This window comes from Limanda limanda, chromosome 20 (genome assembly GCF_963576545.1).
Source record: "Limanda limanda chromosome 20, fLimLim1.1, whole genome shotgun sequence".
NCBI lineage: Eukaryota > Metazoa > Chordata > Actinopteri > Pleuronectiformes > Pleuronectidae > Limanda > Limanda limanda.
The window spans coordinates 15,014,134-15,158,312 of record NC_083655.1 but is presented as its reverse complement, the minus strand read 5'-3'; the positions used below and the strand labels follow the sequence as shown (position 1 = coordinate 15,158,312).

General features: G+C 42.6%; 2 protein-coding genes across 2 annotated transcripts; both read left to right on the top strand.

The window, feature by feature from the left end:
* The first annotated feature begins 13,433 nt into the window (after nucleotides 1–13,433).
* Nucleotides 13,434–15,102, top strand: prmt6 (protein arginine methyltransferase 6). Its single transcript, XM_061093951.1, has one exon. The coding sequence runs from the start codon at nucleotides 13,448–13,450 to the stop codon at nucleotides 14,498–14,500; it is 1,053 nt and encodes a 350-aa protein (XP_060949934.1). The 5' UTR covers nucleotides 13,434–13,447; the 3' UTR covers nucleotides 14,501–15,102.
* Nucleotides 15,103–38,074: 22,972 nt separating this feature from the next.
* ntng1a (netrin g1a) lies at nucleotides 38,075–137,897 on the top strand. Its single transcript, XM_061094320.1, has 8 exons — nucleotides 38,075–38,323; nucleotides 83,020–83,663; nucleotides 107,247–107,419; nucleotides 120,907–120,933; nucleotides 125,112–125,156; nucleotides 127,880–128,047; nucleotides 130,194–130,328; nucleotides 137,653–137,897. Exons 1-8 carry the CDS (start codon nucleotides 38,075–38,077, stop codon nucleotides 137,895–137,897), a joined length of 1,686 nt encoding a protein of 561 aa, XP_060950303.1.
* The last annotated feature ends 6,282 nt before the right edge of the window (nucleotides 137,898–144,179 follow it).

The following is a 144,179-nucleotide window of genomic DNA, read 5'->3' as shown; positions in this document are numbered from 1 at the left end:
CATATTATCAAAGTCAACAGCCATAAAAAAAAAAATCCATACTCAATTTTTATGAATAAAATGTTCCATAAATCAATCTATAAATTATATATGAACAAATCCCCTCAGTGAAAACCTCCAGAATATAGACAGGAATACAAGTGGAGAGTTTGATGAATGTAAGAGATGCTGAAGTGGAGATTTCTGACTCATTTTGAGAAATGCAGCCTTTAAAGATTTGAATTAATTCTTGCGAAATATCATTTTTGAATTCACAGCCACTTCTCCTGTCCCACCTCTGCTTCATCTCGTCATTAAGCAGGAGCCAGAACTGAGATTTTCTGGCTCCAAACAGTGAAAACTGTTGTGAGGGACATTTTCCAAGCTTTAAAATGCACAATGGACGATTTCACAGATAGGATCCAATGTTCAAAATAAATTAGGGAAAGCACAGGCAGCGGAAATATAAAAAACATTTTGGCTTGATATAAAGAATAATCTTCCAGAGCATGTTTAAAAAACCATGTATGGCGCAGGAGTGATTTGTGCAGAGGCCACATTCATGCACACTTGAATTATTCATCAGTCTAAGCTAAAGAGACCTGACTCTAAAGCTGAGCAAAATCCACCTCAGCTTTGTGCGATCACACTCTGCAGCGACCGCTTCTATTCATCATGTCTGAATCGGACTGTGGCAGGAATTCCTCTCCGTCCGCGCTTTAATTTCACAATTCTGATTCAGCTGGAGGGAGCCTGAGGACAGATCGATGTGTGCAATTAGACACACAGAGCCTAGCAATTAGCAGTTGCACTAATGTGCCTGCATGGATTTTCTGATTTGGTCTGGGGGGGAAGCAATACTACACAACTAAATCTCCTGCCACCTGTCCTCAGACAGTGTGGTCAGAGCAGCCTGAAGCATGACAGTCCTACGTCTCTGTGCACCATGGGAGTATTACTACAAACCAAGAACAAGATTTTACTTTTAAGATTTTAACAACTGGTGGTTTACAGTTTTATTTTTTGGTTTGATAGAAAAAGGATTGACATCGACTATAACCTTAATCCTTCGAAGGATTCAGGTGGAATCTATTTTGTATTTGTTACATTTGTCTAGGCTGTATAAATTTATAAATTAACATTCAGTTAAATAAAAAAAAAACAATGATTACATAATACGTACATTTCTCAGACAGAGACCACAGCTGAATTTCTTTAAACTTTTTGAATTTTGACTTTTTGGTTTACCTTTGTGAATCTTTTTGTCTCTGTACAGACTTTTATCTTATAGACTTGTTTGTATTTTGAGGTCACTGATTCCTATCCACTATTTTATTTTGAACAGTTTTTCTTTGTGTGTTTCTTTTACTTAACTTCCTGTTATTTTCTGCTTTTCCTGCTTCTGCATGTCGCTTCCCCTATGTGTCTCACCTGAGTTCAGTTATCTCTGCCTCTTTTTATATATATATATATATACTGTACTTGATCTCCTGAATTCTGCCTACTGAGTGTAAGCCTTTTAATGTCTTGAGTGAATATGTTTACCCTACACTTTTTTTTTGTGCATGTCTGCATTTGGGTCCAACTCTGCAATAAACATGAAAATTGGAGTATTAAGAAACACAAGAATTATAAATCTAAGTCTGAATCTCAGTTTCTGCCCGACAAACATAATCCTGTTTTCTCTGTGTGGTATGCAGCAGCACTTGAATGAAATATCCAGCTATGTAGCAGCTAGCTAGTTTCTAACTCTGTGACCATAAAGAAGCACATGACATATCCCCAAAAGTAAAGCCATAACGTCCTGAGAGCCACCTGGTGGCAGGTCATAAATCCCACCTCCTCCATGTTAGTGGATGGGGTATTGGCCAAGCTAGGCTTAATTTCTAGACAGTGGGAGGAAGTTGAGATACGTTGTTCATCTTTATATAAAGTCTATGGTGTAGATTTGCTGCATGGGAACCAAACAAATTTCCAATATAACCAAAAGCTTGAGCTGAAAGACTATAAAGATCTATAGAATGGATGCTGGAGGATATCTGGAGGTCCATCTCTCCAGTGGGGACCTTTCACCTTTTTACATCCAATCATTTCATCAATTCTAAAGAGTAAAATAAAGACATTTCAAGCTGCTATTGAGGTTTGTGCTGTTAGTGTCAGCAGCTCCTACAGGCAGAGAGAGTCAGGTTTGATTGGAGATAAATGAATCCGGCTGCCTGATCCCTGTGTGCCAGTATCGCTGACCCCATCCTTTAATGTCTACACCAGTGTCTTTGTGTGTGTCTCTCAGTTCAGATAGACCACTCCACTGATACGCACTTGCTAACACCACAGGTCTCCTCTTCCCCCTGTCTGGCCCTGTGTGGAAGATGCACAGTACTTTAACAGAAAGTGAATGCAGCCTTCTGTCCCTCTGAAAGGACATTGATTTTTTACTTTGCAGCACCCAAGGTCAGAGCGAAGAACAAGCCGGGAGGATCTTATCACCTCAGAAGTACAGGTCTTCCTCTCAGTCTGTTTATTGGAGGGCGAGTAACACAAATGAAGTAGAGAACACAGCCGTCTGACTTATTGTGACCTTGCATAATGGCAGAGAAAAAAATAACAAAATGTTCTCAACTGTGAAGTGACTTTAAAAGAAGGCTGAGCAGTGTGTTAAGTTGTTACAAGTAGCACCTCATTTCATGGCTCCTGCTGGAAGCGATGCATGTCATTGTTTTCAGATCGCTCCATGCCTATTTGTCTAACCCTAAATTTAGAATTCCTTTGGCTGTGTGTGATCTCATATTTTATTTGCTAAAAAAAAAGGCAACACAGAGGCACACTCACTCACAAACAAACACACACACACACACCGCCTCGGAGGCAGTGAATAAGTAATGGGTCTAATCACGGCAGGTGACAACTCCTCCAAATGAATTGTTTCCCAGTGAATGACTTAAACTTGGCCCAAAGTACATAAGCAGAATTAGAACTGGCAGCAGAACACAGGAGGCAGCGCTGCATCAAAGGAGGAATGAAGAGGATGCAAATCGTCCAAACACAGACATTACTCATTACGTGGTTGTGTTGTTGTGTTGTTGTTGTCATGGAAAATCCCCCCGACACATACAGTACCACAATGTGGAATGAATCACGCTTAGAAAACCAGTTGCTTTCCTTCATGTTTGGGATTGAAATAAAAAGACTCCCAGCTGACATGATGCCAGTGTATTGCAGGGCTGACATACAGGCTACATCCACACTAATACTAGGACAAAATTTACATGATGCTTATCCAGTCTTATCGATCACTTAAAGCTTTAAAGTACAAATTCCATTCACAACCTGTTTCTATATACAGCGCCTTTTCTATCATCCACTGTTCATAGTCTGCAGGCGTAGCCATGGGGGGCAATGTGGGGGTTCTACATTTTCCTTTTAAAATGCAACACTGTTTCTACTTTTTTTTCTACCCACATAACTCTTTTTGAGCGCCTAAAGAGGACAAATTTGGAAATGCCGCCGACCGCATTTAAAACTGTGATACTGCATTCTAGAAAAAAAGATTTGGAATCATCACTTTCTGATTGGTTCTAAACAGTTAAGACTCGACTGCCCTATAGGTGGAGGCAAAAGTATCAATGAGTGGTCATGTGACATGTGATAACGCTCATTCGGACGTGGATCGTTTTTAGTTTTAAAACATCATTTTAAAATCACAAGTCTGGATGAAGCCTCAGAGACAAGCAGCCTTCCCACCTCCAGGCATAGAGTCTCCAGCTAATCTGAGCTGCATGTCCTTGGACTGTGGGAGGAAGCTGGATTACCATGCAGCCAAACTCCAGAAAGAACCTGGTAGCCCAGCAGGTTCAAACTTAAAATCTTCTTACCGTGAGGGGACAGAGTTGACCACTGTACTGCCTCTTAATGTAAATATAAATGCCTTAGTAGCCTGTGTTAAGCCATCTGCTTCATTCAAAGGGGCTTTTACAGATCCACTGTCCTCAGTATGAGAAAGAGTGTCAAAGCTTCTGGAGGCGTTACACAAAATGCCGTCCTCCTCAGCCACCATCCATTGATCCTCTCATGGTAAACACAGTATGCATTTGCATGAAATTAGCTGAATGCTCAGCCCCCTGTCTGCCCTTTGCCTCGTGTTGCGTGCCTGCTTTGCACCACAAATGAATTACTTTCCTCTTGTTGTAAAAGAATGGAGGCAGGATTGATTTCTCAGTGGTTGGTGTGGACCACTGATGAGTCCTAGTCACTGTCCTGACTCCTGATGTTACTGTAGATGAAGCAGAAGAAGAGTCACATTCTCACGTACAAGGCAGCATTATCCGATAAAATTGAAATAACTGGTCACCGAACAGACACGTCCAGCTAACAAGTTTTATCTGAGTCAGCTGGTCTATCTGAAATGAACAAATTGTGAAAATGTTTTTTAAATTTTCTCCATCAAAATGATTTGACTTTTACTATTACATACATATACAAATAGAAGTTGCTGGGGGAGCAGTTCTCGGAACATCTAAATTCCAGCTAAAGAAAACTGTGCACGAGTTGTGCAGCTATTTTTATATAACGAACACGATTACTGTTCACAGTGCCGGAGGTTTGTGAATCTGGACTTGTCAGATTGCCCATCACTTTGGTTCAGACTCAGCAGACGCTGGATGGATTCTTCTAGAATCATCATCAGGTTAAAATAACTTCAAATACTTTAAGTTAAGTCTGGCTTCATGTTAAGATTACATTATCGTCTCATGTTGTTAGCTGTATACAAAGCCTGTAAAGATAGACGTTGCATCTCCACTTCCTCTCAAAAGAGAAAGCCTAAATATCCAGGATACAAACACCGCCATCTTGTACATTTGAAAGCAGAGTGTGCACCCTAGCGATCCAGGTACTTTATTCTGATGCACCCGCTCAACCAATTGTGAGTCAGTTTCACTTATGAGTTATGATGTATTTTTATGAAAATACATCAAGTTGATAAGTACAACCTAAAATGATTGAAATAGTGTTTGAAAAAAATATCTTAAACATTCCAGTTTTGTCCATGTCCAATTCACTATCATGGATGAAGTGGGATTCATGGCCTAGCTTGCTGCCAGCCAGCAGGTGGCGAATGAAACACTTTAGCTTCACTTTAGATGAGCGGTCATGTCTTCCATCATTATGTACAGTCTATAGTTATATACGTCAGGAAATTTCACATATAATTTGTTTTTCCTATGAACAAATACAAATTTAATTCACCATATTAATATATCATAATAATTTGTCACTTTTAAGGAGTCCAAAGCTAGCTGCTGACCCCTGTTTCCAGTCACTATGCTAAGCTAAGCTAAGCTAACCAGTGGCTGGCTGTAGCTTCATATTTAGCATGTAGACAGAAAAGTGCTATCAGTCGTCTCATCTGACTTCCAGCAGAAAAGCGAATAATTGCATTTCCCTAAATGTCAAACTATTCCTCTGGAGACTTAATGTGTCTCACATACCTCTTACATTATCTATATCGATAAATTAACCTATACTTCATTAATATGCTCATTATGGGCCATATTTTGCATATGTAGAATATGTAAAACATTGTTTTCAAGCAGCATAGCTACCTCAGCCTGTGGGATTTGTATTTGTTGAATCTCGATGGGACTACTCCAGTATCTCCTCATTTATGTAGTTATCAAATAACTCCCATTAACAAACACATAATATTTTCCTTTTACAAATTGCACAGTAGTTTTTTTCAGGGAGTCTGCATAATACCCCCCTGACGCCATAATAATGCCTGTCATATGCAGGTTGTACTTAGTAATTTAATCTAATTGCAGTGTAATGTCAGTGATACTGGGGGAAGTGAGGCTGCAGGGAAAGGGATGTAATTAATGAATTGATCACCGGGGCCCTGGATTGACAGACCAAGATCCTGTGAAGTGATTGGTTACTGTGTGTGTGTATGTGTGCATGTGTGTGTGTGTGTGGTGGTTTGTGAGGAAGGAAAACGCCCTGGGCAGGAAATGTAAAGCTGGCCACTGTTAAAACTTCTCCCCTGATAAGTACCGGCACACACTGTGCACATGTAGAGAGATCCCAAAGCATGAAACTAGATAACACACTTTTGGAAAAGGTAAATCCACACAGATCCGTGTGAGAAACCGTTTCAGATGAGTTGAATCCTGTTTGCTGCAAGGAACCGATGAATGAAGAGGTGGAGGAAGAGATGGAAAGTGTGTTATGACACACACAGGCCCCTTTCTCTGGGAGAGAGATATCAAAGTAGAAGGTGTTTCGATCCCCGGGAACAATCAATACGAAGCCGGTGCACCTTAGAATTTGTTGCTCTGCAGTGTGCTTGACTCTTAAAAGGCTGATCAAGACACCAAGTTCCCAAAACTGAAGGCAGAGTGTGCTTGTGATGAAAATGTATTCAGTGCAGGATGTGCCACATGGCCACTGTGGGCTGAAGTGTCTTGAAGAGGCCTGTGCGTGATCTGTGTGCAGGTTAATATGCATGTGTGTATCTATGCATGCAAGGTAGGGTTGTTTTGTGTGTGTGTGTTTGTGTGTGTGTGTGTCTCAGAAGATGACAGGTCCACGGTAGCCCTGACAAGACGCAGGCATTTCCCATGAGGCTGTGCATGCTGACAGCATCTGGCCTATAGCAGAACACCAGCTGCTGATGGGCTTCCAGTACATGGAGCCCACATAGTGTCCCTCCTTCACCTCTTCACCCATTTCTACATCTGCATTCACTTATTGTATATTTCACTTTCTTCTTCCTTCCTTCCTTTATTATAACGCCCCACTCTCTTTCTGTCTCTCTGCATTCATGGCATACACACACACACACACTATGAATTCTACAATTCAGTCCTAACACACACCCTTTCGGAGCTGGAGTGAGGGGAGGAGGAGGGTGAAGAAAGCCGGTTATCGATTTTTACGCGACACCGCTCATTGTCCAAAGTGAGAGGGCTTCCACTCGCCCTGCCACGCTCGACCGGCCCTAACCTCCCAAGCTTTCTCCACCATCTCTCTGGATTTACTCAACATGTTTCAGCCAGAAATGTTGCACTGGCACACACACACACACACACACACACACACACAGACACACACTCTGGTGCGCACACACACAGACACACGTGTACGCTCAGACACTCTTCTGCCCTGCCTCGGACCCAATAATCAGTCGTGTGTGTGCCTATGATTTTGATGTGCAAACAGGAACTGGCCAAGTTTAATTAAAGAGGATGAGCTGTGTGTATCTGTGCAAATATGTGGACTTTTTTTCCCTCCAAATCCTGCACCCAGGAAATATCCCAAAAGGCAGGAATTCACAGGCCGTGTTTAGAACTGGGTGGTTGTGTAATGTGTGAATGTACAATGTGTGGAGAAGAGGCACGGCGGTATAATTGTACATGTTTGAATGATTCCATACCTTATGATTTATGACCACTGTTAGGTTTTAGTGCCATTTATCGTCTGAAGTGTAGAGTGCAACACCGTCGCAATTTTGTCCAAGTCCGACAGACCCTGAGTAAGAATCAACTGAGCCTGACCTGAACCCGACAGGCATTTTTTTCCTGTGACTTGTACTCAACTCTTATCCAATTTGTCCCAATTGGAGGCACTTGCTGCATGAAAATATCAAGTGGATAACCCGGCCAGTGTGACAGGGCCTTAACCCGAATAGCATTCAAAATGAAAATATTCCTGGGTGTGTTAGCTGTAATCATGATCTCTACCTAAACTTGACTTTATCTGGACCATGTTCTGTATTTGTCTTGTGCAGATTTGATAGCAAGTGAGACTTTAGCGAGGCCCCTCATACAGAGGCTTGAGTCATCCTGCAGTGGCCGTGAGTTTGATTCCGACCATTTTGCTACTGCAATAGCCATACAATGGTCACACAACCGCAATGGGAGTGAGTGATTACGGATGTTGATATACAAGCAGAGGTACTCTTGTAGGTGAAGGGTTAAGAGTTAAGGTTAATTGAAAACGGTTGTGTTCTTCCTTTTTGGGGGCTCTGATCACCTGGACACCTCAAAGAGAAATGCATCAGATTTTAAGCAACACCTGGCTTGTCCTGTTTTTCACACGCTTTACTTGACCCATACATCCGTGACTCGACAGGAGTAAGTTACTCGTTTCACTGTCACCATCTGCTGTCGCTCACTTCCCGTGTGATTATTTGGTTCTGTGTTTTTGCAGTTGCATTGCGTCTTTTGCATTCATGTTTTCCATTATTGAATTTGTGTGAGACCTCTCAGACACCTTTGAAGGCCTGACTGGATGACACGGCCAACAGCTGCTTGTTCTATGTTCTGTCCATGCAGCTACAACAACGCCTTCAAATTGCATCACATTTGAAGCGTTTCACATTCAGGTTTTCTATCTTGTTGTAGATTCCTGTCCCTCCTTTACTTTCCATCCAGTTTTTCTCTCTGACCAAATGCTCGTGGGTGGCCGGCTTTGATATTTGGCTGGATTACACCACATCTTTTAGATAATGTTTGGTTTCATTGTGTTTCTCGTTTCAACATAAATAAAACATATCCAGAAGGGAAAACTGCATCTCTGAATGTAAAGTCGGTGTTTACTAGTACAAAGGAATGACTCATGTTCCCTTGATGGTTGCTGGTTCCATCGCTGAACCTGGAAACAATCCAGCTCGTGCACAATTATTTCCTGCTTGATTCCTTGTATAGTTTGAATAGACCTAATTATTCGATGAATTTACATTTTCCCAGGAGTGGCAGGGCTATAGATACAAATTTGGAAGAAGCATGCACACACATATACCCACCAACCCCCCCACACAAACACACACACATACAAAATCTCCTTCTTATTTTGCAGTGCTATTTGGTTTGACATTTCCTGCAGAACCATGTGATGTTCACTTGAGCCTCCTCCTCTCCTCTCGCTTGATTGACGTTAGCTCTGCTTTCAGACATGCACATGACCTGTGGATAATCTCCCAGCATTCTTCGGAGGGGATGTATGTGAGAACGTTGTTTCTCTGGCCACCCCCAGGTTAAAACTCAGGAAACCAGGAAAATGTCTGAATAAATCAAAATGAAATAAAGAGCCACACTCAAAGAAAGCACAGACGAAGGTGTCAAGGGAACATGGCCAACACCAGTGTGAAAAAACAAACACATGATCACCAAAGTCCAGATCCCGTTTTGCACACATTCTCCGGCGTTCATGCCTGAAAACGTTGAAGGAGAATTTGTCGTCATATGTGCTGCAGGTGTTGCTGCTATTTTTATACAGAAATCCAGATGTAGCTTTGGCGTCGCTACTTTCTTGTGCTGCTGCGCGCCTGTTTACAGCAAGTGGGCGGTGATGTCATGAGACCTAAATGTAATTTTCATAAAATGAATCCAGATCCACCATTAATCACATGCTTATATCAAAGTATTGATGGAATATTCACATAACCAAAAGTAATCAAATGAAACTTTATATATACTGTAATTTGTTGTTATAGTATTGAACGTGCAGGTGCTCTACCATTTGACAGGGAGTGCTGCATCCCTCCCCCCCCCTACTTCTTCCAGCCTTGCAAACTGCCCCTGCCTCTTGTTGTATTCCTCCCCTCAAACCACTGCTTCCTCTCTTTTTTCTCACCCTCATAAATGGGATGTAGCTCGTGCTCATTTGTCCAGTATCTGCTGCCAAACATCTCTGAAACAAAGTGGAGAGGCTCCCACAGGACTGTCCACGAGAGATGGAGCTGAGCCACAAGCAGCTGTGTTCTGCCTGCCAGAACTTTTGGAAAGATGGATCAGCTGTAGAGGTGCTAATAGATGATAACAACCGGGAATTCAGCAAATTCTGTGAGTTTCTCACAGATGCATTTCAAATGTGAAACCCTTTATATTCTGTTTGACAAGAAGATACCGATTATCTGATCAGGTTTTTGACAGAGCTATAAACAATAAAACTGTTTGCTCTTAACGATGTGCAAACAGCAGTAGAGGGTAACAACTAAAAGCTGTGTTCTCTTTAACATGTGTGAGAGGTGGTGATGATAAAGAGCTTCAGGCTACGTCCATGTGCTTCGGCTCCGTATCAGTTTTAATCTTGTGCATCGTCATGTGACCACTCACGTACACTGGGCGTGCTCGTGCTGAGGTAAACAGATCGCTTGAATAATAGTTTGTCTCCTACACAACTAAGCAGTTGTATCACTGCAGAATGAAACTGCACAAATGCCTTTTGCAAAGATCATCATCAATCAAATTGTATGTGTGTAGCCCATATTCACAAATCACAATTTGTCTCATAGTGTGCGATATCGTCTGTCCTTAACCCTCAACAAAAGTAAGGAAAAACTACAAAAAATCTCTTTGCAAATCGAATCAAATATACTTTATTGTCCCTTGGGGAAATTTGCCTTGCGCCAAAGTGCTACAGCAGCTGCAGAACAGTGCATTGTACAGAAAACAACAACAACAAAACAGTACACAAGGAAATATCATGTTAGACCCAGAATAATTATGCTGAATAAAAATGAGTTGAATATTGCACCTGCCCTAAAAACACTTCAAATTATAAAACATGAAAAGGATATAACAACAAAAACTGACAATGGAACTTAAAAACCCAAGTTGAATTGTTGCTCACAGGGTCGTGGACTCGCACCTCTCTGGGGTCAAATATTATCTATAAAATATTATTATTACTTTTTGATGTTAAAAATTAGATGTTATTAGATGTGATATGAGCTTTCGTTGTGACCGTAAAGATCCAACCAGCAAGCAGTTCTGAATGTTTTCAAACAAAACCAAATTGTATGGATGTAGCCTCAGGTTCTTTTGTACAGAGCAGTTAGATTTAAGCTTGTGAGTAACATTTCAGCCATTACAAACAAGAAGGCTTTGTGGGTTCAGTGGTTTTACAGATTTACTTTCAGATTTCTTAGAATTTATAATGGCTTACATAGATTGAAAAGTTAATGGCACCTTAACCACCCCGACACCAAAGAAAGACTTTTGCAGGAAAAGAAACCTTTCAAGGTTTCTCAGGAAACACTCAGGTGTAACAGTACAGAGTACGGAGGGTTTAGTGAAAATGGAAACCTTACTGTGAAAATTATTTTAGTCTTTCAACACAGGTCAGAGACACATTCGAGCTAAAATTTCTAATGAAACCAAGTTGCAGTAAAAACCAAATGTCAAAGAAATAATTATAAAATATCAGTTTATTTCTTTTTTGGAACATTCCATCAATGTCTCAAATACTAAATAATGTATAATTCCATGAGAGAATTGTATCTGTACTTCTTTCTGTGTAAGCCTGTTGTTCTCCACACAAAACTACACCTGGTTTTGTACTGTGTCTAATAATGTACTCACGAGGACACCATGTGGGACTTTATTCTCCCCAAGAAAACCCTAAATAGCAAGAGCTCCATTTATTATGATGTGAAAATCCAGTGATGTCACAACTCACTGCCTGGTTCGGGTTTGATTTGTCGTACAATTACCCTCACAAGACACATTTGTCCACACACTTAAAAGAAAGGAAACACAGAGAGAAAAAAAATAATACAGTGTGAAAAATGTACAACATAGATGATTAAAAAACAAACCTCAAGCGGCAAATGAAGAAAACAAAGTGCTCTGCTTCCAACTGGAGCATGGCACAGGATAAAAACACTAAAATAACTTATTTCTACTGTGGTTCCGGCCTGACCTGAATTAAGAGAGCAGAAACAGTATTACATATGTTCCATCCACTCCTTCTCTTGCTATTTTGGCATTGAATTTTTTACTATCATCATTATCATCAACAACTCATGAGCGGCTCAAAATTTCCTCCTCAACACATTGAAACATTTTAAATCCCAAAGCACCCTGATCTTTGAATTAAACCATATTGCTCCTCTGTATTAACTCCAGTACATCACCTGTTAATAGAGTAGTACCATTTAGACATGTAAACACGATGACGCACTACCGTTAAATTCATGATTCACCATTGCAGTGCATTAAAATGTTCGATACTGAAATTCATTATTTATAATCAAAGATCTGACAAATCATCTGACACTGTAGAATCTGTACACAGTCGTGTCCTGGTTTGAAAAGAACATTAGAACACTGTAAATATTGGTTAGGTACATCTTTGATTGTATCAAGTCTTTATATGACATTTTCATCCAATTGACATTGATACACTTTTTTCTATTTGAAACATGGTGGAGGTAGTTTTACATGTAAATGGACCTGGCTCTGCTATTAGGCCCAAGCAAGGTGTTTCCCATCATACTATGCAATACACACCACTTCCTTGGTTCCAATGCGTCTCTTCTCGTATCACTTCTTTGCAGATGATTTTCAACTAAACCTTCAAGCTCCTGCCAGATGAGCCCATGTCCTTCTCTGTGTTGCATCCACGTGGATTAGAGAACACCTCCTACAACTAAAACCTCTTAAGACTGAACTGTAAGTCACGTATGCAAATTAGTCTCACCAGCTTAACATCAAAATCGCCTCTTTATCTCTTACACCCACAAAGGTCACGAGAAAACCTGGGGGTCATGTTTGTTGACCAGCCGTCCTCGGATCATGTTTTATTTGTCTCCCGGTTGTGACTCAGTTTGTCACCTCACTCTTGATACAAGCCACAGTTATCTACTACTTATCTGCCCCTGTGGCGGGCCTCCCTTCACGTGCAGTGAACGTGTACATGACCTACGCTGCTCTTTCAGCTCCATTGACCATCCACAGTCACCAGATTAAATTCAAGCCACTAATGAGACTTGTGAGTCTGCATCCATTGATTGAACTCTACTATACAGTCTTCTGACAGCACCTCCTCTCCTAACACTCCAATGTGCCACACTGTACCTAAGTATACACCATTCACTTGGGAACAACAATCTTCTATTTTAAGTCACAAGATTATTTTTCTGTTATCATAAAATACGAAACGAGAGATCTTAAAATCCTTGTACTTTTTGTCTGAAAATTCCGAAAGTCCTGAGGTGCCTGCACAGCACAACAAACTAATAAGTAACCAGAGATTATTCTATAAAGATGTTACCCACTTTGTCATTCTCTAGACCGAAAATGCAAGGATTATGAACCATCTTGTTAATTTAAAAACAAAAACAATTTAGAACCTAATTTTAACTGCATTTATTTACATGATCCATATTTCAGGCTCTCCTTCTTCACTGAAGTCTGTCGGTTGGGAATTGCTTTGGACCAAATAGTTTGATAAATGAGTACCGGTAAATGTAATGCAGCGAGTAAGAGCTCACATTTACAATATTCCCCCTGACTTTGAACGCAGCAGCAGAACCCCTGCGTCACTGTTCTTTGTCTATGGGAGTTGTAGTTTTTTAAACCGCATGCCTCTCCTCTTGTTTGTCGTGTTAAACTACAACTCCCAGGATGATGAGCCCGGAAGTAGCGGAAGTTAACAGAGCAGTTGTTAGCGGTTCTCTGAAAGGAAGATGTCTCATGTTGTGAAGAAGCGAAAATTGGACAAAACCCGTCAAGATAGACTTTATTTCAACAGCTACACAGATGTGACCATCCACGAAGAGATGATCGCCGACTACCAGCGGACCAACACGTACCGGACCGCGATCCTGAGGAACGCCGAGCTGATCCGGGGCAAGGTGGTGCTGGACGTCGGTGCGGGAACCGGCGTTTTGAGCATCTTCTGCGCACAGGCCGGAGCCAAGAAGGTGTACGCCGTCGAGGCGTGCTCCATCGCGGAGCAGGCGGCGAGGATCATCCGCCAGAACAACCTCCAGGACCGCGTGGAGGTGATCCGGGGCACGCTGGAGACCGCGGAGCTCCCCGAGCAAGTGGACGTGATCGTCAGCGAGTGGATGGGCTACGCGCTGCTCCACGAGTCCATGCTCAACTCGGTGCTGTTCGCCCGGGACAAGTGGCTGAAGCCCGGCGGCCTCATCCTGCCCAACCGGGCCGAGCTGTTCATCGCGCCCATCAACGACCCGGTGGTGGAGGACCGGCTGAACTTCTGGTACACGGTGGAGGAGCAGTACGGCGTGGACATGTCCTGCATGAGCAGCTTCGCCCAGCGGTGCATCATGAACTCTGAGATCACGATGAACACGGTGTCGGGCCAGGACGTGCTCTCGCACCCGGCGCGCTTCGCCGAGCTGGACCTGCACACCGTGACCGCGGAGGAGCTGCGGTCCGTCCGCGGGCCCTTCCGCTGCGAGGCGTTCGGCTCCGCGTCGCTCGGAGCCTTCTGCGTGTTCTTCACGGTGACCTTCCCCTGCCCGGACAACAAGCCCCTGGTGCTCTCCACGTCCCCCTTCATGCCCGAGACCCACTGGAAGCAGGCGGTGCTGTACCTGGACGCCCCGGTGGAGGTGGTGCAGGACACGGTGGTGGAGGGCGAGATCTGCCTGTTCCCCTCGGAGGAGAGCTCCAGACACGTATGCATCCACGTGGACTTCACTATAGGAGAGGAGAAGAAACAGGGCAAGACCTTCTCCATCTCGGACTGGAGCGCCGAGGCCCAGTCTTAAGACTGTAGTTTACTGGTTAGTCTCTGTGGGTTTACAGACGAGGGCCACCGGTGTGGTCATCCGTTATTTCTGTCAGGTAAAACCGTTAGATCCCCACTGGTTCAGGGGGATGAATGAAGGGGCTGCAGCAGACTCCCTGACCCACAGGCCTCATCCATACTACTACCTCTTTGTTTGAAAACGCATCAGCTCTGCCACGGTCCACACTCCTCTAACAGTTTAGGAAATGCTGCTGCCCCTGTTGTGAAGTTAAATTCTGCTTTTTAATATGATACTGCATCTTTATAGGTGAAGAAGACACGCTTTTATTTGAGCAAGTCCCATTTACACCAGCACACGCATCCCCAGTGTTACACATGTGATGTGCGTTGTCAGGCATGTTGGTTTGAACGGGGATTCAAACCGTTCTGGATCGGAAACGCTTGTGTGGACAGATTGTTTTTGTTTGTAAATGCAGTTTTCCAATGGAGATGTGGTGGTTATGGATGGACCCACAGACTCATGCAGCAGCGACTGTCACCTAACCTGTGAACTGCAGCACATGCAGTTCAATTGAAGCTTTGATGTTGTGTTCCTGCCTAATAAATAATTTGACACCTAAATTGCAAAACTTCTCGACAACCTTTCTATACCTGTTGTTATAAACCCACACAGATGTGTTTTGTATTCCTCATTCGACCATTTTCATGTCACAACACTGCAGTCGTAAAGGGGATGAGCATCTTTGTATTCACGTCACGGCGCAAACAGCATGAAAACCGTATTTAAAGAGTCACATTGGAGAATAAAACCCGCCCTGAACGTCAGACCAGTGGAGTGGATGTAGGTTTCCCAAAGCTGCCGAATAAATTCCGCGTCACGCCGCAGACTTTTGACATTCTAATACATTCATTCATGCATACGGTGTAGAATCTGATCCAAGAACTGCATTCGGATGAGGATTAAAACAATATATTGACTTGGAGCAGATGCATCGCACAGGAGGTGCCTGACTTTGACTTCTGTTCAGATTCTCTTTTTAATTCACAATTTGGTTCATAGATTTGGTTTAGAACACACACACACATACACACACACACATCTGCAGACTGAAACCACTGATAACCAAAACATTATTGTAGTGTATCAATGTTTTCTCTCCAGCCATAGTGGGCACTACTACCAGTCAGCTGTAATTAACAAAAACTGTGAATTAAAGTTCACAGTTTAATGGCCACATTTAATGATGAATCACTGATAATTGGCCAAAATGTGGGATCTGGTCCCAGATCAGACACTAATTCAAACCTCAGAGTCAAAGCAAGGTGTGTTTGTCGCCTTCGCTGCATTGTACTGTTTTGTTAGAGAATAAGTAAAAGAGAAATCTTTTTGTTTTGCCAGCTGTGTTCATTATGAAACAAGTGGGAACAAAGATGCAATAAATACTTTTACTTTTTCATGTGTCACGACTCTTGACTTGTAAAATGCAAGAAGAACCTCTGGTGTGTTTTAACATTCCTAGCAGTAATTTTTCACCCTTCTCCATGCAGGTTTAAACCTCCATATGAAAGCACAGAACTACTGTGCTGTCGGTTGGCTGCTCTCTTAATGTGGCTCTGAGCACCATGTGAGTCTTTATTGGGAGGATTATGACTTTAGAAAGTTCTGTTTTCTATTTATATCTTACGGATTGTTGACAAAACTTCAGAATAAGCTGCCAATAATTATATTTTCATACAACTGATACAGAATAACAAAATCCAGAAAAACAATAAATAAAATGACAAATATAAATTCCATAAAAGCAGCTTTCTTGTTGTGAATTTAAATACATAAAAATGAAACCTTAAATATTTAAAATATTTATAAAATTAATATGAATTGTGTGTTGGTATGATTTAAATAAATATTAATGTTATACCAATACCAATAATTGATACAGTCTGGTAATTTTTTTTTTTTAGACACACAAAATAGAATTGTTTTTTCGGGGACATTACTCAGGTCAAACCAAAGACAGCGTGCGGATCAAACCTTTTCTGATCCAGGCACTGACTTGGAGCCACAACTTGTGGCTCAGTATTAAAGCATAAAGCACCTTTTATTCAGCGTAATTACACAGCAGTTAACAACCACTCATAGATTCTAATGTGTTGAACTGAAGCGCCATCATCACTTGAAATACGGGCTCCATTCACTTCAGTGTCATCAGATCGAAACGTGAAGCCGCTCTCTAATGAACGCATTGGAAACGAATCACGAGCTATAGTGTTCATTAATCAGGGCCATTGTCAGTCAGATTCCTATAAGAGTGACTCATGACCCAGTCCCATTTATAAATAAGCCACATTTAAAGTCCAACAGGCTGTTTTGTGGCTCTCAACCTGCGACCACGCAGGTATTTCTTCTCATTGTAGACAGATTGTAAAATGTTATGAGCAGCTACTGGCTGAAAAAAAACAATGTACTTCCTTTATTTATATTTTTGTATCTTAAGTGAATGCAGCTTTAAAGACGTCCTTCAGAAACAACTTGAGATTCAAGCATGTTGTGCCTATGAAGAGTAAAAAGAAAAAAAATCGACCAACCACAAACATCAGAACAGTCTGGACTGGGATTGTCTTGTGGGCAGGGATGGCAACACAGCTGAGGTTCCTTGGAGGAATGCAGTGAATAGGCAGGAGTCCGTATGATAGAGTTCAGGTAGAGAGAATATAAACTTATTGAGTATTTTAGTTATGAGGATGATGAATGGAGAAAAGGAAGGTAAAGTTATTTAAATATCAAATCAAAGCCCCTCGAACAATCTAAAATGTAAATCTGGCCTTGAATTGTTTTTCTCGACCTTAAATGTTCTGTTATTGAAGAGCTGACATTTATTTGCCAGAGGGAAGTGGAGGGATGCTGAGGGCCATCAGGACCAAAACCTCCTGCCTAAAAAAGAGTTTTCTACCCCGACCGCTTCTGACCTCATCAATAAGTCACTGTACTGAACTAATGTCCTCGTCTGTGACACTTCAACTTCCTGTGGTCAATAACAGACTAACTGTACTTTGAACAATCCATTCTCTAGTGTTTATAATATTTTATATTTAATTTTGTTTCATATATTTATATATATATATTATTTATGCTTGCACAAACACACAGCAGCAAATTCCCTGTATGTGTTAACCTACTTGGCAAAAACCCTGATTCGGATTCTGAAACACAACATCCTACATTTAGTAGGACAGTTAAATGTAGATAAATGTACGTGAGATTGTTCATCACTGTCTCACCACTGCTGATGATATACCATTAAGACTTTATAGAAGGAAATACAAGTAATATAACGAAAGAAAGATCTAAGAAACATTCTCTGGCCCTTGTTTTGTAATCACTCAAGGTTCCTAATACACTGTACCTTAGTGTAGCATTTCTATCTCACAAATAATCAATTATGTCAGATTTCAAATCTCCAGGGTCTGCATATGTGGTTTCATACGTGACCGTGCTAAACATGTCTTTTAGCATCACTGCAGCATCAGACATTCAACATGATGGATGATGTGAATTATCAGATCAAATGTTCCACATAGTTATTATGATACAAATGAACCCGATCATGTTCAAACATGTGTTTGTGGATCTATAGTCTTTAAACCGTGATCATGTGCGAATTTCTCTCAAACGTCGCCACATCTGACCAAGTTCGAATCACTATTGTCAAATATCAAACCTCGTGTCCTTGATGAGAAAGGGAAATATGGAGTTTCTTTTTGTGGGGACTTCTGTGAGAAAAAAACGATTAAATCCACACTCACAGAGTCTGAATCTCTTCTCAGCTTCTGCAGGTCCCTGAAAGTAACAAAGCCCTGCAGGCAGAGCAAAGGACAGGGTCCTGAGAATGGAAGTGTCAAATGCAGCGCAGGCAGCCGCTGTGAAACCCAGAATCACACTTTTGCATGCATGGCCACTGCCGGCTGCTAAACGCTAAACTAATTGTGATCCATTCCTGCCTGGAATGATTTGGAAACCATTAGAAACAAGTGTTGAAACTTGAAATGGGATTATTTGCCTTGTATCACACAGCAATTTAGGAGCAAATCAATAGACAATATGGTTAATCTTGCTGATTTCAAGACCCATTGTTCAGAGGAGGACGGCTGACACAGACAGAGACACCACCGTCCAGGACTCGCTGACCGGGTGTCACATCATGCGCTCTCGTCTTCAACTTTACAATAACAGAGACAGTTAGTGAGAAATTATGAGATTAGATATAAAAATGATACTTTGTGAATATGGAGTGGCTTCCAATTCAGATGCTCTAAGATCTCTGAGTATGAGACAGTCAGGGACGAGATGTCATGTCTCACAGGAGTGTATCTAGGGGTTTGGGGGCCACAAGCAAAAGGACCTAACTCAAAGGACCTAAACCCCCTTAAGAAACACATGATACCAAACCACATCATTCCATTCTTTAAACAATGCATTTAGTTTCAATATTTTAAATAATAGGTGACTGTACAGATGATTGGAGTGAGTCCTACACTAAGACAATAGAATACAAAAAGCAGTATATTGTCTCCTGTACGCAGTCGATCCTAGAATTTGATGTAGTAACCCTTTCAAATTGTGAATTGATGCTTTTAAACATAAAGTATCTCATTATACAAAGTTCCCTGTAAAATGTTTTGCATATTAACTGACAACATACAAATAGAAGTGCAACTTAGTCAGTCGTAGTTGTGAGTTAGTTTCATTACAGAGCTCCATATCTTGCCTGAAGTTCAGTCTCACACAAGGGTTTCTTGCACACGCAGAACATTTTAACAAACTGTCTCCATTCTGTCTAAATGTCCTCATGCCCAAAGAGCTGTGCAGCTCAGTCAGGGAGCTCCGTGATGTTTGAGGTCCTCAGTCCCTCCAGTCCTGTCTCTCAGCTGGTATGGACACTATAGCTCAGCTCAGCTCTTTGGACATCACAGTCCCATCTGCTCCGGCCAGCATTACACTCGTTCTCCTCTTCATTTTCACACTGAAATGTTCACTTGAAAATATGAGCATCCCCTTGAATCTCATCCAACTTGTCAAATGTACCAAAAACGAATGCATGCAACAGAATTAGGCAAAGACAACGGTCACGAGCTATCACAAAATTATTTACAAAATGTATTCAAGCGCATAAACTTGTATTTATGTTGATAGTTTTTTGTATACAGATATATGACAAGGACTAAACATTGACAAGCTACATATACAACTGACCAGCAATACTCATATATCACATATAACAATTACTTCCAACTTATGCAGTATGATACAAAATCAAACAGCTTGAAAAAATAAATAATCCTGGGGGCTGGGGGTGCAATTTCAATTCGGTTTAATCATAGAAGCAATTTTCCAAATATGATCTTATAAAGATCCAGGGCGTTGTCTCCAGGGTTATATTAAAAGAGGTCGAAGCCTGCCCTTTCCATTGATAATACATGAATCAAGTGTTATAGTCAATCATCAATACGCCACTAAAGAAATTTGTTTGTGTAATTTGTGCTTATAAATAAAATAAGAAGAAAATGCTTTGACCAATACAATACTATCCAGTACATTTGTATACACTGTAGTTTAGTTTATGACTTCAACATAATGATACATGTTATTTGTTTTTGTGTGTAAAATTTTTAATAAGTATCCAGTATAATGTAGTGATAAATGAATATTAAAAGTACAATATTTTCCTCTTAATGTAGTGGAGTTGAAGAAGAAAGTAGCAAGGTGCAAGTACTGCAATTTTTTAGGCTACGTAAGTACAAGAGTAAATGTACTTCAGTTACATTCCACATCTGAAAATGTATTTTTTTTTCTAAGTGTACTTCCAGAACATCCCTGGAGACAGATGTGGCGACAAAACCCTCATGTCCCAGGTCGAAGGAAGACAGGACGTGTGGGTGTGTTTCTTTTATCTGGCGACATTGACTCGTCCTTGAGTTGTCAGCCTATTATAGATGAGAACTCACTTTCCAGCTGCTCACATCTGTGTTGGCCAATCCCTGCCATTCGGTCCCAAAACACAAGGACACTGTTGTTCCATTTCCATAACAGCTCTGACATGACTGTAACACGACTGTATGAAAACAATACCAGTTAACAATATGTAAACCAGCTCACACCCCTTTAAATGCAGGATACGCTGTATAAATCATTCAGCACCTCGTGGTCACCTGAGTAAAATGAAGCAGTGCCCCCTGTGACAAACATCATGAATAATGCATTCTGAAACTAAAAGTGTAAATCTCTATCGTGTGATCTGGTTTGATTGGAGATAATTGTCTACAGTGGTGGATTTCCATTTAAATTCCTGCATCTTTCAATAACCAGATGAACTTCCATACCTCCCTGGTTGTTATAGCCCAAAGTCAAAAATGTAGTCGTCATATAAAAAACTGGAAAGTCACTGTGTGTGTTTCTGCCGAGCTGAAACCCGACTGGACTCTGGCGGCGCACCGTTTCTAATCATGGCCGCTCATTCATCCTCCTATGCTAATGACACCAGGAATAAGCCAATAGGATTCAATTCCCACCATTGGTTACAGTAACCGATATAACTGTCAGCATATCCTGTGAGGACAAATTAGGAACACGGTATTGACAAAAGCTAATTTGTGGACCAACCCCCAGAGACGTGGACTTCATTTCCCTGGGACTCAGCACGACGGACAATTTGTCATCGTTATCACCGGCAACAGGAACTGACCCGTGTGCCTACTGTAAAAACAAAAACCGAAATAACTCTGTCCGACTACATATCCGTGTGTTTTTTCTCACAGTAATAATACAAATACACTTATTTAAATGAGACAGTGCATTTATTTTAGCCTTGAGCGGGCAAAACTGAAGCCGAGAGAGCCACCGCATCCAGCTGAAAGCACCGAGGTGTGACTTCCATGGGCGGACACACACCGCACAACCAGGACAAATCTGGATGGCGCCTGTAAAGAAAGCAAATCCCAAATCGCTCGATGGGCCACGTAAATCTGACCGGGTTGTCCCGATTCACAATCAGCCCGAGGCAGACGGCCCTGCGCTTGTGACCAAAGTGTAAATCCACCCAAACAGTGCAGCCACATCATCCCCCCCTCCTCCTCCTCCCTGCCGCTAATCCCTTTTCAATCATGCACTTTTTGGATTACGCGCCCATGTAATTCTTCTCAGGTATTGTTTTATAACTTAATATGATATTTCAATTTGGGCGAGTTGGGTTATGGGTTCAGGACACCATGCAGGATTGGATAAGCTGCAGAGGTCTGCACGCGGCAGATTGGAGCCGAGGTTAGTGCCAGGCAGAGAGGAGGGAAGCGTGATAAACCTCGGAGTCCAAACGGAGCAGATGCATAAAGGTGGCGGACATTGACCTGATTCCGTCCTTCCCCAGGCATCCCATAATGCGATGTGAACTCCTGCGTTTGTGTCCTGACTCTTTGCAGGTGTCTCTGCTCCCAGGAGGAGTCTGGAGGCTTTGTGTGGTCAGACACTTTATGAAAGAAGCAGAGATAGCAGGTCTGAAGCTGCCATCTTGATTCACCTTGTCCATAGCACGGCAGGAGCAGGAAATAGAAAGATACGTAGGAGTGACTGCAGAGAAAAACACATTCCTTTCAGTTTCCTCTTTGCAGGTTTCACCTTGTCGGAAAAATTCACTGGCAAAAAAAGAGAGGAGGACAGAATTTCTTCCTCTGAGATGTAGAGACTTACAACGGTCAATGCAATATTATCATTTTGTGACTAAAAGATGAATAATTGTCGTATTAGTTTTACTCATCACCTTCACTGTCTGGAGAAGCTTGTAGCAGCTGATGTATGTTCCTGTCTGAAGTCATATCACACTCTTTACTCATTAACTTACATTTTTTCACCTCAGCTGCCTCTTGAGATTTAGATTTGACATTTGGGAAACTTATCTTTATAAAGATCAGTTTCTAAAAATATCGTGCATGAGTTGAGGACATGAACGATCAAGGTTTTTCAAAGCAACAATAATTATGTAATGTCTTATATAACCTTAAAATATGACACATATACTCACTTGTTCATGTTATATGGTATATCAAACATGAATCTATAATAATACTCCATGAGTAAAAGTGTTCAATGCAGAACTTTTATTTTATTATTTTTTCATATGATACAATACTTTCAGGTTAAGTATCCGACTCCATCGACTTTAACACAAGCTTGAGTGTGCTCACTTTATTAGGAACACACCTGTTTATTCATGCAAATATGCAATCAGCCAATCACGTGACAGTAGTGCATCAAGTGAATTCCCACAGATATAGGGAGAGTGATTTTAACCCTGACATAATTGGTGGTATATCTCCTGTGATTTCCACATACAAAAACAGCCTCTAGAGTTTCTCACTCAGAATGGAGCCTCCTGTGAGCAGCCGTTCTGTAAATGAAAACATCTCATTGATGAGAGAGGTCAGAGGAGACTGGTCAGATTGGTTGGAGCAGACAGAAAGGCTACAGTAATTCAGATAACCACTCTATAACTGTGGTGAGCTGAAAAGCATCTCAGATTGAACAATGCCGTCCGAGCTTGAGGTTGATGTTCTATAACTGCAGAGCCCATGTCAGGTTCCACTCAGAGAGGCTGCAGCGGCACAGACTCACTGACACTGGACAGTTGAGGAATGAAAACACTAAGCGTCTGCTGATGAATTGAAAAACCCGTAAATACTGAGGTCAGAATTTGACATCAACAGCATTAATCAATGGTCCCAACCTGCTTTGTGTCAGCAGCCCAGGCAGGTGGTGATGATGTGGGGAGTATTTTTCTTACACACTTGGGGCTTTTTATACCAATCAGTCATGTGTTTGAATGCCAAAGGTTATCTGAGGTTTGTTGCTCATCCCTTTCCGGCCACTGTTAATCATCCTCTAACGGCTACTTCCTGCAAGATAATGCTCCGTACCGCACAGCTAGAGTCGTCTACAACTGGTTCTGTGAACATGTCAGTGAGTTTAGCCCTGATGTGAATCCACCTCTGAGATGTGGTGGAACAGGAGTGACGCACAGTGTGAATATGCAGCAGAAATTATGTGATGAAATCATGGATTTCAAAGGAAAGAGCTGAGGCCGTTCGTTAAGAAAAGGAAGGACTGGCCAGGGTCTGTGGAGTCCCTAATAAAGTGCTCGCTGAGTGCACAATAGATCTGTATGAATATCCTGCCGTCCTCCAACTAACACAAACCTCCGGATGAACACAATATCACTCTCCTTTGAACCGGCATAAAAATCCAATACCTCTGTCGTCGGGCGTCACCAGACATTGAATTGCGGAATTCAATTTTCTACAAACCATCAGAAGATATGACACAAAGGGAAAGAAGGGGGGAGAAGAGTGGAGGTGAGATATCGGAACATGGGGCCATGTGATTATTGGTCTTCCAAGTTAAGAGCCATGTATTGAACCGACTGATGGATTTGAAGCCACGTGGTCATCTTATGTGTGTGTGTGTGTGTGTTATCATTTCAACACATCCTCCTTTCACTCTCCTTACTGACCTCTTTAAAGCAGCAATGTTAATACACACAAGCTGTCTATTGAAGCACTTCAGTCGTCTGTCGGCTCCTGATTTCATTTACAGAGTCGTGTGCGAGCGCAGTCTGCCCGAGCGCCCTGTGTTTTATGCCTCGGAAGAAAAGACAGAAAAGAGCTTGACCGTGTGCAGACGAGCCTCAGAAATGTGCTGTGAGGGAACATATTATACGGTGCCATTGCGGTGAGTCAATAAGTGGGAATTAAATGTGCTCGTTGGTAGCTTTCCACCGCGCGCTCCTCTCTCCTCTCTCTCTCTCTCTCGCCGCTGAGTGAATAAAAAAAAAAGAAAAAAGAAGAGAGGTTCATGTCAGCAAAAGTTGCCCCTGGGCTCGGGGAGAGGAGAGAAGAGGAGAGAGGCGGCTGCGTGAAGAGCTGTCTTCACCGGGTCCTCAGACTCCGTGCCACAAAGAAACTGCAAGTAGGGACTGGTCTGTCCCACAAAGCAAAATGACCATATTCACTGAAAGAGTTTACCGACTTAAAACATGACTTCAATTGGAAACACATAAATGAATCAAGATTGTTCAAATAAAGATATATTAGCTAGGGCTGGGCAAGTTAACTCGTTTCAATCGAGTTAACTCAAGTGATGAGTTAACTCGATTAATTATTTTATCTCGCATTAACTCAGGTTTGATTATTTATTGTTTTATTGTGAAAGTCAGGCTTTTATTTTGTGAAAGTCTGTTGCTGACTGCTGCAGAACAGGAAAAAAGAAAATAATTGGCGGATAAACAATCGAGTTAACTCATCACTTGAGTTAACTCGATTAAAACGAGTTAACTTGCCCAGCCCTAATATTAGCACAACTGACCAATTTAGTTTTGAAGAACTTAATAGTTTGTGTGGTTTCAATTGAAGGAATTATTCAAGATGGTATATAGTTTAATTTAGTCAGTGCATTGTACTCCACAGCTGCAGGGATTGACAGATTTGACTGATTGATAAAAATGACTCAACTCAACCTGTTTCGTTTTTTGAGATTGTTGCTGCTTGCTATTTAGCAGCTTTTATTGCTATGAAATGGGAACAACTGAGCAGCAAGCAATGCATTTTTTTAATTTTACAGAACAAATTACCCATAATATACATAGCCTCCTGCAGGGGAATGTTTCTGTTTGACTTCACTCGCTCTAATCCTCCTATTGTGGACTGAATATTCCAGTTTAAATAGAGCAACAGCGAGGTTCTAGCAGTTAGAGTCAACTTCATCTTCTGAATAGAGGTCTTGATTATCATCCATAAAATATACCCATCCATGGTAGACTTACCACAAGCTACGAGATCGTAAAATGATGTTAGGTTCTCCTAGAAGCCACAAGTCTGTTTGATATCAACAATGTTTTAAGAAAAACTTGATGTATTCACAAGGTCAAGTATAAGAACTACACTACCCACAATCCTAAGGTGTACAAGCAAGGTTTCTGATGGTTGGAATTATAGAAATATTTACCCACCCTGGGGAGAATAATGCTGGCTACAATCGGATTCTTAAGAGTTGCATTATGTTTAGTAAAGACGCCCTAATTTCCCACAATTGCAGTCGGGAATGAAGCACTGTACCATGAGAACACTAACGTTACGCTACTAGGTTACTACAGTATATTCTTCATGAAATGCTACATACATAAAAGCTATGATATATTACAACAACAAGATTAATAGAGAGAAGCACACTGGGAGCTTTTAAAAGGGATTATTCGGATTCTGGTATATAGTTCCTTCACTCTAAATAATTGCTTACACAGTCTTGTACCTGCGTTTTACCGTTTTCCAATTTTTTTCTTTGCTCTGAACTGAACCGAATTTGTTATGGTCACTTGGTCATCTTGTAGCTGGTCGACCGGTTTCAGACTTGCAACTCTTTTATAAGGTTTTTCTGAAACGTCAATGGAGAAACTTAATAAGGAACTTAATTCTAGGAACTAAAACGGTTGCGCTCTACCGACTCCGAGATTATTCAAGATTAGCAGGTTTTAGCATCCAAGTATTAATGTCAAATAAGTTGGCATGCTCTTAAAATACAACATCACACCACTTTCACCATAACCCTCATTGCTCAGTGTCTCCTGATCATTGGGAGGGGATCAGGGTAGCCTATCTGTGCAGTGCAGCAGTCTCTTTGTGCCATAAAGCAGTTTAACACATGTCCCACCTCTGGCTGCCACTCATGATGCTGCTGCTGATAATCAGATCTGAGTGATGTTTCTACAGGGAAACGTGCGCACTGAAGGAAACTGAAACAAACAGCTGATCCCTGCAGTGAACAAACAGTAAATGACTTGTTGGAGACAGTCGGAGGTGGATGTGGTGGTGTGCGCCCTCAGCTACACCTCACAGGCTCCAGCTCAGGAATAAACTTGAGGTGAAGTCAGTTGTCAGCGGCTCTCTCCGCGTCAGTGTGTGTGGGAGCGGAGTCTGGTCACTGTGCGTCTCCGAGCATCTTTCCGCAGGAGCCACTTTGGATCTGTTTTTCCTCCTTTACACCACCGCTTCATTTTCTTGCCACTGTTTTTAAATAATAATTCTTGGTGGGATTTTTTTTCTCCTGTCGTCTCTCCACGCGTGTGTTCCGGGTCGAAGCGACGTCGCTTTTCTTACACCGGGAGCAGCTGCTCCATTCCCCGGGAGCTCCGGAGACAAGTGGGTCGCTTCCTCACGGCGGAGTCTCCAGGTTCCTGTAGGATGTCCCGATTCAAAGCGGATATATTTGGCTGCTATGACCTGCGTCCCTCGACGGCATGAAGCCCTGGAGACCGAGGTGAGAGGCTCCGGCTGCACATTCCCCCTTGATGGTGGCTGCTGGGGGGGCGCGTAAAGTTTTGAAGCTTGGCTGCGACGCGCGCCGGGTGGGTGGTCAAAATTGTGCGTCGTGATTACACAAAGTGAGACAGAGAGTATTCTGAGAACAGACAAACACAGACGCAGTTTCTCCTTTTCTTGGGGTAATCGTGTAATCCATTCATTCATCACCTTTTCCATACGTGGTTTCCTCACATGCGAACCGTTAGGTGCGACAACCAAAGATAAATCAGGTGTAAACCTCAATGCCGATGAGAGGGAAAAACCTGCTTTCTCATTCTTTTTCACAAAAACTTCATTTTGTTTTTTATTTTACGCACAACTCCGCCGCATAACAAATAAGGCACATGGACGCGCTGTGAGCGCACAGGTCCGAGGTATTGAAATGCGATCTGTATGTTCACATGCAGTGTGTCCTGTTGTAATGGAAGCGTGTGCACATAATGGCACACATGCACGATTCATTGTGGTTTGTAAATGGCACGGAGCACAGCGTGCCTGTCATCCATTCTCCTCCTCATCTTGAAAAACAACCTCTCTGCTTAAAATAAGGCAAGGGCACGTTTTTTCTTTTTTTCTGTCTTTCTTTCTTTCTTTCTTTCTTTCTTTCTTTCTTTCTTTCTTTCTTTCTTTCTTTCTTTCTTTCTTTCTTTCTTTCTTTCTGTCAGTACAGTGTGGGGGTTGAAGGCTGGGGGCCTCTCTGGGGCTTTACATGCTGCTGCGTAAACATGGACACATTCAGCTGGTCAACCTGCTGCGTGGTTGACCTGTGCGCAACGTGCCATGACCTGACTTCTGCACCACCCCCCCACCACCACCCTTTTTATCCCACTGTTAATGGGATTCAACTCAGGTGTGAGGGGGTGTTGTTACCGCACAGATCCCATGACACACCCTTTTTATTATGAATTTAATATTGTATTTCCTCTGGGATTATTTGGGAAACACATTTCCATGTCACCCTGAAACAAGACTTTAAATCAGTGGATGTGAGACTTCCAGAACGGAAAATTATCATAAATGTGTTATGATATAACACCCTGTTCTCCTATAGACATTTAACGAATGCGCAATTAGCCACGGTTAATTTAACGCCTCTTTTTTTTTTAGAGTGGCACCTTTACGTGCGCTCCGGAGAGACGCCTCCTTCCTCTTAACACCATTATAATAATATTATTCTATCAAGACAATTGGGAGCCGTTCACGCTCTCTTCACGTGAACCTATGTGGAGTTTAAATTAGATTTTATTATAAGGAATCAGCAGAAGTTACGTCTCAGCCATGCGCGTAAAAAGAAACACAAATTAACACTTTTCCTCGCACACTTGCATTTGTCTCCACATCATCGCTTGGTTGTAACAATCCTCCATTCTGTCTTTACGCCATCATCCCTCTGAGACCACCCACACCCCCCATCTGTGGATAATTTAACGCCACTCGGGAGAACTCCACCTAAACTACATGCGATTTCTCCTCCCTGCTGAGTTTCCACGAAAGTCCCGAAAGAGGACGGTGCGTGCGTCGATGTGAATGTGTGTGTGTCCTGGAGACGGGACTGGACGGGTAGGTGGGGGGGGAGAGGAAACCATAGGTGTGCGTGAAACAAGCTGAGTGTGCGTCTCATCTAATAAGAGCCTCGGAGCGCATTTTCTCCCCCCCCCCCCCCCCCCCCTCCCTCCCTCCATCCCCGCGTCATCTCCTGTCTGGGCGGTCGGATGCATCATGGTGCGCCGTGGCCGCGGATGAGAAGTGCGTGTGGCCAGGAGGACACGCTGCTGATACGAGCGGGATATTCGCAGCAGCAGCAGAGAGGCAATTGGTGTGACTCCTGTCCCCCCGGTCCCTGTCGAAGTGGCTGGGAAAACGGTTCCACAGGAGAGTGAGGAGTAGGACGAGGAGGAGCAGGAGGTGTTTGGAGACGTAAGGGAGGGGAAACCGAGGAGGGACGCGCACGGCAGCAGGTCAAAGTTTGTTTCGCAGTAGTGGTGGATGCTTGTGTTGGCTGCGGACAGCTGCTGTGCCGTCAGATTGACGCTGCGTGATGGAATGCCACTTGGAGAGAGAGCGCGTCATGGACACTTTGGCACCTGGCACAGAATCCTCCCGTTTCCAGCAGGCGCGGTGCTGACCGAGCCCCCCAGGACGGTGATCAGTCATTTGTTTTGTGTGTTTTTTCCTCTGAGTGGCAGGGATACCCTCCTCATCATCATCATCATCCTCCTCACCCCTCAGCCTCATCGTTTCCTCCCGACGGAGAGAGAGAGAGACAGAGATGGTGCGCGCAGCGATCCATCAGAGACTGACGTGCGCACTCATCACATTCCCGCCGGGGAGCGCGTCTTAAAGAAGAGCCTCTTTCCCCCCCTCCCCGCCCCCCCATTCATGATCATTCCGCTGCTGTGAACTTGTTGAGCTGTGTCAAAGAGCAGAGGAGGCGACCGGAGAGATGTAAGTTTCCACCTTTTCATTGTAAAGTGAACTTTCTGTGTTCGTAAAATCTTCTTTCGTGCGTTAAAGTGGCCGGTGGTGTTTCTCAGCTCTGGCCTGGATGCGTCAAATCTCGCGTCCACAACTTCCGAGACTTTGGTAAAAACACCGTATAACTTTTAAAAGATTCCACACGAGGCCACCTTGAATGCGTCCACCTCCTCTTGCCATTCCTGGAGGCGGCCCCTGTGTGGCACATTTACCTAATGTTGCCAATCCATCACGGATAATTACATTAGTGTCACGCTGCAGCCAATTGACCTACCTTCTATACGTCATTATACGAGCAGCCTATTATAGATGGCTGCTGTGGTCTCAATATGCTTTGCTGCCTGATTCCCCTGCTCTTTTATTCTTACACAGTCATCTGTGGCTCGTTATCACTCTCACGTTAGTAGTTATGATATTATTCACATATAATCTGCAACACGCCCGTGACTTCACCTCGGCCTTGCTCTGGATAATACCAGACGATTACTCTCTTTAAAGGGTTGCTCATAAGCTTTCTCATTAAACACGGTGGCCTCCTGGGTTCACGTGCTGAGCGGATGAACAATCTGTGTGTTTAAAGTCGTATTTAGACACTGCAGCTGCTCCTTTACACTGACTATACACGTGTGACTGATAGTGACTGATTATTGCAACTCCATAGTAATTTGTGAGTTTTCAACGACAGCCACCGTGAGTCATTCTGTGTGTGGTTCAAAGCAGCTGTCGCTTTAAACCTCACGACCTTCTCCCAGTGTTTCCAGCCTCAGAGAGAGAGAGAGAGGAGCTACCTGGCCGAGCAGATTCTTTGCAGCTCAAGTGGACATTTCCAGTCTCCACACATGTCACTGTGGTTGCAGAATAATGTGCTAGCAGCCTTTTAGGAAAAGTGTCCTCCATAATGCATTAGGTGCCCCTGCATGTGTCGCGAAGAGAGCATGCTTGGTGGCGAGGGGAGAGGGAGGGATGGAGGGATGGAGGGAGGGTGGCGGTGGAGGAGGCGAGAGCCTTGTCTCACTGTCTCATTGGGTGCCCTCTGCGGAGTAACTGACGCCCGAGGGTGTTCGGCTCGACTTGGGGGCAGCGTCGCCACAGTCACCCCTGTCAGACGCGCTGCTCTCTGCAGACACACACACACACACCATCGTGCATGTGTTGGCTTCGGCTGCTTAGAGAGGAGGAGGAGGAGGAGGAGGAGGAGGCGTCAGACTGGTGGGAGTGATGGAGGACTGTGGCAGATGCAGCTGGTTGGAGGCAGGTTGAGCACGTCTCCAGCACTCGGGGTCCCTGGCGTTTCCTCGGAGGCCTGACCTGTGGGGATGTGAGGCTGCAGACACGCTCCTGGCAAAGGAGTGATCACCTCAGCAGCAGTTTGAACAAGCACGGCTTTTTGATAGCAGCAGCAAATCTGATATTTTTCTTTCTGAATTGTCAGGACAGAAAAAAAAGCCAAAACTCCAAACTTATATTTCCTTCAGGGCTTCGAAACTCTACTTGGGTTTTTCCTGGCATGCAAGTTTCACAGATCAATGATTATTTATCACATCGCAGGTGGAAAACAAACCAAGGCACAACCCCCGGTTAAAAAACCCCAAACAGGCAAACTGTTAGTCTAACCCTCTAGCAGAGCCGCAGCTTTGATTCCTCCTGAATCTGCCCACCCATCCCCACCACAGTCGGTTAACCAGCTGTCAGCGCTCCACACATTCACTACCTGTCATCATTATTAAAAGATCATAAGCCTGCCGATTCAGGGCGGCGACATTTTAAGGAGAGGGAAAGAGCTCTAAGTGATGGGCTGACTCGGAGGCGAGCCCCAGGGATGCATTATAGGCACGCTCGCTCCACGGCGGGAACGCTGGCTGTCATGTTTGCAGGACCATGCTCCACTCGCCATATGTTTATTCATGAGGACAGCGGCCCGATTGGCAGGTTGTTAACAGGCAAGATTAGGGATTCTGGGAAGGGAAATCTGGGGAGTGGAGCGCGGAGAGTGAGCAGGAGGCTTGTTTTCTTTTAATTTTCTTCTTTTGTGAAGCCCAGCCAGATTCTATCTTTATCCATCTTTCATCCGCCTCTGACTGCCTGCCCTCCTGTCTTTCTGCCCCGCACTCACTCCTGCGCTCGTGTTTCTCTTTTCGTGAGGCACTGGTGGAGAATATGAAACAGGCCGAGTCAGAAAAGGTGAAAGGAGGAAGAGACAGGACAGAGGCAGGGTCAGAAACTGGTCTTGAAAGTGCATTAAATGTGTAAAATAAAAAATGCAAATGGTGGAAAACAGCCGAGACACGAGGAGTAAACATGTAATTATGCAACCTTACTCATGGATGAGCACATCCTTTAAAGCTGAAGTGGAGAAAGCTGAATTGGTTTGTAGTTAAGACGGGCAGGTGTGAAAGTACTGCCCCCTGTGGGCCATCGTAGATGATCCTTGAGAGATTAAGACTTAACACTTGGACAATTGGGCCTTTTTCATCACGGAAGGAGTGGAGCCGTGGAAAATGTTTGCACCACACAGCCAGCAGCAGGAGAAAATGCTGAACCCACACAAACCTCAGGTCAACAAAAAAAAATACAACAATCAATATGAGCAAAAACAAACTGAAAAGAGGAACAGTGGGAGGAGAAGAAGTGGGGGATGACAGAGGAAGGAAAACAACTTCAACTCGAGACGTGTTTAGAAGTGAGAACGAGTAGCTGGATGAAACGTAGGAGGAGTGGGGCGTAAAATGACGCGTGTGTTTATCCGCTCGTCGGAAGATATGCATGATTTACCAGCGACCCCCTCCGAGCTGCTCCAGGGACACACGTGTAACATTTCCCCCAATGGGTTGGAGAAACACTCAGTCACGCTCGAGTGGCCCCGGGGATGAAATGGAAGTGGACACCAGGGGCTGTTTCACCGGCGGAAGGTTTGGTGCGAGGAGAGGGGAGGGTTTGGGCGGTGGGCGGGTTTGGGTGGGTGGGCGGGTTGGTGACCTCACCGAGGCAAACCAACCCTCGCAGACTTTGTGAAAGATTCATGTGTTTGAATATGAAATATAAAAACTAAAAAATCCAGCTTGCAGTTTGCAGTAGTGGCAGGACGGGACCTGCAGGCAGCCTGAGAGTGCACACATCACAAACTGCTCCACACTGTGTGCTTCACTAGAATCATATAATTAAGCTCTATATCACTCATTTTATATATGTTTATTTCAAAAACAATTGTTACTTTACTTGGATGTTTGAGCTTTGAGCTACATCTTGTTGATTGTGATTTTAAAGCAAAAAACAGAAGTCATATCATTGCTCCCAGTGAAAGACATTCACATCGGAAGGGGTCTTTAGAGAATTGTCTTTGTCCCACCACTTTTTATGGCTTCAATAATAATCTTAGTTGTTAATTTGAGACTTATGTATCTCAGTCACATCAAAGAAGAATCACACATTGAACAAGGCCGGCAGAATAAATACAAAAACCTACGTTCAAAACACTTCACATCACAAGTCCCCTCTAATATACTGCTTTCATGTTTTTTATTCAATGTAACTGCTAGTTGACTTTGCCATAGTATTTTATTGACGAATTGTTTTATACCTTGTATTACTGTGTATATATATATGCATATTTATTTCATTCCTATTTATTCAATGTATTAACTTTTAATGTATCAACTTTTTTATTGTACCCTCGGCACCATTGAAAATGAGGGTCTTATCCCTCAATGTGTCTTCCGAGGCTTAAATAAATATTCAATCAATCAATCAATCAATGTGTCACATGTTTTAGTTCATTTAACTCCTTTGATTGTGACACAATGATATTTTGCATTAGTCCTAATTGTTCTTTTGAACCTAAAATATGCTCTCAAGTTATTTTCTCTCATTTGAAACAACCCCTGCAAACAGTCTGTAACTGTTGATTGTTTTTTTTTTCGTTTCTAGTTTTGAAGTCAACAAAATATGGACAACTTAAATAAATGAGGTTAACAAAACTAAAATCAATTGATAGTAACGTAAATGGTGAGAAGGAAAGATCATTTTATATATATACAATAGGATCACGTTTCGAATGGTTTTACATCCACACAAGTAAAAACTTCTCCTGCTGTTGCACTCAACTTGTTTTAAACGTTAACTTTTAATTTTTGTAAGAATAGTTGATAAATAAATGTCAAAGTGGCTTATAATAAAAAAATAGGTGTTTTTTTCAGACCCTCCCCCCATCTTGTGACCTCCTTGATCTTGATCGATGGCCGGAGGAAGCGTCCTGCCCTAAAATAAACCCCCTCTTCTCCCCTTTTCTCCTCGCTTAAAATGCACCTCCACACTTCTTCTTCCATCTGCTCTCCCTTCCCCTCTCCGTCACCTCGGCTCCATGGGGCGAGGGAGGGTTATGAGCAGGGAGTAATGAGAGGAAGGGGGCCGCTATGTCCAGGACGGCGAGGTGATAATGACCCGCGCTTTTGTGATCTCTGTTGCTTGTTATCGAAGCCTCGCCGGCGCTTGTTGTCTCATTACCCATGACTCTAGCTTCCCTTTTATCCAGAGGTTGCAAGTCAAGCACGCTCACACACTCACACACACACACACACACACACACACACACACACACACACACACACACACACACACACACACACAGACAGACACTTTTGCGGCCATCCCTTACACTCCTCCTTAACACGGTAATATTATGTCTCGTAATGGGAACAGGAAGCTCAGTGCCAAGAGTTCCTCTGGATAATTGGCTCCTTCTTCACCTGCTGACATCTCCCCCATTGACATTCTTACATTTTACATTGAAGGTGCTTCATTTCTCTCCCCCGCTCACCTCGTCCTCCTCCCTCCTCCGTCCTCTGACTCGCAATACTCTCGCTCTTGTATTCCTTTTTTTCCCGTGCTGATTTTACATTGCCGCTCTCAATCATCCTCTGCGAAAAATTTAATCCAACTCTCCAGACGTATCTGTGGGTAATACTCATTTTGATTGATGTGACGGGTTTTTCCTTTTTGCACTAGAATGAATGGTATTAAATTCCGGACCTATATGCAATAGTGTATGCAATCATTCTTTTTCAGTTTGCAGGGTTTTGGAGAATATTTTTGAACTTCTCGTGTCATAGCAAGTTTTTCTGCCATCATCTTTTTTCAAGCAGCGTTCAATTTTTTTTTTTTTCATATGCATTTGCTGCTTCTTACAGGACCGAGAGAATCTTTGCTCCCTGATCTTTGCTTTTCCTTAAAATGATGATTCACATTCTACCAGACTGAAGTAAAATATAAAACAATAGGTCGAATTTAGGCTAATTTAAGACTAGGCAAATCCAAATACCATTATTATTTCTGTACATCCACGTGAAACTGAACAAACTCTGACCTGTCGTTCTTCAGTGGGGTCTCTTCGTATTTACGTCAAACCCTCACATCTGTACTGTTCATCACTGGCTCTCTGTAATGACGTCAATCATCTGGAGGGTGTCTGCTTGTATTTGTCTTCAGGCCACAGCCAGACTGTTACATGTGAACACAACTCCCATATACTGTTCGCTTTCGTGTCACCTCGTCAGTCCGTCACAGCATGGTGCTCATCCTGCTCAGGCTGAAACGCAAACTTTATATACAGCTGTATGGTCTATATGCAAATATACACCACCCCCTACTCTTCTTTTAATTTCATGTAATGCTGTAAGTAGCACCAGTCTGTCCCTCCTGTGTCCGACCGGTGACTCTGGTCTCCATTAGTCACCTGCTGCTTAAAGCCGAGAAATCTGCACTCAGCTATTTCTTTTGATGCTGTATGACGATGATGATGATGATGATGATGATGATGATGATGATGATGATGATGATGATGATGATGATGATGATGATGATGATGATGATGATGATGATGATGATGATGATGATGATGATGATGATGATGATGATGATGATGATGATGATGATGATAAGTGGCAAGGTTACAAGATTGAATTTAACACTAAAGTCCTGTTAAAAAACAACTTCATTATCTCAGAGAATAATTCATCGATCCGTATGATATAAATGAGTGTGTGCAATTTAGGAACGGATCCTAATGGGAATTTTATAGTGGTTTCTTTAGGGGACTGTGGGACTGTTTTCCTTTTTGGAAGCATTACACAAAGACAGATTTCATTTCAACTTTGTGGAAGGGTTGAGCGTGCATATTTTGGAGTGGATTGGATCAATGCTACTCATCCAGGAATTATTTTCACTTTTCTTTAACATCGAGAGAATTTCTCAAGAAGCCACTTTAAACTGTTTATATGAACAGATTAATTTGGCTGCGGATAATGATGTGGATGTATCCGATCTCAATGAACATATTTACAATAGGGTGATAAAGTGGTGGTGGTGGGGGGGGTGCGCTCTCCGTGTGTCCTTCTTTTTGCTTTTAGGACGACTGATGCACAAAACTTTATATCTGTGGTCTGATTGTAACAGTCTGTGTTCACTGTTCAGGACGAGTTTGAAGGTCAGAGACTGTTACAATGATGAGCTGAATCAAAGGTTAACCTTCAGTCTGACTTTAATGTAGTGGACAGACACTTGGAGCCAAATGATTTTACAGTAATGCACAACCAAAGTGATTAGAGTAAAGTAAAGACCTGAGGGGAAGAGAAAATATCGTCTTCAGATATGAGAGAAAGGTGGTTGAGAGAGCCCTGTTTTCTTTGTATTCATCTTAAGAACATTACGATTTAAAATACATCTTAAAGTCAATTCAAAAAACGAAACAGAAGAACAAAGACCCGTAAAAGATGTGTTAGGAGAAAAGTTCATCATGTTTAATACTGCAGTCGTTTCAATACTTAAACTTTAGACAAAAGGAAAAGTGAGGCCATGGCCCACAACGGCTGGCAGTTATAAATGGATGCGTTGCCTCCTTGGAAGTAAATCACTGTATGTGATGTAGTGCAGTGACTCCTGCTGTGGACAGAGCCACCATTTAAACAGACAGAAGTTGAAAACAGTCACAAGATATTTATGTTAAGTGGCAAAGTGGGGCTGAGTAAAGTAATGTGGCCACTTTATTTCTATGAAAGAGAAACTCTGCTGTTTATATTTTCAGTTGTTCAGTGGAAATCAAATGAAAGCAGCTGTCAACTTTATTTTTTAGGAAGTCTGGATCAGATCAGTGTGTGTGATGTGAAAGGTGTCGCCTGTATAGAGGAACCCATAGACCCAAACATGGAGGAAGCAGGGTGTATTACCCATAATGCATCCAGCCACCGGAAGGCTATGGTGTCTGTCAGTTCACCTATTAGATTTTATAGCTAAAAGGAGATTGTCATACATTAGGGGAACAAAAGTGTGGCACCACATCTGTAAACAAGTTTGCCTGATCAGATGATATTATATGTGGTGTTTACAACTTGTTTCACTGCCCCAAAGGGACCAATACAATCAATGAATGCACATGCATATTTTTGGAAAGGCTTACCATCAATATATTATCTTCTGTACTTAATGACATCCAGATAAAAACACTAATAGCTCCACAGCAACAGGTTGTTGTTTAACCACAGTTATACTGCATTTAATTTATGGCAACACAGACACACGTCACCCCCGAGTCCTTAGTACGTCTCTGTGTTCATCTCTGTTTGATAGCACTTTAAATATCATAATTCAATACAGTGGACGTATATGTCCATTTTTTTTTTTTGATCTCCTTCATGCACAGATATTCTACAAGCTGACACAGAAGAGTTGAACAGTAAAAGGCTACATGGACAGTCGTGGTGTCAAGTTATCTCATTAGATGAGTGCTGGATTAAAATCTACAACATTACACGTTTGACAGTAGCCCGTTCTTCAGTATGTATGATTAGAATTTCTGGCCTCACTTGATGCTAGAAATCAGAACACGTTGGGTAAAAATGGCCACGCTTTATGTATTTCCTCTATCCGAATGCTCGTTATCATTTCCCCCCATGCCGTGTGGGGTGTCTGAGGTGTGAGCAGTGTGCGGAGACGGAGGTGGGGTGAGCTGTAACACTGTACGCCTGACACCGCTGAGTGAGATGAGGGTTTGGTGTGAAAGCAGCAAGATCCAATTTACCCTGATGGCATCGCTTACAGATCTGCTCTGTTTGGATGCACAACAAACACCGACGTGGCACACCGTCCCAACGCCGTCCCCAAACCCATCCGGCTCCCTATTCACACATGCACATTTCACCCTCGCCATGGCGCCAGCTTGTGTTTCCGTACTGTCAATATTCACTCGTCCCCTCTCTCCTTCCCTCTGTTTCTCGTTTCCTCTCTGCAGCCGCATCGCCACACAGGACGAGGACCATGACTGACGGCCAGGCGAGCTGAAGGGACTTGTCACTCATCTTCCTATCTCCGTGTCAGGGGGGGAAACTATCTCCTGCTCACCTCCCCTCCTCTTCCTCCACCGTCCTCCTCCACCGTCCTCCTCCCTCCCTCAGTCCTCTCCTCTTATCTTCTCAATGGGCTGGGGACCTCAGCGTCATTGTAGTTATCCAGCACTCCAGAAAACTCCCCAAAGGCCGAGACGTAGCAACAAAGAACTTCAGGAGACACACCTCTGAACCGACTCTCGCTCCACCTGACCGGAGTGTGGCATGCCTCCTCCCTCCAGCTGAGTGACCTTTACTGAGCGGAAGTTCGAAGAAGAGGGGATCCCTTGTCCGTCCACCTTCAGCGGGAGATACAGCTTCTGGAGAAGGAGCCGCGAGAGGACCCAGTCATGCGTTTCCGTTTTGCGTTGACGCTGCAGGCGCTGTGGACCGCCGTTTGCCAGGCGGCCATGCAGCACTACCCTGCAGCGTGGGGCCACTACGATGTGTGCAAGTCCCAGATTTATACAGACGAAGGCCTTACCTGGGACTACATGGCGTGCCAACCCGAGGCGACAGACATGACCCATTACTTGAAGGTTACTCTGGATCCGCCCAACATCACCTGTGGAGACCCTCCGGAGACGTACTGCGCCCTGGTGAGTACAAGCCAAATTGACAAAACTGGGTTTTCAAACGTAAACTATCTCTGTTCAGACAAGCGTTTTGGCTCCGTATCGGTTTCGCTCCCCAGCCATACTAACACGCCACAGAACAGATACCACATGACCACTCACGTACACTGAGCATGTGCGGCTGTGCTCATGTGATAGGAGCTAAACAAATCAGCAAAGGCTAAGGTGTGACTGAAAAGAAGCTGTTATGAGCATCTCTGTTATTGTTACTAAAAGAAAACTTGTTTCTGTACGTCTAGACTAAAACGTAGCCCTGGAGATTTGAAATAAAAACACTGTTTCCAAATTCCTCAGTTTACTACTCCACTCTACACTACGTACTCTAGGACCCTGGAGTAGTTTGGACAGGAGGTGTATCCGTAGCAGAGTTGATGCGCTTTCAAACTAAACAATAGTAGTTTGGGTGTTGCACAAATCTTTCCATTAGTGCAACTAGTTCAAACAACAACAGGGCAGCTTTCTCATCCGTGTCCCTATCGTGTGTATCTACTCAAGCTGACACCCACTTCCAAAGCCTGTGTGGCTCAGATATGTGGCTGCAGATGAAGGAGGAGGTTTTTGCCCATTGACGTCACCTTCTGCTGTTTAGAGAGCAGCCTCCCTGTGGGTGTGTGCACAGCAAAGGCCGTCTCATGTGCTGTTGATGCTGCTGACTCTCAGAAAAACACAGTATTATGCGACTTAAACACTGAAAAACAACACGTCTTGCTCCCACAGAAACACAGCAGTCTCAGTCGCTGGGACTTTCAAAGTGAGAAGGCGTCCCAGTGTGTCTTTTGCCAGAGTCGAGTGAATGAGTGGCCCTTATAATTCAAATAGTGCACAGGATGGATAAAAATACAAACATGGAGTATGAATGAGAACACAAGTGGCGCACTATTTATGTGAAAATACACCCATTTCCCGTTGTGGCTGCTTAAGTGGTCATTGTTTCCTCACTCAAATACATTAGCTCAATATAATATATCATAATATTCCGTTTCAGCTTTCGTCATTGATTTTTTTTTTTACTCTAAGAATGTATCATTGGAATCCAGGGTACTTTGCTTCGCAGTCATTTGCTCCTTATTCAGGCATTTGGGGATTTAAGTGTAAATATGTTCTGCAGTAGTTGTGTCTCAGCTAAATTCTCTGTTCTCCTGTTAACCACAAGCAGTTTTGGGCCAAAATTCCAGTTGTTCTATGATGTCTGTTTATAAAAAATGGATAACGTTTTTGCTCCCAAAAGTGAAGCCAAGCTGTCCTGATCAGCAGCCAGTGGCTGGCTGGAGTAAAGGTCAGACACATTTTTCTCAACGATGGTTTCAGTTCAGTTTGGATTTGTTATTTTATGTTGTGCAGACTCTGGCAGCAAATGTGCAAGATGGAGGTGTTGGTGTCTGGGATATTTTGGCTTAATTTCTGGATAGTGGGAGGATAGTGTCTATGGGCTCTATTTGGATGTATTTGACTTTTGTCCAAAGGGAAAAACCTCAGCAACAATCAGATTAAATGCCAAGAAAACCTTTTCAGACATTCATGGTCCTCAGAGGATGAATCTTCCCAACATTACAGCTTGTATGACTTTTCCTCTATAGCAGCATCATCACTTCAACATTTGTGGATTTTGCGATTAAATTTTGTACCAGCATTCTGTTTTGATTCATCCAAAACTTTGTTAAGTGACTAAAACAGTAACATCTGCCTCAGTTGTAATTCGTAACATGAACAAAAGGGTTAGCATAAGAATGCTAACATTATCCCATAACACTGTGAGCATGTTAGCAAGTTGACATTAGCATTTAGGTCAAACGAACGTGGCTGCAGACTGTTCTTCTCTTGTTTCTGAGCAAACTATAAACTGAATGCAATATTGTGCAACATATGTTTTTTCTCATGGGTCGAATCATTGTTCTGTTTGAGTCACAGAGTTAACGAGTCTTAATTTCCAGTTTTCAAATGATATAATTGAGTCAATCGGCTCACTTAAAAATGTGTTGTGCTTAACGCTGTATTATGACCAGAACACTTAAAATGTAATGAGGCGTTTTAAAATAATGAGCTGATTAGCTCTTTTTCTGTTTAATTGACTGCAAGCCTTGTTGAGCCGCAGAGCAAATTTGCCATGATTGACTAGAGTTGATAAAAAGGCTCCACATGGTTGCACGCCGGTGAAATCCTAATGCATCAGATGTGCTGTTTTGTTGAAAGAGAGGGATTCAAGATTTAAACGGCGCAATAAAAAGGCAGTGATTGGATGAGTGGTTTGCACTTTGAAGTTTGCTCTGATGCTGTTGATTCGGCAAATTACATCGCCAATCATGAAAATCACAAATATCTCCCGGAGCTGAAAGGAAAATTGAGCACGAGACGCATATCAGGTCAAGTATATAATTATCAAACCGCCACGCTCTTTACTCCGGGTCCCTCCCGCTTTGAAACTCGCATCCGGTCGCCTCTGATTAACGCTAAATGACGAGTCCATTTTGGGCCGTGGTGTGTTACCGAGTCATCAAAGATTCTCTCAGAACAAACGCACCCCTCGCTCCGACAGCTTCGAGAGCGCCTGCAGATAAACTGTGAGACGTTCCAGGAAAAAAAAAAAAAAAAAAAAAGTAGTAACTTGAGGAGTATAAATAGACAGTCGCATCAGCAGAAAGTCAGCTGAGAGCAGAGAGGGATTAACAAAACACAGATGACAAAGACAGCGACTAAATGATCAAGAGAGAAGTGAGAGGGAGCGAGCGCGGGGGGGAGACGGAGACTTGGAGGACTCGGTGCAAAGCAAACTGTGACTGAAGAACTAATATCTCCTGTGTGTGTGGGGGGGGGGGGGGGTGGAAGCTCTGAAATGTGAATTATTCAGCATGTTTTGTAGCTAATGTGTTTTATTCATAGGACACATTATTCAGCCCGACGTCTCTCAGGCACTTTTGGGGAAAAAAACACTTCCTCCCTTGATGGGGAACTGTTGGTTTTGGGTACAGTGAGTCAGGGTAAGAAATGTGACCTCTGATTGATCCACATTTCTGGTTTTCAGCTTTGCGGCGGTGTTGTGGGTAAACTGGCCGTGTCTGATTCGTCACCGGAGCAGCTCTATTTCTGGACGCACGGCTCAAAACGAGATTATTATTAACATTATTGCCAACCTTTTAACTCATGATCGTTATTGAATTAGTGGCAGTTTGTCGCGCACCGCCACCCGCATGTCTCCGGCAGTCATTGTGATAGAAGTGCTTCAATTAAAGTGGCAGCGGTTAGATCCCACATAACCATTTCCTCTCTCTACTGTACTCGCCTCATCACAAATCACACAACCATCACTGAAATATGACCCCTGCCGCTTACCATAGAGGCTAATTGCTTTATGTTTACCCCTGGCAGTAACATGGCTCCGAATCAACATGGAATAATTACCATTGATATTCCAGCTACTCCGGCTGCCAGTACGCTGCTACAATGCCAATAGTGGTTTGTATCGTAAGTCAGATCATTGCAAATTCGGGGCAATTATCATTAGGCCGCGTTATCGGAGAATTTCATCTCTCTGGTAATTGATTTTACGCTCGCAGAGGCGGGCGCATCTTAAAGCCCGGTGTCTGCTTCCTGGAGTGCTGAAGGTAACGGACACCAACGCCTGACGAGAGAGACGGCGGGAGATGCTGCAGCTCCAGGGCGTGGTGCTCATATGAGCATGGTTAGCTCAGGTTGCGGCCTTCGTCCCAGGGTCACAGATAGAGGAAGACGGCGTCACACACACTCACACACACACAGACAGACACACACACTCTCCAGTAAAGACTTTTCATTCTGCTTATAGCCCAGTGACCTTTTCTATAGCAATAAGCTGGCATTCACTGAACTCTGGCACACGAATCCGCCATCATATGAGATTTCACTGTCCCCTCCAGTTAGACTCAGACTGGCCTTTAGAAACATGGACAGGTTGCACACACTCAACACCGCTGATGATGACAGAGTGTGTGCAGGCTTCGGGAGAGCAGCTTTGACTTGAATACAGAAAGTGAGCGAGCTGAGACGTGTTCCAAAATGACCGACTGACAGCTTTGTGTGTTCTGAAAACCTTCAAACCTTTAGAACAAAAAGTATGACATGACAGATGAATGGGTTTTTGCTGACTGGTGCAGGTAGATTTCTCTCTATTTCCAGTTCTTGTGCCATTCTGTAAACAGGAGGACTCTCAGGCCATGTCTATGCTACAGCAAATATTTTATAAACGGATATTTGTGTTCTGATTTGATACAAATCTTCATCCACATGACCTTTATTTTACAGAATATCTCCATCTAGACACAAAAAAGGCTACAAACATGTGCCAGGCCAAAAGGTGGCGATAATGTTAACATAAAAAAAATTCAACATAAACGTAAAGTATTAATGGGCAATGGAGCAGATAAATTGTTACGTTACCACTGTTGTCGTTATTTCTGGCACATGATCAAACAGAGCAACAGTGAGCATGCGCAAAGTAAACTGTGACATCATCGTTTCCCAAACACAGCATTAGAAATTTCTTTGTTCATATTCATACAAATTTGATGTTCCTGAACATTAACACAGCCACTCTCTGACTTCATAATTTACACGTTTCTATTGTGACCCGTCAAAATGTCGCTGAACGAGACCCCTGTGGTTTAAACTATAACAACATCACTTACATGTGTTGGTTCTTGTTTGTTGCACATGTCATTAAACATAGAAGAACCACCTTTCTAGGTGTAACTCCATAATTAATACTACATTTAAAAAACATGCATGTGTGTGTGCTTGTGTGTGTGAGTGTCCTCACGCCTTTGCATGCAAGCACTGGATGTCTCCATTTGTGCCTTCAATTTACAACAAGGAAATGCTGATGAATGCTGAAACCTGAGTCCCGGCAGGCCGGTGCATTTCATAGCCAATCAAATCTAAATGAGGAAACCAAGCAGATTATTACAAAGGCTGTGCAGCATGTGGCTGTGTGTTTCCCTTTTTTTTAGCAACAATGAGGGGTCATGACATAGAGAAGGTAGATCACCAGAGTGGTCGTTATTCCTCTGCTTTGCTAATAAGAAAAGGAATGTGATAGACTGAATTAAGCTGTCAAAAGTGGACGCTGGGCTCTTTTCTAACCATGTGATAATTATTGTTCCACTCAAGCTGCAGTGTGAAACACGTTTTCCTTTTTCTCCCCAAAACCTACATTGGAACTCTCTGTACCCATGTTCCAATCTGGGTTTGACGGAAACGGTTGTATAATGGATGTTGTCATACTATATATTGTTCATTCATGCAGAAAGTACTGTGTAGTATACATGTTTGATGGATGGCAAAGTGTGCTATGCAGAGAGGTAAATAAAACACAGGATATTAAGCAGTGAGATGCATCAAAGATAAATTGACAGAGCTCAACAAACAACCGACCATCCCCTAAAGTCTTAAGGCCTTTGCTGATCAATGGAAATAAACAGTACGTAAAAAGCGTTTTATTCTGAGGCAAATTTCGGGACACCTGATTATTCACATTAAGCGTAATAAAAGGGTTTTAAAAAATCATGCCTCGAAAAAAAAAGGTGGAATCAGCATCAAGCCATGATGATATGATATGAATTTTTTTTTTTAAATAGCCGAGTAGAGAACGTTTAGTTTCACAGCTTGGTTCACAAGCTTAAGTTAACAATAGTTGCTTATTTCAGAAAGTAGCAGACAGTTTGAAGAACTGCTGCAACATCTGGCACAGCTGTTTCACTTCTGCTGAAGATAAGATTTAGAGGTTTTTTTAATCTGAATTTTAGGACAGGATGCGACGGTGTGGTAAAAAGCATAAAGGTTTTATATTTTGTAGATGACACTCTATAATACTTATATGTGCACTAGATTAGTGTTCTTATATCTGGTATGCACAGAAATGTTGTCGGTGTTCAAATTTAGAATACTTGTACCCATTGAACCCCCCCTGTGCGCACCTGAGCAGATGGTACATTCCAGTTGAAAAGAGGCTGTGACAGGAGCAGAGTGGCTCACATCTCTGCAGGGGGGAGAGAAGCATGAGCTCATTGTGAAAGACTTGGTTTCCTTCGCTGTCGTAGCTTCGATTTTAAGGTGTTTTTCTTGAACCCTGGCTGTTAAATTATTCCTGTTATTAGATGGTTCATTGTTCATCGGCTCCGTCGAGCATTTCCAGCACTCGAGCCCCACTCGTGATGGTATTTTTAGAGAAGGAAGTGATTCAAGCACCAGTACATGATTCTGTTGGTGTTTTGGTGATGGTGCCATCAGCTCCCTCTTACATTGTGATATACAAATCTGACCTTTTTTCCTAAGCTGATCCTGATTAGAGGCTTTCAGACACACAAAGCATTTCAACACCCCCCCAAACTCACACACACACACTGTTCCGCCTCTCAACAGGCTCCATGCTGATATTTCCTTGAGAAGCAGTGCGCTGTCAGCAGCAGTATGTCTCATCTCATATTGTAACACTCAGTCAATGTAAGGGTTAGAGGAGATGAGAGGGAGAAAAGGGAGACGGCGGCTTGTTCTCGGGGCTTCGGCGCGTCTGTGACATTCTGTCTCCTGCACTTATCCTGCCTGGTTTTTTTTGGGGCAGATTAGAAAAATGAGCATCGAGACAGCTCCTCAGATCTGCGCTGTGACTCGAGAAAAGGTCACTTTTCAGGAACGTAGTAGCAATTAACCAGCATTGAAAACTTAATTGCTCTTCCAGCGGAACGGTTTAACATCAGAGGACTGCGTCGACCCGATCCATTTTATGTGTTTTCTCTCATCTCCGTCAGAACGAACCGAATCAAAGCTTTCTTAAAATTTGTGGGTAATTAGCAATTCACAAGATCCTGCATCGTTTTTAGTTTGATTAGTGATAGCTGAAATTATTGTTTCTGCATCATTCCCTGACAGGCAGCGTTTAAGGCTCCGCTGGATTTTCACACATGGCCTCAATCTGTGCTCAAGGGAAAACGTGTTTTTTTGATGTTATTTAATTAATCAGTCCAATCAGCCCAGTGCAAACATTTTACTCACAAGTTAAGTGAGTAAACACAGCACTTTACAGTTAATTCATGATTGCACCTGACAGAAAACACTTCTATGAGTAGAGCAACTGTCATCATGCAGAAGCCAAAAAGTACACTGGTTCAACAAGGTTAAAGCTCATGAGTCACCAAACACATACTCTGTCTCTCTCCATATATACATATATATATATATATATATATATATATATATATATATATATATTGCTGTGATCAGTCCATTAATGCAGATGGGATTTGAAGTATGAATGGAATAATTTATTTAATTTTTCAATTTAAAAATAGGCTTTAAAATAAGGATTTAAAGCATTTTAATGTGAAGTACAGTAATTGCTTTGGGTCTTAGACTCTTTGTCGGACAAAACCAGACAGTTGATGACAAAAATGAACCGCACTAGCTTTTGTCCAAAGCCCATCCTGCTGGGCACGGGTCAGGTATCCACACTCTACTTCGGACACATGCACATGCTTCACTGTGCCTCATAACCCCAGAAGGGTTTCAAATCTCTTTCACGCAACCAACAAAATGGCTGACCAACGCTGTCAGTCTTAAGACTGCACGTGAGAAACTGTGTCTTGTGCAAGATAAAAATATGTTTAAAGCCAAGCAGAGATATTGAACAACTCTTAAATCATCCATCTTGACCATTTTTGGTCCAATCAGATTCTCCTGCGGGTTCTTGTAGTCATAACCTCCAAATCTGCCTCTTTGAAATGCAGCCCGTTCACCTTTTTCTCGTGTTCTCCTAATCTGAACTCAGCAGCATAACAAGCTTTCAGTTTGTAGCTTGATACATTCAGCTGAAACACTACCACTGCAGAGAGAATAGGTCGAATATTGTCTAACACAGCACAGAGCTGTCGGACAGTCAGACTGCATCTATCCGGCCCCGTGTGAAGGTTATACTCGCTGCAGTCACAGGAGGCTCTCATCATATTCACTCCGACCCAGCCTGCCATAAAGTTTGCATGAGCGTCGGGCACTGTCTGAATTTTTAGCGTTTTCTTATTTCCTCCAACCACTCGGCTCTTCCAGGCCTTCAAGTGCCAAGACAAACACAGACTTGTCAGGCAGCCCAGACCGGGCTCAAGAGAAGTCCATTAAACAGGTGTTGGCAGAAAAACCCACATTTCCTGTTATGGGCATGTTGTGGCTCAGCATGGTTCACAGTCTGTGGAAGACCGAGTGAGGAAACATCCATCCTTCTTCTCCTCTGTGTGTGTGTGTGTGTGTGCTACATTTACTGAATGTCCCAGAGTGTCTTTCGAACACAACCAGTAAATGTATATTATGAGTGTGATCAGATGTAGTTTTGATCATCGTTTGTAATCAAACTTGTGCTTTGTGGTGCAAAGCGACTTTAGTATAACTGGCTTTGAATATAAACGCTTGTGATAAACACACTTGTCGTATGAAACAAATTTGTCCACGTTCTTCTAAGACACATTTCTATAAATAAGGATAAGTTTGACTCCATGATCCCCACTGAACAACGCTGAGTGAGCTGTGAACTAAGCTGTGAACGTCTTCCTCTCGCCTTCAAACTCACAAGTCCCCCCCCCCCCCACCGTGATTGCCATCATATGATCAGAGCTGATATTGCATACACTTGATTCTATTCAGATCCATAACTAACACACAGTTAAAGGACTTTCTTCTCATCAAAAACAGGGTTGGCCAGTCCTCATCCTTCATTTTTCTTGTACCATAAAGTCAAACGTTTTTTTTTAATTTGAAAACTCTCACCTCTGACATCTGTTGTCAAAGTGTTTAGGGTAAGCAGCTAATCAGGTCGTGGCATACGGAAGCTGTGAGATGAGACTTGGCAACGTTAAAGGATTTCAAAGTCATGCTTGCGTTCTCGCAGATTTGAAAGAACCGGGAACAAATCGTCTGTTGTCATTACTGTGTAACACATTAACCCTAAGGTGGTTAATTAGCTGTTGTGATGCTGATGGCAGTTGAACGGCCAGAGGTTACTTATTTGTGTAGCTGTATTTTTGTTTCCAAGAGAAACCCGATTCCTTACGACGAGCTGGATGGATTGTAGTAGTGTTGGGTTTGATTCTGCTGTCTCAACATTTTGTTAACATGTCTATGGTTCTTATATCTAAGGAGATTTGGTCCAGTCGTAGCCTTGATTTGATTTATTTGCACAATACAACAAAGCTATGGGAATACAATTACAAAGATAAAAAAATTAAAAATGTTATATAAATGATCAACCTTGAGGCTCATGGTAAGAATCTCACCTCGTAAGCAATATACACAAATACAGAAACCTGCCATCCTTGACGCTTGTTTCTGCTCAGCTCCTTGTGAGTACAATTCAAATGAGCTGAAGTCAAAGTGGCACATGGCGGACCCATTGACTGAGATGGAGGAAATGACAGCGACCAAAAAGTGAAGCCAAAGTCTAATGATCGCCACCTGGCTGCAGTATAGGTCTTAAGTCCCGCCCTTTTCCATGTTTACAGATGGGACATTGACCATACTCAAAGATGCTTTCTGTCAAACTCAGTAGTTCTTATCACACATTTTTGACCAAGTGCTCATTTTCCCAGTTTGGAAAAGGCATAATTGACAGCTGAGGCTTCCATTGGTCCAGAATATTAGTCAGTGGGATCTCGCTGCTGCAGCTCCATCCCCCGACGGTTACTGCACAGACTCTGGCAAGACGCCGACATTCACGCCCAGTTTTACACTGATACAAGAGAAATCCTGGTTCCCACCATTTTCCGCCTTTGCCATCTCCACATTATTATCATGTGGCTTTGTTTTTTCTGTCTCAACAGTGTGAATGGCAATGAGAGTACCGCCTAAAGAGAAAAGCAAACAAACAGTAAGACGTGTTCACTCCCAGGGAGAAAAGTTTCGCAAAAAGTGAGGTTGGTGAGAAGTTGGCATGCAGACAACATCAGGTGTTGCTCTGTGATGTTGCGCCGTGCGAGCGTGCGACTCGTCTATCTGGGCTCCATCAAGGTGTTCAGTGTTGTCTCAGCGTTCACACTGCCATAACAAGATAACAGGGGGCCACCTTGACTCCCGCCTCCCACAGGGTGTTTTTGTTGACTTTTTACTTTCAAAGTTTGGAGGAAAAACATCTCTTCCCTTTGCAGGGGAAAAGCTCGGAGAGGCTGGAGGATGGAAAAGACTTTGCGATGCTCAAAGCCGAAACTCGGAAACTATTCTCTTGCACACATGAGACTGAAATCGTAAGAAGAGCTAATGTGTCATTTAGGGAAACAACGACGCGTTTGAGTCTGATTCAGTCTCATTTCAGATCTCTCATAGCTCACACTGATACAAATTTCCTGCCTGATCTACTTAAAAAAATCAAGGCAACTTTTTGCATCACAATATTAATTAGTTCAAGCAAGATTGGTCTATGTATGAACTACTTAAGTTTTTCTACACAAGATCTAAAGTTTCCAAGTAAAGTCAGTTTAATTTTCCCAAGTAAATCACCTAAACCTTGCAAGTTAAGTCAACTTAAATTTACTTACATGATTAAGCTGACTTTACTCGACAAATTACGTTACTTTACTAGGAAAATTAAGCTGACTTTATTACAAAAGCTGAGTAGACCCCACTTGAAAACTCAAGTTATTCAACTAGATTGGTAATCAAATCTAACAGCGTTCAATATCTACCCTTCAGATTTTTAGCTATTGTGTATAAGACAATATTGTGATTCATGATGGTGCTAAAGGAAAATTCACAATCATCAAAATTAACAGGGTTTATTTTAGAAACATATTTTAGTGCAAAGTTTACCTGATCAATGTGGGTGATGTGACCCTTTGCCATGGTGGAAAGTTTGAACCAAAATGAAGCTCCGCCTCCTGACCTCAGACCACAATAGGCACAGCCTATGGCAGAGCACTACGCAGGTGCATGAAATCACGTGACTCCCGCCAATTTGCAGAGTAAATACAACAATAATATGTTTGTTGCATGGTTGTATGAAAGAAGATTAGTTGAGATTACGTAAATACATATTGTTAAGAAAAAAAAACAGAACTAAAAACATACATATATTTATTGTTAATATCATAGATATAATTGCGTTACATTAACATCCTCGTCTAGTGTCGCCTGGTGGTTGAACACTCAGTGCACTTACTGGGTTTGAGGACTCTTGCGTTATAGCAACCAACCACACGGGCCTTTCTATGACCTCTCATGTATAGATTATCATTTAACAAATGACCTTTACCCCCTTTCTCTTCAATTGCTCCTCGGGCTCTCAGTCCTCTGTGTCGTAACAGGGGGGCTTTTGTTGCCTTTCACAGTTCAACACTCATGGCAAATTATAGTTTGAACCCCCCCCCCCCTCCCTCCGCCCCCCCGACATTATCCACCTCTGTGCACGTGGCTCTGAGAATACATGTAGACACGGCATCAGGCCGCTGGAGAAATCCGTTGACTTTTAATTGATCTCGGAACCTCTGGCGCAAATTCCCAGAGCCAACTTGCTCCGACGCTCATCTTCACAATATCTCCCCCCCCCCTCTCTCTCTCTGCCACGCGGCTAATAAATGGTAAGCACACCACACAGGCAGACTGACACAGACAAGCTTACAGAGCCCAAAGCATTGCACTCATATTTACAGGCACTCATGATTTCATTTGTGTGTGTTGGGGCCTTTTTAATGTTAATTGCAGCAGATAAGTGGGAGTTTTCTGAATATAGAAAATCCCACTAATCCCATCCCTCATTTTTATCCATGGTGGGGGGTCAGATGCTCCCACAACCGTGGCACATGCTCCTCTCCTTAGCATTTCAAAGCAGCAGCAGCACCTCCCGTCCTTTATCAGCACGATAAAAACCTTCTTTTTTTTTTCTCTAACGGGCGTGTGTGTGCTTGTGCGAGCGTGCCTCACTGTCCGTTTCTATTTGTGTCTGTATCTACATCCACACCACAGACTTTCATGGATTCTGAGCTCACATCTCACTGTTTCAGATGACTGTTCACATCTATTTTAGGATGCAAGCTACTGTGCAGGGCCAAACCTATGTGAACTGCTGTGCTGGTGTTTAAACAAAAAAGCCAAAGATGTGCAAGGTAACAGTTTCTTAACACCTTTGAGTCACAATCAGCGTAAACGGCAATTACACCGGTTGTTCTGATTGTTGTCTCAGGTGAGCAAAGCTGACAAATCCACACTGCAGAGTTGAGATACAATTCCCACGTAGGCAACACACCCTGGATCAGGTTCCTGTGACGAGCTCATGTCGTCCTGATTGGAGGTGAAACATGCAGTTAGAGGTGTTTGCCATTTTAAACGCATAACAAACCATGGGGTGCATCGTGTTCAACGTCATGGAAGTAGATAGCAGCATGGGGGCTGGTGACTATAGTGCAGAGATTACTTTTCATTTCTTATCTCTTTAAACTCAATGTTGGATCGCTGCTTGAACAGAGATGGGGGGAATTGGTCTCTGAGGAGCCAGAGAGTGACAGAAGTTACTGAAACATTCATAAATTAAACGTACGTCATGTAATTATATGAAAAGGTGGCGAAATTTGCAACGGGGTGTGGTGATCATAGCAGGAGCCAATAAATAAATACTACAGAGCCATGTGATGCAGGAAGGTACCGTGTCAGACTGAGGCCAGAGGTTAGTCGGCAACTAAACGATCCTTAAATGTGCCGGAGTTTTTTTCCATCAAGATCCATGAATCATACCTTGGAAAAAAGACGAGTGTCAAAAAATACACAAAAGGGTTTTCCCTGACAATTATTCCACATCCCTTCACCCAGCTTTCTTGTGTTATCTTACTTACAAACCATCCCACAATCCTACCTGCTTGGTGGAGGTGATAGCAGTAGTTGACTCAATGCTTAAGTTATTGATTCTCAATATCAGAATCAGGTTTTATTGGCCAAGTAAGTTTGCACAAACAAGGAATTTGAAATGGTAAAGTGGCTCTCAGTGTGCTTACGCAGAATACACATCCCAACACAAAACAATACAAACAGTGCGACGGTCTAAGAAAAGACAGAAAAGAAGTGCAGGGATACATTTTAAACGGTATGAGTATTACGGTAATACAGTAATGGTGAAATTAATAAATATAAATATATATAATTATAATGTAATACAATTTCGGGAGTATTTGTACAGTGGTTAATATAAAGATCCAGGGTTATTGCACAGTGCCAGAGTGGGTTGGCTGTTCAGTAGTGAGATGGCGAGGGGAAAGAAACTGTTTTAGTGTCTGGAGGTTTTGGTGAACAGAGATCTGTAGCGCCTACCAGAGGGGAGGAGTTTGAATAGGTTGTGTCCAGGTTGGGCAGGTTGGCATCAATGATCTTTCCTTTCTATTACCTCAGAAGAATAAGCTGAATTATTTTAAGTGGAAGACTCTTTGACAGACGTTTAATGTCTCCTATTTGGTCTCAGTGCCTGTTCCTCTGGAGCTTCCCTCCCCTCTCAGACAGCATTTAGGCCCAATCTGTCATCCTTCTTGTTTGAGGGGAAATGTGAGGCCGTCAACCTGACAGCCTGTGAGAAAGACTCCCGGATTACCTTGACTGACAGCTCCCAAACCCTGAGATCTGTTGTGCCTGGCCCGCGCAGAGCAGTGGGCAAACTTCCAATCAATATCAACGCTATCACTGATGGAAATTGAAGGCAGAATCTGAACACGAGTACCTCCTCGTGAACTACATAAGAGCATTTTTCCGCTGCTCATCTCAGGTAGTTGAACAGACAGCTGCTGAGAGGGTGTAACGTTCTGTTGGGACGTGCACCTTTTTTCTTGGAGGATCAAAAAAATAGAAGTCAGGGAGATGAGAGGCCACAGATGGAAATGTCTTTAAAACACTGAGTCGGCTGCGATAACTACAATTTCCTGCGAGATCAGCTTGATCCCTGCACCGAGAGGTAATTGGACGTTTGCTGCCATGAATCATTTTGGATGAGTGCTCATCCACTCTGGATTACTACTTCAAAAAGACAGCACCAGTACAAAACAAGTCAAAGGGAGTGAAATTCGAGCTAGAAACACTCACACTCACAATTAATCAGCTTTATGAGCTGTCACTGACACTTTGAGCCATTTCCACCTTTAGGGAGAGCTCTAAAATGGCCGCTCCGCGCACACCGTCCTACACATGACAGAGTTGCATCGTAAGCTAACATCTGCCCCGCAGAGAGTCCGACTGGCAGCACAGGACGAAGGCCCGGAGAAAGAGCTGGCTTAATTAAAGAAGGGGAATAACCAGTGCAGCTATTTACACCTAGTTCTGACATAAATCTGTAGTTATTGCACTGGTGAGACTGTCCTCTCCCCAATTTAGTAAGCGCCCGAGAGCTTCTCCTTAATAAGGAATCTTCCTGATTAAGCAGAGGCAAGAGTTACAGGCTCTTTCGGTGGGAGAGAAAGAGGACAAGAGGAGCTGTATTTAACTAGAGGCGAGGTGGTTAGCAGAGTGCAGTCATGGATATTGAGATGGTTAGCATTTTTATTAACCCGAGTCAGGACAGCGGGAGAGCAAATTGGTAAATTGGGTGTAGACTTGCAGTGTCTGCAGGCCTTTGGCCTGAGGGTGCTGGGATACAGACACTTGGCATTTCAACCTCTCCGTCTCCCGAGCCGTCCACTCGGGCGATATTGTCAGCCTCAGTCCATTTCTCCACTAATTAGTGAGTGGTTTTATTTCCTGTGGCTGCTAAACTAGTTTCTGTCATTATCGCTTGGGCCTCACTCTCTGGAACGAGAGGACAGGCACTAAATATCACCCCCCTCAAGGTGCCAGCCAGTCGTCGGAGAAGCACAATGGGACAAGGGTGCAAACGGTAATCTGTTCATTATGTTCGCAAGGACAGCGAGCGACTGAGACGCTTGGCGTGGAAATGCATTTTACATCCCCTCTGTCTGAGCATCAGAGGCTCTAAATGAAATGATTTAGTTAGAGGTGCCAGACATTAGCTGTTACTCTGGGACAGACATTGTTGTCACGTTGAAGGCTCTCTTTCAACGACGCTCAGCGCGGCTTCAGACTATTCCCACACCGTAAACACGGGGGCAAAACGCCAAGCTGCAGACTCTGTGGCAGGGAGCGTTGGCGTTTGATATGAGTCTGCTACCCCTTCCTCGCCTGAATTCCCTTGGATCACATCAAGGGCTTTCTTCTACTCGTATTATTAGCTGGCTTGCTGTCTTGCCATCACCCTTGCTTTGGTGAATAGCAGAGAAATACTGAGAAGCAGACGATAACCGATCCGTTGTCAATTGCACAAATACTCGATTTTTAAATGGATGATTTCTTTCCGCCCTGCCTTGTGAAGTGTGGTATCTTCATGTGTTGCCAATCAGCACATGCAGCATCCTCCTATTGTGTTGTTGCCTGTATGAATCCTAACACGGCCTCTGTGCATCGCATCTGAGTTTTTAGGTGAAAAAAATCCAAGAGGCAACAAAAGTCTTTACTGCAACTAAACCTGAAAGTGTGTCACAGGTTTAAAATGTGACACCTCATGCTATTTCACATTTTCCACCCGGTGTAATCCAGGTGCTAATCCGAGTGATACCTGCACTGTCTAGTTCTACCTTGATGTCTAGACACTCTGTGGTTGTTCATGTTGGGTAATCCTCTCAGGAAGATGCCTCTGATCCTGACCAGGTACCATCTCCTCTCAGTAACGCACAGGAAGATGAGAAATCGCCTGTGCCATGTTTTTCTCAGAGAACCACTTCCCCGTTAAATCAGCTTTCTTTCTTTTTTATACCAGATTTGGTTTATAACAATATCCTGCAGCTGGTGACACAGAGGACTTTAATCTCCAGTTTGTCGTCAAGAGGCAGTTTCAGATGTTTGTGGTAGGAAATAATCCACTTAAGTCTTGTAGACACGGCTGCTATCAGCTGATGACTCCTGCCTGTCACGTAGCTGCATAGCAACGGGTCAAAACCACCTGCTATCAGATTTGTTATCTGATTTTATTTCCTTTTATTTTCAATGACTTTGGATTGTGGATAGTTTTGTTTTCCCACTCGAGGAACTTGGCCTTTTTGGAGTCTAGGACAATGTGATTTATTTTGTTCTTTGGTTCGACATGTAGAAAAATATGCTTATTCTCCTTCTCGCTGAGAGTCACCACCCAGACAGATGGAAGGACATCTCATCTAACATTCAATTTGTAACCACATCCTAAACTGGCTGCACCAAAATTGTACCACTGCACTTTGGCTGAAAGTCAGATTTTTTAGTAATTAGTTTTAGTCACTCCAAATAAAATAGGTCCTTCTAATTATCCTAGTTAGCTCCCCTAATGAAGGGGAGCTAACTAGGATAATTCTCTCTATGAACCCGTTCAGACCTGTCACCACCCCCCTCTGACTGAATGGCAGCGATGTCTCTCATTTTATATTTCTTTTATCTGGCCTACTCATTCCAAACAGCAGATATATTACATGTTTATAAAGAAGTTGATAATATTATAGAAACCATCACATCATCATCATATTTGCCACACTGTCAGCGTAACGGCTGCAGAACAGCTTGCTCTCCATTTCCGTGCCTATGTTAACAGATTAGAGCCGCCACTCTGCCTGCGGTTGAGCCGCGGTCGAGCCGCTGTTCAGCTGCACTGCTCCAGAGGTTCGAGGTCTCGCCGCTTTTTTTTTTTCCTGCGTTCACAGCAGCAATAGACAGAGAAGAGCTGTGAAATCACATTGAACGTCTGATCGTCTCAATGTCTTGCTCAAGAGCACAATTACAGGAGAGTTGTTTCACTTAAACACTTTAAAACCAGCCTCATCTTCACATCTTGGAATTCAAACCTGTCCTTCTCCTCTTCCTGCTACATTGTGTCTAATGCACTTCATACTGTGCACGAGTTCACAAAGAGGGAACACAACCGTTTTTAGATCAGATGCAATGACCATGTTTCCAGCGTTTACATAAAAGCCAGTGTGTGTCTGTGTGTGAGCCGGTGGCTGCGTCTCTCTGTGTATCCGGGAGCCATGTGGCACCGAGCGACTCAGCGCTGCTCTGCCAAGAGATAAGAACACGGGGGAAAGCGCTCGCTGCGCCAGCCGACTGGATTTCACCTACGAGTCGCCTCCGTTGGAAGTTGTAGGGCTGCTCTATTTCTAATGTGACGGTTCTCGCCGAGCTCCTTATTGACTTCATATGCTGTACACGCTCGGTGTGAGAACCTGAAATAGATTATTAATGACAAAGCACTTGTGAGCGAGTGAGAGAGAGAGAGAAAGGGAGGGAAAAAGCTGTTAAATCCTGTGAGCTTTGGAGAGTGTAAGGTTGTAAGCATTGTTAATGGATGACAGGTTCACATGCTGATTAGCAATATCATCATGTAACAGGCTCTTCAAATTGTTTTCATTATGTAAGTACTCTAATCGTAAGCACTTTTTATCATGATACCATCACAGAGATGATAGGAGAGATGCTGTTTAATGTGGTGTGTTGCTGCCGATCAGTGCACGGTGAAATAAAAAGGGCGACTGGCTCCTGAAGCCAAGGTGTTAGACTGTTGTGCTGACTGGACGCATGCCTTAACAGAAGAGTTTCTGCCAGTGAAATGTTGGCAGCAGTCAGCCAACAGGTCTGCAACAAGAGGGCAGTGCCTGCTGGGAAGTGTAGGCGGGGTCTGGCATGTGGTTAGCGGCTCGCAGGCCTTTGCTTCGCTAGTGCTCGCCCTTGTTACGCCGCTTTTTTTGCTTGTTTCCAAGTGTGCAGAGCTGAGATAATTCAGTCCGACAGTTCAGTCCATAATTTAGTCTGGGATTTAGACTCTTGTCTTTTTGTCCCACCAAGATGTGTCATTCCAGATTTATCTAAACTGAGGTTTGATGTAATACATGTTGTACTGCACATTGGTGTCTTCTACTGTATGTGTGTCGCCCCCCATTTTTAATCCCCTAAATTTTAGTGTTGTCTTTTCTTTGTTCAGTTTTGCATCCCATACATGTTCCAAATGTCACCAACACTCCCACTGAGTTAAATCCTCCGGAGGATCTCCTGCTGTTACATGATCTTACACTGACATTATCCAGAGTTCTTACTCAGGGGCTGCCAGGGGAAAATTGGGAGAATGTCCGCAGCAACTGACTCAGACATTTGGGTTCTCACATACAGCCTGCTCCAGAAAATTTCAGAGCAGAAGCAGAGGTCTAACTGCAGGGGCTGTGTGTGAATACCTGCAGACAGAACTCAGGGCTGAATTAAAGGTGATGACAGCTTTACCTGCTGATTAATAGTTATAGTTGGTTGTAGTTGCATTGTGCCTTTGTCCAGTTTAATATTAGTTTGGTATATATATCGAAACATGTATATTATTGGTGAGATAACTTATTTTGAAAGTCTGTTCTATGTAGCCTGCCGTGTAACCGCTGTGGAGGATTTTTTCTGTGGTCCAAGAAGTGAGACCACCAGCAAATTTTGATGATGATCACACTTTGTTTCACTGATGCAGCTCATTATTTGATTGCTTTGCCTCCCTCACCCCAGTCCTGTAAAATACAAAAAAAAGTATTGCATAGGCAATTTACTTTTTAAAAATCATCACTTCCTCTCCACAATTTACTGCTTGTGATCTGCAAAGTGTTCTGTTGCGGTGCGTTTGTGGGAAGCTCCGGCCTCGGCAGCGTGAGAGTGTTGCCGTGGTACCGCAACTTCCTGTTCTGGAACATGAAGAGCGAGATTGCACATTAATTGTTTTTGGTGATTTCTATGTTATTCGTGTTCTGTGCAGATGACTGTGTGTAATGTAAAAGAACCTAAGCACAAGATGCAAAGTAACATAATTGCACCAGTTCTCTCCCGTGCTCTGGCTACAATCCACTTTTCCGAAGCTGCTCTAAATGATTTCTAATCTCATATTAAAATCCTGTTTAAATTAACGGTAGAAACTGTATCCGGTTTATAAATACACTCATCAACCACTACATTTTAGTGAGGATATTCTTTGGGCTTTAAGCTTTTATTTGACAGGACAGTGTAAGTGAGACATAGGGGGGGAGAGAGATAGTGGGGAAGACATGCATCTAAGAGCGGGTTGGAACCGAACCTGTGACTGACTGTAGGTCAAAACCAGTTTCATATTTGTGGGTCATTTGTGTATTTAGATGATTAAGTATAGGACAGTACATTGCTCCCTGAAACAATTATAGCATATAAAAAAGAAAAACTTGCTGTGTTTTCAGCGCCTGCTCACAGAAGCAATGTTTACCTTTGTTATATAAATGCGCGTGGCGTAGTTCTTGTTTGTGCCTTTTTTCGGGACAGTTATAAGTCATCGCTTATGAATATTCAGCGCTGGAAACATCTACTACATAAAGGTCTGGCGGAGCGACGCTATACGTTTGAGTGACAGCCACTAAACAGACCCTCTCCTCCCAAACCTTGTCTGTTCAAATCCCTTCTGGACACCGCCTGGCTGCCTCCAGCATAACAATTTAAATCCCACCTGATAATACCTCTTATCACACTGACAGCTGTCATCAAGTCAGCCGTGTTCGCTGTTTAGTTTGCTTTTCAAATTAGCAAGTGGATATTCTCGCCGTGTTCTTTGTTTTTCCTCTTCAGAAAGAGGAGAAATGCACCCTGAGGGAATGCAAGCAGGCACGCAGCAAGTTTTGTTCACGTTGCTGAGAATTGACAGGCAGCTTGATTTGACATTTACTTTGGATTGCTGCAGCGGTTATTGAAGTTCAGAGTTTTGCAGTTTGGATTCGGCAGTTTGCTGCTAAATTTTGTTGTAAACTGAGCACCTCACAAGCTGCTTGCATCTGGATTTTTACCAGGCTCATTATAAAGACTATAAAGCTTCCGATCTCATTTTGAAACAACCCTGTGAGGTAGTTGTCAAAGTTTTATTTCCAGATAGCTGCGCTTTCCCGTATCCAGTCGTCAATTTGGGAAAACAGGCTGAACACTGACAATACCTGATTTGAAGACATGCTTTGTATTTCTGCATTCTAGTCCAGATGCCAGCCGACGCACTGGCTACTTAATCAATGCCTCTGCTACGAAAAGGTAGTTACAGGGACGTGTCATTCCTCAGCTGCGTGCAAAATCGCAAACCAATCATTACGTTGAATTACACCAGCATTATGCCGGTGATTGTGAGCCATAAAGCACAGCATAAGTGGAGCCTGTGGAATCATCAACTAATGTTCCGAAAGCAAACAAACACTAATATTAAATCAGCTGCCGGGTTGAGGCAGGGCCAACCTGTGATCACTCACCTCCTGCCTGTGACCCGTGACTTTGGTGGTAGCGGTATGCAGAGCGTGCAGGCGAAGGTTAAGCGGTTGTACTGTGACTCACCTGGCGTGGTGATGGTACAGTAACCAGGCAGAACTGAGCTTTTTTTGGGAAAGGGAGCTGGGTGTGAAGAGCAGACGAGCCTGAATTATTGAGATGCAGCCTGGCCGCTGATCACACCCTGTCCGCTCCCCGGGTAGAACCCCCCTGCTGTGAGGAGATTCAGGTTGAGGTAAACACACCGGGGTTCCTCAGTAACCCGTCCACGTCCACATCGCTTTTTTCTCTGCAGCTCTTTGTTGTTGCTCAGAGTTTCTGAGGTAAAAGCTATTAAACTCCAACAACACAAAGCACAGTTTTTGAACGAGGAGGTTACCTATAAAGTCAATACGGTCGTAAATGTGACTTTCGGTCTAAGCCACTCCCACCAAATCAGCCTAGGCAGATTCATGCACATCATGCAACAGATGACCCACGCACATTTTATTGTGCTTATTGTCCAACTTGCTTTAAACTCTATTTTGATAATTCAGTCTTCCTTTTGTGTATTGCTTTGGCAGTTGTTGCCAATGCTGGAATGGCGACCTTCACTGCATTTTGTATTTTCCACCATTAATTAAGTGCTGGGTTCTCTTAGAAGGAACAGGCCCATAGGTCTGCCCTCTCTGTGAACTCCCCTGTGATTGGTCCAAGGGGCCAGATTTTCCCAAGGCTGGAAAGAGAGCATAGAGGAGTGCATAATTCTTGTTTTCTCTCAGACCACTTGATAAACATTATGTTGAAAGGTTGTTATGAGATTATTCTTACTCAATGACACCAGAAACGTTACGTAGCCCAGCTTAAACTTAAACCGCAGGCCACGTCACAACCAGGACAGTACACACAAATCTCACCGGGTGAAGCTCGCCTCTCAGGGTCTCCTTTGTTTATTTGTATTCTTTCCCCCACATCTGAATTTCTCCCGAGCACGAGCACATGACCTCTGTTGCCCAGCAGAGAACATCACGCCTTCCCTTGCTGCACAGCTAAGCCTTCAGAATCCAATCAGGTCGCCCGTGCGACCTCTTTCCATATTACAAGACAAACTGAGGGAGAGGGAAGCAGCTCCTGACAACATACTAATTATCTCTTGTCATTTTGAAAGACGTTCAATGATATTGTGTGTTTGTGGTGGTTTCTTTCAACCCTACTCATATAGATTATTTTATATAAGACCATTCTCAGGATATAAAAGCAATTAATAAAGAAGCAGGATTTGAGCTCATCTTCCTGGGAAATGGGATTGGAGGCAGATGAACAACACCTCCGCCCCCGCGCTAACATTTACCACTGTAGGTGTTCTGATCACATTTGTTCCAGTGCAGCTACAATAAAGCGTTAAAACACTCTTCCTTTTCATAATAGACTTACTGTACTTTAGGTGACTACCCTTTTGTGTTTGTGCAGAACATACATCAGCTGTTTACAATGGACCTCAAGGTCTTTACACTTAACTGAAGACAGGCAATGTGCCATCTGCGCACTGTAGCTTTTATTCACCACACATGAGAGTGCACTTTGTGTTACATGGCTGCTTTTGTGTTCTTCTGCAGTGCTCACACCCACAGGTCAGAGGGCAACAAACATGCTTCTGATTAAAACTCCAGTGGGTGCAGCATCAAATTCCAAAACCTCTCCAGAACTTTACCTGTACATCCTGATGCCGAAATTGACTGTGGAGGAGGAAGTGTTTGGTAGTGTTGGACTGTGGGTCTATCATTGGTTACATCTGCGAGAAATTCATAGAGACTTTATGGTTTCTCAAGAAACTATGAGATTGGTTCAAGGTTTTAGATTCTTAAGGAGTGAAAGTCTGGTTCTCCTTGCTGGCCGTGGTTCCATGCCCAGTTCTCCTTGCTGCATATTTCCTCAAAAAATATGTTTCCCTATTATTCTCTTAAAATTATAAGTTTCTTCTTGTAGAAAATAGACAATAAATGACACACTATGTCACCAATTAGCAAATCTAGGATGTTTAACAGTCTTGATAATCAACGCAACACAATCATTTCACAACCAGCTCAGTTCACTCAAGTGAACCGGATTTCTATTAAAAGACAGTTCTGTTCCCGTTAACAGCAGCAGCTGCGAACTTCTGACTGTAACACGCTGTTTGAAGTGAAATTGACACTCTCAATTATGTTCAATTTCAACACAGCACCACACTCTGCTTTCAAGGGTTTATTGATATTTAGGAGGTTTATTAATTCAGGTAAATTGGATGCCATATTCCCATTAAGAAGTTAAAACTAGAGGGAGATTTGGCAAAGCTGTTCTGTCTCACTGCCAACAGACTCTCTCCAAGGGTTTGAGTCTGGAACTCCAGGCAGAGACACACACACACACACACACACACACACACACACACACACACACACACACACACACACACACACACACACACACACACACACACACACACACACACACACACACACACACACACAGTTTAGAGCCAGTGAAATGAAACCTCTTCACTGTGTGTGTCTGTGCGAGCAGGCAGCCTTGTGTGCTCAGGCTTGATTTTGTGGATGGAGGTAACATAACAACCCAATTTTTTTTAATGAATTATCAATGAATGTACATTTACATTTTTTGTCTCACTAATTGCTAAAAGACAAGAAAGACTCCATAAACCTCAAATCGCTGTTTCTAATTCCTGAAAAACCTGAGAAACTCTCAGACGCACAAAAGTAGAAGAAGAGAGAAGAAAAAGAAATGTACCTATGACTCAGTGTCTGGCCTTTGTGATTTTTGACAGCCTCCATAATGCCAATCCCACACTGCTGCTTCATCATTAAACTAGGTAGTTTGTTATTGTTACAAACACAACCTGTCGCCATTTTGTTGGAAAAACACAAATATTTTATACCATTTTATTTGTTAAAGCAAGTGACAGTTTCTTGAGAATCGGAGCCCTCACACACTTGGTATCTGCTGATTCCACGGTGTCACTTCTGTTAAACTAGATGTTGATTAAATATTTATGTGGAACACTGGAATAAAAAACAAAAGTATTTTACTCAATTTAGACCGGCGTATATTTCCACAGGCTTCCTGGAGGTCCTGAATTGAAACTGTATTGTTTACAAGTATAAATTGTTGATATGATGCGGATGAAAGTTTAACTGGGAGGATGTGACTCCTGAATCCACTGGACACAGTATGTCCCAGCTGAAGTGGGGCCACTGACTAAACTCAGACTAAGGCCTTTCGCGATAATACATTTTGTTGGACAACATATTGTTCCTGAAAATATTGCGATAAACATTGTGATTGTCATCACTTTGAGACCATGTTATACCACTGATTTAATGAGAATATAATAACATAAAAATGCAAGTACACCCTTTCAAAGAGCGATGAACTTTTAATTCCAAAGAATTTTCAGTGCGACTTTTGAATCAGAATTTAAAGTATTAAATAGATAAAACATCAATAAAATAAACCTCACACAACCAAAGAAATAAATAAAGTGGACTCTGGCTCTGTTTACAAAAACTGCTCTTGAATAAATATTATCACTTGGCACAGGATATATTTTACTAGCTCAGTAAACAGGATGTGATGGTTAGGATTTAGATCAGCTGTTAGGTTTGTATTGTCTTAGGTCAGTATTCCAGCGTTTCCTATTGGAGTCTGTGTGTGTGTGTGTGTGTGTGTGTGTGTGTGTGTGTGTGTGTGTGTGTGTGTGTGTGTTTGTGTGTGCGTGTGTGTGTCTGTGTTTGTGTGTGCGCGTGTGTGTCTCATCACACACATACTCACAGTCACATGTATTTAGATTGATTGTGTGATATATTGAAATTTGGATCATTGTGTCCTGGCTGTGTGTCTCGTGTTGTGTGTGTCGGGTTAACTGAGTCTGCACTAAATTACCTTTTCGCTCAGTGTGAGTGGGAAAATGGGCAACTCACTAAATGTTGGTGACCTTCTTATGCAAATAAACACTCATGTAAACACGATGGGCAATTTATTGAGGTCACCAAAATTATCAAGTTTATGTTTACATATCGTCTGATAAGTCGATAATTATCGTGACAGGCTTAACATTATTAAAGTTCAGAAGTAAAAATCCCATTCGTTTTCTGAATATAGATTTAGATTATCATCCAGTTATTAACCATCCAAGGTAGACATCCCATAAAATTGTCTATTCGACAATTGACCTTTGTCACAGGTCAAAACGTTGTGTGTGCATCGGTGCATTGTGTCATCCTGAAGCATCACCACCACCCACACACCCACACACACACACATATACATACACACACACTTGGGCATTAGATATTTTTTTCGAATCGAGGCAGTGGGCTGATAATGCAGCAGAGATTAGATCTATAAGGAAGACTGAATTACAGCCGCCTAATGCTGTTGAGTCAAAGGAAAGGGCGAAGTTTGATACTCCGCAGTGGCATGCATTAACTTTCCACCGCCGCTCCACTGATGCCTTATTTACGCTGAAATCAAACGCCTGTTTGAGTGCTATTGACATCGTTGATCCCTGTTGCATCATAAAAAGGCTGCTGTTGTTTGCTCGGCGCTGCTCAGCGCTTCTGATAGTGTGTCTCGTTTGTAGACGCGCCCGAAAGCTACAATAAGTGTGTTTAACCAAACAAGCGAACTGTGTTTACTCTTCCATGCATCATTGAAGCCATACATATTTCCCTTCACCCCGGCGCTCGCCTCACCTCTTCCCCTTTCCCCTCCCCCCCTCGCCGCCGCTTCCCCGCCAGCACATTCATTCTCAAAACTAGGCCAGCAGACGAGGGTATAGGCACGGAGCAGTGTGCCGGTGTAGTTGAGATGAGAGATAAAGGCTGAAGTCAAACAGGCGGTGGCGAGGCGGAGCACTGACGCCAATTTCCCACGCCGCATCCGAGAGCTGTCGAGGCGCTCGCTTGCTGCCATGTTTAGTGCGGTGACAAAGCATTTGTAACACCTCCGCCCGTGGCTTCCACAACTGTCACGTCAGATGAAATCAACTTTGGGGAGAGGAGACGTAAAAAGGGGAGGAGGGGGTGGAGTTGGAGGAAACGGAGAGAGAAAGAGAGATGCAGGACTAAGAGAGAGATCTTTTCTGTGCTTGGCGAGTTTGAGATGTTGTTGGAGCTGCAAACACAGACGCTGCAGCCCTGGTTCCACCACTTATTGTTGTTGTTGTTGTCAGTCACAGGTGGAAGCTTCCAGCCTCGGCTCAGGGTGATTGGACGTGGGGGTGATACGGAGGTAGCCGAACAGGGAAATCAAGGGTGAGAGTTAACTGGTGGAGAGAAACCGTGACTCTGGAAGCAGCGTCTGCTCTTAATATTTACTTAAACACACCAGGAACAGATATTGGAATCTCATTTATCAAAGCATGTGGAAAATAAAACCTGAATGTGAGCTACAGCTGAGGATCACCAGGGTAACAAGGTTAATTGAGAAAAAACACATTTTACTTGACTATCAAAAAAAATGTGGAAGCTTCTACGCTTGAATAACTAATGATGACCAGAGGTAATACATGGTCAAATAAATAAATGCAGATTTGGGGCACAGTACCATTCCAGTGTAATTCATGAATTACAAATTTGCTTCTTAATTAAAAGATCATGGTACCAAACAGCACTTCTTCATTAATGAATTCTGACTCTCCCTAATGGAGCCACGTGAGCACGGGGATTTGCTACTAGAAAAACAAGAGACTAAACATTTATGGCATAAATTGACTCAGTAAATCAGTTTTCACGTTTCCAAATAAAAATCTTCAAGGTTCATTATATATGTTTACATTGCTGAAGTAGCATTTGCATTTAGCCTGTGAGCATAGCTGTAAAGCAAGGGGCCTACCAGAGGAAAGCTATGATTTAGACTCTCAGGGTATAATTCTACACGTGAACGATAAGAGGCTTCAGGTGCTTCTGCCTGAGTGGTTCTTTAATCGAACAGTGTGCGATTACAAGATGGACGGTATATAAAGAGGGATAACATGACAGCTTCCCCGAAGTAAAGCCAAATCAGCCTGATCACCCCCTGGAGGCTCGCGTCAGTATGAAAATAGAGTCAAAGTCAACGTTAAATACGTATTTGTTCAATTCAATTTTTCTGTTTTGTTTTACTTCATTATTTGATGCTATAATGTAGTAGTGGAACCTTGATTCTGTGGCTCCACACTAGATCACATTCTGCACAATTCACAGATCCTAATTTGTTTTGTATATTTAGTAGAGCTGTCAAACTGTAATGGAAAATTATTACATATCATGACACAACAAGCAATTATCAATTCTGGATGTTTAATTCAAACCGTCTGCGGACGGTTTACAAAGGTCAAGTCACGACAACAGACTTGACCTCAATGGCACAGAGCTCAAACATCACGGTGACAGATATGAGGGCAATGGCAATGAGCTCTCAAAAGTACACTCCATTTATACAATCAGATCCCTCCTCTCCACAGTAAAATACATTTGTCCAATCAGCTTCTCTCCATGTCGTTACAGGAAGACCAGACATTGGTCTCTGGCGGTCTCTTTGAAGTTTGAACAAGATGCTAAACGCATCTTGTTCCAGACCCTGTGAGTTTCTCAGAGATCTCCTGTCTCTGCAGGTCACACCTATTAGCCTTTGAAGCTCCCTGTTACAGAAGACTTAATTGGCCCCTGTTGAGAAACCTTTTGTTCACACTAGACTGAGAAGGCCACGTCTATAAGGCCCTTCAAGAGCATTATGCATAGTGTTAACTTGACCTAAACTCTGACTATGAGTCTTAAACACAGAAATACATCTTTCAGTAAACTTCTTTCTATATAAATGTAATCTGTTACATTTGAACATGTCTAAATACAAAATTCCCATCACAATTCCTCCCTTTTTATCCATCTGGGATCAACATCTTTATAACATCTCATCATTTAGATTGGGAATTTTCCAGGATATGTGAATTAAAGAAGTAACACTAGTCTTAGCGCAAAAACAATACAACAGAGTTACACAATTGAAAATGATCAGTTTCTACAAACTTCAATAACATATTTTACAATTATTAAAATGATGTGCATCATATTATCAAAATGTTCACTGTGTTGGTGCCACACTTCGTCCTGATCGTGTGTCGAACACCTCCTTGTTGAAGAACATCTTGTTTCAGAGACATCTTGTATGCTCTGACTTTGATGATCAGAAATTTGATGTTGTTCCTGCCAAGCATTCGTGAGCAGGGAAACCATCTCTTTTCCCTTGAATGCTTCTCAGTCGTATAATCATGTGTTGCTGATCTCCTGTTGGTGCGGTTGTGTTCAGCGTGTAGCTCTTCAAATGTGTTGACTCTCCTTGCAACACCTAAAAATTTCAGACTGAAGCTCACACACTGGCACAAAGCACTTCCCGTCCTGTAGATCCACCCCTGGCTCTGGAAATCCTCCTGCGTTGGCCCTCATCTCCAGGTTGACCTCTGCGACCTTCCTGTCATCTGTGTTGAGAGGCATTTGGCTTGCACTCGTTCCATCGACGTCGTCTTCTTCTTCCATCCGCACGTCCTTAAGCACAATCCAGTCTCCTGGTTTCAGGTCACGCAGTCCTCTCTCCATGGATTTAGATAGAATCTCCTCGTCTGCCTGTGGATTTTAAAGAGTACAGGAAACAGTTTAAAACAATATCTACCAGTTTGTTTTTCAATGTGTTTTTCAATGTGTTTGCTATGTTTGTTTTTTACTTCCTTCTCTCTCCACTGTCCCATCCCTGGCGGGATGTGGCATGATGTTGCCTTGTGTTGATACTCATACTCACCAGTATCCATAAAGCTATACTTATGAATATGTTACCCTTGTCAGCGGACATCCTTTTGAAATCTTCCATCATGGAATGAGTTCTCCGAACAGTATCTGTTTCACCGCTGGAGAATCCTGTTTAGATGTTTGGGAAACACTTCTGCTTGCATAGAAATCATGTCATAAAACAAAACAGTATTAATTTATTTCCCTAACCTACTTTATTTAACTTAATCTTTATTAAACCTCTCTATAAATGATTAAACCGTTTGTTTTGAGGTGGATGTCAATCTTGTAGAATCTGGATGTCTCTATTTTATTTGTAACTCAAATTACCTAACTCCGTTAAAAAAGTTTTATTGAATATTATTTAGAGTGTTTCTTGTGTACACCCAATAACCCAATTCATCTATATCCAGCATATGTTACTCCTCTCTCTTGACACACTGACTCCAGTCATGTGTCAATCCAACCTAATGAGAAAACATACACAGGTTGAACAAAATCATCCATATCCCACATCAAAAAGTCCATCGACCACCAAACAAAACACAGTCTATCAAGACTACTTAATTCCTAAACTAATAAACCCAAATCTGCATTCTAAAAAAAATTTAGTTCGATGTAGTCTTGCTAACCGCTCCTGTAACCCACATTAAATGTCAGTGTTAAGAATCATTCAAATGCCTTCCATGTCCTCTACAGACTGCATACTGTTTGCAACCAGTAACACAGTCAAGGCAAGACAATGGTGTGAAGTCAATCTCATGAATGTCTTCTTCAGCCCAAATCACATGCAGAACCCCCATGCAAACAAGCTATCAGTGTAAATCTTGACACTCTCGCCACTAGCATATTTGCATCTCTTTGGTTCATGCATGTAATGATGGGGACGGTTTTCCTTTGTTTCAAACAGAGTCGTAAAACCCCTCTGTCATTCGTTATCACACTGTGATGCTGAAAACCTGTCATCAAACACTTCAGTTTCACAGTAATCAGCTGTTAACCATTTAAATCTGCTCTACTGATAAAGTTAAGAGTTTCCTAGTTAAAAACTTTCTATTTGTAAATAGTAATGTCTATCATCCAAAACAATACTGTATCATAGCTGAACCTCCTAGCTGTTGAAAAGTGAATGTTATTTTCTCAAGCAAATATCATTGTTACAGCATATGACACTAGTAGAGTCTTATTTCAAAGTATCACACATATCACATTACTCTGTTCTCTCAGAAGCTGCCATTGCTCTGAGACTTGCTTGAAACTTTGCATCTGTTGCTTTTCCCCTAAAGGAAAAAGTTTTTCTGTTTAAACAAAAGATTACTCATATTCCACAAGAAGATTTCAGATATTCTTTTCTATTGCGTCTGCTCCTCTGATCAGACCAAAATCATATATGTGTCCGTTTCACAAACATGATAGTACCTGTTATCAACTCAGAAAAATCAATAATGTTTACAACAAAACTAAAAATGTCATTCAATTACATCAAAGAAAATACATTTTCATGCAGAAATGTGTTCAGAAACCCCAATGTGATTTAGCATGAAAGAAAATCGTTTGCGATTAACTTTAAACCTTCCTTTTTAAAATCTTTTAATTTGATTAAATGTATTTTCTTTTCTTATAGCCAATGTATCTATCAAAAACTACTGAGACAACACCGTATTTACTTATTCTAAATGCAACCAAACTTATTTTATCCTTAATTTACTTACTATATAACCTTTTAAACTAAATTTGTCTTACCAAGTGTTTAGATAAATCTAAGTAAATACCATTTGTGCTCTAATTTGATCTCTCCCCTTGCTCTTTGCAAGAGGATGTTAATTTAGAGGTGAGAAATTTGTCTCGGATCATCCATTGATATGCTTGTGTCAGATCCCCCTTTCTCGTTTAAATAAATGCAGATGTTATTCAACTCTGTCTTCCACTACTGCCCTGCTGTTTTAAAATTTAGCATACTATTCTATCTTCCCCCTAAATTTTACCCAGCAGTAAAGTGACAACAGAGATAAATGTTTGTCTTGCATTTAGCCTCTAACCACATTATTAAACCCCAATGATAAAAATGGATCTATCTACAACTTTGCATATGTTTTTCTATCATTATGAGCTATATAACATTCATTCTAAGAGTAATATCACACTATTCACACATATTTACTGGTGCTTTTAGTTCCTGAACCTAAAAATAGATTTAATTTGTGTGTTTTTAGCAATTAGTTTTATTGATTTCTACTTTAACTATAATAATGTTAACCATATGCTTTATGTGTAACATTAATTCACATGGTGTCTGCAGCTGTGTTCTTACGATATGAAGTTTTGTTGAACTTCTCTCTCTCCATCATGGTCTGCTCTTGATGGCATTTTCTACTGTTCCCAGCTCAACTGCTGGTCAGTAACACTGTTGTGTGGATTCTCAGGGCAATTTCTTGCCCAGTGTCCTGCTTCAGCGCATATGAAACAAGTCCCATCTCTCCCACGTCCTGTTCCTCTTTGCTTCGTTCTTGTTCCACGAGCAATTTGATCTTAAGCTGCTTCAACTGATTTAAAGTTATGTTCCCTGTGTTTGGAAAATCATAGTGTTTTACCCACAAGCCAAACTGTGTAACACTATAATGACCATACTTCAGAACCATATCTTGAACTGTAGGAGAAGAAATCTGTGGTAAATTCATCTCTGTAATGGTTGTTTATCAATTTAAACTCTGATTTATTCAGTAGAATACGAATCTTTTGGGAATTTAAGTTCTACTGATATGGAAAAGACCCTAATGTTTCAGAATTAATTTCTAAAGCCAATTATTTTCCTATTTCTTAAAAAACGTCTATTTTCAAATTCGTTTTAAGATTGATCTTTTTCTTTTTCTTTTTCTTTTGATATAAGCCTTTAAAACTTACACATATATCCCAAATATGATTGAAATTATACTCACCTTATTCCAGTGTTGAGAATTCCAAGAAATCCTCTCTCACTCACTCCTCACTTTTTCTTTTTCAGCTGTAATTCTCAGATTAGTCTCATCAAATCATGCATGTTACTTGTATCAAATCATCAACATTTGTGTAACGTTGATAGTAACCTTTCACCTTCAAAACACTTTTTAAGAGACAATGAGAAAAACCCCTTCAGTTATAATATTGCCACTGTAATCACCTCTTGTAATTACTAAGTTTTAATTTTAATTCCTCTAATACAATTCTAAAACTCTGCATGAATCAAATCGCCTTAGAGAAAACTTAATTTCACATTTCTCTTAAACAAGACACATGCAGGTATAAAATGTATGGGAATTTATCAGATTTTTCAACAGATAGCTATGCTGAGACGATACAGACCTGGCCTAGGCCTCTCTGTCACAGCTTTTCCTCCATTTCAAAATAATAATACTATGATATATTTATATTCTACTCTTCTGCTTGTTTACAATAACTATGAGCATGCCGCAGCGCCCAATATTAAAGTAATTTAGCATTAAACTCTTTCGCTAAACCCTGTTTAACATTTTGATCTTTTTTTGAAAAGAATCTTAACCTATTAAGCTTATTGTGAATCCTACACCGGTCTCTAAGACCTCCTTAGTATATACACGTCTGTAACTCACTTCCCTGAATGAGTGAATTTCTTTGGACCTTTTTCCTTAAAAGATCTAAAAACAAGAATTATACTTTACCAGAATGAAACTGCTTGCCTGTCCCAGTCGGTTCTTTAGCCCACCTCAGTGAGCACTCCGGATTCTCAGAACATCAGGCCCACTGAAATAATAAAGGTTTAGTTCCAAACGTACTGCCCCGGCGCAATTACCTACCCTCAGCACCGAGAGCCAGAGTCGCTCACGTGGATGTCACTGCCAACAACAGCCAAATGTAATGGAAAATTATTACATATCATGACACAACAAGCAATTATCAATTCTGGATGTTTAATTCAAACCGTCTGCGGACGGTTTACAAAGGTCAAGTCACGACAACAGACTTGACCTCAATGGCACAGAGCTCAAACATCACGGTGACAGATATGAGGGCAATGGCAATGAGCTCTCAAAAGTACACTCCATTTATACAATCAGATCCCTCCTCTCCACAGTAAAATACATTTGTCCAATCAGCTTCTCTCCATGTCGTTACAGGAAGACCAGACATTGGTCTCTGGCGGTCTCTTTGAAGTTTGAACAAGATGCTAAACGCATCTTGTTCCAGACCCTGTGAGTTTCTCAGAGATCTCCTGTCTCTGCAGGTCACACCTATTAGCCTTTGAAGCTCCCTGTTACAGAAGACTTAATTGGCCCCTGTTGAGAAACCTTTTGTTCACACTAGACTGAGAAGGCCACGTCTATAAGGCCCTTCAAGAGCATTATGCATAGTGTTAACTTGACCTAAACTCTGACTATGAGTCTTAAACACAGAAATACATCTTTCAGTAAACTTCTTTCTATATAAATGTAATCTGTTACATTTGAACATGTCTAAATACAAAATTCCCATCACACAAACGATTAAAATATTTAATCGCGATTAATCGCATTTTGTCATAGTTAACTCGCGATTAATCGCAATTAATCGCAAATTTGTATCTATTCTGAATGTTCCTTCATTTATTATTTTTCCATAATTTTACTTTCGTTTTAATGCTCTTATCAACATGGAAAAGTGGATTGGCTTGCTTTATGCAAATGTTTTATATTATTGAAAAACAACATTGCCAAACAGGGCGGTACAAAATAAAATTATAAAGTGCACATTTCAGGTAAACAAGGACTCAGCCTATAGTGCAGTTAAACCATGGCTTAATATTTTCTTTTTTTCAAGTTTGCTGTGAACATAGCAGTCAGTCCTCTTATTTCAGAAACAATGAACCATAACAGTTAGGTTACCAATAAAAGGTAAGCCTGAAAAGGTAAGCCCTAAACAGACAAGCAACAAAAAACAAACAAACAAAATACACAGGCAGGTGTCGGCCTACTTTGAAATAAATGAAACACAGAACTTTGTAGGGCTATTTGAGTCCTCCCCTTATTTGTGGAAAATGTATGAAATAAGAAGTACCCTATTTTTAAATAAATAAAAACATGTAGCTGCAGCCTAATTGTGTAACGGACTGGGTTTATGTTTATGTTTGACGTATGCTCAGTAAAACACTGTTGAAGGAGCGCTCTGATGTCTGACGGTCAGTGAAGGGGTCTGGATGGGACATGTGACTGTTTGGACCAATAGGATGGGGGGATCGGGGATCAATGAGGAAGTGAAGTGTTGATGTCTGCGAGTGACGGAGTAACAGCGAGAGGTGCACATGTTCGTGTAGAGGAAAATACCAGTTACTAAACCACGAAGAAGTTCCGTGTCCTGTGGGACGCTACAATAGCTTTAAAATATATATTTTAGTTGGCGAAATATTAAAACAAAAAGCGAGAGCAGGTCAGACTGGAGGCGAACACAGATACTGAAGCTGCAGCTCTGCTTTAACTCGAGTTAAAAAAATTGACGGCGTTAAAATGGGTTTGCGTTAACGCCGTTAATAACGCGTTAAACTGACAGCCCTAATATTTAGGTCAGGTTAACATGAACCAAACTTGTTGTAGTTTAATGAACATGAACAATGTAGCAGTCTGGTATGAATCTGAAGACAATGTAGACAAATATGACAAAAAATAAAATTATTTTCTGGGTACAAACTGTCTATCTGGCACATCGCCTGTTATTTCAGATATTTTAAGCTGTAATCTGTTGGCTACTTATGAGCACAGCCTGTGTGCAGCGATCACAAGATCAACTGCTGCTTCTAATCCTGCTTTAAAGTGGGTTGCAGCCCCAAACCGGTGGGTTTCCACACACACACACACACACACACACACACACACACACACACACACACACACACACACACACACACACACAAACACACCCACACACACACACACGGCTCTGTGTGGTCTCATTAGTTTGAATCTCTTGGTTTAATTAATCACTAACAGAGTGCTTAATTCATCTATAATTTCAGCAGAGCGGAGTTGATTATTGCAGTATCTCCCTCAAGCCCTGTTAAAGTTTTTGATTTTCCATTTCTTCTTTTTTTTCTTCTTTTTTTCCACCCCCACCCCTCACTTCCCTCTCATCTGGTGTAATGGCGTCTCATCAAGAGCTGACTGAGAATCAGCCGGTGGAGAACCCTTGACTCCCCTATTTTTGAAGGGTTGTGATTACAATGGCGACGGATGCTTGAGGTTATTGTCGTTGGAATCAAGTGGATCTGCTTGTGATTTGCTGTTGCCGGCTGCAGACGGTTAGAGCCGGTTCCTTTTATAGGTTCTGATTTTACGGACCGAGGCCTTTTGTGAGCCTGACAGGTTATGAAGAGGAAGAGAGTTGTTTTAAGACATGACAGAGAACATCACCATGTGGTTCATTGATGCCTGGGCTGCAGAAATGTTCTCTTGTTTTGACCTGGGACGCTCCGGAGCTACTTGAGAATTATTTCTTGCCATTTGTGCTTCTCCTCAAACAGTTCTTCAATACACTGTCAGTTTGTGGTGCAGGAGCAATTTAGACATTTTTATATACCTCGTTTATCTGCAGGGGAAGATTTTACAGTTAATTTTTTTTTACAAGATAAAACTGAAGTTGCCTTATGACCGTTAATGTATGTGGCTTTTATGTAAGTTTGAATGATTGACTCCTCTGGTTACTTTTTCATCCATGACTTGAACTTGAACCTGAGGTTTGACCCAATTGCAAACCACTTCCCCGCTCACACTGACCGCTACAGAGCGTTGGTCGCATGTTCATTCAAATGTTATTAACATTGACAGTGTATTGTTTCCAAATCGCACACAAAATCAACATTGTACGTTCTTGGGGAATTTACAATTGACATGCCGAGTGTGAAACTTATAAATTGGTATACTAGACATGTGTTCCACATACAGGCTGACAGATAGACGGTTGGGGAACTGGAAGGTTTTATATTTCATTATTTGATTTGTCATTCAGGTTTTTTTTTTTTTTTTTTTATGGCTGCCTTTGTATCGGTGAGTGTTTTTCTGTAGCTTCAAACTAAAAGAACCTGTCACACTGGAACCACTTTAAAAACAAAATCCTGAGGCAAAGTTTGAAGAGGTGACTGAGAGGGAACCAAATGGTGCACTGTGGTTACAGCTGCTGCTGATACTGGGTATGAAGCCTTTTTATACACAGAACAAGGGTTTAAGAGTTTCATTAATTTTTTGTAAATATACTAAGCTGTCGCAGGAATAGTGCTAAGTCAATTCCTGTGTGTGTGTGTCCTTATTTATATTCAGCCTTCTGTGCGACTTGCCTTTAAGATGTGTGTTTGAGTGTCGTGAGCACAGAGAGAGGAAAAGGCCCGGGCTCTTTTTTCCCAGGAGTCGTCTGCCAATCATCTTCTCAGATTCAGTGGAAACAGAAAGGAACAAAAAAAATGTAGGGAGGGGCGGAGACACAGGCAGAAGAATAAAGGGGGAAAAAGGAAAAGAAGAAAGTCTCCCTGTAGAATGACTAAATAGACCTTCAGTGATCTGACAGCGAGGCCTGGAGCTGAATCCCAACTACGCTGCGCACAGTTAAATATCCACACAGGGAACACCGAGCTTTACCACACTATTGATTTTAGTCATCTCTTAAAAGCTCAGTTTAAAAATAAAAAATAATATAAGAGGCCCTGAAGACTGCAGCAAAGAAAATAGAAATCTTTTAAAACCCGGAAGATTTTTTTTTCTTCATTTCTACATCCCCACCACTCTCAGCTCCTGTGTAGAGCCCTTTGAGATAATAATAGGGGGCTAAATCCAACCCCCCCATGCACTGGTCGCTGCTGACCGAGTCACGGAGCCGCTCATTAACAGGCGGAGACGCTGTACTCGTGTACTCGCAGCGCTCTGCAGAGCCACTAATGAGGGGTGAAGCTTGATGACGGGGAGCTTGATTGAAAAGGCTTCACCTCGAGTGAAATGTGCCGGCACTTAAATGACCGTAAGAGCTTTAAGAGGGGAAAATAACATGCTGTAGACACGATGCTGCTCTGCTCGTGTGTCAATGGGAGCAGAACAGATGAGACCTGATTTCTCCTGATCACGTTTATTTTCATCACTGCTTGGTTTTTTTTTATGAGAAAACCGGCAAATGTCCAATAACTCATATCTCTGGATTGATTTAAGGCCGTTTTTAGAGTGAGTGATCAAATTAGAATATTCAGAGAGACTGATTTTATTGATTGAAAACGGTCCTTACATTTCCGTCCACTTCATGTGACCCACAGTTCTAAATCCGTAGTGTGAGTGTGTGTAACTCTGATCTACAGCGATGCTAGAATACGGCTCCTACATTTTGTGTAGCACGTATGTTCATTATTTCAGTTAAATTTGTAGAACAGCTTGGTCTCATTGGTAGTTCGTCATAAACAAATGTAACGCACAAATTCACATTTCGGCCTGATGATGCTAGATGGAAAAGTAGGGGAGCACCAAAGCCATCTGGAGGTACATGAAGTGATAATTTATGTCTAACAGTTGTTTGGGACAATTAACTTAAAACTGCAAACTTCAGCCACGTGGTGACATTAGAGGAGACAGCGACAGATCTGGGATTTTTCAAAATCAGAGGCCGTAAATGCGCCACGATTTACAACCAATTATATCTCCAACACCCATATACAATTCCCTATTCAGCACATTTAAGTCATCCCTTGTTTATTGTTAGCTCTGTATCTTTGAGCAAAGCCACACATCATCAATATATGTTGAAAATTCCTGCTTGTACAGGAAAAAGCGTAGAAAATAAAATGTCTTAACAAACAGCCGTATTACTTGTTTGGAATTTTATTGTGGAACAGGGGAACTTCAGGGGCCAATCAGATTTCGGCAGGAGCCAGTGCCCCCCTGGCCCTGCTCCTGGATTTGCCCCTGAGAGGAGACATGGTGGTGCACCAAAGTCATCATCATAAATCTGGGGACAATGAATCTCTGTTTAAATATCTGAAGAAATGTTGCACTGGATAAGTGAAGCATTACACCTGTTGGTGGCGCTAGAAAAAAATGAGGGATCCATTTAAATTATCAGGATTCATCCTGAGTGTCAAGACTTTTCAATTCATTAGGTGTTGATATACAGTCTTTTATTCTGGATCAAAATAATTTACCAGCCAGCAACACTGCTATCAATAGGGTAAATAAAGGTTACAAATATATGTCGTAATAAAAATATCCCTATATAGACTTAGACTAATAGACTGTTATAAAATCACAACTACAGTTTATAGTTGGAGGTGTTAGGAGCTGAGGTAGTGTCATTGCTGCAGGTGGTTGAGGTTTGCGTCCACGTGGGAGCAGCTCCTTGCACTTGATGTTTGCCTCTTAGCTTGGTCAAGGTGACACTAATGCATGTGTCTCTGGAGAGCTGCTTCACAGGATCCGTGGCGTTATTTTACCATTAAAAAAATACTAGGAGGAATAGCGATGGGGGAGGGGGCGGCGATGACAGCGTCGTGATGTCAGCTCCTGAGGGATTCCTCAGCTGAAAGATCAGGGGTGATCATGGCCACAGGCTGGTTTTAATGTGCAGTGAAAAATGCCAAAGTGTTCCCGTTATGGGATGGGACACTTTGATTGAGAGATGTAGCTCCGCAGCAGCCAGCGGATCGATTATGCCCTGGTGTATCGGCTCATTGTGGAAGGACATCTTCATAAAAGATAAATGACACTTGTCGAGACGATGGTGGGAAATAACAGTGATCTGATCCTGATTTAGTCAAGCAGCCAACGTAGGAGAAAATTATCTGAAAGTACAAAGAACCAGTTACATTGTGTACCTGGGAGTTAGGTTTTCACTGCATGACTCAGTTTTATCTATAACACGTATAATGTATAATCCAAATGTCCGTGACCTGTTCCAGACTGCACTCAGCCCAACATTTTTCCTTTTGAACTTTTCTGTTTGATTTACTCATAAATTAATAATCCTTCATTTCTCTTTTAGGCTTTGGTCTGCTAAATAAAAACTTCCAGTTTCTCCTAACATTTCAAAACACTGCCGCCACCACCACCACCACTGCTGTGTTTTCTTAAAATATTCCACAAAGCTAATTCATTGTTGGGACCCAATTCTAAATAGGTGGTTTCCAAACAGGAGCACTCAAATGCTCCACTTCAGACGTGAAAGAAGATACTGTTTGCCGGCAGTAGACCAGTTGAAATATTATTGCAATGACTGCAGCCCTCTGGTCTTCAATCAGCCTAAAAGGGCAGACGTCCCTCTACTACCCATCAACTTCTTCTGGTTGACCATGGCTGCCAGAAGCAAATTCCAGTCACCAGTTTGTATCAAGAACAACTTCTGAACTCAATCAATCATAAGTGACGTGCCTCTTTGCCACTGTGTTCCTCCAGGGATAGTGGTCCTGCATTGCCATCTCTGTTCACAAGACAATCACAGTCCAGACTGTTCTCTTTTTTGGTTCATCTGCGGTGGAACAAGCTTCCAAATACTCCAAGAGCAGGGTTGTCCTTCTGTGAGATTATTTTAAGTGCTATTCTTTACCTGATCTCCTGCACTTTGTCTTATTCAACACATTCAGCTCTACTCTCTGGTGCATTTGTATGCGTGTGTGTGTGTCTGTGTGTGTGTTAGTTCAAAAAAATCTATGGTGCAAGAAATCATTCACCTTTTCACTTTATTACATATATATATATATATATTCTAAATCTTAGTTGATGCATCAGTATCGAAATTGTTTTACTGTCTAATAGTGTTATCTGCATCATTACCAAGAAATCCATATTGATCCTGGGCTAATGGTTTTAAATAAATAAAACACAACTTACTTGTTTAGTTATTGATGCAGTGGATTGCATGTTTTGTGCTGCATGAATGAGAGTCCTTAACTCAAAGTTAACTGTGCGGTGTACTGTACCATTATCCTGTCAAGTTAACTGCCCGTGTTAAAGGAATACCTACAGCCATCAAACAACTTTGGCTGTAAATCTTGATGTGTGTACTCGCCGCGCTCTCGCAAGTATACCATCGCCTAAGCAGGGGAGATCGTCCTGTCCTCCAGACCGTATCACAGTGGCACCCGGTGGGGCTTGCCACATAAAAGATAATGGAATATAAAATTGTTTTTATATCCCGCCAATGCGCAGAAGCTGGCTGCCGAAGGCCTTCCTCACTATTGTTTTAGGGCTCATGAATCTTCTAAATCGTCGCCACTGATCACGACGATCGCAACACGAGGACATTTACACATCGTCGCGCCTCATAACCTCGGCTCGCTCGACTGGACAGCCCACACTGTGGTGCTTAAGGTGGCTGAACGGTGCTGCTCGCTGCCTTTAGATCACTGTAGGATTTCCCCCGTGGTGCCACTAAACGGCATAACTCATGTGTTGGACTGCGAGCTGTTCGACCGCAGTCCACTTCAACCTGAGGGCTGGTGGAGCATCACTGCTACTTGTGTAAGTGTTCATTTAGAAAGGCAGGTTAGCAGTGCCCCTGTTTCCAGTTTTAATGCTAAACTAAGCTAACTTTGACTACTAGCAGTGTTAATCCAGGTAGTTTGCCTTTGGGATTTTATGGCCGATGAGGTAATCGTATACTTAAAAAAACTAAATGCAGATCATTCAGGCGATCACCTGATTATCGGCCGATAATGATCGATCGATTTGATAATTCCTGAGAGCTCTGTCAATCTTCTTTTGTATCAAATAACAATCTAATCTATCTAACTAATAATCTCTGCTCAACACTTAAAAACCGTGCTAAACCTTTTTCTTTTTATCCATTAATTATAACACTCTGTCCTCTGCTTTAATCTGTTTGAACTACAGGTAATTAGTTGTTAATTGTTAAATGTTCTATCAAAATCTAAGACAATATATGCTAACCCTACCTGACTCAGACATAATCTGCAAGAGAACCTGGTGTGTGTGTGGGGTCTTGTGTGTGTGTCCCATGTCTCCTTGTTGACCGTGGTCCAGGCCGCTCGACCTCCGGCCGACCCTGAGCCATATGAAAATATGATTGTAATCCTTGTGAGGATTTGGCCTGGGTGTCTATTACCACTGTAATCTGTCACACTGGCATCCAATATTCCTTCCACGTCCAGGTTAAGCCCCTCTCTCTGTCTGCTCCTCCCACCATGGGACAGAGAGAGAGAGAGAGAGAGAAAGAGAGAGAGAGAGAGAGAGAGAGAGAGAGAGAGAGAGAGAGAGAGAGAGAGAGAGAGAGAGAGAGAGAGAGAGAGAGCAGCAGAGGGGGTCCAGTGAAGGTGTTGGCAAGACTGGAAAGAGAGAAAGAGGGAGAGGGAGGGAGGGAGAGAGAGAAGTTTTGAAATTGAGAGAGCGCTGCTTCAATCAAGCCGCTGGCTCGAGGTGAAGAAATCTATCGTGGAACACAAGGTCTCATTAATGCAGCAGGGATAGCTTTAACCCCCACCTCCATCCTACACACACACACACACACACACACACACACACCTTTCTGAATAAAGAGAGGTGGAAACATGGCAGAGAAATGGATGTAAGGAAACAGATGGTGTATTTCTGGGCAGGAATCCACACCGTTCATGCAATGAAATGTCCACACACAGTTGGAGCAGGAGTTTTCGAACAATAAATGTTTATTTCCATTTATTTCCGGATGTTTATTCTGGGTCCTGGTTTTACATCACGTCACCCATGGGCCATTTCTCTCAGGATCTCATCACTCTCACAATTTGCCACCTTCTATGGCTCTACTGCAAAATTGAATGTGATACTCAGTGTTTATTTAAATTAAGATTGAATCTTACTTCTTTTGATTTTTGTTAATAATCTGGATAAATACTCTTTTATTTATCAAGTGATAAGAAACAGATTATACATATAAAACAATTAAAGAAACAAGCCAACAATGTGCATTTAAACTTTCTTCAGCTCACACTATCAGTTGTTCAATAATTGTTTTTAATATGTTTTTACTCCTTAATTAGTTTTCAATATCAAATAACATGTACGCATGATATTCCTTTGATTTATCCTGTCTGATCCCTTTTGAAATGAAATGTTTTAGGATCAGAACTAAAGAAAGAGGAGAAGGGGAAAGGTAGAAGGAGGAAAAACACGGAGGGCGGTTCCGTTCACTATCTGGGTAACAAAAGCAAGACATCTGTCACACAAGCTGATGGGTTTGATTGGTGGGGGCCCATCAATCTCGATGGCTTGTCGGCAGTCAGGAAATTTATATTCCCCCAAGTCTCATCCTCCATCAGCGGTTACGGTGTGATCGGGCCAAGGCTGTCAGCCGCCACGGTCATATCTTATTTTAAAACTAGGCACAGTCACAACATCAGTAACTTATCTGCTGCACACTTCTGCTGTATACGTACAGTATATGGAGCTCGACTGTGATCGCTGCTTTAGTATCAAAGAGAGAATAGAAAAAGAAACTCACAGATTTTTATTCTTCTGATTTTTATTGTTGTGAGGGTGAAACACTTTGTCATGTTGCACACAGAGCCTCAATGAGAACACATTCAGGGTGGTATTTTTTCCCGGGATGAACAGAATCATTCACATATTCCAGTGGAGTAATACATTATAAAAACATGAGAATTTTATGGTTGATGAAGTTTGATTTATTTATAAAAAAAATAGAGCAGCAGAGGAGCTTGACTGATTGATCAATGATCAGTAGAATGGCGCCGTGACAGAGGCTCGATCAAAGATCACAAAATGGAAAATTGCAGTAGAAGTGTTACCTCGATCTGTACACGTTTGAGAGTCAAATTGCCTCGGTTATTTCAAGAGGTTCATGTTTTCTGCCAACAAAAATATTCGGTTGGCAAAGCAAGAGAAACCACACTACCCAGTGACCTAAACGTGACAGATATCCGACTCAGTGGAGTGCTGCTGTTTGTTGCTTTGTTGTGGATATTTTTTCTATTCCTCTCTCACACCAGCAGGTAAAATTAGCCTGAACACTTTGACAATAATGGGGACAACGCCACAGGAATTTCGAGCAGCTTCCGGATGATTTGTGAAGTCCACCCACAAACACACAACATGCACATAAACACCTTGACTCGTCTCTCTCTCTCCCGCTCTCTCTATTGCCCTGCCTCACAATGCTAATAATGGGATTAAGCCACGGTGTGTTTTGGGTGTGTCGTCAGCATCTCTATTAACGCCGATTTACTGTGACCCATCGGCTCTTGCAAACTCAGCTCTTGCAGCCCCTTCCTCACACTGGTCACTTCTCATCACACTGGGATTAATAGAAACAACATTTGTCACGCTGTAATTGCCGTGCCGGGTGCTGTCAGTGATTTTTAATGTGAGTCAAACCGTCAGCCCCTCAGCGGTTCCCCCCGCCAGTAAAACAGGAAAATCTCCGTTTCATGAGGCCGTATACTCAGCATTTCATCTCCTTTCTCTCCTCCGGGCTGACCGGTGAGGTTATTGATCTTCATAAAGGCAGTATTTTGTCATTAGGCGAGAAGCGGAGGAGACAGTAATGAAAGCTTTTTAACCTGCGTGTTCGGGGCAGCTCCGGACAACTGGCTAAGGTTGCCAGGTGCTACACACAGCAGATTTCCAGCGCCCCAGCCGCAGGGATCGATAGGGATACATCTTTGTCTGATTACAGAGATGTGCTGGTGAGGGCGGCACTTTGTGTGTCTGTGTGTGTGTCTGTCTGTGTGTTTGTGTGTGTGTGTGTGTGTGTGTGTGTGTGTGTGTGTGTGTGTGTGTGTGTGTGTGTGTGTGTGTGTGTTGCAGTGATAGCTGCATCATTGGATCTCCCTGATTTAGACACAAAGGTACAAAAGGTTTCATCACAGACATGATACAGTTTCTCACAAAGAGACGCACTAAGATCCATTATCTTGTTTACAGAAGGACGTTTTGGGACAGTCACACTGGTGCACTCTGGGTAAATGCTTCCCCACATTGCCGGAACATTACCCGATATACTTTATTTAATATTTACAATACTGAACTGCAAGGTTAACAGTACCTGTACTTTGAATACTTCCATTTGCTGCTACTTTATTCTTCAACTCCATTGCATTTTCACATTTGCATAATAGTTTTTGCAGAAATATGGTAATTTCACAAAAATTAAATAAAAAAGAATAATCTAGCCCACCTTGAGTTAAGATATTAAAATAGTGTTACAATGCTAAATATTTATAATGGTATATATATATATATAAATATCAGTAATAATATCCAATAATCTCTCATAATTTAACCAGAACAGGTGGCATTTTTGTTGGATTTCATAAAACTTTAAATGCTAGTGTTTGGGTGGATGGCTTTTAAGGACTTTATCCACCTCTGCTGATACAGTGAGAGTGAAGCAAATATTACACAAGAACAGACTGAATGTTGGGAAATTAATCATCTCTTCCTCCTCCTCCTCAAAAAATAGAAGATTGTGTCATTTGAGGCAGTTTAAATTAAATTATAACAGAATTTAATAACATTTTAAGCCCACTTACACAATTTAAAATAGAATATTAGTTTTTTATGCTACTCCTCAGTTAGTGTTATGCATTACAAATACAGAATAATCACCAATAGTTAAAGGGACAAGAAGACAGGAATAAATCTAGTTCCATTCAGGCAGAGTCAGTGAAATATGGTTTTAGGTCTCCCTCGATGAGTGCGTGTTCCCGACACAACTGCAGCAACACAGACATCCGTCCTGCATGCCAATGTGTTTTTTAGAGACTCTCCTCACCCCCGAAGCAGGCATAACTGTCGCATATGAGATATTACACATCTGTCTTTGGATACACCGTGCATAAGATGCTGCAGTTAATAGCACACCTAACCTCCCGCCACGAGATGGTACACGAAAAAAAACCCAAGTGGAATTTTCTACTGCCTTCTTCCTCCTTCCCGTTTTCTCCTCCCAGCCGCTGCTGTCCAGTGCTGGAAGTCGCCTGTAGAGGACGGTCCAGACAGGATATTAATGTGGCCCTCCAGCAGTCAGAAAGCCTGACAGAGCCTTGTTTCATTGTCACCTTGCCTTGGAGGACGTGGAAAAACTTGCAAAGCTTATGAGCCCGAATGGAGCCGTCTCTCCCTCGAACCTACTCGATCTCTGCCGCACCGCTTCATTAGACTGTCTTACATCAGGGGCCCGGCTCCTCTCCCGGTTTCCTCAGCACCACTTCAACACACACACACACACACCCACACACACACACACATGCACACGCACAGGCACAGGGTGACATCTCCCACCTAATCAAGCAGTGGATTATCTTGTCCTGATAAATTGGAGCTTGTAGCACTTGAAAGGTCCTCGTGGAGGAGTGCCTCCCCCCCCTGACAGCTAGATCGAGTCCCCAGGGAGGAAGGAGCGAACATCGCCTGGTAATGATTTGCGGTAAATCGGACAGATGTTTTTGGGCAGACCTTTTTCAACCAAGGAGCTTGAAAACATGGAGAGAAAAAAAGTAAAATTGAGATGTGACAGTAAAATACCTGAAGAGATATGCGGCCATGCTCAATAGTCTGCTTTTAAAGAGACTTCATTTATTGTTACTGCTCACCAAAACTAACTTCTTCCCTTTATTCCTCTTTCTCTTTTCAGGAGAATCCTTACATGTGTAATAATGAATGTGATGCCAGCACTGACGAGCTCGCCCACCCTCCAGAGCTCATGTTCGACATCGAGGGCCGCAACCCCACCACCTTCTGGCAGTCCACGTCCTGGAAGAAGTACCCAAAGGCCCTCCTGGTCAACCTCACGCTCTCTTGGAACAAGACCATCGAGCTGACTGACGACATCGTCCTCACCTTTGAGTCAGGCCGGCCCGAGCAGATGGTCCTGGAGAAGTCGCTGGATTATGGCCGAACCTGGCAGCCCTACCAGTTCTACGCCACCGACTGCCTGGACGCCTTCACCATGGAGCCCAAGACGGTGCAGGACCTGACCCAGCACACCCTGCTGGACATCATCTGCACTGAGGACTACTCGCGAGGCTACGTGTGGAAGAATGACAAAACTGTGCGCTTTGAGATCAAGGAGCGCTTTGCGTTGTTCGCCGGGCCCCGGCTCCACAACATGGCCTCGCTTTACGGCCAACTGGACACCACCAAGAACCTGAGGGACTTCTTTACCATCACAGACCTGAGAATCCGCCTGCTCCGGCCTGCCACGGGAGCTACCATGGTGGACGAGACCAACCTGTCCAGATACTTCTATGCCATCTCTGACATCAAAGTGCAGGGCAGGTAAGACCTTCATTTATCTGTTCTCGTCTTATAGGGAATTTCAAAACGGTTAAAACGGACTGCTCTCTGCCTCGGGCTCCCAGTGGTCCTGTGGGGGCTTTTCAATTGGTTCTTGTCACTGGATTAATGGAAAATTAGTGAGGGGGAATTTTCACCAATCAACTCAAGTGGGGTCATTAACGCCCCAACAAGACACGTCTGGCCCTTGGGTGTCCTAACGGATTAGTTCGACCCTGGATGTAATGATGACTCTGCGGGCTGACACCTCAGCACCTTTTTTTTCTGGGGTGTTACCGTAGCGACAGTACAGCCACACAGACGTAGAAGAAAAATGCGTTTACCGTTACAATTATTTCCAATTAGGCAGCGGATCCATAATGATGTGCAGAGTTCATCAGCTGTCAGCATGTCTTAATTAACCAAGCTTGCTGAAGCACTCTACATTTTGACGCCGAATCCACTCAGCTGTCCTTGAGCCTGTAAAGGACATTAGCCGTAGCATTTCAGACGGCAGGTCAGTGTGCGTTGTAATTGGTGTTTGATTTACAGAATCCACACGGGGTCATATAGCATGGAAACAAGACGCCATTATGCCGTTAGGGGAGGGGGCGACGAAAGCTTACCCTGCTGCTCGAAAACACTATGAGAGCCACTGGGGCATACACTCAATTGGATCTGTTTTACTCTGTGGTTTTTTTTTCTCCAATTTAACAGATGTGAATATGGTTGTATGGGGGTGAAGGAATGAAGATTTAATTACTCTTGTTTTGCTCTTCACACTTGAGAGGGTGGCGGTGCCGGAGCGCAGAGTGGCGGAACGTCACAACAATTTGAGGATGAGGGTAGAGGCGTAGAAGTCGGGATGCCAGGCCGCGGCTCGGGAAGAGGGAATAGAAACATCACTAGTGTCCTGCTCATCTGCAGCAAACTTCTTGTGTGGAAGAATAAATCAATGTTCAGTCAGCTGAATAAGAGGGTTAGCGTCACGTGGTCATTTAAAAAAGTGGGACTTCAGTTGCTGTCTCTCTCATGCTACAGTGCCTCATAGACAGTGGTGCTGTAATAACGTGTTTGCTATTGTTTATGAACAGATTGTAAAAGGCTATCAAACTTCGGTTAAACCATTAAGACGTATAAAACGCACTCTAAAACAACCATTTAAAACCCTTTTCTGAAAAGCTGACACAATTGCCATTGTTAACAATTACTCTAATTGCTCAGCCTCTGAGGCAGATAGAGACATGAAATAAAAATATTTAGTTTACATAAATCCTTTCCCTAACCCTTGTGAAAAAAACATGAAATACTAAGAAAATCCTCAAACCTGTATCCCACAGACAGAGCCTTGGTCAGCGGCTCAACAGAAAATTGTCTTGGTCTAAATTTTCTTCTCTGTTATTTCAATCAATAAAACTGTATTCTGCTTCAACATCATTTCTGTTGCTTAGATCGTCAGCCATTGTTTGAAAAACTTTCTTGCAAACAAAGAGCGCCAACAAACACACATACTACATTTCCCTTCCCTGTGTGTATTTCAGAGAACTACAATCTATTTCATATGACACACACGTTTTACCTGCTCTAAAGGGAGAAGTATGCAAACAGCATCTAGTCTTGAAGGTATATATGTTGCATCCAATCTGAATGGGTTATTGAACCTCTGATTTGCTAAATTTCCTTAATATCATAGTGTATATTCCATTAAAATGGAGTATTTCTGCAGGTGCCCTTGAACAACGGGGATATTATACTAAATGTCTCACTCAGAAAATGGAATTTTTGACTTTTCTCGTGATTGAGAAGGTCATTGAGCAAAAACAACTGAAGGGAATTTACCAACACAAAAGAGCTGTATTGGACATCCATTCAACACCCGCTGAAATGAAGGGGGGCTGTCATAAGCGCAGATTATTATTCTATCTGACTAATCATGACCGCACTCACACATCCCTGTGGGGCTGTAGACTTGAGCAATGGCTGCGCGCCGCCATCGGGGCGCGGTCGTTTACCAGCCCGCTGCGTTGAGAGTGACGCTCGCCTGAGAAATGTTCCCCCCACTGTTTACCAAAGGTAACACACAGTTCAGCCATAATGAGATACACTATGCACAGAGAGGCTTCACTCTCCTTCCCCGCCCCCCCCCCCCATCCCATGGCAAATCACTGCTCAGCCCCTTTCTCCATGCATCGTATACAAGACATAAGCTCCTTAACCCCCCTGATACAGTTGTGTGAGACTCGCTGGGAGCGATTTTGCAGGGGCAGTGAGGTTGAATCTGGCATATTTCATTGCGCCGGACTCGGCCGCCATTGGCCCAAATCAGGAGTGGGGGGGGGGGGGGGTGTGGAGGGAAATACAGTAGGGGGTTTTCCTCTCCTTGCCACAACAGAGTGAGAAACAAAGAAAGGAACTTAAGCTCTTTGCCGAAGTAGGTCAACCCAGAACAGATAGAGAGGGAAGGAGCGCAACTCTGCAGAAGTGGTCGTCTCGCATCTGTTGCTATAAGTTGTTGCAGGTGAAGCCATAAGTGTCATGCATGACCATTCCGTTGGGCTTGATTACAGGGAAGGCCTGCACCAAAGTCGCTGGAGAGGGGGAAATCAATGCAAAGAATTTCAAATCAAACCAAGCATGGAGCTGTGAGATGGATGTGAACAGTGCACACTGCCCGATGACTTTAATGAATCTGATACGCTCACTGTTCCATTGTAGCAGCCGCGCAAAATGGGTTTGTGTTGGAGAGAGAGAGAAAGCGTGGCGAGCTTGGGAAGATTTTCTAATTATCTACTGTATGACTTTGGCGTAATTGCTCCCGCCTCTGTTTTTTCCCCGTGCTTTACAGTAACCGCAGCCGGCAATTTCACCAGCTGTCACTCCCCCCCCTTCGCTCCACCTCCTCCCTCCCCCCCTCCTCTTCCTCCCGCACCCTGTGATCAATACAGTGTAATTAAAGTAGGAGAAGATTCGGGCGACTAAAACAGATCTCGTTCTGGCTCCTGGTTTTCTCTCATTTTCCCGCAACTCCCGGTCGTTGTCAGGTTGTCCTCTGCAGATTTGGGTCGTTGTCTTGAATTATAAGAGAAGACCCAGCCCCACTCCAAACCTCTAGAGCTATTTGAGGGATAAACACCTAGCACACAGTGTAGCTGCAAATACACCACCCACCACAAACCAAAGAATAGCATTGCGAGAACTCTAGGTGGGACTTCTGGCACTTTTGAATTGCCAGAATGAACCAGAAAAGCTCTTTTGGGGACTGAAGATGCAAACGAGCTCTGAATCCGGCAACACATTCTGCTTATTACTACTCGTGCTATATTTTTCCAATCCCATCTCCTGCTGTCAGTGCATTGATAAAAATATACGCCCCATATTGTGAACAACGTTTCCAGCTTGTTCTTCTGTTTGGGTGCAGAAAACAGAACGTAGGGGAAAGCAAAAGTTTGATTTCGCAAGTTTACAGCAGTGCGAGTTGTGATAGAGCATATGTCTGCCGCAGGACATTATCGGGGAAGAAGAGAAACAACCTTAAGGGTTCACAATCACTTTGACCGCAGGGTAGACCAGGGAGGGGAAGAATCGGTTAGTAGACCTTTTTACTCTGGTCTAGATTTCCCGCGGCCTCACGGAAGGAAACTACCTCTTTGACTGTATATCCCCATGCTGACAATGAACCCCCGATTCTCAAGATAATACTCTTGGTCTGGCTTTAACTGCTACTGTACGCTTGAGCTCACTTACAGTATAACTTTGCATATTCAAAACTCATCTTGGGTGAGGAATGGTCTCGCCTTTTTCTTCAGGCCCTGAAATCCGAGAAATTGTAGAAGTAAATATTGCAGTTGTGAGTTCACCTGAAAGGAGTAAGCTCACCAGACCTCTTGCCTGATGATGGCTCCAGGGTGCACATAGTATATTAAAAATGATATTCTCAAGAGATTAGAATGTGTGGAATAAATAAAAAAAGACTTTATCTATCTCCTGCTGCTTTAATGTTACAGGAATGCGAAGTGTTCAACCCAATCTGTGAATCTGGATGTTACACCGGTGAAATTGTTTCCATCGGTGAAGCACTGTATGGATTCAGATCAGTCCTCCAAAACATATTGAATCGTACGTGGAGACTGATTGACTCATTGACCCAAGCTGAAGCGAAATCCATCCGCAGCGATCAGATGTGTATTTATTTATTCATTTGGAACATTACACCGCGTAACTGCAATAAGAGGACTGTGTCTTTGTGAGCTTGTGCCAAATGCAGCGCAGCACATTACACTAACACTGGGGATGAATCATAAACACCCAAGCGCCGCTGCTACTCTTTAGATATTTGGATCAAGTCCACACGAGTGCAAATCAATAATATTCACAAGTGTGATAAAGGGGTAGCTCTTATCTGAGGCGCACAAAATATATACCATATGTAGGAGATTAGACACTTCATCTGTCCCGGGGTGCAGGGGTCATGCTATTGGTGCATTCTAATCGGCGTGTACTTTAGTGCATGTGTGCTTTTGGATACAGCTGTTTCAACTACAGATCAGCAGTTTGGTGAGTGATGGCTCTATCGGCTCTCCCCTAAGGGAGGAACAAACAAGAAGTCAATCTGCTTTTTCTCCCCGCTCCCTCTCCCACCATAGTGCTTGGCTTGCTCTTAGGCCGGCCCCTGGACGACAGATAATCTATTTGTGCTAATTTCATGTTTCTTGCTGCCCACTTCCCCCCCCCTGAATAAGTCATTCCACTTGTCTACCCTCCTTAGTCTCACTCCGTCTGCCTCTCTCCGTGCCACCACAAGCATCTATTCAGCTCACCTTGCGCTGTGCTCTGCATTTCAGGTTTTTGAATCAGCAGTCAGCATTAGTCATTGTGTGGGAGAGTGCCATGTTTGTAGGATGGGCCTTGTGATTGGTCCAGATAACTTGGACCATCTGTTAACATCCACGCCACTTGTTCGTTAAATGGCTGTAAGTGATCCCCACCCTTTTTTTGGCTGAACACTAAGTGAGGTTTTCTCTAATGTCTCTAATGTGAGTACATGAAAATGAGCTTAAAGTAGCAAAAGTAAAAAAACTCAATCTGCAGAATAATGTCTCCTATAACTAATATACTAATAAAGCATATATTGGTTTGACAATAATGAATCAATATATAACATTTCCCTTTATATACAGTACAGTAGGTAACAAAGGGAGTGGGCTTCCTGCAAAGGGTGCCAGCATTAATATGGGGATAAATTTGACTTCTCTAGGTGATGATGTCAATCTAGATGGAATAACTCATAACTCACTGCCATTCATAAATATGACAGAGGACTTTATAAGGACACATTTTAAGAAGCATAAAAGTTTGGATCTGATCTCTAACCATACAATGTATTTTATGAGCTTTTAAACTGTAAACAAATCTTAATCCATGCATTATCTTTCAAATAAGTATCCCCTCTGAAATTCAGTAAAGGTGTAGAATAGCTTTAAACAGATACACTCAAGTAGAGTACAGTAACCCACATGTAAGAGTACTTGTTAGAGAAAAAATCGATTCTGTTCAGTAACTTTATGCTTTATGTTACTGTATTGTATTTAAATAATTGTAAGTTATGTGCTGGGAGCTCAGCATTCATGCTAGAGGTCTCCTATTCAGAAAATAATTACAAAGGTCCTTTGTCCTGAATGTTCAAGGTCAAAGTTTTTGCACTACCCTTTCTTAGTTTTTGCACTTCAGTTAATGTGTAGAAGACAGTGTTGTTCACAGAATTAGATGTGACATTTGAAGTGAGTTGAGCAGTCTTATTTTCCTCATTTTTTGAAAGGCCCAAACATCGCAATACTATTGAATCATCACATCTTTGCCAATTCCCACCCCTAGTACTTGTGCAGTACTTGAGTAAATGTTCTCTCCAGCCGAAGAGGAATCTTAAGGTAGTTTCATAATGGTTGACCTATAGACTGCCTCTGAATTTGAAGTCTGAATGAAGGTTCATGGTCACCTGCCGATACGTAGCGTCTTTGTTTCCAGATGTTATTCCCCAGTGGACGTCACAGAGGTCCCGCTCTTTCTTTGACCAGTTCCACACCTTCATTTATCTCAGTATGACACCGGTCCTCAGCTGATCTGTATCTGTGCTTGTTACTGACAGAACTCAGTGAAGCCTCAAACAGAGCCCAACAGCCTGCAGCTGCCTATCTATGCCCTTTGTCTCTCGCCTCCTTCTTCCTCCTGACTTCTGTCCAGGCCACTTCTCCACCTCCCTGCCTTTGATCGCCCCCAACCCACCCCGGTTCATCTCTTGCTGACGCCCTCCCTGCCTACGTCTGCCAGGTTGAGGAGCTCAAAGGAAATTAGAATCACTCATGGCAGGAACTTGCTCAAACTGCTCCTGTGCTCTGGAAGAGGACAACGGCATCTTAAAAGTTTTTGGGAACAAGCTGCAGAGGAGCAGGGACGAGCCGACAGACAGAGAAACCTCCCTGTATGAAATAAACCAAAATGTGGTATATTAGTTCCTTCTGTTGTGGAGCCTCAAGACAAAGCCACCTGCATCCCCCTTCTCTCAGGCTACAGTGATGTTACCCAACGACCAACAGTAAACAGTAATTTACTCAAACATATACTCATCTGGACCCAGCTGTGGTGGGTGTGTATCTGTGAGAGGCGGTATTAATATATAAGTTGACCCCTTCTCTCCAATTAATTGGTTATTCCCAGCAGCAGCGAACCTCCCCAAGCAGTGCACATGTGAACGGTGAAGGTAAGAATAAAGAGAGGTGGGGGTGGATTTGAAAGCTGCGGTAGTGTATAGGCGGAGGCAGAATATGAAGTGCGTTGCGTTGGCAGCAGCAGCAGAAGTGCAGTGCACCGTATCTAGAGGCCCCAGCTGCCTGTGCACTGTCATCTGCATATGGCTGCTGGCAACATGGAACCATCGGCACCACGTCTGTGTCCTTTATGGCAACAGACAAAAACAGGGATATTACTGGATGGCAGGACGGAAATATTCTTGCGTGGTGATGCTTCTGCTGTCAATCAAGCCTCGGTTCAGATAATTAATTAGCTTTTATCAGGGAGCAGTGACATGTTTGAAAGCACGCTAGCGGCAGAGACATATTACCACTGTCATTGTTAAAATTCTAAATATAGGCACTTAGGAAGAAATTAAATGTATTGCTTGATTCACAAAGTGGAGGCCAATTAAAAGGCAAAGAATCTGCCGTTGAGAACGAGTACATAGTAATGCAAGAACAAAGTGATAGTATTATGAGATAGTCATATTACAGTATGAATTTCACATTAAGTTACACCTTTTTTCTTCTAATATTCAGAATTTTTTCATAATAATACTCTTTTATTCTTGTAATATTAAGATTTCTTCTTAATTACGACTTCATCCTTGAAATCTTCAATACGGCTCTAATACTCCATCGTAACAAACCGTTAATTGCCTCCAAACTTTTAATTTGGAGGCACCCACAGGGTTACGCGAAAGGGAACATCATTTCTTGCAAGGCAACTGTATTTTGTCTGAAATGAGGGAACAATATGTTTCATTGTCCGTCGCACTGGGGGCTGTGAGATGAACTTAATAGGGGAGTCGGGAACCTTGGTCGTACCGATGTTTGGTCCTGATTATCTGGTTGTGTGGCTACTACCAGCAGAATCATTGTATACAGTATGAGTGCAGGGGACAGCTGAGTTGTTAAATGTATCTCCCCAAGCATTCTATCACCCAGACTCGTTTATTCTGCTTTCATTTGACATCACTGCAAAACCTATTGACTGAGAAAGTTGTCTTACTACTTGTTTGCATCTTTTTCCTCATGAGAGGAAGAGCAATGACGTGTCACTTCCTCTGGAGCAATAATCTTAAAAAATATCCTGTAGTGTGTGATGTGCCATTAAATTCAAATCCTGTAGTGTGTGCATGTTTGAGATTAGAGTGGAGAATATTTGCAGACAGTGTATGATGCAACCTGATTAAAAAAATCGGTCCGGATTTTAAAACTCTTGTACCCTGAGCCCATCTCAACCCGAAGAACTGAAGTTCATTTTGAGAGAAAATGGGCATTTCATTATGTTTACTCAGCATGTATTGTCTTAAAATTGAATTCAACTAAATTTGAAGTAAAAATGCAAGTTGATTAAATTATGAGAATTTGGTTTGACAAGTGTGATTCATGTACATACACTTGCATTATTACACCTGAGATCTCAGCTACACCACTCAGACACTTTATACTGTGAAAGGAAAAGGAAAAGTAAAACAACCAGTTTCTCCAAGGTTCAGGGAATGAACGGAAGAACAAAGTGTCTGTTGTTCTGCGTGTTGTTTTTATTCTGAGAAAAAATATGTTCTTGAAGGAAACTTTATTGTCAGTGTTCAAGGGCGTCTGTCTGAGCGGCACATTTCAGGTGTCCGTCTTTAGAAGGTGAACAGAAGTGTGGGTGACCCAGAGTGTTTCCACACATAAACTAACTTTCTCCAGGCAAAAACTCTCCTCTCTGCATTTTTAAAAACCTCCCGTCTTTCCCCCTCCCTGCCGACCACTCTCACATACAAATAGCAGGATGAAAGAAGGATGGATTTCCACTGCTTAGTCTCTGTTTGCTGAATTGACTCTTTCCATAGACAATCCAGCTTAAGCCTATTGTGCTGTACTTTCACAAGAGCCCTGATATTTCTTGTTTTTATTATTATTCATGACACAAACAGCCGAGTGTTGACTTTAAGTTGTTTTCAGCCTGAATGAAGTCCCTGCAGATGAGGCAGTGCTTCAGAGAAGGCTGCCTATAGAAACCTGTTTAGGTGCAGGTTGTGTGATAAATTGCTGTGACATGAAGGAGGCAATCTCTGCTTTCCAGGCAGATCAAACTTTGAAATGACTGGTGACTTAAGAAACTGATTGCTCACGTGAAAAAAAAAATCAGATTTCACCTGATCTGTTGGTTTGTACGAAAGCTGATTCAGCAGTTTTGTTTTCCTTTTCTTTTTGCACAGGACAGCTTTGCTTAACTTTCTGGAGTGGTGGCATCCTGCAGTGTTTACCAACTTAGCATTCACTCTGCATTTTCACCAGGAAATTGATTTTCAAGCTCTAAGACAGAGGTCTTTATGTGTCAAGAAAATATAATTTTCAGTCAAAATGATGCAGTTGCAGTAGAAGTTAGTTCATCACAAAATATTAAGTAAGCAATTATTTAAAGTCATTTATTTAGTTGTGTTACTTATTGTGTGCATCAGTGAGGTATAGCAAACTTTAATTTTCTGCACATAAAGCAAAGCTTTTATAAATCCCTTTATCTTCGTCTCGGTTCGCCCTTTTCTGTCTTTGTTCACCCATCATCGCCACCAACTGGTCTTCACCAGAACTGTTTGAAGCTGGTGGCAGGATTGAGCATGAAAAAAGTATTTTTGCGTAATCCCTCTGACAGCAATAATAACATAACCTCCTTGGCTGATGAAATAAAATTACTGCAAAACACTACCAGTAGTCAGAAATCCCAAAGGGTGATTATACTAGAGATATACAGAATATTCCAAAATCTAAATTATTTTACTTCACCTGTGGGGTCTCGTCTGAAGTCTCCCAGCCGCGATGAACATGAAAATGAAATCCTGGGAACAGTGTTAGAAGTAGAGAACAGCTCAAGTGTAAGATAAAATCAAGTCTCTGAAAGCTTTATGTACAAATAAAATCAAATGATAAGCCGCCATGTCACTGAAATTGAACCCACAGAATGTGTGCTAGCCAATTCCTCTCTGTTTATCAGAGACCAGAGGAATCGACTGGGGCCAGAGATATGAGGAGCAAAGCCACGAGTGACATGAAGATTTTATCTGCAGAGCAGAGGACAGGAGGCCTCGCCTCAACAAATCCCTCTCCCCGTCTCAGGGATGAGGCAACACTCATTTCCCTCCTCAGAGAATGAAGGTTACACTTCAGCTTGATACAATATCGCTTGTTTTCCTATTGAGCGCCGCAGTGCTGCATAATGCAGATCTTATATTTTGAGCATTGATTTCCCTCCCAGTGGGTTTACCATTATTAGAAGCCGGCACAGGCAACAAATTGGATTTATTTCCTCAGACTGGAAGAGTGTGCTGCTGATGTTCCCTGCATGACCAGACCACTCGCACTCCACCGGTATATGTTGTGTGGGAACGAGACGACCACAAGCTCAAAAACACAAGAGGAGGACGACATGACAGAGCAACAGTTAGGGCAAAACATGTTTTATCAACAAAAGAATATCATTAGATTAAACTATGGGAGTGTGGAGGCTTGTCCAAAAAGATCTGGAGTGATAGATAGATCTGGACCAATCACGCAGTGGGCCGTCAGACCCAGGAACCTCCCCCTGACTAAGTGTATAGGAACCAAAAAAATGCAATAACAATGATGAACTGATGGAGAGAGGGACTTCCTCTCCGTTCTCCCTGTAAATCTCCCTCTGCGTTATCACTGTCATCACATCCACCTGCGGGAGAATATGAGGGAGGAAAAAGAAGAGGAGAAAAACACAAGGGGGAGTTCTTTACATGGAATCAGTGGCAACATATGCAGAATATCCACAGCCAAGTCCGGGTGTGTTTGTGTGTATGTGTGTAGACTTCAGGCACACTTCCTTCCACAAACACATGCACACACACACACACACACACACACACACTCACACGCAGGCAAGTATCATCTTTGATTCCGTCCACGATACTTATATGAATATATATATGGATATATACCACATGATATTTCAAACGTTTACCACAGAGTTCACGATCTTCTTGAGTTCCACTGAGCCGACATGCGAGCTGATTTCTCACAAAGACTTTTTGTGTCCAGATTCCTCCATTGTGTAGAAAAGGGGTCTCGGCACAGATATGGTCCATATCTGAGGCATTTTTTCTCTTTCTCACTGTCGACGGAGCACATTCAACATTCATGCGGTGACCCATTTCATTAATGGAGGAGCCTTTTTTTCAACTCCCCCACCCCTGTCTTCGTCGTGCATAATGGTCCCTCCTGTCAGGGGCTGGTGACGAATCCCCTCATTGACCTCTCCTTCACTCACAGCCCCCACCACCTCTCTGAAGACTTGGTATCTATAAGCGATTCGGGGGGGACAACACTTGCATATATAGTAAGTGGTATCAGGAAAAACCCAACTCACTCCTGTAGAGGCTGCTGCACACTACGAGAGGATAATCGGGATAGTTTTAGTCACGATTTTCCCTTTCAGACAATCATGGAGCATTTCCTACTGGAGGTCCCTCGGTGCAGACTATCTGCCCATTTAGTCACCGAACAGCTGTGACTAAAACAACAATATATTTCCAACTCAAATCCAGCTAGAGCTGCAAAATGTATACAACTTCTCAGCCATGTCTGCGACCATAGTTTTGTTTGTTTGTTTTTTTCGCTGCAAAACAGAACATAGAACGTCGGTCCTCTTCCACGTTAGTATTTCTTCTGAAGTCACATTTTATCAGGCGACTGCTCTACACTCCAGAAGGTGGTGGTGATGCAGAAGTTGTTTGCCAATCGCCAAAAAGAAACTGAAGAAGAAGAAGAAGATATTGCGAGTTTCGGTGAGACTTCAAGTCTCTGGAATCACCACTGGGAAATTGTTTCCTACAAACAGCAAGTGTGTGGTCGTACGTTCTGAACAAATCATCTAGTGTGTACATTCTGAAGATTATAAGATTATAAAACTTGTTAAATATATCATTATATCTACTGCAGTGTATCTCGAGCTGTCAGTGGTATCATTCGATTTTAAACGTCAGCATGTTTATCAAATGAAACCAGTGTATTTATTCAGATTTCATTGAGATATGATTGAATAGTGTAATAAATACAGAGATGAATGGGAGGCCAAGGGCTTATATAGAAGAGAAAACACATCTGCACTGTGTGTGTCTTTGGAAAATAAATAAAAAATTATGATTACAAATTGATATGATGATGATCTTTTGCAGATTTATGGATAGATAATTATCCGACATTATCAGTGCAGCATCCGCGTCTAGACTGACAAATTAGAGAGAAAGACATTTGTTCACTCAGATGTTTCCATCACTACTGCAGTCATTTGACCTGTGAGTGAATGCCATTCCCATCTCAGACAAAAGCCAGATGTTAGTAAGTGTTAGTGGGTTTTTCAACCAGTAGAAAAGAGGCTAGGGTCATCTTAGCCTTGCTCACCCTCTCCTATGCTTTGTTACTCTCTCACCCAGATACACTCTCAGCTACCGACAATTTGATTCAAAGTGAATCGGCTCTCAGTTGTACCAATATCATTTGGTCTTTACCCTTAAAAGCACACACACGCACACACAGACACACTCAGACAAACACACACACACACATACACACAGACACAGACAAATACACACACATCCACAGGACTGACGTGGTAAGGTCCTGAACCTCCCCAAGCGAGATATTTGATTCTGAAGACGACAGGGAGTGATGAATAAAAACTGCTTGATAATGGGATCATTGAGTCATGAGAATCGATTCTGACTGAGTTATCTTTTGCGGAGGCCAATGAATGCAGGCGCTCATTATGCGTGGCCATCGGATGGTGCTTTAGCCTTCAAGCAGAACAGCAGCGCACAATAGAGTTGCAACCGACAAAAGAGGAGAAGAATAACAATCAAACAAAGAAAAAGATGCTGTATTGAATTTTCCAGACCTCTGCTCCTTTAGCAGGTAATGTGACTTACTGGAGCACGATGACTCAGTGGTGACGCGGGGGCGATGGCGGAGATGATGGTGATTATGATGTTGGCTGATGGTGATTAGTGGGTCTGGGCAGAGTTTGACTCTCTTAGCTGACCACAAATCAGCAGCAATGGCAGCTTACATCTGCTCCCCCGCTGCTTCTTCAGCAGCGAGCTCACTGACTGAGTTGAAGAGCTGAACCCTGAGCTGTTATAAGTTATAATCCTTCACTTCTGGTCCGTTCACTACCTGACACCAGTGGTTATTGCTGCCAACAATGAGAACGTCTTGATAATAAAATGTCACATTAATCATTATGTGGTGGCAGGACTCTGGTATAAAGACAAATGTTTTTCTTCTCTCATCTTTGCCTCTGATTAGTTGCCTCTCCAGAGGGTTTCCTCTTCTGGCTGTTCCACTTTCCACGTTGTGCCTTCTGAACTTTGACTTGTACAGTGTCATGTCCTGCAGATCCCTTGTATATTTATCTACGAAAATATGCAAGAGATACTTCCCACCCCTCCCATTGGCCCCTTCGTCAAAGCCACACCCCAAAACACATGAACTAGCACTGCCTGCTGACAGGTACACAGACCAATCTGTCCAAATGGAATGATTAGTCTGTGTTTGTTACAGTTCTTCAAGGCCACAGAACCCTTTCTATTTATTATTCCTTTTATTTTTTTTGAAGGCTATCTGTTTCATCAAATGAGATCAGATCCAACCGTTTAATCCATTTGAATTTACAGACTTTAAAAGATCAGAACAACATAAATTGTGTAAGATTGTTGTGTTTGACAGGATGTACTTTTTAAATTATGCTAACTTTAACTTGTGTATTGTTCAAATTTGAAAAGAAAACGTCCTCAAGTTGAAGATATTGGTCTGAAATAATTATGGAATTTGAATCATACGTATTTGAGCAAGAAGGAAGGTCGTACAGAGGAGATTAAACTCTGTGTTCTTTATGCAGGTTTAAGCTGCTGTATTTGTGCACATTGTTTATATGACATATCACTTCTCAGCATCCAGAAGCTGCCCTGTTTCATGGCTGCTGTGTTATCACTGACCCATTAAGCTCTAATGAGCCACTGATTACTTAAACATTGCTTAAACACTGCTGTCAGCACTCAGCTTAGAGGTCAGGGATTTAATTGAGAGGGCCTCTTGGTATTACAAACAATGAATATGGAAATCTTTGTGTTTTTTTTTTTACTTCATAAATATGGGTATAGACTTAATGTCTCTGGTGTAGAAAAACAGACCCGGTTGCTGTTAATGCTCAGTGGGTCTTCTGGCTTGTGCTGTGGTTTTGTGGTGCTGAATGGACAGCTCCCTGTACCGTTAAATCTCTGTGATAGAAATGGTCCTCCAGTGCTCCATTCACATTTATGCTGACTGTGGTGTCATTTCTTGGAGCAACTTCAAAAACGTCACATCACTACTCTCTAAAGAACATAAGCTAGAAGGTTATACAAGTAGATAAACAATAATAAATGGTGTAATTACGGAAATTGTCTCGTAAATCCAAAAGCAGACTGTTTGGGTGAAAAATGGTTTGCTAAATAAACACATACAGCTGATCCAAAAATTCTAAATATAGAAACAAATCAACAAAATATATCTTATCACTGCATAAAGTATTTGAACTATGTAATCAAAAAAAAATGTTTTGAGATATGGCCATTTTTCTCGCCTCCTCTCCAACCACTCTTTCAACACTTTATCCAACACACTCAACACAAAGTAATCACGCTTATCATGAGTTAACAAGTTGATATGGTAGAAAACGGATGCCGTGGCCACCTGCTGACAAGAGAGAGAATAATCTATTCTCAGGTTTAACAGGGGAAACGGTGCCAACACCCAATGTGACCACAAAATCATCACAAGCATTGAGTATTACAAGGCAAAAAAGATGCCTTTGCTTTCTCTTACAATAATAATTTATATTCTAGCTATTGCAGTGTTTTGATTGATTTTTAAAAAAACAGCAAACAACAGTCTCCCAGGGTCTGTGGGACACTCACTTTTCAAATGGTTTAAGTGCCCTTTACATACATAATGTTTACTTTGTAGTTAGATTGTTTGTTTCCATCCCTTAGTTCATTGTAATATAGATGCTTGTGAAAAGCGTTGTTGAGAAAGGAAGCAATAGCCATATACAATTCAAATATAATTCCTGTGTTGCAGTGGCCAATCTGCAGAGACAAATCAGTTTCAGGGACCATTTGTACAAATGGTTCATCCCAACCTCATATATTCTGCAGTTTTACATTGGAACATCGTCTAAAACAGTTTATTTTAACCCTGATATGCAATTCTTTATGGCAGTGCAACTTCTCTGTCATTTTCCCAGCTCAGAGATTTGATGTGACTCCAAATTAAATATAGAGAAACGCTATCTCACTCAGTGGAGTCTGAAAACTGCTGCATTGTCACTATTTTATTATAGATGCCTTGTTTGTGTTTGGCTTATGTTGTTTTGTGTTGCTGAACAGATATCTTCAAACAAGGTTTTTTTAAATTTCAGCAGGACTCTTTTTTATGTCACTTGAAATATATATTCACGATATTATATATATTCTTATACACACTGAGATATATATGTGCCGTGTCTGTGTGTACGGTAGCTGATACTGAAACATTGATAAGAACGACTTGTTTCTTATCCGTTTCGCTCTCCTTCCTTATCTTTCTTCCTGCTCTTTCTCTCACTCTTTCTATCAGTGAAGTTTTCTTGCACTTTACTTCAGTTTGCATTATTGGTTTGAATGTCAGGTGAAGAATATTGCTAAGCTCTCTCTCTCTCTCTCTCTCTCTCTCTCCCTCTCTCTCTCTCTCTCTCTCTCTCTCTATCACACACACACACACACACACACACACACACACACACACACACACACACACACACACACACACACACACACCTGCATGCCCTCCTTCTTAAAATCTCATGCCTTCTCATTAATCACCGGAGGCCCGCAGCCTCTCATTTGCCTCAGCTGAAACGTTGGCCTCTGTGGTCTTTCTGCTTTCAACACAACAGTGAACACTGTAACCACCGTAATAACCCTCAGCCGCAGCTTAAGAGGGAAAGTAGAATGCTAAATGCACTAAGAGTTAACCCCTGCTCTAGCTGGAAAATGGCCAACATTTTCTGTAATTACACCTGGTCTTTGGGTCCCTGGTTTCAGATGCTGGACCCTGGAGTGTGTAGCCGTGGGACTTCTCTGTGCCAGATTGTGGGATTAGGTAACAGGGGGAGAACATTGTCAAAGTGACAGTAGCAAGAAGCACCAAGGTGACCAGAGACATTTGGAATGTGGTGATTTGTATTGTTTTCCTTTAGAAAAAATGTCTTTGTTGTCCCTGACGTTTGTTAGACACCAGTGACACAAGAATCTACTCTTTTGTTCCTTCAGTGTTTCCAACCATTTATCACCCACAGTTTCATTATGATCAAAACATTTCTACACATAGTTTCAGCTGTAGCAATGCAGTTTTTTCTCTCATGTGAGGACTTGTCATTCCCTATTAGTCTGTGTACATGTCACTAGGATTTTATGTGGGTGAGAGTGATCGTCATGTGCGGGTACGTGCACCCCCGCCCCCCCCATAGATTGTTTTAATTCTCTGGGAAACCCAGTCTTTCTTCTTTTGAAACATGATTCAATCTTTTATTTCTGCAAGGACATTAATACGACAACATGGTAGTACCAAGCAGAAAACTGTCAGAGGTTTCATCGTACTGCACTACACCTCTCTCTCTCTATCTCTCTCTCTCTCTCTCACACTGACACATACTGAGGTCAAGTACAGTCTCACCTCTGTAAGTCTGCAGACGAGCTACCAACCCAAACTGATCAATGCTGCAGGATCTTGGCCGAGCGTGTTCCTTTAAGGACTCCTATCATTGTTGTCACTTATGAAATGACAAGATCGCTTGTTGTCACTTCTCCACCTGGCCTCGCCGCACCGCCCAACCCCCCCCCCCATGGAGTTTGATCTCTCCCTCCTCCGCGGTGCATTTCTCTGTCCCCAGCAGTCTGGAGCTGGGAGCGGTATCAGCAAGGCCCTACTAGTCGATTCTATTGAACTGGCTTGGCATGTCAGAGGCATTAAAGACCTCTTGATTGACTCCTGCTTGGATAGCATGTCCAACTCCATACATTAGTAATGCTGATGATTCGATAGATGGATGGGCTGGGTGGATTGGTGCTGGCAGGCATCTCAGCGCAGGGAACCAAAGATAAACTGAACTGGCAGGGCGATGAAACATACGGTGTGTTGGCAGTGTGATAAAGATACATACTCATTGTTGTGTGATCTTTTAGTTTTGTAAGATCTTATTATATTTTTGCTAATCACTACTCGAGCTTTAATCCATTACTTTTACAATATGTCCTTTTCCAGCTTAACAGTCCTCTGTAGAGCCTCAGCTCCCCTGCATGTGGTTACGTGTTCGTATGAGTTGAATCTTTATACAAACTGATGAAAGCTGTTGTTTGGCAGCGACGCCAATTCTGGCCTCGACTCATCTCCTGCAACGTCTTCCTCTCCTGTTTGTCTCTGTCTGGCTGCCAACTGTATGAATAAATAACAACGGCACTGAAGGTGACAGGACTGACTGGCAGGTGGCTGCAAAATGTAAGCAAGAAAATGCATATTGCACAAACACAGGGTGACTCATCTCAGTGGTTTTCTGCCTTTTTCTCTTTCTTACCAGACCAACATGAAACAGTTGCAAATTCACAAGGAGGATTTCCCGTGGATGCTTAACACTCAGGCACAGTCTGCGTTAAGGTTGCACATTATTTACAGATGTGTAGGAAGACGACTAACATTTTCTTCAGTTAAGAAGAGACAAATTGACAAAATAAACTCCAGTAAAAGTACAACATTGACCTTTCTACTTGAGAAAAAGTTAGTACATGCTTTTAAATGTTCTTGAAGTAATGTGTCAGCATCTTCTTAATCCAATGAGGTGTTTCTTCATCATAGATCGCTGCAGGCGTTCATTGCTCTGGTTGAAGGAGGCGGGGTCTAATGATAACAGCCCACTCTGATTGGATCAGTGGATCAATTCCCTTCTTTACATTTAACAAAATGATTTGTGCTGTTCTTAACCTGCTTATTTGAACTGGGCTGTTTGTTTCTGCTGTGGTGAATAAAATCCCTGCTATGCAACTCAGTATGAAGCAGTGCAGCAGCAAAACAATTGTTGTGCTCTTACTTTGAAGACATTATGCTATAGGAAGTGATTCTTTAAATGTAGTTGTCATGACAGAGATCAGCACCAGTAAATGCCTGTGTCAGTCCAATGTGGTGGAATTAAAAAAAAACAAATGATGTTCTGGCAGCGAGTTTGACCTGCAGGCCATCAGTTGCTGTAATTTCCCCAAGGACGTACAATGACACATCGCCCCGCCCCCAATGACTGCTGGTCGCCTCAAATTTATTAGGTAGATATTTTGCAGTAGAAAGTGCAGATATTCGCTGATATGAGGTTCAGTAAAAGTGAGAAGTACCAAAGAATAAACTACAAACACATGAAAAGTACAGTTACAAAATACAGTGGTGGATATTTCATGTTTTAAGATCCGTACGATAATAGATGACCGCTTACAGTAAACTGTGTATTTATATTGATAGTGAATCAGGCTGTATTATCTCTCCATGCAGCGTCTCAGTGAATCTAATCCCTCACGCTAACTAACTGAACCAAAAGCCGACACTTAAGAGAAAACTAACACCGAAACTCTGCCTCCACTTTTCTTTAAGTGTCTGCCGGGTAGTGAGAGGAGGAGCAGGAGGGACGGGGGAAGAAGGATATAATTACTTTTTTTGGGAAGAAGGGTGGGGTGGTGGAATGGAGTGTACATCCCAGGGGGGCTTGTGCTGAGATCTCACTCCTTCCACAACCCCCACAATGCACTGCGGCCCGGGAGGAGAGAGGTAGAGGAGGAGGTAATTAGCAGGCAACACGTTAGCCGACAGGCCGATCTGTTTTAAACCAATATAGATGGCAGCTGCAAGAAAGTCAGTGGGGAAGAGCCCAGTGCTGTGTGTATCGCTACAGATGTGTGTGTGTGTGTGTGTGTGTGTTTGTCCGGTAAACAAGTGTGTGTTAGAACGCAAGTGTGTGTTTGGAGTGATCAGATGGGACAAATATATTGTACTTAAAATTGTCGGCGTTGTGTAATTATTATCCATTCAGCAAACCACCTGTGTACACACACACACACACACACACACACACACACACACACACACACACACACACACACACACACACAGACACACACACATGCTCACATGCACCTCAAGGTCTTTTTCCAGCCCACTCCTGTGTTACTATTTCCTCACATATAATTAAGCCAGCTTGGTCTCTGAACCACCTTCCCCCCCGCCCCCTTTAACCCCTCGGTGAGTTTTTGTACATTTACAGCAGACACAAGCTAAAAAAAAAAGTGTTTATGAACATAACAGTGTTTGACCCAATTGGCTCGCGTATGAAAGCACCTGGGCGTTAGATTGAAATTTAATTGCTTCACTTAGTTAACCCACTTAAGGACCATGTTGAGTTTAGTGCGCTCAATTTGTCGGGATCAGCAGCTTTGTGCACCGGGGATGTTTCAGGCTTGGATTGCAGATAATTACTATTAATTAGCAGCTGATACGTTTAGCTCTGACGTCACAATGAGCTATTTGGAGCGATGCTGGAAATCTGAGTGGGAACATGTCGACGATGGCTGACCCGTCGTAAAAGAAAAGGCGGCGTTTTCACAAGGCTTTATGTCGGGTCTTGTTTTTGTCTGTTTCTGCTGCCTTCATCAGTGGCGAGGCACAATATGTCCCGTCAATCAGAATCCCATTACTGCAGAGGTCACAGACGCAGAGCTCCAGGTAAGCCGAGTCCCGGCGGACCGCTCTGCTTGCATTTCCACCAGGATAAAGAATAATAATAAATTTACGCCAGGCAATATCGCCTGGCTCCCACACTTCAAGGGAAACTTCAAACTCTTGTCAGGTAGAAGAATATGTTTGCTCCTTTCTCTCAGACAAAATAGAATCAAAACTTCAGTCGAGCTTTCCTTTTCTTTTTTTTTCTTTTTGCCACTCTGGCAATTTAAGCTCATAGCCTCATGGGTAATTTTATGAATACATATCAGGACGTTTAGCTCACAGGCAGCGACTGGCACACTCAATAGTGCCTGGAGCAATATCACTTTGAGAGCACCACACAAAAACAAAGATGCTTTAGCCCCATGAATATTTACGAGTCGAAGATACTGGAGCAGAGTTTAAAACGACAGACTAAAAGGTGGATGGAGGAGAGAGATATGAGGAGAACGATACAAAGACTGATGGAAGTCGGAGGGAGACCACCCGCCGAGCAGACCGCGCAGGAAACAGAGACACAACATAGTCGTAATGGGAAACCTATGAAGATGCTGTTAAATACCCGTTTACCCGGCTGCGTCTCGGGGAGCCTCCCCTGATTTCCACGGCTGATTGGCAGCACAACAGCGCCGGTGGCCACGGGACCCCGCGGGCCACGCTGGAGGTCTCCCTCGTTATGTCGACATTGCTACGGTTTCTGGAAGGTGATTAAAATGGTGGCGATGTTAAAAGAAGCTGAAGGTTAAACCGCAAAGGGCTCCGTGTGAAGTCATTTCACAGCCACATCCCCTACCTGCTTCTCCTACACACACATATACACACACACGTATACACACTGACAAGCCAGACTTTATAACCCAGAAAAGAAAGTCTGTGGAAACGGGCCGTGTGGGACTTGATTCTAATCTCGTCTTGATTTAAGCCGCTCATGGACTCAACTGAAACCACGTTTAACTCGATCAGTCCCTCCAGGTCTCAGCGTTGACTGGACTGTATTGTAACTGCTGATGAAGTCTAGTTCTGCAAGTGGAGCTCAAAGTGGAGTCACTGGGAGCATCCAGAAAAATTTGTTATTATTATTATAGTGTTATTATTATTACTGTTACTATTTTAGGTTTTTGTGTGAGAACCTTATTATCTCTTGGCAGTATTATTAACAGCCCTGTGTACCACGACAACAGGGTCCTCATTCTGGCTTTGGAAATCCTATCGCTCAGCATTACAGGGTTCTCACCAGGGTTTGTGATCTGAATCATAATCCAAATCAGTTTGTATCCTAAACTGGATTTGGAATTTGAATTCATTTGAATTCTTTGTTGACTTGTTGACATATTGTTTATCAAGTTACTGTGGCTACAAGGTGTTACTACAACCTGAAAAATGAAATGTGCAGCAAAAAAGAATTACCCGGATATGCAACCAATAAATGTTCGGTTGTGACTTGTGAGGTGCTGCGTATATTATAAACATGGCCGACATGACTGCTCCACTTCTAGATTGCTACCCTTTGGTTGGTGTAGGTCATAAATCCTGCCTCCTCCATGGTAGTTAATGGGACATGGGCCAAAATGAAGAAATCATTTGTTTGAAAGATGGTTTCTGCAATTTTAGGTAGTGCTTATAAAACAAATATTTGTTCAAGTGCACATGTTTCCAGTTAATTTGCTTTTAAGTAGTTATTTGATGTTATACATCATGATTGACAGCTGAGACTGACTCACCATTGGTCGGATGGGTGAATCGGCGGGGCCTCAGCACCATGGCTCCATCCCTTTATTTGCACTAGCTTCAAATGTGCACGATGGCGGAGTTCGGGGATATTTTGGAAGTCGAAACGTTTTGCCTCAAAATGTCACAGTAACTGTACTGCTGTGAATGTTATTTAATGGCTGTAGAGTATTAATAAGTAATGTGTAGTTGAGTCAGCAGGAGAAATGATGAAGCCTCATAGGAATGTTAAATTCTATTAAAGGTATGTTATCGACCTGAAACAGGATTTAAATGAAACCAGCTAACAGACTCTAACTAACCCAGTCAGCACACAGCTTTAGAATCTGAGGCAAACAGCAGTTGAGTGGTTTGAGTATCAAGGTCAAGAAGCAGCGATTGGTTTAACATTGTTCTTCTCCTCCTAATGAATTAAATGTATTAAATTGAGGATCAAGCTAAGCTGCGGTGAAGCAGGGTGAATAGAGGGAAAGAGGCCAGCTGTCACTAGAGTTTCTCACTTAGATGGTGGCAAACACAGTGTCAGGCTATCTCTGTCATCTCCCTCCCTAACACCCTCCCTCCCTCCCTCCCTCCCTCCCTCCCTCCGCTTTAAGAACGAATGCAAGATGCCTTTCACCTGGCTCTCAGTTCAAAAAAATAAAATAAGCAGCTGAATGAAAGGGCACTTTCACTTAGACCTGAATAGTGCCATTTGGTTTGCCTCTCAGCATTTTTCTCAAAATAAACAAACAACCACAGAGCCATTTATCTGCGATGAGTCATGCCTGTTGGAAGTCCGATTTCCAGTCTCTCTTTGAGGTTTCAGCCGGTGTTGGCAGCGGCGTTGGATCGTGACTCAGGGGGATGCTTTGGAAACAATATGGTTATCTTTGAGAATCAAGCCTCCCGGTGCTGATGTTTTAGGTGCATATCTTATCACATTTCCACCAGTCATGAAACCCACTAACATCTGGATTCTGTCTGCAGTGGAAATGGATACGATCAGCATTCAGTGTCCAGGTCAAATGTCTCTTCAGTAGACACAGGTTCTTATCAGATCCGATCGACAGTGATGGAAACGAAATTTTCCAATTTCTTCTTCTTCATTTTGTTAGTCGAGACACCAACGCTGCATGACTTCCATTGAACTTCCGGGCGTTTCCCCGTAAATAGCCATCAACATTTGTGTACTTATTGTTTTTTACATCCTGCGATGACAAAAAGCACAGGGTTTCTGCTACATATTTTAGGAATGCTGAATATTAATTCACCAAGTTATTATAAAGATCAACTCTACGTGTGAGTGATAAGAAAAGAGCAGAAGAAAATAAACTCTTCTAATGGCAATGGGAACGAAATCGAGCATCTTTTCTATTGGGTTTACCCGTGTTTAAAAAAACTATTAATTTACTACACTCAGGTAGTCGCAAAGTTCTTCAAAAAGAGGTCTAGTAACTCAAAGTTCTCTGTATTCCTCCGAGCACATTATGCAGCATGAGGATCATAAATTCATTTAACAGACAGATTCCCCCTCAACACTCATCTGGCCACGGCAAAAAATGAACTTGCTGAGTTTATTGTTATATGAAGGATCTGGTGAGCAGGATGTGAGTGAGGATTTAGTGCACCTTCAGGGAGCCCCCTCCTTTCCAGACTGAATATATGCTTCTGAGCTCTCATCTCATATTAATTTGTCTTGGAGAACGTGCTGTTGCTCCCTGCCGCCCTCTGGCAAACAGAGCTGCTCTTCCCTTGCAGAGGTACAAGCCTCTATGCCTCCATTCTACCAGTACTTGTTCCACAATTCTTCTCAGCCTCCCCTTGCACCCCTTTGTCCCTCTCCCTCTCCCCCTCTCCCGGTCGGTCTTCCTTCGCCCATTGACTGTGACCTTACCACAATTATGCATTCTCCAGTGGGACAATTAAAACGGAGCTACCTTCCCGAGTGGAGAGGGGAGACGGGGGAAAAAAAAGGGAGAAAATAATGATGCCAGACTTGCTCTTGCGATCGCCTGCCTCCTTTTGAACCGGCTCCTCTTGAAGTGGAAGAAGCAGCCAGCCGTTCAGACTGTGTTCCGCTGCCACTCAAGGACACGCTGCCCTTCAGCCGCATTGTCCAACAAAATAAGAAAAAGCTCTCTGTTTTTTACATTCCGTGCTGGAAAGATTCACTCATGTTCGTGTGCTTGTGCTCTTTTAACTCCTCCTTTTCTTCCCCCCCCCCCCCCCCCCCCCTCTTTGACAGGTGCAAGTGCAACCTTCATGCCATCAGCTGCGTATTTGACAAAGACAAGTTGGGCTGCGAGTGTGAACACAACACCACCGGGCCTGACTGCGGCCGCTGCAAGAGGAATTACCAGGGGCGAGCGTGGAGTGCTGGCTCCTACCTGCCCATCCCTAAGGGCACAGCTAATATCTGTGAGTGCACACACACACACACACACACACACAAACAACCACACACACAACCACACGTTCAATTTTCTTACAATTATTTCACAGAGTCTTACTTTAACTTAAAACACCTAGGCTTGACCTAAGCTTAACCTTAACCTAACCTTAATTTACCCTTAACCTAAACCTGAAATGACCTTACTGTAAATTATATATTCATGCTTTACGTTATGGGAATTAGCTATTTGTCTTCAAGCCGCAGTACACCATACCTATACCACACACAAACCTTAACCATGAACAATTCGTGCCTTAATCTATCCTTAAAGGAACCAGAATTCTCAAGTTAAACCTTATATTACCCAGGACCTCAGAAAATATGTTTTGACTCATTAGGACCAAGCTTTGGTCCCCATGAGGTCTACTGGTCCTGACAAGGTCAGTGATTATGCTGGGAAAGGTCATAAAGAGGCAACAAAAATGAGTACACACACATGCACACACACAAGCAGAGGTATTATAAGGATGGGTTACTTGGAATACTAATCAGTTTGGGTCTTACAGACACAAATACAACATCCTGACAAAATGACAAAGAAAGATTTTCCATGAAGTTGTGACTTCGACTAACAAAGAGAGCTGCATATACAAGTGATTACAGTTAAATCCCAATTAGCAGCAGCCTGTGAGTCATGTTTGAGAGTTCTGACAGTAACATTAATCGTGAGATAGTGTGTTGTGAGAAGTGACGTGAAGTTATTAACAGTTTTTCAAAGGGATAAATGACAAAGAAGCAAAGACAAGAAATACGATTTTCTATATTTACTTTGTCATCTGTGGAAACCTATGCATCCAAATCCAACAGAAGAAGGTAATGCAGGTGAGGTGTTTGTTGCTCAGCCTCATAAAACAGGTTTAAATTATTAAAATAAAATAAATATGGAAAAATTGCATAAGAAAAGCAGTTCTGGTGGAAGCTCACAAGCACTTTAGCAAAAGCATACACTTAAAGTCAGTGGTTTCCTTGCACAGTTTTTGTTCCTTGAGAATTTATTTCATATCTGGGCAAAATTATTGAAATATCCTTAATTAAATCAATATTTGAAAGAATCAAATGGAATCAAACCCAGCCCTGGTAAATATATTACTAATGCATATGGGAACTGGCAAGAAAAGTGAAAATGTTAGGTGCACCAGTGCAACCGATGTTAAATGTTAGTCTGCAGCATTGATACAAAAAACGTTTTACTTGTTATATCAGTCATTTTTATGCACACATTTATTACAAAGGTAAATTCTTTCCCCTAAAAAAATCATTACAAAAAACCTTCAGAGCCTTCATTTTGCTGTTGATGCAGTTGTCAGAAGGAGGGAATTATTAGTGTGTGACACATCAAAGACCTTGATTGACTTAGCAACATAAGAAAAGAGAGAAAAACAGGTAAAACAGGAGGATACAAAGGGTTTTGCATGGATAAGAATACAGGTGTGCCTCGGGCAGACAAAGTTTGAAAACGACTGCTCTAACTTATCAGCATCATGTAGCCGGTGCAGTCAGGTTGTCATATATGTGAGTCTTCCTCTCTGACTCCTGTGTCAACACAAGTGTTAGCAAACGCTGCCCTGTAGCATCTGCAGCAGCAGAAGCAGGTGCGTGTGTCTGACTTCACTTGTCGTTACCGTCTTCAAATCCTGTACAAAACATCCATGACGTCAAGGTCGGTACATTGACTGAAAGACCATGCACGGTCAATTTCACATTTTTAGAACTCCTTATTCATCTGGGAAAGGGACTTTTGGATGTCAATACCGACTTATACAAACTCAGAATGTAAAAACCTGTATTAAAATAACTATCATTGTGAGTGAAGCAGTTTTTAATCATACCAGCCACAGTAGAAGTAGGAATGCTGAAGGAGAGTAGTAATGAATACTACATGAAAGTGCAGAGTCTCGGTTTCATTTGAGTAGGTCTGTGTTAATACTGAAAGGACTGCTGATTGAAAGATGGGAGATTGAGGGCCCTATTTTAAGTGTGCCTGCAATGTAGGTACATGACCAAAAGAAGAGAGTGAAGTGGAATATAAATCAATTCGAGTGGTGTTTAATAAATCCACTCTTAGCCAATGAGATCATTTTTGCCAGCGCTCCGAAGACGCTGAGATTTTGTGTTTGAACCTCCTTCTTGGTTACAAGGTACCACAAAGACACTCTTACCACAACCCAACTCCTTTCAAGATGAGGAAACATCCTCACCGTCAGAGTTCTGCTTGGTATGGCCATTGGACTGCCATCAGAACAGGGTCAAGCTCTTTCAACTCATGGTTCCAAAATCTTTAGATTTAAAGTAATTGGCTCTAAAAGTTGCAAAGGCCGATGTGTCCTTTCAAGATGAGTTTAAGAAGAAAAGCCTTGAGGTGGAGTTTTTTTTCAGAGCAACAAGGTGACCGTGCAAGTGAAGAAGACGATAAAGAGGGTCAAGAAAGCAAATGATTTACCAGAGAGAACTCAAAGGTTGTTGGTTTGCATCAGAAATGCGTTCAAACAAAACTGGGAAATAAAATAAATAAATGAAACAAATTAGTTGACCAAGGAGCACAAATCTCAAGGATAAGCAGAATGTAATTTCTATGATGAAAAAATCCTTGAAGGCTGCTCAGGATTTCACTTCAGAACCCCAGAGGATTCACCACAAGATACAAACCCTGGTTATCCTCAGAAAGACCAGGCTGCATTTCCCAAACACTCAGAAAGAAAACAGTGGAGTTGTGGAACAAATGTCTGTGGACTGATAAAACAAAAATGAACCTCTGTCAAAATGATGGAGAAAGGAAAGAAAAGAAGAAGCATCTCATAAGACAAAGCTGCCACCTCATCTGTCCAACATAGTGGTGCATCTCTTCTGGCTCGAATGGAACTGACACAGTGGTATTCAGTGATGATTTCTCTTCTGATGGAAACAACAGGATGAATGTAAAGTTATACTAGAATATTCTGTGTTAATATTCAGCACAATGCATCAGAACCCACTTCATCATTCAGCAGAACAACAATCGTGAATCTACGACCAAAGCAGCCAAAGCCTTTCAGGGCGAGTAGGTGAGATGTCTTGGTCTGTCTGAGTCAATCACCTGATCTTAGTCGGACCAGACTAAAGAGAGACCACCACAACAACAAGAGCAGAGAGAGGCTGCAGTGATTCTCTGATAGAGATCCACCCGGGCTGGCCACTTCAGACGCTCACTGACTATGGAGGAGTTTACAAATATTAAACAGGATGATGGTGTTTATCCTCATGCATCACATGCACATATTTGAGAGCTCTGTGTTTCAATAGCTGGATCCTCCCCATGACAATTCTTTCCATATTGATGGAAACCTGGCCAGATAAAAAATGAAACTTGTAGTTTCCATTATGTGAATGCGCAATGAATCTGCTGAAACTTCAAGTCTGAGCAACAAAACTTGTTGATTCACAAAATATTTGGGATTTCAGAGGATTTGGTGAAGAATTTACATAGGAAGCTACATGATGCCAGTCTGTCACTACTGCTAGAAACAAACCTCGACCCCAGGGACTTCCCAGTGAAGCATGGGAGGCATGTCACAAACTCTTATGCATCTGGGAACTGGGAGCACTGGTCAACCTTCTCCATTACATCCATGTTTACACAGTTCCATGTATGATCCATTCACATGACAGCAGACTGCATTCTATTGCGTCATTATTATTTGAGGGACACAAGCTTTGCTTTATACTTTTACACTTAATGTATTAGTGTTCATAAATAATGTTCTCCAGCTGCAGCTGCAATGCTAATGTGGGATAGAACCGATTACTTACTCCAGCTTGAGCTGAAGGAATTGGGCCAAGGCCTTTTTTTCTCTAATGTCTTGTGGGGACGTCACAGGAATTTTGTCATTGTACAGCACTGGTGAAAACCTTTGTCTATGTGGGTCATTATAACAGATTTGTTCTTAATTGCTTCATTTTTGCTCTCCACTAATGCTAAATAGCACTGATTTGATCTGCTGATCTCTGAGAGTCGGACTTGCTAAGCACGGCAAAGTTTTCACACAAACTGACTAAACTGGCAGCAAAGACCCGACACTGCCACATAAGACCTGATAGTCTTATTTGTTTATGCCAATGACCATATCTTGTGAATGCACACGTCCTGTTTTGTGCAGAAATCTTTGAATCAGACATGTAGCACTTGTTTGAGCACCTAAAAACTCAGGTTGCTTCCAAGCTGATTGTATTACTCTACAGTATTTAGATCAGTCAGGATGAGCGGTTAATCTCTCTATCAGATAAAATCTCCATTCATACTAACATAGATAGAAATGCAAATCACATGGATGTAGCAATGGTGAGAAATAACCAGAGATATCATGTGACAATGAGATGGAACTGCCCATCCAGACTAAAACACAACCCTAGTTTTCTTTTCCAAAACTCTCGTGTATAGTGAAAATAAAGAGTAAACAAGGCTTAACTTATGTATTTTAAAACTTTTAAAAAAAAGATTAGCGTACTTCAAACCCCCCCTCTCAGTTTCATCCCGCCCTTCCTCCTTATTGCATCCACTGTGATTTCTGCTTTTTTTTTTTACCTGATGACTTATTCTCCCTCCTGGAGGAGCGGCGTTATGAGAGTTAGGGAGGGTTAGTGAAATGGCCATCCCTAGAGCCCAGATTGACAGCACATTATTAAAAAAGGTGACACACACACACAGAGACACACACACACACACACACAGAGACACACACACACACACACACACACACACACACACACACACACACACACACACACACACACACACACACAGAGACACACACACACAGGTGCTCATCCAGACTTGCATGCTCACACATACATTCGTAGTGACACTAGGACACACACACACACACTCCACCTGCAAGTGAGGAGAAAACAGTCTCGGTATAAACTGTATTATTATACTTTGTCTTTTGGGGGGGCAAATCCATAATGTAATAACTCTGCTAAAAAATCTATAGGAATGCAAGGCTGTCCCTCCAGAGTAGAAAGAAATGCACAAGCCTGACAAAAAAATGCACTTTGTGCTGTTGTGTAATTTTCAAGCTCATTCCATCACCGATCCAAAAAATCTCCTCTTCAGTGTTTTCCCCCCCGAACCCAGAGGAGCATATGGCAGCTCCGCAGAGACAAATTTGTCAAAGATGAAAATTTAATTAAGATTTAATTTCTTTTTACTATGCCCATCAAGACATCCGATGCGATATGGAGATCGATGAATCATCATCTGGAGGGGGGGCGGGTGGATATGTCGTTCTACAGAGGTGCCGTGTCGGGAGCAGGAGAAGAGGAAGAAGCGGGGTTTAAAAAGTGATAAAGAAAGGAAAGGATGGCAGAGATAGAAGGAGGAGAAGTGGGCATCACTCTCTGTCAGAGCTAACTCAGCCGTCTGGGGTGGCTCTGTCTCTCTCGCTTTACCTCTCTCGCCCCACCTCCCCCTGACCGTCTCACTCACGCTCGCTTCCTCCCGATGTGGAGACAAAAGGAGAGGGATCAGTTGGAGAATTAACCATGGCAGTTCATTTCACTGTAGGGCTGAGGGAGGCTGAGGGAGATATGGGCTGACGATGGATGGGGAGGGGGGGGGGTGTCTGAAAAGTTTGTTTCCAACTGAAAATGCACTGTTAACCTTTGCTGTATTTTTCAGTTAGATACTACAAGATACAAGATACATTTTGGGGTTAATTTACTGCAATTTGCATTGCATTGTGGGTTACGTGCATGATGCAATACGTCATTTACATGTAACTTACAATATTTTTGGAAATTGCAGTAACGTACTAGTTAGGACATTCGCCGAAGTGCTATGTTACAATAACAGGAAAATGGTAAAGTCTTTAGTTAAGTGGATTTTGAAGAATTTGACTTTTTCGTTTTTCGACAAAGTTATTCAAGTCTGGGTCGCTTCAACTGTTTACTCCTGTTGGAGCTGTGCAGAGTTCAAAAGTCTCCAAACTTGTACAAGTTAATTCATATCTGTACATAATTATAAAGTCAAATATGAGCTTAAATATTTGTGTGTTGTGTACATTTAATTTGAAAGATAATCCTTTATTAGTCTCACACAAGGGGAATTTGTCAAAATGGACTGCCTTTTGGATAACAGAGATAATAACTAATTAGACCTTTTTTTTAAATCACGGACTTCATTAATAATAATTTGAATGTAAATTATGAAACCTCATTTAAGTCCCCTAAACATGCCTATTTTTTTTTTATATTTTTATATTTGTCCAGATTTCTCTGAGAAATCAAGGCACATATTGATCTGGCAATGTTAAGAAAAGTGGAAACAAAGCTCCTGATGTGGATCTGCACCAAAAAATGTCTCTTCCAGAAAAAACTAAAAATCTCTTCCATGACCCATACTGCATCCTTCCACCAAAATGTATGATAATCCATCATCCTGCTTACTAACAGACAAACAAACAAATGCAGCTAAAAACATAACCTCCTCAGCCAAGGTTGTAAAAGTTTGAACCCAGTTGTAATAAACTAAAATGTTATTTAGTTTTGATGGTCATCAGTTATCGGTCACTGCTCCTGTCCATCTCAGTCACTATAATCAGAGGAGAACAGAAATAAACTTCCCTGCTGGAAACGGCTCAGATGATCACAACCTGTTCAAACAGTTCTGTGCTGCCCAATCAAATACAAAGTCTGTCGACACTGTTATTGACATTACTGACTCACATTGTAGGGTTGGGTCTTGTTGACGGTGAGAAATTAATGAAATAATAGCAGCATCATGCATGGAAGGGTGAAAGTCTTGGGGCACATCCGACTCCTGCAACAAGCTAACACAGAAAACAAGCAACCTCATCGTGTGAGGCTGATAGACTACATTTTTAATTTGCCACTAACTGTAATATAATGTAAAGTAATTGCTAATTATGTCCAATTTGTGGGGCGCTCTTTTGTAAACAGAAAACTTGGATTCGCTGCATGCCCTACATACATTATTCATTTCCAATCGCACTGCAGATTGCCAACTTTGTAGCTGTTCCTCCAGCTGAAGACACATCCCGACTCCATCCAGGATAAACGTCAGTGCAAATGAAAAAGCCATTGCCAGTAAAAGACAAGCTGAGATTGTGCAAAAAGGAAAGAGAGACGCTCTGTGATGGCTGTGACGTTTCTTTACGCGACGAGAGGAGAGGTGAAGTTATTTTCACCGGCAAGAAAAAAAGCATGTGAATCAATAAGCTGGTTCTCTAGCATTAATTTGTGTTAAAGTGTGATCCGATCTCTGCCTAAGCACAGGCAAACACAACGTGCTCGGGTCCAACAACGCACACAGAATATGATCTTTCCTGTCTTTATTGAACATGAGCCATTAAACATTCACTGCGCTGTTGGAGAAAGTAAGCAAACCCTCGGATTTAATAACTGGTCGAATCTCCTTTGGCAGCAATAACCTCAGTGGCTGTGGATCCCGGCCTGTGCCAGGTTCAGGGGAGTGGGGGGGGTTCGTAGCACTCGTCCTGCATCTCGATCCATTCCAGGGAGAAATTGTCCTCATTAGTTCTGTTTGTATCTTGATAAGAAGAATAGATTTCCTTGTCAGGGCAGGATTAGGAAACACTTGCTCAGATTTAGCCGGAGCCAGCCGTAGAGTTTATGGATCTCCTGTGATCAAAGCGGTGAGAGGCGTGGACATGCAGTGGATTTCGCCGTAATGATTCATCGCCTGCCTGGAAAGAAGATCCACATCAGCACTCATCCTCCTCTCCTATCCCACTGAAAACGCCCAATATCTCCTGCAGATGACAAAAATAACTGTCACGTCTGCAGTTGACAGTCACAATCACAAATTAAATTATTATCATTAAATTGACAGAATGCTAGATTTGCTCCCCCTACTGGTGGGACGCGTAATTCATAGATGTACACAGAATCTGGCCAAACCTCAGAGGCCAAAGAACCATGTCGACTGTGGAGGTAGAGATTTAACACAAATATGACTTGGCTTGTTTGGTTAATCAATCGAAATGGGTTTACCTGGCTTCTGAAATTTAAACTAGCGAGTTAACAACTTCACTTAAGCCCCTTTTCCACTGGTCAAAAAACCCACTAACAAAAGTCACATCTGGCTTTTGTCTGTAATGGGAATAGATACAATCACTTTTTTATGGCAGTGACACCTGGGTAAACGCATTCATTTGGCAAGAGTGCCTCTGTTTTCAGTGCGTTTTGTGATTTCAAAGAGAAAGACTCATAATGACTGTGGGGAATGAGTCAATTTCCATTTTTTAAACAGATGTACCCGAGATTTAAAAAACTGTATATCCAGTAATTAAGTAAGTATTACGCCGCTCAACGTCAAGCAGAACAGCACAGCACGGACATGCACATGCATACACACGTATATAGCCTCACACTCATTTGCACATACACACCTATAGACCTTTTGTGATTAATCATCCCTCTTGCAGAGGAAGTACATTTCAATGGGAGGACCAAATCCCAAAGGAACTGGTCTCATTATTTTGTGAGTGAACACAAACAACCACTTCTGCAGATATGCACATATGGTTTTATTGTATATGTTTGTCATATATGTTCCCTTCATGTTGTCAGGAACTGAGATTCAGATTTCATGGGAATTTTTTTGCAGCATATAACTGAATATATCGATGGAGTGATTGTTAAATGAGCCCTGGGTGCAGCTATCTACATTACTGTTAAACTGGGGAATTTTCCATTTATTCTTAGCATCACTTGATTAAAAAGAAAATATTTGTTTTGAGAGACATTCCCCTTTAAATATAATTGCTTTGGGCCTTGTGCTACTGTCTTTATGCGTCTTCACACATAAACATTTTAACATTCTTTACATGTGCACATATCTCCACATCCACCTTCACCCACTCATCTCTGCTTTTATTCCTTTTTCCACGGCTGCTTGAATTTACATTTTATCCCATTTCTCCTCCTTTTGTTCTCTGTAAAAAGCACTGCCTGTTGTTTTGCATCCTCTTACTCCGGTGCTCCTTCTGCCCTCCTTCCATACCACCATTTTTTTTCTCCCTTTCCCTTCTTCTGCTCCTTCTTCCCTGCCTCCGCTGCCTCCGCCTGTTCTCGCTCCATCTCTTGGTTTCGTTTCATGCTCACATTCTCTCTCTCTCTCTCCCTCATAACACCCCCATCCACCCCAGAGACCGAGCTTGTTTACTCTGTCTTTCCCACATCTCGGCTCTGTGCAGCTGTGACGGTAATCTTTCTTTCAAATATTTGTTTCTTCCATCTCCAGATTTCTCCTTCCTCCCCCCTCCTCCCTCTCCCCAACATTTCTGCCACCTCCGACGTACACGCCTCATTCCATCCCTGAAACCTCAAACTGTGCTCCTTCCAACTCGGCTCCCGGGCACTTTAAGACTTGCCACCTTCAATTCCGATCTACACATTGAGCGCAAGCGAGCCAGCCGGGGCACTCCGGCAAGGCAAGCCCGTAATTTTACTCTGGAGGAATTCAATCAGGTTGCAAACCGGGCGCTTGTGTTTTTGGCCGCCTTTTCTGAAGCTAACCAGTTAGCAATGCCTGTCACCGTCACTGGGCTGCACGCGGCCAAAGAGCTGCAGATGATGATGGATTGCTGTAAAATGACGGTCGCCAGGGAAAGTAATTACCAACTTTGCCTGCAGTGGAAATTCGGTAGATAAGCCCTTTTTCAGAGCAGTCCAGGTAAAGCACCAAGGCAAACAGGTGAGACACATCGAAGGTCAGCACAGAATGGATAGTGACCGACACAATGTAATAATGCCCATATCACACACACAGACACACACACACACACACACGCACACACACAGACAGACACACAGACGCACTGACTTCCAGACCAGCAGCTGAATGTGCTCTCAACTTTCTTTCTGCACGTGTAAGGACACACTAAGGCTGAATAAATGACAGAGTAGCGTGTTCATAGAGGAAATGGGAAGTTTGCCAATAGATCCATGGGTTGAACATTCCATTATGGCTCTCTGATAACCCATTAGCAAGGTTACAGTGATGGTCCTGGATGGTTGACAGCGTAACTGGAACCCAACCAGTGAAGGATGGACATGCAGCAGTGGGAATTGTGGCCGCGCCCGCTCTGTGAAGTGACATTTATTGCACATCAGTCGCTGCTTCCATGACTCAGGCCCTCTACTGTGTTTTAATGGTCACATTTGTGCGTGTGGCATGTGCTGACCCCACATGCACACGTATCATGTTCAGTGAATCGCACGGCCCCTCGCAGATCATGTTCACCACCCAGCGGCTCGCAAAACCGTGATCCCTGCACGACTCGTAAAAATCAATGGAGCACACCGTCATATAAGCGGCTCCTAATGCTCTTCCTGTACGATAGGACACAATTAGATTGCAGCCGTGGCCCGTAATGGCGGGGGCAAGGCAGGTGAACGGGATTGGAAATGATGGTGATTGAAAATTAATCGAATGACCCAACATGGGATCCCGGACATCTGCTGGAACCCCACAGGTAGTCCATAAAGCAGCAGATAATTGCAACGGACGGAATTGGTGTCCCGGATCAGGACTCAGGAGAAATGGTTATCTGACCTCGAATTCAACAAAGGGATGTTTTTTAAAGGAACACTTATATAACAAATACATTATATTCACATGAGGGAAATAATGGTCAATATACTGCAGTAGATCAACACACCACATGGAGGACTGTAGGTAAGTACATGCAGCAACTATTTCTCAGTAGTTTAAGAAAGTAGATTTTTCACAATGTTGATATACACATGGTCTTATTGGAAGTGTCACTCATGGGTCAAGCATCAGTCATGTGCCGGCACTACTTTGCAGCTCTTCGTGATAGTTTTCTCAATAAACACTGTTATAAAGAAAAAAAAATCATTCTGGTTATATATTCGGACGAGATGCGGATGGTGCCTGTGTATTATTCCTCTATCAGCTACTTAACTGGACCCTTTTTAAACTCTGGGCTAAGTTTTTCTTTTCTGTAGAGTTCAGTTCCAGGGCCAAAACACTTCCAGTCTCACATTTTCAGCGCAAAGGAACTTTGTCATCGCATGTTTGGTTCAGCAGTGTAAGTTCTAATAGGCCACTTTCACCTTCGGACTTTTCAGTTAAGTCTAAACCAAAATAACAAGTGTGGAAGCTAATAATAAAACTAGCAGATGCAGCTCACAGGACTGCATGAAGTCTTTGCCTGTTCAAACAAACCTGCCTGTCTACAAACCGCTAAATGTCAAGTATATAAAGACACAGATCACGTGACCACAAGATGTATGGATGTCATACAAAATGCTTTAGTCTAATCCCCAAATTGCGATGTTTGAATCAAATGCAAACAATGTAACAAAGACATCAGACTTTCAGATGTGAAAAAGACCATAGTTTGCAATATATGTGCAAGTAGATCAAGATAATCTGACATTACTATCCTTGGTTACTGTTGCCACAATGAGGGGGGGATGGTTATTTAAATATTACATACATGTTCTTCTCACTGTAGTGACTTTTATTTATAGGTGTGAGCTCGTCACCTGCACTTATTGCAATTACACATTTAATCAGCTTTCACAAAGACATGCATGCTTTTAATTAGTGATCAGACTATGAAAACATGAATCATGATTCTTTTCAGATGCTCTTCCATTCAATCTGCAAATTAATAATCTAATGAGATCAGATTAAAATTCCATTGCAGCAATTGCTGGAATTATTAAAAACAGAATAGTCCAGCCACAGGTAATATGTATGGGAACTGTTTTAAGTTTCCACCGTGTGTTCGTATTATGACAGCGATGCTGCCAGATCAAACTGCACTCGGTGATTAAGGTGATTGCGATTCTGATCGTCCTTGTCCTTGTCCTTCCTGTCTCCTGGTTAGCATCTGCTCAGCCCCTTGAGGTTTGACATCCATTATGCTCTGCCTCCGCGTGTCAGCGCAGCCTCCTGTACTTCACTGCTCTCGGACAGGCCACAGATTTGGCTCCTAAATACGGCTGGCAGGCAGAGATCAGAGGGAGAGTGATTGAATGACAGGAGTTGGATCAAAGTCCACCACGCGCACTATCATACACACACACACACACACACACACTTAGGAAATCCTCAGGTTCCCAGGATATTGCGTGTTGATAGCTCCATCAGATGAAAGGCCACACAGATGCCTGCTCGCCTCCTCAGCTTCCTCCGCCGTAGGTTGGCGCTGAGCTGGCGACGAGACAGATATAAGCAAAGAGAAGAGAGGGCTCTTTTATTTTATTTTATTTCTTCTGCTGCAGTTTACATCAGTGCATTTCTCCTGCTGCCCAGAAGGCTTCCCCTCCTATAGCGAGTGGGTTGTTTGTTTTTGTGGGTAGAGCGAATGGGAGGGCTGGCTTCTGCTGAAAAGGATGATTGGAAAAAGTGGAGCTGGCGTTGATGTTCCCAGAAGCAAATTCCTCCTTCCTCCTTCCTGCAAATGTGAACGAGTGTGCCGTCCACATATACAGACCCAAATATGACCCAAACTAAGATGTTGGTAGTTGGATCAGATGGCGTGTGGACGTTTCAGTCTCCTCAAACAGGCCGCCAGCTGCCTGGTGTGGGGGAGATCTGGTCACCATGGGGATGAGACAGACTGTATTATCTGCTCAGTGGCTGTCTGGCACAAGGGATTGCTTGATGGAGGGACAGGCAGGCAGCAGGATAAGACATGTCTTCCTTTGGCGTCAGGGGCTCTGTTTGCCATCTATGATGCTATTTGATATGTGTGTGTGCATTCGGCATTATGTGTCTTTGGCAGCACATTTTTGAGAGACTGATGTGCCGGGAGCCGTCTGAAAGCAGTGTGCGACTTTACTAAAACACTAGTGCTCTGCCTGTTTGGAATGGGCTGTTTCCTTGGCCTGTGTTAATGCTCAAGAGAAACCCCAGAATTATTCTTTGTCATCACAGATTCATCAAACAGCTCTACAATGCACTGTCACTTTTTTATTGTTGGCATGCTTCAAGTTGTGTGCAGAGCTTTTTCAAAACAGGAAAGCAAGAAAACTTTGTGTTTATCTGGTTTTTCAGCAATCAAGCCCGGGTACATCCATGATCTTGCAAATTGTTTTTTTAGTACCAATTTTAGAGTCGATGTGTTTCATAAAATTAAATCAGATTTGCTTTATTCCTGACTTGTCGTGAGCCCAAAACGAGTTTGTGACATGTTTATCATTTGCTATGTGTCCTTTTCCTGGCTCTTCTTGTACAGATATCAAGGCAGACGTAGGAAAGCAGGATCAAACAAAAAGTGTGAAGCTTGAATAATGGTTAAACACTCACACGACCACTAGCACTCACTTTATACATTATTCCAGGTGTCTCCAGCTCATCCTGATGGATCAGGATCAACAGTTTACTTCTAGGCGGAAATGTTGCAGTAACACAGTTTAATGCCTGTAATGTAATTCTTTTTCTCTTCCTCTCTTGCAGGTATTCCTAATAACATTGGTCCAGTTAGTAAGTAAACAGTTACAAAGGATCCATATGAATGCTTGATGCTTTGCTTTGCCTATTGTGCCACCCTGCAGCATACATCCTCCTCAACTCTGTGCCAAGTGTTCATTTCTGATTCCAACAATCCTACGAAGAATTATCAAAGCTTGAATAACCTTTTCTTTTTTTCTTTTGTGGTGGTCTGTGGGTGTAAGAAATATTTCATGATATGGACGTATTTAAACAAATTTTTTATTGTTCATTTAGTTTATCCAGACTCAACTCAACCAGATAACACTTGCCTGGCTCTGAATGCCGAATGCCATTTGTTATTTTTACCTCTCTCCCAATGCATTATAAATAAATGGCATCTAGACTTTATTAAAGTGTCAGGACCTCTCTGGTGGTATAATGTCACAGGAGGTCATTTTAATATGAGCCACGAGCGCCTCGGCTGGTATTATCTTCGTCAACCAGTAGCCCCCGAGGAGGAGGAGGAAGAAGAGAGGTGCCATGACTCAGGTTACCGCTGCCTGGAAGGCTGTGTGGTGCAGGAACCGCACGACTGTATTGAACAAGTCAAAGTGCATTCACAGCCTGGCTCCACTCTCCTCAGCTGCTCCCACTGAGTCTGTTCGCTTCCCGGGGGCACCACATTGATCAGGCTTGTCACCCCCTCCCTGTCCAATCCCGGACCCACATAGAGCGGCTGGTTAAAGAGAAGTTTCTGATAAACTTGCCCAGTGATAAACTTTCCTGTTAAGTGATGATAAACACCAAAGCTGCCTGTAGTTGTTACTGTCGGCTCCAGATCTATTCTCAGCCTTTAGTGAGTCATGGACGTCCACTGGTTTCATCCAAACATTAGTTGTAAGAGTTGTTGCTTTAATGCAATAGGTATGGATTTAGACACGCAGTGTTATTTGAAAACATTATGAATTCAGTTTCCCTTTTTGTCGGTCACAACATTTGTAATCCACAGATTTTCAAGGTAATTTCTATTTAGTTTTGCTGGGAGTTAGTTGAGAGGACTGATCACTATCTGTTTGTTAAATATAGAGCTGGAACCAGGAGACAGTTGGGTCAGCTTATCATAAAGGCTCAAAGCAGGAGGTACAGCCTTAGCTTGGCTCTAAATAAAGATTGGCATGCTGGTGGAGCCCAGGGACCCAGTTTTAATCCTGGTCCGGCCGGGCCTTTCTGTGTAGAGTTTCCATATGTCTGCAAAAGACATGCAGGCTGGGGATTAGGTTAATTGGAGACTTTAGATTGACCATATACGTAAGATTGTAAATGGTTGTTTGTCTCTTTATGTCCCTGGGATATGTTGGTGACCTTTTCAACCTCTACCCCGTCTCACACCCAATCTTGGCTGGGATTGGATCCAGCTCCCTCTGCAACCCTTTAAGGACAAGCAGTATAGATAAAGGATGATTAGACATCTAAAGCTCCCAGCTAAACTCATCAGGTCTTGATTATTTAATCTAAAGAAGTGTGAAAAAGAGACAAGCTGTATCAGTCTCCTTATTCCATGTGACAGTGGTTTTGATCCTCCCCTCTAACTCTCAGCAAAAAAAGGAACAAGTGTGTCTCACAACACATCAAACTGTTTTTTAAGCTCTATTATATGTGCTAATGTTCATATTTTCAAAAACAATGCTAGTGCCTTACTTTCACTCAACATTAAGTTAATGGTCAGGTGTTTTACCAAGGGACACGTTGGAATCACAGACACAAACACACACACACACACACACACACACTGCTCTTGTTTTCACCATTTAAGGGCTAAGACGATCGCTGGGCAAGTTTCCCACGACGTGCTGTGACAGACGCTGGGTGGAAACAGATTGTTCCCAGGTGGTTTTTAATCAGGCTTTAGAGTGGCGGCCGACACAGGAAGTGAACACTGGCTGTAGAGTCTGTTGCCTTGTCGAGAATCAGAAATGGACACGTGGCCGAGAAGAAAGAAACTCCCTCCTCCTCCTCCCCCTGGTGTTCTCCAACTGCTTGCCTCCACCACCACTGCCTTTCACGGAAGGAATTAAGCCTCAACCACGAGCATGGCCTGAGTTTATAATGTGTGTGTATATGTGTGTGTGCATGTGTGTGTGTACGACTGTGTGTGCATGCTCTTCATACATGCTGTTTGTACATGCATACATATCCACATGATTCCTCTCCGTCCCATCCAAATGCCAGGCCAGATCATGTCCAAAGGCTGACCCTCAAATCCTTTTTAAGGGAAGAGTGCGCATGCTGATAAATCTGTGTGTGTGTGTGAGTGTGTGTGTGTGTGTGTGTTTGTGTGTTGGGTGAGGGGAGTTGGCGATGTAGAAAGGACACTCCGACAAACCACCGTCTTCACTTATCATCCGGATTGTCCCGCAGGGATTAAGAGTTCCCACAAGTGGCCGTACTGTCACAGCAGTCTCTCTCACTAAAAACCAAACAGCAACTCAGTGAAGAGGGTGAGGATGTTTGTGCAAACACAAGCCTGGTTCACGTCCTCGATCTTTAAAGACCTGAGAATAAAGTGCATAAAATGAAGCCGAGGACGTCCTTGATGTTGTTAAATGGTCGAGATGTAAAGCTAAAAAAAAAAATGTAACACTCCACTTTTCATGTTGTTGTTGGAAGGTAATAGATTTCCTTATTGACTTTTCTCAATTCTATTCCAAGTTTATTAAACCAGGCAGAATTGTCTAATGTGGACCATTAAAGTGAAATTAATATTTTTTACACAAAGCAGCCCTGGCTCTGTAAGATTGCATTTCATTACGGGTATGACATTGATTAAAAGCCATCACCACTCATTTAGTTTGCCTTACCTGAACATTCTCCAAATCAAAATAATGAATAGAAGTCAGATGTGTGTTAAATCCAATCAATGGCCAACATGGGATAATTAAAATTAAGTTACTTTACCGAGGAGCCTGTATAGATCCAGGCAGTGCCGGTCAGGCTTAATTCACTCGCTGAATGTAATATTGTTTTTGATGACACCCAAAGAAATGCAAACGTGTTGTTTATGAAAAAAACACACACACCACTGTACAGGTTTGCAGCTGTGAGCCCTGAGTGTGAGATGTGGTGTGCCCACCTTCTTGAGCTCTCTATTTGTAAATGTGTCATTTTCAAAGAGCCTCCGCTGACTTTAACCCGCTGGAGACGCCACGTTGTCACCGATAACCAGAGAAATAGAATAAAACAGGAGTTTATGGGATAGTCTTATGTTCAGCTTCAAACCAAAGACTGTTAATATTAGGTATCAATGTGTAGTCCTGATAAAGTCAAAGCTAAAGTAAAACTAGATTCCGGTGCTGTAATTAAAAAGGTCAAAAGCATTTCCCCATGTGTAAAATGAATTATCTCTAAAACCAGCCTCGTTACGAGCCGTCATACCCCGGCTGATCGGCGTCTTGCCAGGACGCCGCTGGATGTTAATTACCCGCGATTGCATGATTAATGAAGTCAGTGGCGAAAGGACAGAAAGATCAAGTGAAGAGATGAAGGGGCAGGATGAGAAAACTTATCCATATTCCTCCCTCTGCTTGAGTCCTCTCCATTTCCAAACCACAGAGTATTTCCCTGACACGGAAATACCGACTTGTATGTAGTTATGAGGTGATGCTGCCCACAGCAGTCCGTCATTCCAAGTCCCAACACCTGCCATTATTTATTCATTGTTATTCCTCCACCAGTAATACACTGTAATTAGATATTGATTACATAGTCGATGTGATGAATTAAACAAAATGCCCCCTAAAGCCTTAATTTGCCATACATAGTTTAGACCCGCTTGCATTAATCATGACTTCAATACAAAGTTTAAAAGGGTTTTTATCTCTTTTATTTGTTTCCTTCAGTTTTTCACTCATCATCGTCATTGCCATGAACATGCACACACACACACAGCAAGCCCATGTGCGTCACACAAATTACATACAACGTCTCTCCAGTGTCCCTTTACTGGCTCCTTGGATGCCTTCTCTTTGCTCGTCCATGTCAGCCCTGCCCCATTATGTACGTGATGTTCCCTCAGTTTCTGACTTGAGCCATGCTGGACATGTCCATGTCTCCAGTTGTGTGTGTCCACTACCACGTAGTCCCCCCCCACCCCCACCCCACCCCCCTATAGAGCTGCAGGTAAAGTGCATCACACACATGAATAACTCCTGGTTTCTCTCAATTGCACGCAGTTCGGCCGAATGTGTCCTCCCTAGGTGTCGCTAACCGAAAAGAAGGTAGGCATCAAAGATTGTGCAACAATTATGTTTTTCCACAGATTGTGTTCATGTAGAAAGAAAGGAAATAACTGGTGGTAAAGAGTATTTGTGGGTAGCAACTCCCCCCTTTCTGATCTAGGCTGTAGCATTGTCCTGTCTGGCTCGTGATAAAGAATTATTTGGGCTCCTTGAGTGGATACTTGTGTATTAACGGGTGTACTCACGTTGTCACTTCCTGTAATGGCGTGCGTTATCTTCTGTACATTCAGGCATACGCACTTGATTTGAATTAGGTGATGAGACATTCAACACCTGTCTGAGCGCATCAGGAGACGTTTCACATTGGTTTTATGCAGAGTGATGTCAGGTTAGCTTCTTACATCTTGCGGATGTGATGTGCAGCCACATCGCAAACAACTAGCGCACAACCACTCTGTGTTCCCATGGCCGCAGCCAAGCGCACTTGGTGAATGTATCAGGAGCTTATGTCACCCGGCACAATGGCAAAGGCTAAGCCTGTTATTTTCTTTTTTCCCACTGTTTGTTACATGTCTGGAAAGGAATGGAGGGATAGATGTGTTCACTGTGAGCCAGCTTCCTTACCCACGCTCCTCTGCACAAATTTATAGGGTGAAAATTCTTGGCCGGCCTCCCCCAAGGTGGAGAGTAGCTTGTCAGGGGACAGTTTGTGTCTGGGGAAGCACACAGAGGCGTTTAAATTATACAAAGCACTTGTAAATGAAATGAAGCGCTAAAGAGGAACCAAAATATTTGAGTTGTTCGTCATCTGAGGCATTTGCAGCAGATGCTGCTCCGCGCAGCCAACTTCACTTGGCAACGTCACTCTTTATTTCCCAATGCCATCATTCATCATTATTGCGTATGTTTCTTTCTTTTTTTTTTTTTCTTTGAATTTTTTTACAGTTACATTTATTATCAAACACGATGCTCACTATTCTTAATTCTCTGACATCACATGTTTTGTGTTGAATTTTGCAATATCATGTTTTTTTTTGTTTTGTTGTTTGTTTCTTCTTTAATTTGTCTAGTAGCTCCACAAGTTGCATTGTCCACTGCCCCTTCTGTCCACGTTGCAAACAGCAAGCGAGGTAGGAGCCCTGGAATTCATTGAACACATTGCCCCCCCTCAACCCCCAAACCCCAACCCCACCCCCCAAAGATGATCCCCAAGCCTTCTCACTGTGTGAACTGATGTTTCTGTTGAACTGTAAGCCCCCTAACCCCCTGCAGCCCCAACCCAATGCAAGAGCACTCTGCATCCGTATATCCTCATCTCAGTGCCGGACTGATGCTTCTCTCTGTCGAGGGCACGCAGAGGATCCATCCGTCTATGGAATCGTCTCTAAACACTATAAAAGTCCCCTGGAATCATATCTTTCTCAAGGCAAATGAAGTGGGTGTTTGAGCCCACAACTATTTTTGGGGAATGTGATTCTAAGACTCGAGCCTTTTTTTATTCCCCCTTGCGTGAATGATTTATGACCTTAGCCTATTTCGGGAAAGGAGAGATTATTTGTCTTGTGAGACTGAGGTATCTAATGCAGATAGCTTACAGCCGGGAAGGACTCTCTGCTTCAGGTGAAAAGGTAGAGTGGACTAGACGTGCTGCTCCTTCATTTCCGAGCCTTTGTCGGACTGTTAGTGGCCAGACCTGACCTCAATACAGATCCTTAATAACCACAATCCCTTGGACCAAAGCCCCATCTATTCTGGATCCGTGAGTGGGCTTTGTGTCCGAGGGGCTGCCAGCGAGGCTTAAGGGTCACATCTGTCTGCGCCGTGACACATGATGTCAGTGGTCACTCAGCGTGGCAGACTGATCCTCACTTGAAGAGAGCGGAGCCGGGGCCGCCCCCTCCCATCCTGCATCCCTTAGGGCAGGCCTGTCAGTGACTATCATGGAGTGCAGCATGAGGTTTTTGCAGTCCAGCTACAACTCCATATTTCTAATTTAGCGCGACATAACACTGCATAGCGGGCAATGACACACTCTCCCGACTGCAACTCAGCACACGCTCACTTGCCTCACTGACCGCTGTCCCCCAGAAGTTGCGACGAGCCTTTAAAACCAACAACTATAAACGCTTCTGTTTGACAAGTTAAGGGGTTTCTTGGACTTGAAACTTATCAGGCATTTCATTCCACGGGTTCGTTACATGAATCAGGATTCAAAAGTCTCATCTCATCCTCTCCCATCTCCTCAAACTAGATGATCAGCTCAGTAACACAGATACAAAAAACGGGGGTTTTCCCACAGCCTATATTCCCTGAGCTGAAAGATCCATTTCATTCCTGGTTTGACCCGCCCTGCGCTGTGTGGTGCTCCCGATGTGACCGTGTCTCTGTGCCATCATCTCCCGGAGTCTCCCTCGCCTCGTGTTGTGGTTGTGTTTGAAGTGATGTGACCCGTTAGTCCTACTAACGCTCTGCTTCTTTGTGTGATGCCTTCTCCAAACTCCGGCTGTGTCCACGCCGGATTAAACATGAACTGCCCTCTCCCTCTCTCATCCCGTACCCGACATCTCCTCCCCTCACGACGCAGCCTCCATTTTAAACCCTTTGCATGCCATCGCGCCTCGCTCAAGTTCCTGCTAACCCTAACCGCCGTAGCACTCCCCGGCAACAACAGCAGCAGTTTTCTACACTCCCAACCGCGTCTCTCTGTCTCTGTTCTCCCCCTCCACCCCCCCCCCCTTCACACCTCCCTCTCTCTTTGCAAGACTGCGAATGCTTCGGCCACTCCAACCGGTGCAGCTACATCGAGCTGCTAAACACGGTCATTTGCGTGAGCTGTAAGCACAACACTAGGGGCCAGCACTGCCAGCTATGCAAGCTGGGCTACTACCGCAATGCCTCGGCAGAACTGGACGCTGAAAATGTGTGCATAGGTCAGTTCCCCCACTCGGGCCCCTGTCACCGCCACCCTGCTTTCACATGAACACTTTCGCCACCTCACCTCCCGTCTATGATTTGTCACCAGAGAAAGTGTTGCATCTCATCCCCCACCGCTCCATCACCTGTGCGCCCCCCTCCCCCCACCTCCATGTCTTTCAGTGGTCTCCACATCGTCCTCTTCTGCCTCTTCAGCTCGACGGTGTCACCCATTAACCTCCCTGTCAGAATGAGTGTTTGATGGAGGACTCTAGTCTCTCTGCTTTAGTCAGACACACAGGAACTTGAAACTGGTTGTCAGTCTTTCTTCCAGGTATGAATATAATTATCTGCAGAATGAAATCGGGCTTGATACAGTATATTGAAGGTAGCTTGTACTTACTGTACTCTGCAGTTGGTTTCTAGCTTCTAGCAAGGATCTAATACAATAAGACGAGCATTGATTTAAAGCCAGAATGATTCTGATTAGCAGATAGAATAATAAAGTATGTGCACAGACTAATGAAAACACATAAACTATGGAAAATAATAGCATAAAGAGTGGAACCTGGGGGAAACAGTCACTTTTACTGAAACTAACTATTTAACAGATTCCATCTCTTTTGTTTTCGTACCACAACTGAAAAGTGTCTCAAACAGAAACCTGCTGTTTCATTTGTCTTCTTATCTTTATACTTATATCTCTCAGAAATGTCATCCCTTAAGTATCTGCATCATTTGTGAGCAAAAAAAAAATCAGATATACGATTAAGATAATCATTCAAATTTACCTTTCAGCATCTGTAAAAACAGACATATATACGATGACAGATAACTAATCCGTTATCGGTAAAATCAATGCAAGGAGTCAAAAAATGTAAGGCCATTTTCATCAGGTGTTTCCGTTATTATTTCCATGACCTTTATGCAGGCATTCATTCTGTTTTTCTTATGTGGGTACAAAAAATTGCATTCCCACATAGCTCCTGAGGCAGTAGTTTGGTTCTCCGTTGGATTCTTCAGCTGGCATGTGGAGCTCGAGCTCGGAGCGCTCACTGCCATGTGCATATGTGAGTCCTTGGGGGGGTGGTGGAGGTGGAGGAGGGGGAGGGGGTGGTCTGACAGGCGACAAGAGTTCTGAGAGAAATGTCGAGGGCGAAGTCACACCGCCACAGTCCTCCGAGGTGCCACACAAGTGCACATGTCATATACATGAAGTGGCCTCGGGAGTAGCAGCTGAAACCCGTCGGAAGGCGTTGGAAGTCACCGAGGCGTTACCTCGTGCCAAACTCGCCGTCACCCTGCCTCTCTGTCAGTGACCCACACCCCCAGCCCCCCCTACCCCCCCTCCGTTTGTCACCCACCGCCGCCTCTCTCCTCTCGCCCTGACCCCTGGATGCCACTGGGGCGCAGCCACGTGCAGCCAGTGCTGCCGCGGAAGGTGTGATGTGATGGTCAGGGGCTGTCAAAATAGGTGTCACTTGACTGCAGAGTGCTTCAGTCGCAGTGGGAAGCTGGAAGGTCAGCGGAGTGTAGGTAACTAGAGACTCAATAGCTTGTTTTAAAGGAGATCCAAACTAATCACAGGGAGGAACGATTAATGCTAAAGAGGCATTAGAAGGTTATTTCAAATTTGTAGACGGGAAGTAAGATGGATAACAACAATGCCCATTTCAATGTTCCGCATTCTCATTCCCACAAATCCTTCACCCTTGTCTCTGTGTCATTTGCCACCATTGATCTGACACCAGCTCATCACATTCCCTCTCCTCTTTCCATCTTCCTCTCTCTGTCTGTGTGAATGAATCAGATTTCAGGAAACGCATGTAGCTCATTATATCCACCATAATTCAAAGCTACTGATAAACGCTTGGCATATATGCTCATTGCACGATGTATTTATATCTACGTAAGAGTAATATAAATTCTGTACAGACTGAAATGATAACAATGTGTTCATGCATCTAGAATCCACTTCATTCTTGTCTCATTCTGTCTCCATTAAGGTTGAAATGGTAGCATTTGTAAAAATCTATTCACACTTTTTTACCAGTTTAAAGTTTCTAGTCGAGCTTGAGGACTGCGGTCCACACTGTGTGGAGGAAAGTCAAAAGCACCGCCCTGTATCCAGCCTGTGTGTATGTGTGTGTCTTGTTTTTCCAGAGTGTAATTGTAATCCATTTGGCTCAGTCAGTGATCGCTGTAATGGCACAGGATTTTGTATATGTAAGGAGGGCACTACAGGGCCCAAGTGTCAGGAGTGCCTACCCGGCTATTTGTGGGACGATGGCTGCAAATGTAAGTAGACCCGCAAAACAAAACAACCTCCCCACGCAGCTCCCGCCTGTTCTCCCCCTCCCCTCAGCTCTGTCTCTCTCTGCTCTCCCTCTCATCTTTTATCTCTCTGTGTGGCTCCCGAGCTTCACCTGGACGTGTGTGTGCTGCACATGCGCAGGACTGCCTTTACAAATACAGACCCACAACATGAACTAACCCAATACACTCAGCCATTGGATTCACTAACTGAACCCCCGCTTTATCATCAATACCGAGAGCAAAAGGAGAAAAACAACGGCCTGGCGGGACGTGCATGCTGCTCAGTTATTCAGCCATGTCGCACATCAGCAACACAACAGCTGAGTCAATATTGACCGCTGGACACGCTGCGTGTGATCTGTTTGAGGAGCCATCACCCGCTCGCTGTACTCCACAGCACGGCAATGTCATCCAACACCAACATTTGTTTGAAGGGGAATGCAGGTCATTTTGAGTTTCACTCCATTTATTAGTCTACCTTCCTTTATTTCCCCCTGGTCATTGTGCACTGCATGCAATGTCTGGTTTAGTTTTTTTTTTTTGTTGCTTTCTTCAAATGTCACCAATTTGTCATTTTGCTTCAAACCTCAATGACAAAACCTACAGGAAATAAAGTGCACGCCTCACGACGAGGTGATTACTTCCTCTCTGACAAGTTTGAGAAAGAACCCCTTGAACTTTGAAGACGTGAAACCAGCGTCACAGACACTTTATTATTATATTATATAAGGTTATTCTTAATGGCAGGGGGCGGATCCAGGGGTGCAGCTGAAATCTGAATGCTCCCTAAAGTCCCTCTTTCCTGTCATTAATCTTTTTATTTTAAAATAACAAATCACTCACTAACATGCTAACAATACATATGACAATTGGTTAGGGCTTTTTATTTTTTTAGCTTTTTTGAAGAAGACAATGTGCTTTAACAAGGAACAATTTTCTTAATATGTTGAATGACGTGTGGGTTTCTACAAAGCTAAAGAGCTAACAGTAAACAAGGAATGACCTACATGTGCACCTTAACATTATCTAACTATATGTTGGACCTTTGTGTAAAATGTGGCCCCTTCATGGCGCCTGATTGAGAAAAATACTTGATCCTCCACCATTGCACGAGCAGTTTAGTTATATAAATTGCTCAACCTCTTTGCACTGCTCTCACTTGTCTTGTGCTGGATCAAAATGCTAGCAGAAATGAATGCAAGACAAGCTGCTAATTGTTGCTAATTGACCGACCATGATTAGGTTAATTGAGATCTACAGAGCTTCTCCACAAGGTGGTGACACCTTTGTGCCTGCCTCCTGTAGCTCAACATTAATCTCTGTCCTGGCGAACAAAGGCGTCCTGAATACAATCCTGTAACGTGGCATAAGGCTGTGGGATTCATATCAAGTTTTATTTCTAAGCTAAGCCTGAAAAATGAAAAAAAGAGGAACTACTTGGCCATAGACGGTCTTTTCTTTTAATTTACAGTGATCCAAATCTGCAGCTGTTTATTGTGTGATTATTGAAAATCTTAAGATTTACCATAATTTTGATTGAGGATTTCTATGTGGTAGAAATTTGCACTAAACTTAAATGAATTAGCTCTTAGTGAAAGAGAAGTGAAGAGTAATGTGAAGTTACTAAACCAACTGGCGTAAAGCTGCTTCAATCAGGCAGTTGTTTATATAGAATTGAATATTGCTTATAGGATATTGATCAATTCATTAATCTAATTTGGAAAATTAAGAAGCTGCTGCTATGCTGTGGTTTTCCATCGTACTCAGAAAAGAACACGACTTCTCTCATCTAATAGCGACAGACACCACAGCTTCATCAAAGACTAAATTACAGCATTAGTAGGAATGTCTAGAATTCATCGGCTTGATGAAATATAACATCATCAACCATTTAAAACCTGCTTGTTTTTTTAAATTATCTGAAAGCAGCTCCGCATTATGATGTAAATTCAGCACAAAGTGAATAATCTGTTTATTTTCATGGCGCCTGACAGAGATGGGTGTTTATTAAAATGCACAAATATATGCAGCCGCTTGTGGTGTGAAGACACAGTCAGCATGTGCTTCGGCGGGTGTGAAGACATAGCTCACGTCACCTTATCATGAATGAAGGGTACATGCAAACCGCGAGGAATTAGCACGTAAAACACTGAGACGACGACCCGGGTAACAGCTGTAATTAAAAGATTAGTAACAAATGGAGGAAAAATATGTGTTTTCATTCAGAGCTGAGTCAACAGATGGAAGAACATCCTGGATGTTCTATTTGGAACAATCTGTCCACACAAAAGTTTGGGCTTGATATTCTATAGGGGCTCGGAATACGTTTTAATCCCTGTCTATACTAACCCATATCACATAACCACCCACATACTGGGCATTGCTTGAATAATAGATAGATAGATAATAATAGACTGTAAAACTCAGAATTCTACTCCGCAACAGCTGTTAACAAATACAACAGAATCACCACCAACTGTAATTGATAATTTTGTCTTCTACACTGGTAGCTGAGGCTAATGCCAGTTTCTCCCACAAAGGGGCTCATGTGATATAAACCTGACGAATCAGAGAAAGCTACATTAATACCGAAAAGACCCAATGTCCATTTGAGCGTCTCTCAAACTCTGGAGGAGCTGGGACGCCGGGAGTATTCATAGCAGAGTTGAGGCATTTTCAAGTGGTGAGTGTAGATTTCAGTAAAACTGCAACTCCTGGAATGTCCCATCTTAAACTGAAGATCTCATTTACTCTCTTGGTGAACTCACTCCTTCCTTAATCTACTTTTTTCCAGTTAAAGTGTTGGACAAAATTTCCCAGAACACCTTGCAGCAACACAAGGACACTCTGTGCTGTATATGTGACGAGAAAGCAGGAAACAGCCGGGGAACAGTGGGGAGTTTTGGAGCTGCTGCATTGGGTTTTAAAAACTCTACTGAGGCTGCAGTGGAGAGACGAGAATGTTCATCTGTAACATGGATTTCTTAAAATGTCGTTTTTGCTTTTAAAAGTCAGCTTTCCTCAAGAATTAAAAAAAATAAGCTGCAAGTGGATCCGAAGTTTGCTTTCGACACCTTTAAAGTTTAAAAGACAATGTTTCCCAAGAAGATTCTTCGGCTGAGTTGTTCCACGGCTGAAGAATTTTTTTGAATATGACCTTCCCTTTCTGCTGTGGTGCTCAAACGCATGGTCAAGACTCTTCTCTGCATGCAGAGTGAAGGATGCATTAAAACTCAGATCTCTTGTCAAACACATCACATCCCAGACAGGGACCTAGTCCATCAGTCTCGTTCTCTAAATATTATCCCTCATATCAAAAGCAAACGCGACAAATCTTGTGATTTGTGTGGGCTCTGTTTACATGTGGAGAGATTGTTTATGTGAGATGAAGGTGCAGAGCCCTCATGATAATTATTCTTAGTCCAACTGACTGTTCAGGCTTTTAACAGCAATGGTCCCCACTCCTCAAAAAGAGCTAGAGCCAATCAAACAGCAGGAGGAGCAGATCAATCCCCACGATGCACGGGGTTGCACTTATCCCTGCAAAGTGCCACAGCATCCTTAATCTTACTGAGGTGACGTCTCTGACGCATCTTGTTTGCGGTGCTCATTTTGAAATAATCAATATGTCAGTTTCAGCAGCCGACAGAGCGCTGCAGGGGTATGCTGTTACCTGAAACCCTTTTTAGAGTCTGGCTGTGTTGAGCATCATGCAGATGGCTCAGCTTCAAATGAAAAAGCCTCTCTCAGTATCTCTGTGTAAACCCTAGACTGCATCTAAAGAAGGAAATTACAGTTTCTCGAAAGTGACGCCAAGGCATCTCAATCGCCCTTTGGTGGTTGGCTGCAGTACAGGTCATAAAACCCACCTCCTCCATGTTAGTGGAAATGTAGTGGTTTCTGTCATTTTAGGTAGTTCTTATTTCACTATTTGTTCAAGTGCTTGTTTTTACAGTACGTTTGGTATAAATGAGTTTTTGATGCTATAAAAAAGGAGGTGAAATGCCATGACTGACAGCTGAGACTAATCCAGGATTGTTTGAGTGCATGATGTTCAATTCCACAACCCAATTCTCTTAATTGCGACTGGCTCCAAATTGTACCACTAGCATAAGAATGCAGTGCTACTATCAATATTTTGGCTTCATTACTGGATAGTATAAGATACATTTTTATAAGATAAGATACATTTTTATTTATCCCACACACATAGTGGGAGGAAGTCCATTGGTGTCCTTCTTTATATGTAGTATATGGTGTCAATGAACTACTCGTCAAGCTAACGACCTCATCGGGAAGTTGATGAGAGTCAGAAGAAAATTAGTCCTTCCTTTAAATCTGTTTTCCAGTTCTTGAGGAAAAACAAATTTTTTTTTGTGTATTTGGGCTTATCTTACTTTGTGGAACACAGTGAACCAGTTCAAAATTGAGGCTAAATGCAAACCTGAGGAGATTGTCTATGCTGCTGAAGGTAGCGATCCCTCACTGCTATTGTTAGCCGATGAGGTTATCCTCTAAATGTCATCCCGAGCATGGTGGGAACCAAACCAAGTGCAGGCCAGAGTCTCATTGTGGCACATCACCTTTATTCTGGGGTGAAATAGAACCCTTCACATTATCCAGTATCTCTGATCAAAGCAGCGGGAGATCCAAGTGGAGGGGCCGGTGGTCAGCCACGCTAAAAGTAAACACAGAATGAGTTAAATGTGCACCTTTCGGAATCAGGAACTGCTCATGGATGTATGGCATAGAAGTGGCCCCTCTGTGTAAATGGTGGCCCCTGTATGGCCCCTGATTCAGACAAACCCTAGGACCGCCACTGGATCAAACCATCCCAGCTTGAACATAGCTTCTGTGTTCCTCAGTCTATTGCCTGTGGCACACATCAAGCATATGATACATTTTTGAACGAAGAAAAATGCAAAGGCCAATGTCAAATTAAAGGAGTTTCTGATCCACATCAAAGCCTCAATTAACACACTCGATTCTTCGTCTTTGTTATCTTGAAGGAGACATTTTATGACCCAAGTTTCCTCATCAGATTTTCCACAGAGAGAAGCTTATTTGTTGAGTCGTTACTTTCGTTTTCTGCACAGCGGCCGACTTGCTGATGAAATTGATATGTCAGCTGGAAGAGGGGAAAAGTGGACAAAGTTTTTGGTTGTGCGTGTTAAATGGGGAGCTGTGGCCTGAAGCGAGAACTCACTGAGCCAAACAGCAGCACCCTGTTTTCTGCAACTAACCAGACGTTGCACAAATAGGATTCGCAGAGTCAATGTTTCTTAACGAGCCTCCTATCAAAGCCCTATTTGGCTACTCCTGGGAGACAGCATGCATCCAATTCCGGGGTATTAGGAGAGGGGCCAGCTATTTGTTGTTGTGATATTTATGTCCCATAGAGTTCATAGATTGCTCACCACATTGTTTTTTGCCACTCCCATAAAGGGCTGAAAATGGGCAGAAGTGGCCTCAGTGTTTATCACTGTTTATTTGTCTCTGCTGGTTATTAGTTTGTGCGCCGCTGCTTTGTTTGCCTCCAGCTTGCTTGACAGCTTGCCTCTGCCGGGAATAGAGTGGCCTTGGTGTCCCAGCTCTAAATATACACCAATTTTCACCTGACGTTCAGTTTGTCGAAAGTCAGTGCTGGGGTTTTTTTGGGGGGGGGAGCTCACAGGCTTTGAGGAAAGTGAAGATTTATGTCTCGTGAAATGGAGTTTTCTTTATTAGAAAATGGGAATTACTGAAGTCTACTCATGTTACGGACAGAATGATTACATGCAAACGATGGGTTGAAATTGTAAGTGGTGTCTACAAGGGGTTTTACAGAGGATTGTATCTGTTTAAATGTCAGGTGCCATGATGTTCAGTTGCATAATGTTAGATGAGATGTGCACACTCTAAATATAAGGTGGTGTTAAATTCACTTGTTTAAAGCACAGAGGGCTCACACTAGAATACGAGGTGTGATAGACGAGTCCTCTGAGGACACCGTGTGTTGGAGGTGATGTTTCATGAGTTTTGTCTCCGTAGACAATAAAAATGAAAATGCTTGAAGACAAAAGTTTGCACAAACAGCATTAACTGTTCACCAGGTGTAATTACAGTGTGATGCATGCACGGCAGAGTTAACAATGAATATATTATATTGTAATAGATACAGTGTAAACCTGTTGAAGTTTGCTGTATGTATTAGGAAGTTCTAAATTTAGTATTTTACACAGTTTGTATCAAAGGAATCATTTGGAATTTTGAGAGTTCAAACTGATTCAACCCTCACATCTATGTCCTGATCCAGAAGCTGCAGCTAGGGGGCAGCACCTCTACTTCTCACTGGCTAACACATTATCCCTTGTTTTTCCAGGTGTCACATTTTTTACTCTATATAAAGATGGATGACACAACTTCTCCCCAAAAGTAGAGCTAAAGCGTCTCGATGGTCACCTAGTGGCTGGCTGCAGTATAGCTTATGAATCTTGCCTCCTCCATGTTGGTGATTGGTACATGCACCACATTAAAAAGAACATGTTAAGTTAAAGAAATTCTGTCATTTCAGTTATCATCAGAGTGATGTCTGCCCAAGGGTTTATTATTTATCTCTATATAAGTTTGATTTTGATTAGTTATTTGATGCTATGAAAACAGTTGGAAACATCATGATTGACAGCTGAGCCTGACTCGTGATTGGCAGGACCGAGTTACCGGCACTCAATTCCAAACTCTAGCTCCAAATATGCAAAATGGCGACGTTTCTATCCGGGAGATTTTGGAGGGAGTAGAGATGTATCGTCCATTTTTAGACAGTCAATGTTTGTCACAGTTTGTTTATTTACATATTCTTGGCACATGTGGTTTAAATAAATGAAATGTTTGTGTGTACTGGTGAGCACTGAGGTGCTGCTGCAGTAGGGGACAGAGCCAAGCTAGCTGATATACCCTGTTTTCAGTCTTTCTGCTAAGCTAAGCTAACTTGCCCCTGGCTCCAGCTTCATATTTAGCTCACAGGTGTGAGAATGAATCAGTCTGAACGTCACAATCTCAGGATTAAGGTGAGGAGGCAGATGTTGAACTATTCCTTTAGGACTTTGTGATAGAAGGGAACATAATGTGGTGGCACTTTACTTGAAGATCCCTGTAAATATGAGAATCAGTTCATGTGACAGTTCCCAGTTTCTTCACAGTGACAGTTTGAACTCTAATTATATGCTTCTGTTACATTTCAAGTAAAGCGTCACCCACAGCTCTTCTGCCTGTTTGTCGCTCACCCCTCTCTCCTGTCTTCACATTGCTCCCCCCCCGCCCGCCGCAGCCCGGGTGTGCGACAACGAGCTGCTGCGCTGCCAAAACGGCGGCGTGTGTGTCAACAACGTCCGCTGCAACTGCCCGGCGACCCACAGCGGCCTGCTGTGCGAGAGGTCCCGCTGCAGCTCGGAGCTGGGGGGCTGCAGGGACCCCGGGTCAGGCCACGCCCCTCTGACGCCTCCGTCGCCCTTCGGGCTGCTGCTGCTGCTGCTGCTGGGCTCGGTGCTGCTGGGAGAGGCCGCCGTGCTCTGAAGAGAGACCCACGACCTGGTGGGAGCGATACAGTCCCCAACCCCCTCCACCTCGACCCCACCCCTCCCTCCCACCTCCCCCAGCCTCCCTCCCTTTTCAAAATAACCAACGACCATTAAAACAAAGAACAACCATGAGCTTTCTGGACTGTACCGTACCGAGCTTTTCTGCGCCGCCGGACTCAGCGGACACTGACGCGCTGACGAAAAGGGAATGTGCCAGACCGACAAGTGCAAACAAAGACTTTTCATTTCATTTTCAAAGATAATATAGAAATGAACTATAGATGCCAGATATTATTATATAAAAAAAAAAAAAATGTATAGAGGGACCGAGCGTTTGCCTGAAAAGAGTTAAATGAGCAAAGAACAATTATCACCCCCCCCAAACCTCACCTCACCTCTCCAACCCACCCACCTCCCTTCCTCCTCTAAGCCATACCAGGTTCTTGAGCTCCTTCTAGTTCGAGGAGGGGACAACCGAGGGCGATGGACTAGCAGTTTGCTTCCGCTGTTATTGCCGCGGCGACTTGAGCTGCGACCAATCAGCTTCCGCACGAGCCGGGCAGTTGGACGCCGACCTCCTCTCACCCTCACCCCCTCCAGGGGATGACACGCTTCTCCGGACGACACCCGTGATGCTTTCGGAACGCGACTGAGAGAGCAGGAAACACGGGACGCATTCTTTGCTGTCAGTGCATTGTGGATAGAAGGGAATCTGTCCGGACTGCCACTCTGTGACACCAAAAGAAACCTCGCCCCCCCCCCGACTCCACCGTCGAGCCCCCTCTAGCTATCTGTCTCTCCTTCAAACTCTATCTCATCCTCCCTCCTGTTCATCCACCCCCCCGATGCCCAGCCCCCTCACCATGCTGCCACTGACTTGTGCTTTCGTGAACGTTAACTCTGTAAAACCCTCGTTGGTTGAAAGAATTCTTTTGTCCGATGTTAGTGATGCACATGTGTAAGAAGCCCCCCTGCCCCTGCCCTCCTCTCCCCTCTTTAAAAAAAAGGATAGTCCAGTAAAAGGTGTCTTGATTCTTTTTTTTTCCGACCTCAGAGCCGCCACGCTCCCTGCGATCATGGTCCGAGGGTAGTTTTTCACCTGAGCAGACAGGAAGTGCATAGAAAAAAAAAACATCAGTGTATTTGCAAGTTCTTTTCTCCACAGAGCAAACAAAAAAAGCGTCATGTAGTCCTTTTGTATCTTTGCCGAACTGTGATTGAAAAAAGGCAACCTTCAATGTATCTATTTAAGACGTCCACATGCAGAAGCAGTCGTTTTTTAGTTTTTAATTTCTAATTTTTTTCCTCCCCATTTCTTTCATCCCCTGACTTTATTTGTTATCATTTCTGTTTCGTTGTGCAGTTGATTTTCCTTTGTATTGGCAACGTGCTGGCATCAAAGAATATCAGTTTACATATACAGTATTAATAAAGTGTAATAAAATCCCACCAAAGGACATTATAAATGTTTTGTTCTTGCTTTAACACGAGAATTTAAGTGAATAAAAGTTTAAAAACAACACAGTGTGGGTCATGTGTCGATCACAGGTAGGTGGTCCACTTCATTAATTTGATTCAAGAAGGCTTGTGATGTTCTGTATCGATTTTGTCTCTGCTTATGTTTGAATTAATGGATCCATGTTTGAATAAAAATCCATTAATTTCCTTTATGATTTTCTCACACAGTTTATTATCATTTACAGTTGTGCTGTCAGTGAGCTTAAAGACAATAATGTACTGCTTACATGTCAGCATTCATGAAATGTACCCATATAAATGAAAATGAATGAATATACTTAACGCACAAATCTAATTATAGTTTTAACAAATGACATAACTCTTTCCAGGGAACATCTAGAAATAAAAAATCCCATCAAGATCCATGAATTATTCTCTGAGAAATCAATGAAAATGTTGAAAAAAAGAAGAAGCCCTATCTCGTAAAAAATTGCTCCCTGCTCGGGGGGAATGAGTATGTTACACTATGTATGTATGTTTGCACTATTACACATCAGATAGAAATGTAGTGGAATTATCTCTTGTCAGTGTACATATGATTAATACGTTTTACTAATTTCAAGTGAAAGGTGAGCAATTAATGATGATTTCTAGTTTTGACTCCTCTACTGCTCATTGAATTAAAGTTATTAAAGAAACAGGGACAACACATTGAGTTGAATTCAATTAAAATGGGTTTTATTTAATTACATTTAGTAAAGCAAATCAAATTTATTTTACTTGACATTTTCTTTCAATCAAGAAGAGCATAGGGAGTGTGTGCAGTGATTCTTTTGGTCCTGATGAGTGAAGCTATCTGCAGGATTATTAATGATATTAAACCAGACGATTGGAATTCCATTTACAGCCTCTGATGCTACTCCCACTGAATAGAAATCTTAGTTTGTGTCTTCACATACTGTGTTGTATTGTCTTCACATTGTGTTATAATGTGCTGCTGCTGAAACGCTGACACACGAGATAAACTAATATGTGATCAGTGGAACCAAACCCCCTCCGCGGCAAGGCCACACTGACAAAATGACTGCTTAAAAGTCTGCAGTGATATTTCCGTGCCATTTATCTTGAATTCAATCTGGTGAAGATTTGTTTCAATGCCGCGCATTGTCGGAGGCACTGAATTAAATATTTACGACTATCGATGTCTCCCTGAGAGCCCGTGTTCAAAGTTTATATAGTGGGTCTTGTCAGACACACAACAGTTCATCCATAACCTGAAATATTCAGGCCCAGTTCCGGCTGAACAGACTTGTGCTGCTCTCAAAGTTTCACTCTGAGGGAGGAAAAAGAAGTTACAGCACCAATAACTGTTCATTTGGAATACAGGGATGAGAGTAAATTGAAACGGCTCTATTGTTATGTGCCATATTAAGCAGAGAAAACAAATGGACTTTTTCAAACTCTCAGTTTTGTACATCTTCATTTTCTTATTTCTGGAGGGAACTGAACTAAAAGGATGATGGGATTGAAAGATTTCTGTTTCCTCGCCAAGCCGCTCCGAGATGCCAAAGACATTTTTCATTTATTCTTGTGCTGCGTCTGATCCAGAGCCACCAGATCGCATCCAAATCCCAAGAAGATATTTAACTCTTCATGTTTTGAGAAAACCTCAGTGAACTGCAACGTTTAAACTATTAATGAATATTAAAGACTGACTTTATTGTGCTGGGACACATTCTAACAATATATTTCTTCCCCTTCATTATTTTGTGTAATTTTTGTATATTCTATTTGTTTCAAATGAGCTAGTTTGTGTGATTCCTGCTTCTTTGCTGTTGAGAAAAAAATTAAATAATTTAAATTATTATGGTATTTCTATTATATGATGCTTAGCGTGTTATTATTTCAATTGTTTAATGTTTGTTTATTTGATTTTTGATTTGCCACTCAAAATTCTATAAATGATCCAGAGTTAGCTACATTGGCTGATTTCAGCTTTTTTAAAGCAACCTGAGATGAAAGAATATTTACTTAATCTTATCCATTAAATAGATATAATATCAATGCATAATTCATGTTATAGATTTGTCAAGAATCCATTACATTTTCTGATATTGAAATTAATTTAAAGTACTACAATCAGAGTGTCACATTTAAGACCCGTTTAAAGATGCAGATGTCAAACACAAAGTAAAGCAGCTCTGTTGTGTGTGAGAGACTCAAAGTCACTTGTTTGTCAAGGTCCCCTACAGCGGCCCTAATTTTAACTGCGTGTCGGCCCAGGTGTCAACGCACCACGCTGCGTGGAGAATTAAAATAGAGTTGGCGCCGTTCGGGGAGAGGACTTCATCCTAGATACCTCACCTCCAGCAGCTGTCGGCTGACCCACGGAAAACAGCCGCCACTGGATTATCTCCCTGTAAATTTGTGCTTGGTGAAAATTACTGATGAAAAGTCTTTAAAAGGCCAGTGTGTGTTATTTTTTTAATTCAACCCTTGCAAAAACAGTTTGGACTTTATTTGTCAGTGTACAATGACTCAACAAAGTGGTGGGAAATGAGAGAAATTAACCTGTGTCTTTGGATCTATGTTGTATTTAACAGGAAGTGTCCGGTAATATCACACATCTGTGTCACTCACAGGCCACCGTAGCTGAAAGGCACAGCTCCATCCTTGTCAGACAGATAAAAAAAAGTGATTATGAATGCATAAGTTCTACAGAAAACAACAGCTGCACACTTTGAGGTGGAGCGTTTGAGTGAAAGCTGTTGGTTTGCTCATCTCCATGCACCAGCTCTGAGCCGTAAACACACTCCTGCAGTGAATCCTGGGGATTTTCCTATTCGTGCAAAAGTAAAAGTCGCCATCTGATGCTGCCAGCAAGTAAATGTCAGAGATTTCTATCCATCCAAACCTTGTTACATTATTGTGTTTTGGAGTCACCATGTTTCATTACTTTCCTTGATAAAAAAAACATGTTTTGTATAGACCTCGTTATCCTTAATCTATCCTGAGTCAGAAAGTTAGAAAGGTTATGTGAGTAATTTCAAGTTAAAAAGTCTGCGGTAAGGGAGAACATAAACCTTTTCAAGTAATAACCCAAATTAAGATGACGAACCTCAATATGATCATAGTAACTTCCTGTTCGGATCTATTAATCATTGTGCGATTAAGCATTTTTAATCTTCTGAAGAAAACACTCAATAGAAAAGGTTTGAACACACTGAGCTCTGAGCTTTGTACTCCTCTGATCCTGTGTGGAAGGAACCAGTGGAAACAAGCCCCAGCAGACTGGCATCAGGTCCGGTTGAGAGGTATTGACCTTGCCCCGGCACTCTTATTCCCGCTATGGTTGTGATGTGTTTGTTTGTGTGATGATCGATGCACTTATTGAACCGCACACAGCACTTATCGATCAGTGGTTCTTTTTTCTGACAGTGTGTGCTGAGTGGCCGGTGCTCCCCCCCCCCCCCCCCCCCAGACATACAGTACTGCACCTGTTAATGGAAGCTAAAGCTGCTTCTCAGCCAGGGGCCTGCACAGAGCTCCACTCAAACACTGATTTTTCCTTTTACAAATATTCCTTTTGATAAGGTAAAAGTATTTTTTTCCTATGGCCCACATCTTTCCTTTTTAAATCACTCCGGCATTAGCGGGATAATCTCGGTGCTTGGCAAACTAATGAATACATTCAAGGCTCCATTTTTCAAAGGGTTAGATTACTTTGGAGACTGGGACACCTGAGAGTTTTCCACAGGAATGTTGCCGGGGTAATACGTCTCCCTGCTGGTGATTAAGAGTCACACATCGCAGATTGTCACATACAACTGCAACATACTGGTGTTGTGTTCTTTCTCTTTTCCACCGGGCATGGAACTGTTATTGTGATTTTTACAGAACTAACCTTTAGAGTAAGGGTGTCACCATACCAAAAATTCAGTAGTCAGTGCCAATACCAGTTATAATAACATGATTCTCGATGCCAATTTTGATACCACGGTAAAAAAAAAGGATTGTCTAAGATTCCAAAAGTGCATTCTTTGGATGTTGTGTCATACACGGTAGTTTAATGTGCTTGCGCATATACTGTGGGTTATACGGTAGTTGCGGACGCATGTGAGTGACGCATTGTTGTGAGACACGTTGTGCATTAAAGCGAGCTTAGCATTGATTTACAGTTAATATGAATCAGAACTCACCCTGAATTCTTTAAACAAATCCGGATGACGGTCTTTCAGGTGCTTTGCTAAATTGGAAGTATTACCTCCCTTGGTCTGAAGACCACGGTAGCATCGTTTGCATAATGGCTTCTGCGGATTAATGATAACGCCAAGGAGAGGCGGTGGACTAGTGGCAGAAACTTGGACTATGGGCAGAAAAGGTGTATCTTAATCTTAATCTAAATCAACTGCCTCAAACACAAAGTACTCCCATACACGAGTCATTGTGCCTTTTTTAACAACAAGTTGAGGTGGTGTCACGCTGCAGCCACAGCCGCAGTTGCCATCTTGGTTTTCTGAATGTAACGTCGACTGGTGCAGCACCGATGCTAATGCTAAGTTGCTAACAGCTGCTGGCATCGGCGCTCACGGTGCTTACGGTGCTTCAAAAAAATGGGCATCGTCTGTGTTTTGTTATCTTAGTATCGAAAGGTATCGTGAGTATCGGTTCTCGTGACATCCCTACTTTAGACTATAAATAATGTTGCAGTGTCGATGTTTAGAGGCGTTTAGGATTATATCCAGGACCATATCTGTGCAGACCTGAAAAACAGACATTGTCATTATCTTGTGATGCACGTCATGTTAGTGGAGTGTGT

Bases quoted from the DNA above. Each gene is read 5' to 3' on its own strand.
- prmt6 (XM_061093951.1), top strand. From the start codon at position 13,448: ATGTCTCATGTTGTGAAGAAGCGAAAATTGGACAAAACCCGTCAAGAT.
- ntng1a (XM_061094320.1), top strand. From the start codon at position 38,075: ATGCGTTTCCGTTTTGCGTTGACGCTGCAGGCGCTGTGGACCGCCGTT. The intron at 38,324-83,019 runs GTGAGTACAAGC...TTCTCTTTTCAG, and splicing joins CGGAGACGTACTGCGCCCTG to GAGAATCCTTACATGTGTAA. The intron at 128,048-130,193 runs GTCAGTTCCCCC...TTGTTTTTCCAG, and splicing joins CGCTGAAAATGTGTGCATAG to AGTGTAATTGTAATCCATTT.